The sequence below is a fragment of the Impatiens glandulifera genome, chromosome 3, assembly GCF_907164915.1.
Source record: "Impatiens glandulifera chromosome 3, dImpGla2.1, whole genome shotgun sequence".
NCBI lineage: Eukaryota > Viridiplantae > Streptophyta > Magnoliopsida > Ericales > Balsaminaceae > Impatiens > Impatiens glandulifera.
Genome location: NC_061864.1, coordinates 15,287,183 through 15,431,361, shown reverse-complemented (window position 1 = coordinate 15,431,361; position 144,179 = coordinate 15,287,183). Strand labels below are relative to the sequence as shown.

General features: G+C 27.9%; 12 protein-coding genes, 2 non-coding genes and 1 pseudogene across 14 annotated transcripts; 8 read left to right on the top strand and 7 right to left on the bottom strand.

Moving 5' to 3' along the window:
- Positions 1-20,407: 20,407 nt before the first annotated feature.
- On the bottom strand, positions 20,408-21,933 carry LOC124929823 (histone deacetylase HDT1-like). Its single transcript, XM_047470210.1, has 6 exons — positions 21,561-21,933; positions 21,320-21,417; positions 21,055-21,219; positions 20,871-20,954; positions 20,636-20,753; positions 20,408-20,526 (listed from the first exon to the last, which is right to left on the bottom strand). The coding sequence occupies exons 1-6, from the start codon at positions 21,931-21,933 to the stop codon at positions 20,408-20,410; spliced, it is 957 nt and encodes a 318-aa protein (XP_047326166.1).
- A 10,621-nt stretch (positions 21,934-32,554) lies between these two features.
- Positions 32,555-33,312, bottom strand: LOC124928728. The gene is made up of 2 exons (XM_047468975.1): positions 32,860-33,312; positions 32,555-32,784 (listed from the first exon to the last, which is right to left on the bottom strand). The coding sequence occupies exons 1-2, from the start codon at positions 33,236-33,238 to the stop codon at positions 32,558-32,560; spliced, it is 606 nt and encodes a 201-aa protein (XP_047324931.1). The 5' UTR covers positions 33,239-33,312; the 3' UTR covers positions 32,555-32,557.
- Positions 33,313-37,360: 4,048 nt separating this feature from the next.
- TRNAK-UUU lies at positions 37,361-37,433 on the top strand. Its single transcript has one exon. It is a non-coding gene; the product is annotated as a tRNA-Lys (tRNA).
- Positions 37,434-38,986: 1,553 nt separating this feature from the next.
- TRNAK-UUU lies at positions 38,987-39,059 on the top strand. The gene has a single exon. It is a non-coding gene; the product is annotated as a tRNA-Lys (tRNA).
- Positions 39,060-52,606: 13,547 nt separating this feature from the next.
- LOC124931500 (arogenate dehydratase 3-like) lies at positions 52,607-54,260 on the bottom strand. Its single transcript, XM_047471978.1, has one exon. The coding sequence runs from the start codon at positions 54,136-54,138 to the stop codon at positions 52,864-52,866; it is 1,275 nt and encodes a 424-aa protein (XP_047327934.1). The 5' UTR covers positions 54,139-54,260; the 3' UTR covers positions 52,607-52,863.
- An 11,748-nt stretch (positions 54,261-66,008) lies between these two features.
- LOC124932037 lies at positions 66,009-67,348 on the top strand. Its single transcript, XM_047472638.1, has 2 exons — positions 66,009-67,115; positions 67,243-67,348. Exons 1-2 carry the CDS (start codon positions 66,168-66,170, stop codon positions 67,267-67,269), a joined length of 975 nt encoding a protein of 324 aa, XP_047328594.1. The 5' UTR covers positions 66,009-66,167; the 3' UTR covers positions 67,270-67,348.
- A 5,516-nt stretch (positions 67,349-72,864) lies between these two features.
- On the bottom strand, positions 72,865-73,305 carry LOC124929822. Its single transcript, XM_047470209.1, has one exon. It carries the CDS (start codon positions 73,303-73,305, stop codon positions 72,865-72,867), a length of 441 nt encoding a protein of 146 aa, XP_047326165.1.
- Positions 73,306-73,964: 659 nt separating this feature from the next.
- LOC124932365 (tRNA dimethylallyltransferase 2) lies at positions 73,965-78,693 on the bottom strand. The gene is made up of 11 exons (XM_047472985.1): positions 78,512-78,693; positions 78,366-78,420; positions 78,188-78,267; positions 78,016-78,084; positions 76,714-76,795; positions 76,499-76,614; positions 76,248-76,322; positions 75,162-75,587; positions 74,509-74,584; positions 74,262-74,419; positions 73,965-74,180 (listed from the first exon to the last, which is right to left on the bottom strand). The coding sequence occupies exons 1-11, from the start codon at positions 78,647-78,649 to the stop codon at positions 74,043-74,045; spliced, it is 1,413 nt and encodes a 470-aa protein (XP_047328941.1). The 5' UTR covers positions 78,650-78,693; the 3' UTR covers positions 73,965-74,042.
- Positions 78,694-79,578: 885 nt separating this feature from the next.
- Positions 79,579-86,273, bottom strand: LOC124932364 (pleiotropic drug resistance protein 2-like). Its single transcript, XM_047472984.1, has 18 exons — positions 85,852-86,273; positions 84,892-85,012; positions 84,696-84,784; positions 84,235-84,610; positions 84,066-84,156; positions 82,914-83,978; positions 82,743-82,846; positions 82,506-82,665; positions 82,384-82,437; positions 82,191-82,303; positions 81,775-82,107; positions 81,379-81,669; positions 81,216-81,299; positions 81,002-81,135; positions 80,692-80,919; positions 80,448-80,619; positions 80,109-80,363; positions 79,579-80,022 (listed from the first exon to the last, which is right to left on the bottom strand). The coding sequence occupies exons 1-18, from the start codon at positions 86,229-86,231 to the stop codon at positions 79,750-79,752; spliced, it is 4,323 nt and encodes a 1,440-aa protein (XP_047328940.1). The 5' UTR covers positions 86,232-86,273; the 3' UTR covers positions 79,579-79,749.
- A 16,015-nt stretch (positions 86,274-102,288) lies between these two features.
- LOC124929821 (cytochrome P450 71A1-like) lies at positions 102,289-103,248 on the top strand. Its single transcript, XM_047470208.1, has one exon. It carries the CDS (start codon positions 102,289-102,291, stop codon positions 103,246-103,248), a length of 960 nt encoding a protein of 319 aa, XP_047326164.1.
- A 363-nt stretch (positions 103,249-103,611) lies between these two features.
- Positions 103,612-104,194, top strand: LOC124929820 (cytochrome P450 71D10-like). Its single transcript, XM_047470207.1, has 2 exons — positions 103,612-103,615; positions 103,664-104,194. Exons 1-2 carry the CDS (start codon positions 103,612-103,614, stop codon positions 104,164-104,166), a joined length of 507 nt encoding a protein of 168 aa, XP_047326163.1. The 3' UTR covers positions 104,167-104,194.
- Positions 104,195-108,685: 4,491 nt separating this feature from the next.
- On the bottom strand, positions 108,686-109,687 carry LOC124929819 (zinc finger MYM-type protein 1-like). Its single transcript, XM_047470206.1, has one exon. It carries the CDS (start codon positions 109,685-109,687, stop codon positions 108,686-108,688), a length of 1,002 nt encoding a protein of 333 aa, XP_047326162.1.
- A 764-nt stretch (positions 109,688-110,451) lies between these two features.
- LOC124929818 lies at positions 110,452-112,829 on the top strand (annotated as a pseudogene).
- A 9,853-nt stretch (positions 112,830-122,682) lies between these two features.
- On the top strand, positions 122,683-125,979 carry LOC124931445 (cytochrome P450 71A1-like). Its single transcript, XM_047471910.1, has 2 exons — positions 122,683-123,610; positions 125,254-125,979. The coding sequence occupies exons 1-2, from the start codon at positions 122,699-122,701 to the stop codon at positions 125,899-125,901; spliced, it is 1,560 nt and encodes a 519-aa protein (XP_047327866.1). The 5' UTR covers positions 122,683-122,698; the 3' UTR covers positions 125,902-125,979.
- An 11,930-nt stretch (positions 125,980-137,909) lies between these two features.
- LOC124931646 (cytochrome P450 71A1-like) lies at positions 137,910-139,999 on the top strand. The gene is made up of 2 exons (XM_047472161.1): positions 137,910-138,807; positions 139,221-139,999. Exons 1-2 carry the CDS (start codon positions 137,941-137,943, stop codon positions 139,866-139,868), a joined length of 1,515 nt encoding a protein of 504 aa, XP_047328117.1. The 5' UTR covers positions 137,910-137,940; the 3' UTR covers positions 139,869-139,999.
- The last annotated feature ends 4,180 nt before the right edge of the window (positions 140,000-144,179 follow it).

Sequence of the window (144,179 nt, the reverse complement as noted above, 5' to 3'; positions counted from 1 at the left end):
TGTACTAGGTCAAATAAATCTTTAAAAATATTTATTATTTCTTTAACTGCTGTAACACCGAAATTTATGAGTGATTTATTTTCATTTTATATTCAAATAAAAAGATATATTTTTTTAATTTATGAAATTTAATGGATTTATATATTGGAAAAAAATACATAATAATTTTATTTAATAATTTTTTTAATATATTAATAATAATATAATAATCTGCTATTTTAAATATATAGTATATATAGTAAACATTATTTTTTAAATAAGTTTATAGTATTACTTTTTTTTTACAATATTGTTAATAATATATATATATTATATATATAGTAATATATATATATATATAATGAATCTGAATAAAAAAATATTGCAAAATAAAATTATTGTTTAAAAATATTTTATTTTAATTATTATTATTTATTAAGGTTAAATATTTAATATATTATTATATATTTAAAACTATTATTATCTCTATATTTATACATTTAAAGCTGACTTTAATATTAAATTAATTTAAAAATAAACTAACAAAATATTAGTTTAGAAAAACTAAACCCAAAAAAAATCTTAAATTTTAAAAAATATGTAAATAATAAAATAAAAGCAGAAATACTTAAATAGTGTAGGTGTATGGTTGGGTTACAATCATTTTGCATCATTCTAATCTATATAAAATCAGAGTGTGTTATAACTTAAACCACGTGTATATAAGGTGATTGTGTGGCCTCGAATGTTATACTATCTTGTCCCATTTTATCTGGGAGTTTTGTCGAATCAGCATAGTATGGTTGTCGACTTTGTATTTGACAAATTGAGGTGTTCTGCAAGCTGAGATTGGACGGTGGGATGCCACTTTTAATGCTATAAAAATGAAGAGTAGACCGGTGGTAGTGTATCAAGAGCGGATCAATTCATCAACTCCTCGCCCTATTTTAGATTTGTTATTCGAGAAAGATATTATCGAGGTAAAATTAAATTTTGGTCGTATGTATAAGATATAATCTAAGCCAACTATATTAGAACATTTTATATATTGATATTGAAGTTTTTAAATATAATTTTTCATTCATCATGTGTCCTAATTAAAAATGAGGTATTTATTAGGAATAAGTTGTTTTAATCAGATTTTGATGTAAACGAGAAGATAAACAGATAATAAAATACAAAGATGATTTGAAACAAATCTCCACACCTCTTAGATATTGTTCCTCCAGACACTTAAAAAAAGCACTAATTTCTCATGTAACTAATATAGTTAATTAACAATGGTAAAAAATGTTATATATTATGTTTAAAATAAAATCAATTTAAGATATATATTTTAATATTTAACAAAAAAAAAATCAAAATTTAAAATAGTTTCTCACACAAATTAATGTACTTTAAATTAGTTAAATGTTTTTAATATGTTTTAATAACATAAGATAGTATACCAATAAAAAAATATAATCGTGATATTTATAATTACATAAAACATTAAAAAAATATAGTTTTATAAAAAATAAATTTAATTAAAGTTATATTATATTGATTTGATTATTTGAGAGGTTTAATTAAGTAATATTGATATATTTATTATATTATTTATAATGTATATTATAGATTTTGTGATTTTTTATATAAAATATTTTTTAGTTAATAAAATAAATTTTATAAATATATATAAATTAATTTTAAACTAAAATAAGTATAAAAACTAAAAAAAAAATCAAAAACATTAATAGGGTTATTAACAAATAATTTAATTAAAATTATTTATAAATTTTAAACAATAATAATTGATTTTTAATTTTTTTATAAAAATCCATTAATATTATTTTATTTATAATTATAGTTTATAATGATTTTAAAAAATAATATTTTTTTTTATAAAATTGAGATTTAAATTTCATTACTAATTAATTATTATTTAAAATATAAAATATCTATCATTTTAATATTTAAACAAATAATATTTAAAATTTAAATAATTAAATTTATATTTTTAATAATATATTTTACAATTATATAAGTCAATAATAATAAAAAATTAGAGATTTGTTTTAAGAGTCCGGTGTTTGGTTACGTATTAGGAAAGAACCTACGACGCTATGTCCTATACGCCTGTCTTTACAGACAATCTCTACTCCTAAGTAATTGGCCATATGATGTTTGAAGGATTATTACGTTTTCGTTCTGAGTTCAGACTCTTTTGCTTGTGTGAGAAAATCTTAATCATTTTGCAAGGGGCTAGTCCTATTCATGGGGTATTTGACAATAAGGCATCGAAAAATATTAAGAGGCATTGAAAGGCATCGAAAAACATTAAGAGGCATTGAAAGACATCGAAGAGCATTGCAAGACATAAGGCAACATTTTCAAAGAAAACAAGAATCAGGATTCCCGAGAAGGATCAAACAAGAATAGATGAGGAAAACACAATTCAATTAGAGGACTAGAATTTTATTCTTTTGAGTAAAGGTGAGAAGTGAATGAAATAACCTAAGGTTCCAAATGTTTCTCCTTTTAAAATTTTCAGAGTTAAAAGAACTCCGAGTACAACACGTTAAAACAAGTGATTTTCAAAATAAATCCTAAAATCCCAAAGCTTTCGTATGATAGTCAAAATTATTATTAGAAGTTCACAGGAATCAAGTTTGGAATTTTCGGAGTTATAGAACCCCCGATATGACATTGCAAAGATAGACATTTTTCAAACGGGCCCTAAAAATTACGGGAAAAATTATTTTTGAAGAAAATAATATTTTGGAGTTTTTGGGAAAATTTTAGAAAGTTTGAAAGTGGTTTGAATGTTAGAATCATCATTTTAAGGTGGTTTGTTAAAATTGGGAAACAAACAGGACCTAAGTTTATTTTAATTTGTTTTTTTTAAGTTTAAATTAAAATAAAGAAAAAGAAAGTTTAGGGGTCCAATTAAAACATCAGGAGAGATTAGGGACTACTTTAATTTCGAATTAATAAATTAATTCGAAATTAAATTCTCAGACTTATTTAAAAATAAAAGAGACCCAGGAGCCTCTTTGAAACTTCTACAGAAGTTGAAGGAAAATGAAATATAACAAAAGGAATGAGAACTCCAGCCGGCTCTATGCTCTCCTCCCGGCGACTTCTCCGGCGTCTTCTCCGGCGTCCCTTCGTTCGTCCTCCGGCGATGGCGATTTCCGGCGACCCTCGCGCTCGAGGATGACCTTCCGTTGATCTGTTGGCTCGTCGAAGCTCCGTCTCCATCCTCCTTCTGTCGTTCCCAGCTTTAGTTCGGAGGGATCTCATCCTCAAGAGAAAAAGAATCAGAATACTTTCTATTGAGCTGAAGGACAACTAGAGATTCTGTTGAATCTCCACCTTCGCTTCTAAAACACGATGAAGCTTGCCGCAACGGTCCCGTCTGACCACCGGGAAATCGTTTCGCGCTGGAAGAACAACTACAGAAACTCGCAGGAGAGGCACCAAATAAAGAACAACTACAAAAAAAACTCACATGTGTATTCTCTCTTTGGCAAAGACGACTCTCACAATTTCAACAGAACACAACAGTGATTTTAGGACGAAAAGAATCCTAATCTCACCCTAAATCTAGGCTAATCCTAATCCAAGTAATCATCAGCCAAGGTTTGAATCAACACATATAGTATTCAGCAACAACAGTTAACAGATTCATCATCAAACGAAACAAAATAAAAACGAAACAACGACATCGGTGTACAGAACCGATGCCTCAATCATTGAATACAGGTCTACATTGGTTCAGTAATTACCTGAATTAGCGAGAAGGAGGAAATGAAGAGAAAACGAATCGGCTGAAATTGCAAAAATCTCAACCGGAACCTGCTTCGTCAATGCAAACTTCTCCTCTCTTCAAATACTATCGAATCTCTTTTCTCAACTCTACTCGCGTTAAGCGAGGCTCGCGTTCAAGAACGCCCGTGAAAAAAAATCTCTACAGATCTTCGTTGTTCAACAGCGGATCTATTTCCGTAGTCTTCTGAAAAAAAACCGCCCCTCTTAACCTCAGAGGTTAAATTGGAAATACTTCATAAAATCAAGGGTACGCTTGAAAAAAAAAATATTTCTTCAGCTTATTTTATTCCCGTTTTTCCTACCCTTTATTTGCACCATCATCCCCAAATAAATCTCCCTGGCCTCGTTTTTGCTCAGAAAATTGTGAAAATTTTATGGTCAATCCTTAACATCAAGAACGTGAATCTCCTTTTTGAATGAACCCAAAGTTATGATATTTTAAAGTCACCCCTCCATTTCAATCTTTTCAATCCTGCGGTTTTCATTTTCATAACTTGAATAGCCCATAACTTTGTGCACAGAGCTTTCCCCACAATGAGGGTGGCACCATTGGAAAGGCAAGACTCTTTCCTACATCCTCATTTTCCTCCTTTTCTCACTAAATGGTACATGTTGGTCAGGAGACTAGCCTCACAGAAACGTGTCAGTTCACGCATCACCTTCGCTGTACGGCGACTTGGACTGAGCTTCAGGGAGAACTGGGAGAACTATTTGGTATCGTTGGAAATAAAATTCAAAGGACTTTCCAACGGTAAGCTCATACACTGAAGATGGATCGTTGGTTCAAAAGATATGAGTTCAACTGGCTCCCAGGATTTGAATCGGTAGTACTGCTTCTCTTGTACAGATCGAATGAGGGCTTTAACCTTCGAATCAACGATTCGAGGATGGTGCCATTGGAAAGATATGCGGAGTTATCTTTTCAACCCAACTTGAATTATTCAAAACCATCAAGCACAGATCAAGTTGCGAATTTTTAAGTGAAAGGGGTGTTCGATTTAAACCTTTTAGGAACACCTTCCACTCATGACCGGATTCGTCTAGATATAGGGCACCAAGGGGAGATTGGGCTACACCATATGAAAGAGGACTAAATTTCTATTTCAAAACATCCAAGATCATTGAATTTCATCAAGTATTGAAGCCGAGATAAATTCATGAAGTCTAGGGTTCCAATGGAAAGCTCAATGGGGACTTCAAACTTAAAGATGCTTGATTTTCTTTTTCAATAATCCAATTTTCAAATAACCCACTTTTCAAATAATCCGATTTTCCCACTTTAGAAGACCAGTCTACTCTTTTCCACTTCTTCTTGGCACGTGCTTGATCCCTCTTTGACCCGGGTGACTCGTCGGTTGGCAGGTTGACTCGGGTTGACCCGTTCTCTTGTTTTTCCCTCTTTTCGAGCACTTCTGCACAAATTTGCAAATAATAATATTACACTCAAATTCAAGATTTTTCAAAACGTACAACCTGAACGTGTCACGAGTTGGGAAAACAGAGTCGTTATGATATTCGATATTTGGATCTTTATTTTTAAGTTTTTTCTAGATCGGTTTTCCATGAGGTGTTTCTATTTTATTTTCCCGGTTCAATAAACAAACATGAGTATTATTTTGGGCCGAGTTTTTTATTAGATATCTAAGATGTAAAAATGTGGTGTCCTACAATACTTTTTTGTCGTGATTCTTAAAATATTGTTATTTAATTTTTAACGTTTAGGAAAAAACTTTAAGCAAGTCTAGACTCTTCTTAATATTAATATATTAACATTTAATAAACTACTAATGAGTGTATCGTCTGCATTTCCACATCCTTGAAAGGGGACCATCAACTTTGTGGACAATTTCTTGTCTACCACATTTAAAAAAATATATATAATTAAATATTATATATTAAAATAAATAATATATTACATAAATATTAAAATAATACATATATTTTATTTTTATTAATTTTATAAATATAATATATATATGGTTAAAATTAACATATTAATTTAATAATTCAAATAAATATTATAAACTAAAATAAAATAATTACAATAACATTAAAATAAAATATTCTTATTAAAATAACCCTTTAATTGAAAAAATTGTTTACTCACAAACAAAATAACATGAGAGTAAATATTAATTATTGAGAAATACTTAATTGACTCAGAACTTCAAACAGAGCAATAAGGTCTTCACACGAATTCACAAGTTTTTCAAATCTAATATCGATATCATCATAATAATGATATTATGAACGACCTATTTTGGTTGTTAATACACTTCGATTTTTTCCATTAGATATATAGTCCACCAAAAATTATAGGGATATAAGTGTGTTAGGATCTAGACCGCCGATAGTGGACCGGGGTCCGCTAAAGGATACTCTCTGACAACACTCAATGGTTGGCGCTAACCCGTTAAGAATTAACACCTGGTTTCAATACTACACAAGCTGTCACAAACCCTTGAACCGAGTTCAAGTGCGGAAGTGGTTTGTTTCAGATTGAAGCAACACACACAGGATGAATAAAGGTGGGATTTGGAGAATATCGGTTTGAAAAATAGTAGGGCGGTTAGAATAGTATGAGTCAGTTAGAATATGGAACCGGTAGGAAATAAAGCACGAGACAGTTTTTATGGATGTTCGGAATAAAACTCCTACGTCACCCCTTCTTCTCAAACCACGAGAAGGATATTCACTAAGGAATACACAAACACAATACACGATCGAGTCTATTTACTGCTCGATAATCACTCTTACAATTCTCACAGTAATTGTAATACACTTCACAAACACACTTAAGCTTTGAATCTTAGAGAGATAATCACTTTATAACTTGTTTTCTTTGTACTTTCACTCTCTTTATTATGTGTCTTCTTGCTTCTTCAGCTTCTCTTTTTATAGGTGAAATGTGCCAACAATCACATTTCTTCAACGGATACCTTTAGGGTAATCCTTGAATCTGATTGGTTGAGTAGAGGATCAACATATCATTAAATGCGGTTTAGACTTCCAAGGCATGGAGCATACCGACTTGATTTGTCTTTGCTTGATTATAGCAATTGTCGGTTGGACAGTTGCCTGCACATGGGAGGTTGCTCCTTTGACTTGTACCAGAATGATAACTTTTCTTTAGGCAATCTTCTGCAGCCTGCAGCATATCATCAGACTTGTATGAATATGGCAATGTCACAGTTTGATCTTTTGATGTCATCTTCTGCATATACTCAAAGTGTCTGTTTGTACTAACTTGTCCACTATTCTCAATTTGATATCCTTGACTTCTTTATCTAAATAGTTTCTCGTTGGATTTGGATTGAATACTTCATTTCAAATGGTCATGTTAACCGGTTGTTCAGTTCAACCGGATGACTTTAGGTTTTAGATTTGTCACTTGCTTCTTCTAGCCAGCTTGATTACTTGACCGATTGAAGTTCTTGACCGTTCCTGCACAATAAGTTTGTTTTTTAAGTTCTGTTAACCGGTCAATTTTATCTAACAAAGTGAATCTTCTAAGTTTTTCTTTTTTAGTTGTCACAATTTATGTCTCCCAATAGTCACTAACGGTCTCCGACATAACTAATTGGATACTAGTCAAATTCTACCAAATATTTTGTAATAACGTGACAATGTAAAAACATATGATAAACTGACTGTCATCACCTCATTGTAACCATACAACTTAAAATAATCATGTTTTTTCTTTTACATCTATTATCAATGAAAATTCTACTTTGAATAATACTCCAAAAAAAAATATTTGTAAACATCTTAATCTCCCATAAATTTTCTCAACAAAGATTAATATGCTAACTTTATTAAACATAGTGTAACAATATCACACATGAAAGTTATCCAGACCACGTCACTACATATAATCCCGAGAAGACGGGTATATTAACTCATGATTTTAACCATGAACAAAGGTCAATCATTGGAAATGATTTTCTCTATGTTAATTTTCTTCTATATCTAATACGGTTAGCAATACCACTAGATTTGATGTCAAACATATCTTTTACCGAATCTTTACAAATATAAATAGAAGCGAGGTCAGGAACACTTTTGTTAAGCAATTACCCGCACACCAAGTGCCGTCTCAAAACTAATCGAACATCCATTACTCACAATAAAATTGAATGCTCCCGATAATCTTTCCACGTAGCATAAAATCACCTCATAAGCATCCCACAGGTTTATAGGATTTTTTGTAAACTAACCAAACTTATCCATCATATTTACATTTAATCAATTTTGCAAAATACTCAATTGTTCAGATTATTTATTTTCATTTAATAATTTTATTTAATTTCTTTTGAAATTATAATTTTATTGTAAATTTTAATATATAATATATAAAATCTATTTTGAAATAAAATATTTACTAAATAAATACGGAACTAAATATTAAATAATAATAATAAATTATAATAACAATAATAATTAAAACTTCACTTAATAAAATACGAATTATATAATTTAAATATTAATATTATAAATATGATTATATGTATAAATTTAAATTATTTATTTATTAAAAAAGTTAAACAAGTTCAAAATAGTATTAAAATATAATAATTATTTTTATATTATAAAGTTAATTATAGAAGAGATACTAACTTATTTATTATATTATTATTATTTTATTTATTTTTTATTTTAATGTAATGATTTGTACATTATAATTAATTTTATTTATTATAAATTAGAATTTAAATTTTCATCAAAATTGAAAGAAAGAAAAGCAATAAGATAAGGAAGTCAGAGAATTTGTGATGAAAAGAGTAAGAGAGGTAGCTAATAAAGAAATCGATAGGGCTGAAGAAATTATCCATGAAAATCAGGAATGCAGCAAAGGTAAAGAACCAATTACTTATATAAATTCTGAAGAACGTGCAGTAGAAAAATAGAGAAAAAATGAAGAAATATGGAAGGTTGGGTATAATGAAAGCAAAACCTCTTTGGACTTAAAAATCAAATCACAAAACTACTGATGCATGCAAAGAAATGAGAGATTGTTCTCAACAAAGAGAAAATACAATAAATAACCGTCCAATTGAATATACATTATCTTCAAGATTGAAACTTACTAAAGAAGGAAGAATACGAAAAGATAATAAATTAGTTAGTGGAAACAATAAGGGAGCTAATGAAGTCCCCCAAATCAAAGAGCTATATTAGAGAGCTAATTCCAATTAGAAAGTAAATGAAGTCAGGAAAAAGAATGCAGAAAAGAAAGCAGAAGATCATGCATACAAAGGTCAAATCTACTTGGGTGAGTTTAAAACGAAAGTTGAGATTCCCAACTCTCATTTTGAATTTAAATTGCCCACTAAAATGGAGGAGAATGCGTCAAAGAATGAGAAAATGTAGTTGTTGAGAACTACATAGGAAATAATTGTGTATCTTTCTCAAACACTAAGGAATCACTAATGAAACAATGGGAGAAGAAAGGACTAGAGAAGGTTTATGCAAACATCCATGATCTCTATTTTCTACAATTCAAAAAGGGAACGAACTTGGATGATATTCTGAAAATTGGGCAAACTTATATTGGATCCAACTGTATGAATTTGAGAGATGGTCTGAAGAATTGAGCCTTCTAAGCAAGCCAAAGAAAACACCCAAATATGGTTCAAACTTAGGAACATCCCAACACACATGTATAATGCAGAAGCTCTAAGTCAATTTGCAAGTCTATTGGGGAAACCATTATATATGAACCCAATTACAGAGGGAGGAGAGCACCTTACTTTTGCTAGAATAAGCATTGAAGTACATCTTCAAAGTACACTGCCAAAAAAATGACAGTTATTGATAGGAAGGGAAAGACTATAGTAATAAAAATCTCATATGAATAGAGGCCAAACATGTGTGTTTTCTGCAATACTTTCCAACATGTTAGTACTAAATGTGCAAAAACAATTGAGGAAGAACATAAAATCATGAAAGCCCAGGAAGTAAAAAACAGGAAAATGAAACGGAAGAATCAAGAATGGAAGAGCATATGTGGAAGTAATGGATAGTGATAAAAAAGACAAAATGAGGAAAATTTAGAGGAGGAAAATAAGAAATATTCTGGGAAAAAGGAAACAGTTAAGGAAAAAGTAAAGGGAATCAAGGTGAAGAGGAAAAGAAAATTTTCTATAATGCGAATGATCAAAATGGAAATGAAAGATGAACCTTGAGTTGTTGTTGAGGAAACTCAAAAGGAAGATACCCAAAATTTCAAAACTGAAACTTAGAATTCTAAAGCCGATAAAAAGATTCCAAAATCAATGTGGAGTTTGAAGCTGAAGCCGAAGATAATGAAGACAAGAACACACAAATTTAAGTTGAAGATAACAAAGATAAAAGCCCTAAAATTTTCAGAAATAATTATTTCTATCAAATCAAAACGGACTCGTACAAAGAGAGAATTCAAATGAAAAACAACAATACTCATCATCATTTTCAATACAACCTCCTTTCATCGTCAGAGGAGCAGAAAAGGAAGAGGAAGGGGAAGAATGACTCTCAATGAAAACAGATGGCATGGGAAAATGCTAGGCTGGAATAGTTATGTTTGAATGTATTCTTTTCTGTTTGTAATATCTATTTTTAATAGAATGTATGAATGTTTTGAATCAATTTTTTTCATGCTCATTTGATTATCATCCTTAATCATAGTTAGGATTTGTCCTTTGATTTCTAACCCTCTCACTTTTGAGATTTTAATGAAATTATCTAACCGTTTAAAAATTAAAAAATTAGTATTAAAAATTCAAATATTTAAAAGATAAGTTCATACTGATATATAATCAATTGCCTTAGAATGTCTGGTCAATAAAAAAAAAAGAAAAATAATGAGACTTTCTATAAAAGCTACAAGTTGACCGCTGGAAGCATTCAGTATTCCACATCATACAGCCAATTTTTAGTATTAAATATCCAAATATTTAAAAGGATAAGATATAATTAATTGCCTTAGAATGTCTGGTCAATAAAAAAGAAAAATAATGAGACTTTCTATAAAAAGCTACAAGTTGACCGCTGGAAGCATTCAGTATTCCCACATCATACAGCCATGATTTCCATTGATTATTTTTCCTCACTTGATCTTGTTAGCTCTTCAATAGCGGGCTCGTTGTTTATTTTAGTATTAATGTCCCTCTATTATTTCCTCTACCTGGGTGGTGCTGGAGCTCAACATAAGCTTAATAAACCGCCCGAACCAAGCGGAGCCTGGCCTGTACTGGGTCACCTCCTTCTTCTCCGTGGTCCCAACTTTTTCTACTTAGCACTGTCTGACATGGCCGACAAATATGGCCCAATTTTCAGCATCCGTCTTGGACTTCGACGGGCCATTGTGGTTAGCAATTGGGAGTTGGCCAAAGAACTGTCCACCACTCACGACCTAGCCGTGGCATCGCGTCCTCGAATGCTAGCTTCAGAGCACTTGGGGTACAACTATGCCATGTTTGCCTTTTCCCCCGTACGGGTCATATTGGAGGGAGATTCGAAAAGTTTGTGTCCTTGGAGCTGTTGTCTATTGCGGCGAGTCCAATTCGTTCGGCCATATAAGGGTGTCCGAGACAAAATCCGCAATCCACAACTTTATAAGTTGTGGGCGGAAAAAGGAGATGACACTTGAGTTTGACTAATGGTGTCACAGTGGAGATGAAGCAATGGATATCAGACTTGACAACAAACGTGATCTTTAGGATGATCTATGGGAAAAGATAGTCTGGGGCTATGTTGACATAGAGGAAGCTCGAAAGTATCAAAGAATTTTAAGAGGTTCTCATATCTATTTGGTTTACATGTGGTGGGAGACATGATACCGTGGCTTAGATGGCTAGATATAGGAAGGTTACGAGAAGGTCATGAAAGAAACATCAAAAGAATACGACCATCTCATGGTGAAGTTGCTAGAAGAGCACAATAATTGGCGGAAGGGACATAATGGTCCAGACAATGTTGATCGTGATTTTATGGATGTAATGATCTCAATGCTTAAAAAGACTGATATAATGGTTCTGATGCTGATACAATTAACAAGTCTACTGCTCGGTATATCAATTATTATGTATTATCTCATATGATCATATAATGAATTCTTTTTATTATAAAAATTTCGTCCCTGTTTAGATATCAGGTAACGAAACTAATTAATGTGATGTATGGTAATTGGTTATCAGGTTTTGAATGTTGCGGGAGTAGAGACCACCTCCACCATGCTTATATGGACTCTTTGCTTACTCATGAACCACCGCCATGCGTTGAAAAAGGTGGAGGAAGAGTTGGACATCCATGTGGGAAAAGAAAGGAACGTGGAGGAGTCGGATATTCCCAAATTGGTATACCTCCAAGCTGTTTTCAAAGAATCGTTAAGACTATATCCACCGGCTCCCACTAGGAGCCCCAAGAGAGGTCATACGAGATTGTGTCGTGGATGGCTATCATGTGGCAGCAGGGACAAGGCTCTTTTTAAATCTTTGGAAACTCCATCGCGATCCTAAGATATGGTCGGAGCCATTAGAGTTTCGGCCAGAGAGATTCATAACTACACATAGAACATAGATGATTCGTGGTCAGAATTTGAGCATGATTCCTTTGTGGTGCTGGTAGAAGAGTGTTGTCCTGGAATAAACTTGGGAAATGCAAATGGGGCACTTGGTCTTAGCTAGCTTGCTTCATCTCTTCAGAATCGCAAATATCACAATGAATTAGTAGATATGACTGAGACCGAAGGAGTACAATATCCAAAGCTACTCGCCCTTCAACTGATCATCACATTCCCAAACTTCTAGTGATCTTTATGCATGATTCATTGCACATTCCACTATATATATATACATGTGAAGCAGGAATATGTATTAGTTCAAGTTTGGCTTCCTCCATTCCTATCTAGCACATTTGGTACTAGGTTAAGTCCATTGGTGTTTAGTTGAATTTTCAATGATATTTGTTAAATCTTTTTTCTTGTTACGATCATGTTTAGATGTTTTGTGTCTTTTTTTAAGTCTACTTAGTTTAATCATTCAAAAGGACGGAATAAAGGATGAAACTCAAGAAGTTTGGGAGTTGGCTAACAATGTTCTCAACTTAAAAGATCACTTTAATTTAAGTAGAAATTAAAAATCGCGATATTTAAATTTAATCATCACTTCAGATATTTGTGTGGGTGAACAAAGTGTTTATTTATTAATTTGATTATTAATTGTAAACATCCATTTATAAATTAGTTTAAAAGGATAACAGATAATATAAATAACAAGACAAAAGATAATATAAAAAATATTATCGTTAAGGGTTGGTTCGATCTTTGGATTTTTAGGATAAAACTCAACAATTCCATCATAATCCAAATAATCATTTTATTAATTAAAATACTCAAATTATCCTTATTAAATATTTTATTGTATATTATAAAAAACAATATATTATATATATATCTTACGTATTTATTTTATTACATTATAAAATTTATTTTCATATAAATTAAATTAATAAATTATTTCATTTAAAAAATTATATTAAATATAAATAAGTTTAAAATATAAATAAATTATAACCTAATATATTATCTAATATACCATTTAAATTTTAAAATAGTTTAAATAAATAATTATATTAGAAAATAAGTAAAATATATTTAAATAAAAATATTAATTTATTTATAAATTATCTCATTTAAATTAAATATTTATAAATACAATTTATTTAATTTTTTGGGTAGTAAAACTAACTTTAAACAATTATTCTAAATAAATATTCTAATAAACTTATTTGAATTTGATATTATCTTATAACATTTATTTTATGTAAAAAAATTATATTATTATATTAAATAAAATAAATAAATAATATAAATACAAATTATAATATAATATATTATTTTTATGTAATATTAAATTATAATAGTAGTGATTTATAAAATTAGTATTTATTTAAATTTTATTACTTGTATTAATAAAAGTTATTAATATATCTATAATTTTTTTAATATTTATTTTATTATATTTAAAATTTTATTTAATATAAAGTAAATTAATTTCATTTAAAAAATATTATTAATCCTAATATTAATATATATATAGATAGACGATAGATAGAATAGTCATAAGATTAAGGGATAAAATAAGATAGATAGATTAAGATAGGGAGAAGTATAAATAGGAATTAAAATTAAAAAAAAACTGATTTTTTACTAATTTCATCACACAGTGGTTATTGGAAAAAAATATTTAAAATATCAACATAAAAGTAAATAAGTCATTCTAATCAAACAAACAAGCTCGTAAGAAACAATATATACGGAATAAAAAAGACCAAAGTTGATTAATGAGGAGATAAGGTGGCGATGCATCTGTTCCAACAAATGCTGCAATTTAAATTATTTAGGATTAATTTGCTAAACTAATTACTTTATTCATTAATTTCCAAACCAACTTAATTTATTGTTTATTAATTTAACATTATAACTGATTAAATACATCTTAAATTTAATATTTTAAATTTGATTATTTATATTTAATTTTTTTTGTATAAATGTAATTATTTATATAATATAATAAATATTCACTTCAATCATCCTCAGGAATATGAATAGTTAATAAATATAATAAATTAAAAATATTTTAATCTTAATAATATATAATTAATAAATATATTATAAATCTTCTCTTTTTAAAAATATTGAAATTTTTAATTTTATAAAGAGATATTATAATCATTTTTATTAATTATTTATTCTATTATTATATTATATATATAGTTAAAATGTTTTAAATTTATTAATAGTTATTAATTATTTACTTGAAGAATGAAGTGCATATTTATTATATTAGATCAAATACTAATTTAAATGTGTATATATATATATATTAAAATGTTTATTATTATTAATTTGTTGAATTATAATTATTAAAATATTTTAAATTAATTATATATTAAATAAGTGGTTTATAAAAATATTAGTGAGGATAACATTTATTCTATTATATAAAATTAATAGTTAAATATATAAATAATTATATAAAATTTAAATTTAAATGTATTTAACATAAAATATTATCTTATAAAAAAATATAAAATAAATAAATAAGTGAGTTTATATAGTAAACTAGATAAACGAAAAGCTTGAATTAATCTTGGCTACAAAAATCTTGATTCAATTTTTTTTTTCTTAAATAACATATTGTTCGGTTCGAATCATCAATATTTTGATCATTTACTACCACCTAGATCCTCTCTGCTACCAAAGTTAAGCTACTCCCCTTTCCTTCTCAAGGGAGAGGCTGGTAAGTAATTAATATATATATATATATATATATATATATATATATATATATTAAATAAAAAATATTATTATCTTACTACCCCTCTGGATGAGAAAGAACAAGAGGAGCATACAAATCTAGCAAATGATCTTATTTCACTACCCTTAAAATGCTCAGCTACTAAAGCTTATCTGCTCACCTGTAGAACATGACAAACCTGATAGGAGAGGATCTTATTTCATTTACTATAACCCATAACTCAATAAATAGATTTTTTTTATTCTCATCTCACCATTTTCCTTGTGTCCAATTTGACCAGGTACCAACACAAGTCGTGAATCGATGCACGAATAGATGAGGAAGGTTCAAAAGATCGAGTAGAGGAAGCATCGTCAAGGTATGACTTGAACTGATATTATGCTAACGGAAGTTCTTCTAATGATTCAGAGAAGGTGGATCCTCTATCGCAGCTGATTCCAGAAGCTAGAATTATTCGCTCGACAAAGGCTCGATGCCACGAAGGATATCTTGCGAAATCGTTTACTTTGAGACTTAGATTAAGCCGAATTCATATCTTCTGCCTGTCGTCGGACTTCGGTAGTCCCTTGCATCCAGACCGAAAGAAGTCGTCGCGACAGACCTCAGACATAGAATCGCTGCTAGGCAGAAGACAATGCGACGAACATGAGATCTTTCCGAGGTCTTCTCGACCGAGCAACGAGGTAGTGGGTAGGCTTAAAAAAATTTTAGGTGTGCTAAAATGAAAAAAACTATAAAATTTTGGATTAAACGGATAAATAATTGTAAGTTTTTTTATTAATAATTAAATAAATAAAATACTGAATTTGAAATAAAAAAATTAAGAGATAAAGTTATATTTTAACGTTAAAAAAATAAAATAACTTAGGAACACTACATATATCCGTCCTTGCCTACTTACTCAATATTGAAACTCACAGGGAATAAGACAAATCCGATTCTTGTTATTTTTTGTTTTCAGAAATGTTCCAAATACCTGAACTTTCACTAATGTTTATCCTAGTCCTCCTAATTGATGAACATTTAAATTAATCAATCTTCTCGATTTTAACTTATTTCAGTCCTTATAATTCCAGTCCTTTTTAATTGAGCCCTTAGACTATTTTAACATCCAATTTTGAAATCAAAATTTCATTTCGAATTATTTTTAATAATTCCTAAATATTGCAACCCCTAAACTATTTGATCACGTTCAAATCAACTCCTGAATTTCACTTGTGTCCAATTTTGACAATGAGTCTCAACCATTTAATTGGAGTCTCTAAATAATTTTAGAAAACCCCACAAATCCTATTCAAAAATATTATTTTTTACGATAATAAAAAAATTACATTTCATAAGTTTATCTTTGAAAGTTCATAGATATCTTGAGTTTACATTTATAAAAATTATGAACTTTTACGACCATGTCATAAAATATTTTTGACCTCCAACAAAACTTTCAAATTTTTTTGGGGCATGTATGAAAAATTATTTTTTTCGTAGTATCGTATCTGGAGTTCTAAAACTCCAAAAATTTCAAACTCGAGTGCAACGTGCTCCAAAATTATGTCTGACATGCATAAAAGTTTTAGAAATTTTCAAATACTTTCAAAAAAAATCACTCGACTTTTGTAGTGTCATAAACGGGACTTCAATACATCGAAATTTTCAATGGGATTTTTCCTACACTCGTGGACTCCTTTTCTACAAGGATCCACGGTCTAAATTTCAATCAAGTAACTTGTGAATTTTCACTTCACATTTGTGCTTTCTTCATGCTTGGGACACGTTCGTTACTCTTTTATCTTAACCTTGTCTAAATTAAACTTAATGAACGCATAAAGGTCATCTCTAAGCAAGATATATGGTTAGCCCCTCATTTAGATACATGATAGGATACACAAGAGAAAAGATTTATGAATTCATAACACATGTATAACAATCTTTTTCAAATATCTAATGACTAAATATGTTTGAGTAGCGACTGTCATTTTGGACGGGAATATAAGACATAACGCTACAACCATTTTCTAATACTTAACCAAGAACCGAACCCTTAAAAGCAAATCTCTGATATTCTTTATGAAGTAAACTAAAGTGGTGCCTCTCAAAGTTAATTAAATTAATATGTCCTAGTATGAACTATCTAAACATGTACGGGCCAAATGATATGTTCATACTAAAGAACATCATTTTCGATTCCTCATCTCAATAAGACCAGACAACTTTCGCAAGGATAGTCTTCTTGTTTATATTTTTACGAGATTCGAGAGAAAGGTAAGTGAGTTCTTTAATATAACCCACATAAAAACTTTTTTTAAAACAGTACCCGAGATTAAGCTTACTATCAAAGTCTTTCGTTGCGTCCATTCTAGAGCGGAACACACGAAAGGATAGATAAGGCATGCATTGAACTCAATCAATTTCAGATTGTACAACACACCTTTAAAGATGAGGCATTCGAATGAAAAACAGTAATGTGACATAACTTCCGTAAAAACAAAAAAATATAAAAGTCGAAATTTAGAAGTGAAATTTTAAACCCGTATGTTAATTTTAAACCCTTATGTTTTTATTATTCAATTTCTTTATATGTTAATTAAATAATATATCAATTAACAAACTTAAATATATTTATTTAATTAATATATATATATTTTAAATTATTTATTAATTTATAATAAAAATATTGAAAATTATATATATATTTATATTCATGTTTAAATTAATAAATTAATAAAAAAATTTATATAATTTACACATAATTTATCTTAATCATATAATTAAATGTTTTTTAAATAAATATATATACTTAAATTTTTTATATAATATATTATTTAATTAAAATATAAGTATTTAATAATAAAAAACTAGAGAAAATAAAAAATAAAAAACAATAATTGTAAAAGTACATCCAATATCCAACTAATTAAATAGACGGTTGGTTGTCAAATTTGACTCCCATATATTCAAAATATTTTAAGATGTATTTTAAATTATTTATTTCTTAATACGTTATCTCACGATGAAATTTGAACTATATTGTATATATATATTTTAGAAAAACTATTTGGACCTGGAATTACCATGCTAGAATTCATGCAAAAAGTGGGTGACACGTTAGAAGAAATTAAAATAACCGGTCAAATACTGAATGACTTTTTTTTCATTTGCAAAAGGTTGAAACCCATCGCTTGATAAACCAAGTCTCACGCTACGGGGGTCCGACGCGAAATCCTTATACCTCTCAACAAACGTTTTCCAAGTGTATGAATCAGCTGGATGTCTCAACATATCACCTTCAACTCTTACATTCTTGTGCTATCTCATCATTGGAACGGTCTTAGAGCACATGTACATCCTCTACAGTCTTGGTATTAAAGGAAAATATCTTAACACCTTAGTGGGCATAAATTTTCCATTTTGCTTATTCCGAACTACGTCACTTGTTTGGTCGACTTTCAATCTAGAAAGGCCGCAAACTCTGCAAGACTCCAAATTTTTGTCGTTCTTCCAAAATAGCATGCATCTATCTTCTCATAGTTAAACCCAATAGGATAAATCTTTCTGTATTCTTTAGCAAAATCGAAAGATATACCTAAATCTTTCGGTTTTGGTTTAAAAAAACTAGCACTTAGCCGTTTCTTTATTTTATTTTGAAGAGATCAAAGCCGAAAGATATAGTCTATATCTTTCGGTTTTACCCTTAAGGAAAACTAAACACTTAGCCGTTTTCTTAACTTTTTTTAAAGGGATCAAAGCCGAAAAATATAGTCTATATCTTTCGGTTTTACCCTTAAAGAAAACTCAACACTTAGCCATTTTTTTTATTATTTTTAAAGGGATCAAAGCCGAAAGATATAGTCTATATCTTTCGGTATATCCCTAAAAAAACACAACACTTAGTCGTTTTTGATTTTTTTAAAGGGATTAAAGTCGAAAGATATAATCTATATATTTCAGTATACCTCTAAAAAAACCAACACTTAGTCGTTTTTTGATTTTTTTGAAAAGGATTAAAACCGAAAGATATAGACTATATCTTTCGGTATTCATCATTCAAAAAAATATTATTTTTTGAAAGTATTCAAAGCCGAAAGATATATAGAACCTGTCGGCATCTTTTTTCATTTGCTGCAGATTTCTTCCTTTCGGCACCTCTATCGATTGAGATATAAATCTGTCGGGAAAATCTTTCGGTAAAACCCTTTTTTTACTAGTGATCAAAAATTTTGATACGTAAAAAATCCAACAAACCAAATATATGAGACAAACTCTAAAAAGATGAAATCATTACCATTCTTAGCTCCTTAATAAAATTACTAGTCTAAATTTTTTTTTTAAGAAATTCTTTCTTTGTACTTCTATCTTTCGTATTAGAACTGATCGGTGTTTTCTTATACTCATTGAAAATCAAGATATTACCGAATGAAAAACTACTCCGTATTAAGACTTTTTTTATTAGTATTACTCAACCAACAATCTCATTATTTTATTTAAATTTTGGTTAATTAAACATTTCATTCACATTGTTACTTAATTCAAATATTAGAGTGTTACAATTACAAAATTTAACGTTGTAAATTTATATATATATATATATATATATATATATATATATATAAACTTTTACATATTCAAAATATGAATGAATCTTTTTAAATATTAATATTAGAAAAAATCTGTTCATATATAAATATATTATATATAATAATAATAGAAGTAATAATAATTATATATTCTTAATATTCACTTTACAAATATTGAATTTTTGGAAATAAAATTAAAAATTTATACAATCTATTATTTATTAATAATCTTATTTTAAAAGTTATAAAATAAAATCTATATTAATTTAAGAAGATCCCCACTTTTTTCAAGATAGTTGAAATATGAAATAAAAACAAAAACAATAATTTGTTTTAAAATACTTAAAACTAGAGTTATGATTATTAAATTGTAAATATATATATATATATATATATATAATTAAGATATATTACAACATATTATATTATTAAAATTAATATTTAAATGAGATATTTGAAAATAAATATTTTAAAAATATATATACATATATATTATTTTAAACTCATTCTATATTTCAGTAATTAAGAGTAACTAAAGAGAATGATTTAATTTGGGTATGAGAATGAATTTAAGGTCTTATAGTTGAACCAAATTAAACAAAACTTATTAAAATTGTATGGATACTTATAATAGTAAAATATAGGGTAAAAAAAGAGTGCTATACTTGTAATTATAAGAAATAAAAATAAATAAAGTGTAAAAAAATGTGTGGATTATAAGTTCTATGCATCAAATTTGCCGATTTAAAACCTTGATTTGTTGAGAGAAGAAGAAGAAGGAGTCTTCCCAACATCAGATTTCTTTCCACGATCACGGCCGCCGCCGCCTCTGCCGCCTCTGCCGCCGCCGCCCTTCTTTCTACCTAATTAATATAAAACACAATTTACATTAATCATTCAATGAAAAACAATATTAATATATAATGAAGCCATAACAATAATACAATACAATATAAGAAGATTAATTTATACCTATTTGATCAGTTTGAGATTTTGCCTTTTTAGAGGAGAATAGAATCGATGAAACAGATTCGGCACTTCTCTTCTTCTTCTTCTTATTACCACCAGTACCCTTCATCATCATCATCATCTTTTAAAAATCATCAAAACAAACAACAACAACAAGATTAAATATTTAAATTAACTAATCTTCATCATCATCATCTTCATCGATCGATCCAATTATAGATTATTATCAAAAACATACTTCCTCCTCCTCTTCTTTAGCTCTCGTCTTTATATCCTCATCATCATCTTCTTCTTCTGAATCTTCGATATCATCATCATCATCCTGAGGAAAAGAAAACAAAATCAATTGGGATCATTTATAATTAATTTATATATATATATACTTTCATTTTTAATTAATCAATAAAAACAAATATATATACATCATCTGAAGATTCATCATCATCATCATCAGAGCTATCATGATCATCACCCTCATTGATCATCTTATGAGTAGATTTTATAGGTGTCGTCTCCTCCTCCTCATCTTCTGACGAGTCTGACTCGTCCTCAGAATCATCATCCGACTCTTCTTCCTCGTCTATGGCCTGGATAATAATAATAATAAACAGAAGAAGTAAGTAATTGATCAGTTTTTCAATTGGGATTTATTTAAAGAAACTTTTTTTTATATACAATTATATATACCTTATCACCCTCTTTCTTCTTCTTCTCTGGCTCCGTTACTTTGGGCAGAGTAGATTTGTCCCCATTTACGGTACCCATTAATTTCTCAATAGTATGAACTATATATAATAAGAATTATTTGAAAAATAAAACAATCCCCTTAATTAGTTAATTAATTAGCTAGCTAGCTAGGTTAATTATTAAAGAAAAAATATCAAATTTTATATATGCATGCAAGTTATAGTACTAATTAATTACGTACCATCATCTTTTGTTGTTGTTTTTGCTGCGATCAAATCATCCTGATCAGAATCATCAGATGATGAAAAATCATCATCATCTACCATAGCCTTATATCCAATAAAGTGGACACTGGCATGCTTGGAATCGTGAGACAATTCAAACTCTTTATCGAAAACTAGGTCAAAGAAAACTTGAGGAAAGTTTTCGACGGATAGTGATCCCATAATGAACGTGTTTCCTTCTATCTTTACACGAAGAGGGATTAATAAACCCTTGTCTTCTCCATTTAGATCGCCGCCTAGAGCCGCCTGAGAAATATGTATGACTGAAAACTTTTCATCAAAGACCTTAACGGACTCACCAGCCTTAACTTCCACACCCCAAAACTCCATGATGGATTATGATGGATTGATGGATGCTGCTCTCGTGCGTGAAAACAAGGATATCTCCTCCGGAGGAAAAAAAAAAAAAAAGAGAGAGAGAGAGAGGAAAAGATGGCAATAGGAATATGGGAAATTATACCTTTAAATAAAAAATTTTTGTACTAGGTCAAATAAATCTTTAAAAATATTTATTATTTCTTTAACTGCAACACCGAAATTTATGATTGATTTTATTTTCATTTTATATTCAAATAAAAAATATATATTTTTTTAATTTATGAAAATTTAATGGATTTTATATATTGGAAAAAAATACATAATAATTTTATTTATAATTTTTTTAATAATATTAATAATAATATATATAATCTTGCTATTTTAAATATATATATATATAAACATTATTTTTAAATAAGTTTATAGTATTACTTTTTTTTACAAATATTTTAATATATATATATATATATATATATATATTAATATATATATATATATTAATCTGAATAAAAAATATTGCAAAATAAAATTATTGTTTAAAAATATTTTATTTTAAATTATTATTATTTATTAAGTTAAAATATTTAATATATTATTTATATATTTAAAACTATTATTATCTCTATATTTATACATTTAAAGCTGAGCTTTAATATTAAATTAATTTAAAAATAAACTAACAAAATATATTAGTTTAGAAAAACTAAACCCAAAAAAATCTTAAATTTTAAAAAAATATGTAAATAAATAAAATAAAAGCAGGAAATACTTAAATAGTGTAGGTGTATGGTTGGGTTAAAATCATTTTGCATCATTCTAATCTATATAAATCAGAGTGTGTTATAACTTAACACGTGTATATAAGGTGATTGTGTGGCCTAGAACGTTATACTATATTGTCCTTTTTTATTGGGAGTTTTTGTCAAATCAGCATATATGAGTTGTCAACTTTGTATTTGACAAATTGAGGTGTTCTGCAAGTTGAGATTGGACGGTGCGATGCCACTTCGAATGCTATAAAAATGAAGAGTAGACCGGTGGTAGTTTACGATAAAATATATATTTTATAATATATAAATAATAATAAATATAATAATATTATATACTAAAAAATTTAAAAATTTGAGTTCTCCTCCAAATGAAAGCCCTGTACAAGTGAATTGGTTGCATTGCCGAATTTAAAAGACCTGAGTCAACCTAACAAAATTATGATGTCAACTATAAAATAGATTCTTCATATCAATACCTAACATGATAATGATAATGAATGAAAACAAATCTCCTGAATTAAACTCCAATATATTTTTCTACCTAGTCCTTAAAATAAAAAATACTACTTTCTCAATGTAACTAAATATATTAATTAACATGGTTAAAAAAATGTTATATATTATTTTAAAATAAAAATTAATTTAATATATATATATATATATATTAATATTTAACCAAAAAAATCAAAATTTTAAAATATTTCTCAAACAAATTAATTACTTTAAATTAGTTAAATGTTTGTAATTTGTTTTAATAACACAAATAGTATACTAATAAAAAAAAATTATAATCATGATATTATAATTAAATAAAACATTAAAAATATTTTTTTTATAAAAATAAAGTTTAATTAAAGTTATATTATATTGATTTGATTATTTGAGAGTTTAATTAAAGTAATATTTGATATATTTATCATATTATTTACTGTATAAATTTTGTGATTTTTTTATATAAAATACTTTTTTAATTAATAAAATCAAATTTTATAAATAATATAATAAATTAATTTTTAAACTAAAATAAAGTATAAAAACTAAAACAAAATCAAAAACTTAATATGGTTATTAACAAAAATAATTTATTTATAAATTTTAAACAAATAATAATTGATTTTTTAATTATTTATAAAAATAAATTAATAATTATTTTATTTATATTTATAGTTTATAGTTTATAATAATAATTTGTTTGTTATAAAATTAAGAATTAAAATTTCATTAATAAATTAATTATTATTTAAAATATCTAACATTTTAATATTTAAACTATATTTAAAATTTAAGTAATCAAATTAAATTTTTTAATTCATAATAAAATAAATTAAAATATATTATTTATACAGAAATACCGATTTATACTTTGTCTTGTTATCCAAATTCTTAACATCAACATATGTATATATCAAAGAAAATTTGATGTATTTTATATATGTAAATAAAATTATTAATATATTTACTAAATAAATAAAGGAATAAAATCATATAATAATTTTGTTTTGATTTTTTTAATATAATTAATAATAATATATATAATCTTACTTATAATAAATAGTTATTTTAAATATATATAACTAATTTTTTTTTAATTCGGCCATAAATAAAATTATTGTTATAAAATAATTTATTTGAAATTATTATTATTTATTAAATTAAAATACTGAATATATTATTTTATTTAATTAATTATATATTTTATATATATATAAATATATATATTATATTATAATATAATGTTAATCTTAAAAAAGATTACAAAATAAAATAAAATTATTGTTATAAAATAATTTATTTGAAATTATTATTATTTATTAAATTAAAATACTGAATATATTATTTTATTTAATTATTTATATATTTAAAACTATTATTATATAATTATTTATATATTTAAAACTATTATTATATATATATTTATCACTATTAGTATATATTATTTTGTAAAATTATTTATAATGTATATTATAGATTTGTAATTTTTTTATATATAATATTTTTTAATTAATAAAATACAATTTTATAAATAATATAATAAATTAATTTTTAAAATAAAATAAAAATAAAGTATCAAAACTACAAAATTCAAAAACATTAATAAGGTTATTAACAAAATAATTTTAATCAAAATTTCTTTATAAATTTTAAACAAATAATAATTTATATTTATAGTTTATAATAATTTTAAAATAATAATATGTTTTTATAAATTTTTGAATTAAAATTTTGTTACTAAATTAATTATTCTTTCAAATATAAAATATATAATATTTTAATATTTAAACATATAAAATATTTAAAATTTAGTTTTTTAATAAATATATTTTACAATTATATAAATTAATAATATATAACTAATATTAAAATAAAATAAATATATTATTTATAAATTTTAATAAATAATAAATTAATTAATATATTAATGAGTAATAATATTTTTTTTACTGAATATTTATTATATTTTTTATTTCAAAAATTAATTTGTTATATAAATTAGGATAATTATTATAGTAAATATAATATTTAAAACTTTTGTGATAAAATATATTTAATTAATAAATTTTAAATTATAATTTTTTATCTATATTATAATTAAAAATGTGTATTATAATTATTTTTTAAATATAAAATATCAAATAATTTAAAATTTAATTTAAGTTTTTTTTTTATAAATTTAGTTTCAAAATAAAATAATTTTAAAAAAATATATAGGATAATTTATTATATTTATATATGTAATTTATTAAATAATTAATTTAATCTAAATTATAAATTAAATGTAAATATCAATTATTAACTAATTTAATTTAAATAATTTTTTAAAGCTTGAAAATATAAATTATGTAGATATAGATAATATTAATTTTTATATCTAAGAATCAATTCATTAACGTTTTTAACTTAAATATATTATTGATTTTATATTAAAAAATAAAATATATATGGAAATGAATATATACTCGTTTATATATATTAAAATATTTCTTATAGTAAAATTACAAAACAAAATATTATTAAATTAAATAGTTTTTAAAAAATAAAATTAAATAAATTGTTATAGATGTTATTATTAAAATTATAAACTAATATATGAATACTTAAAATAATATATTATATATAATTAAAATAAATAATAAAAATTAAAGTCCGTTTTTGGTTTGAACCTAATTTTGGAATTTTAATTTGTTTAAAACTATTAGAAACCAAAATAAAATTTGAATTCAAATTCGGTAGGATATTCAGACAATTCTTGAACCCCTAAATCGGTTAGGTTCCTCAAAACGAGATGAGTGGATGTTTTCGGGTTTAAACACATTTGGAGGCTTGGCACGGTTGGGGTTTGGATGATAAGGAGGGAAAGAAGTTCAAAGGTTGAATATTTATTTGAAAAAAAGTGTGCTTTGGATTGTGATGGTTGTGAGAGGCCTCCCATTCAAAACCTGAGAATGCATCCTTTTTTCTCTTATTTTTTTTTACCTCGGTTGGAACCTCTAAATCAACGATTTCAGCAAACCGATCTGTTTTTTTTTTTTAATTTTAGCCTTGGATTATCATCTATTAGATTACCAACACACATACAATACAGAATATGATTTCACTAATCCTAACATAAATCACAACAAGACTCAAAACAAAAGGAGTCGTCTGTTCTCGACAAATCAAAGTAATTGACTTTTGTGTATGAAGAATTAAAGACTTTTCTAGACGAGCTAAGCATTCACAAACATAACTCAAAATGGACATTCTATGTATTAAACAAACAAACAACACTTAAAATTAAGAGAACCCGAGACTTACACAAACAATCTCAAATATACTGAAATCTAGATTTTTTTTGTTTTCAGTTCATTTCATATGTTCACACCACTTCATATTCATCATATAATTTATTTTAGAACTAAAGCACAAAATAACGTAGAAGATAGACAACTAGCTAGATAAAACATAAGGTTAACATTTATCATTCAAACAATTAAAATGAAAGCTTACATAATTACTAAATCCTCCAACAATGAGCCCCTATTGATCCTCTAAACAGTGAGGTTATTGAGATAAGTATTAGTATTAAGTTTTATATTTTAATAATACTAATTATCCTTACCTATTTTGCAGATAGTTATATTTGTTTTAGAATCAGTTATTTTATTATTATAAGTTAGATATAGATTTTAAACATTACAAGATAGTTTAAGGGCTAAAGTGATATTTGTATATCAAACTTTGCCTATCGGGTATATCACCCTTGTAACCTCTTTGTTTTGCAAACATGCATCAATAATACAAAGTCAGTTTTTCTTCTTGTTCTTGAGTTCTTTGGCGATTCTATTCAATTTCTAAGAGATCTTATATGAAAGTACCAGATCTCCATATGGTATCAGAGCACTTCGATTTTGAAGGAGACGATCTACTTGAAGACACAGAAGAGGAGGACAAAGACACACATCAAGGTAATCTTACAGAATTTGGGGGAAACGTTCTTGAAAACCCTAACCGCGGAGAAACTTCTTCTTTGAATCATTCTTCTCCGGATTCATCAAAAATGACAACCAAGAAGAGACACTGTACAGATCCACTCTACATACATAGTGGAGAAATCCCAGGTGCAACCCTAACTTCTACAGTACTAACTAGGGCAAACTATTTTGAATGGAGCACAAGTGTTGAACTATCATTGACGACAAAGATGAAGATGGGCTTCGTTGATGGGTCTTGCACTAAACCTGAAGATCCACAAGATGCGATACTTTGGAAAATGATTGATGCCATGGTCAGATCTTGGATCATGCATACAATTGAAAAGAAAGCAAGAATTCATTTCCAAAGTGCAACCACATCAAAGGAGTTATGGGATGAAATCAAGTCTAGGTATGAGACAGATAACTGGCCAACTCAATACAAGTTAAAGAAGGACATCTGTACAGCTAAACAAGGTAATCTTGATCTTGAAGATTACTATTCTAAAGTTAGATTGTTTTGGGATGAACAGTTACATTTACAGCCACACCGAAGATGTACTTGTGATAGGAGTCAAAAAGATTGTGTAGGTTGTAAACTAGAAAAGGAAGTTATAATGGATTATGAGAAGAGCAATCTGCTCCTGTTCCTTATGGGTTTAAATGATTCTTATGAGAATTTAATAGATTCTATATTGGCCATGGAATCAAAACCAACTGTGTACAAGGCATTCACAATGTTTCTTAATGTTGAGAAGAAGAGAAACATTAATATGGAGCAGGACATATATACTTCAGCAATGTTTGTGAAAGAAAATTCCTATAGCAATTCTAGAAGAAATCGAACTGAAAATGTGAGGCAAAGAAATAAAACGCAGATATGTACACATTGCAACATGAATGGTCATCTAAAGGAAGGATGCTACAAGATCGTTGGCTACCCTGAATGGTGGACAAACAAGAGAAGGAAGTAGGCAGGTTCATATACAGCTAATGCAGCACATTTTGATGAAGAAAATGATTCAGTACAGATTTCGAAATCTCAATACAAGGAAATCCAGAACTTTATGAAGGCTGTCAAGGAGGGAAATGACAAAATATCAAGTACATCTAAAGGAAAAGGAAGCTGCATTGATCTTGACTTCGCTGCAGGTAAGTCTTCGAACTCAAAGTTTTTCATATCAACTATTTATGAATTAAGCATGAGTTTAAATAATCTTGAAAACAAAAGACATGTATGGTTAATTGATTCAGGCTTAGAAAAAATTAGACAAACTGAAAAAGAAAAAATTCTTTATCTAGCAGATGGTTCAAATAAGATTATAAATGAAATTGGTAATTTGGTATTAAATAACAAAATTACTTTAAAGGATGTACTATATTCACCTGATTTTAAATACAATTTATTATCTCTTGCTAAACTAATTAGAGATGAGAAAATGAATTGTATTCTTTCTGAAAATAATTGTGTGATGCAGGACCTTAATCAGAATATCTCGTTTGAACTTGGAAAAAGGATTGGGAATCTATTTTTTTGTTCTTCTGCAAATGAATTTGATGTAAAAGAAATAGTTTCTAGTACTTTTAATTCCTTTTCTGTTAATGATTGTTACAAGATGCACCTAAGATGTGGGCATCCTTCAAATAAAGTACTCAATTTCATTTGTTCAAATTCTGCAAATAAAGTTCCTCATTGTGAGACATGTTTACTTTCAAAATCTCATCGCTTACCTTTCTCTACTAGCACAACTATGACAAAAGATGTTTTTGATTTAATTCATATAGATCTTTGGGGTCCCCACAAAAAGGAATCTTTCACAAAAACACCTTATATGTTAACTATTGTTGATGATTATTCAAGATGCACTTGGATTTTTTTTCTAACTGATAAAACTCTTGTTTTCAATAAAATTCAAAATTTCTTTTTTCTAGTCAAAAATCAGTACAACAAAAACATTAAGAAAGTTAGAAGTGATAATGGAACTGAGTTTGTAAATTTGAAATGCAAAACTTTTTTTGAACAAATGGGAACAATTCATCAAACAACATGTGCTTATACACCACAACAAAATAGTGTTGTTGAACGAAAACATAGACATCTTCTTGAAGTAGCTAGATCACTAATGAGTTTTTCTGGTTTGCCTATAAAGTTTTGGCCCTTTTCACTTTTAACAGCCGCTTATTTGATAAATAGAATGCCCACATCAACATTGAATTGGAAAACACCTTTTTATGTGTTACATGAAACTGAAATTGATTACACTATGTTGAAAATTTTTGGATGTCTATGCTATATGGCTAATACATTTCCACACAAATCAAAGTTTGAAAATAGAGGGATTAAGTGTGTTTTTATTGGATACCCTTCAAACAAAAAGGGTTATCTTTTATATAACTTTGATTTAGATGAAATAGTTACATCTAGAGATGTTGTTTTCTATGAAGAGATATTTCCTTTTAAAGAAGGCACAACCATCACAAATCAATACACAAACTATGATCACATTACTTTGTTTTCTGATCCCAATAATATTTCTAATGATGAAATATCACAAACAATTGATAAATCTACTTGTGATGTGTTCAATTTAGAAAACTCTAAATTCATAGACATTGAAAATAACAAAGTCAAATCTAACTCTATTGGAACAAATATATTTCCAAATGAGAATAGTACAGATGATATTGATTTAGAAAATGTTTGTAGAAAAGGTTCTAGGATCAAATCTGCTCCAACTTGGATGCAAAATTATGTTGTAAACCAAGTTGAAACAGAAAACAAACAAAGGAGATACACTCCTAAAACTTTTCCTTTTCACATCTCTAACATAGATGAAGAATACATAAATTTTTTATCAAACATTGATCTTCACAAAACTCCTTCAAACTACAACAATGCATCTAAAGATCCAAAGTGGATCAAAGCAATGAATGATGAATTAGATGCTTTGAATTTAAATCAAACTTGGGAAATAACTGATTTACCAAAAGATAAAAAGGCAATTGGCTGTAAATGGGTATACAAAACAAAATTGAATGTTGATGGTACTTTAAACAAATGCAAGGCGAGACTAGTTGCAAAAGGATACAATCAGAAAGATGGAATAGATTTTCATCATTGTTTTGCTCCCGTAGCCAAAAGTGTTACTGTCAGATTATTTATTGCTTTAACAGCATCTGAAAAATGGCATTTACACCATATAGATGTAAATAATGCGTTCCTTCATGGAAATCTTGAGGAAAACATTTATATGAAACTGCCACCGGGTTTATACGAAATCCAAAACATGAAAAACAAAGTTTGCAAATTGAGAAAAAGCCTTTATGGTTTAAAACAAGCTTCTCGACAATGGTATACCGAATTATCTGTATTTCTTATAGAATCTGGTTTCAATAGATCTGAACACGATCATTGTTTGTATTTCAAACGAAATGATTATAGTGTAACATGTCTATTAATATATGTTGATGATATCTTAATTTCAGGAGATAATCTTGAAGAGATTTCAAACATAAAGAAACTTATTGATTCTAAATTTCCAATTAAGGATTTAGGAAATGCAAAATTCTTTCTTGGGCTGGAAATCAGTCAAGACAAAAATGGTATATATATAAATCAAAGGAAATACATTCTGGATTTAATAGATGATACAGGAATGATGGGATACAAACCTGCTAAAACACCAATGGTAAAGGGTACCAAATTTGAGAATGAATCTCAAACTCCTTTAGAGGATCCATCTCAATATCGAAGACTAATTGGTAAGTTTTTATATTTAAACTACACACGTCCAGATATTTCATATGTAGTACAACAACTTTCTCAATATATGCATAAACCACTTATGTGTCATTGGAATTCTGCTCTTTACTTGGTAAGATATCTAAAAGGAACTGTTTCAATTGGAATTTTTTATCCTTTTCAAAACAAGATATATCTTGAAGCATTTTCAGATTCAGATTGGGCTTCTTGTATAGAAACTAGAAGATCTATTACAGGTTTTTGTATCTATCTTGGTAATTCTATTATATCATGGAAAACTAAGAAACAAACAACAGTTTCTAGATCTTCTGCTGAATCAGAATATAGAAGTTTAGCTACAACTGTTTGTGAATTACAATGGATATCTTACATTTTGAAAGATTTGAAATATGAAATTCCTTTACCTATTTCATTATATTGTGATAACCAAGCTGCTATACATATTTCAGAAAATCCTGTTTTTCATGAAAGAACAAAACATTTGGATATTGACTGTCATGTAGTTAGAAATCAATATATATCTGGTTTTATAAATCTGCAACATGTGAATACTAAAAGACAGGTGGCTGACATATTTACAAAAGCACTTGATTTCCCACAATTTGAGTTATTGAGGACTCGACTACTTATGCAAGATATTCATCTTGAGGGGGGAATATTGAGATAAGTATTAGTATTAAGTTTTATATTTTAATAATACTAATTATCCTTACCTATTTTGCAGATAGTTATATTTGTTTTAGAATCAGTTATTTTATTATTATAAGTTAGATATAGATTTTAAACATTACAAGATAGTTTAAGGGCTAAAGTGATATTTGTATATCAAACTTTGCCTATCGGGTATATCACCCTTGTAACCTCTTTGTTTTGCAAACATGCATCAATAATACAAAGTCAGTTTTTCTTCTTGTTCTTGAGTTCTTTGGCGATTCTATTCAATTTCTAAGAGATCTTATATGAAAGTACCATATCTCCATAGAGGTTCCTCTCCATTTTCTGCCAACTCTCCTCTTTTTTCTTTTGATGGATCCCCTCCCTTCAAGCTTTAGTTTCGATCTCCTTTTATCTAGAACTTTTTTGTAGGTCTCGTGATTATCGTGTCTCAAGGGTCATCACTCATCTTCCTTGTTTCTTCGAGTAATTTGGTGGAGTTTTCTGGAAAAGGCTTCTACTGATACATCAAAGAAAAAGGGTCTAGGTGCTTGAATGCACCCGGTCCCGTTCTCTTTATTTATGTTTTGGGGTCTCAGTGCTATATTGCACCTGTGTGCTTATTTTGAAGTTTGTGCAACTGCTGTCGTGCCTACAATGTTTTTTAAGTTTTAAAATTAAAAAGTTTTGTGTTGTGATATGAGAACATCATTGTCTCTTATTAAATATTAGTTAGGTATCAATTTAGTTGTACTAATTAGTTTTGGTGTTTTTCGAATTGCTATAATTCAACAATTTCAAAAGTAGTAGATTATTCAACTAAACAAATATATTTGATTTTTGATTTGATTTTCTTGGTTTCACTTTGTAAAGTGGTATGAATAAATTATTAGTACATTGAGAAGATACATTCCAATTATTTAAAAATAAAAGAAGTTGATTAGAAACATAAAAAAACAAAAGGCATAGTTGATCCTAACATCTGTTTGGTTGTGAATCTAAAACAAGAAATTAATGAACTTTAGCCAGCATGGAGCAAATAATGTCCTCACCACTTTATAATCTGCTTCCTTGCCGCAGGTAGGCGGCGGCGGCGGCGGAGATGCCATCGTTGCATTCAACTTGATCAAGGGAGGAACATCAACAGATTCCGTCGAATGATTTTTAGGGCAAAGAAAGAAATTCCTGGATCCTACTTTTATCAGCTTCTCCTTCTTATCCAAACCTATTTCAAAACCCTCAATCAATCAATCTCCATCATCAATCCATTCATATTTCTAAGAAATTAACAAATGCTTACTTTCTAGAATAAATTGAGAATAATGAAGATTGAACCCGTCAGGATCACAAGACGGAATTGTCACTCGCCTGCCCTCTTTCATGTATTGCCTGAGAACTGCGACGATCAGATCGCCAACAGTTAATTCCGGTGATATCACCACATGCACGGCCCCAACGGTCCCCCGAATCGTTACATTCATCAACAATTTTGTCAGCTTTGGTCGTTCATTATCGGTGAATGCCGAATTAACGTTACCGGAGACTGCGCAGAGGAGACCGGACACGGCCCTCGGCCGTGGTAGCTTCTCTGAATTAAATGAGGACGATAGTCTCGTCACCTTCAATCTTCTGTTCCGATCCTCTGTTCCTGATCGTCGGTTATCCTTGGCCGTCGGCATCGTATGTATAGTGAAAAGGGGACAACAATGAATCAGATGATCAGGTCTGGGGAGGAGCTCAGTCTCCCGTTAAACAAGGATGATTTGGGATTATAGTTGAAGTGGTCGGCTCTCTGTATATAAAAATGATGCATTCTATCTTCATTATTAAAGTTTGTATTTTCATAATAGAATAATATATTTATAATATATTATTATAATAATATATTATATAGTTTCCTTATAACTAGGATATTAAAATTCAATACAAATTTGTATGGAATTGCAGGTCTTATTGGCATTGAACGATTGGTGGTGGTGGTGATGGATGGATGAGGTTACATCAAACTTTTCTGGTAAGACCACTATAATTCACAAATACAATTTTTCTTATTGGAATAAGATCCACCTTTTCTGCTCAAAAAATATAAAATTTATAAGTTATACATATGTTATTAAGAAAAAATGAGATTCAATATAAATATAAAGGTAATGGGAGAGACACAATAATACTTAAAATAGACTAAATAATAATAATTCTAACCCAATAAGGTTAAGGTAGTTCAATTGAAAGAAAAAGTTTAGTTGAAATATAAATCATTAAAAGTCGGTCGTGAGTGATGGTATCATAAAACACAACTAGGCAGTACTTTAGTCTATTGTAGACAAAAATGATCTGAGGTCTTAGTTTAGCTAGTAGTGTGCGCTTTTATGTCAAACATAAATAAATATATAATTTCACCTATTTATTTATTCTTTATAATTTATAAGATTTTTAAATTTATTCTTTTATAATAATATAATTTCAATATATTTAACATTGAATGAGCCGTCTTAACTAATTTAATAGGTCACGGAACTTTAACTTTGGTGTCATTATGATGTCAGAATTATGTGTCACAAATATATAGTATCAACCATTCATTTAATTTCATATTTTAGAAAATGTGAGAGAATTTATTTATTTATTTATAATAATATTAAATTTCAATATATATTATATAAAATGAGCCGTCTTAGCTCATCTTCTTATAAAATATTATTAATTGTAAAAAATATCTTGTCGCCTCGTGGGATGTAACATATGGAATGCCATATCAATCATGTAAAAAAGTTATCGTGAACATTTTTTTTTATCATTGATGACGTTTCATCTATCCGTTTTTTGGAGGATGCATAATGTTGGAGTACGAGTTTTGTTATTCTCTTCCCCGTGCTGGCCTCTATTACTATTTGTAAAGATGTCACGGTCAAAGATATGTACAACTATCGACTATCGCTCTCAAAGGTTTTCGTATCGTATCAGATATGAAAGGAGGTTATCATTGGAGGAAATATTTTCTCGTTATAGATTGTTATCATTAGTGGCCAACAAAGGGTGTTTTCGTTGAACCAGGATACGATGCGATGGAGAAATTTGTATAAATTTGATGTGGGACATTGTTATTATCTATTTGATAGAGTCGTTTCAACAGAGTTGTGCTGGGAGAAATTATGAGAGTCTAAGATTCCCATTAAAATCTCTTTTTGGGGTGGAGTGTGATCTACGGTGGTATTCTAACTGATGATAGATGTATGTGCAAGGGTCATATCTTAGTTAGTCGATGTCGTCTGTTTGTTAAAGATGTGGAGACGACCCTTATCTCTTTTTACATTATAAGGTGTCACTAATATTTGAAGTCTTTTTTGGAGTATTACTGACATTCATTAGGTTATGTCGTGAACTATTAGTGCGTGTTGAGAAACGTGAATTGAAGCAGCTATAGATTTGTGGGCCTGAAACAATGTGGTTATATCCCTATTATTTTTTGGTCGGTAATTTGGTTGGAGACAAATCGTAAAATCTTCAACAATCTCAAACGACCGTTGCAAATCCTTCATAATGTTATCATTATAACATTATATGAGGTTCGATGTGGAAAACAACAAATTCAGTTAGAGAGTTCATTGTCATTTTAGAAGATCTCTGCAAATGTTAATTTTTGTATTTGTGTAATTTTTTCACAAATGTAATGATTGTGTTGTTGTGTTTAAATAACTATCCATTTCATAAATAATTGCATTGATCATTTATATGTATAAATGATGAATTCTTTTATTTTTCAGATTTTATAAAAATTAAAATTTGTTTATAATATTATAAAATTTCAATATATATTATACAACATTAGCCGTCTTAACTGAGATGGTGGAGTGCATATTACTCCAAACATTAATAATCACCATTATTAAATATATAATATTATTTATTCTTTTTATTTTCATTTTTTATAAAAAATAAGTTTATTTCTAATAATATAAATTTTCAATATATTATATGTATCATGAGCCGTTTTGACTCAGGTGGTAAAGTTTGTGGCTTTTAACCACGTTTCCCATAGACGACGTTGCATTTTAGGAGTATCACAAATCTATATATATATATATAGATGCTTAATTTCAAATTGTCAGAATTGTCGGGTTGAGAGTTGTGATTAATTTGGATATATATGTGAGAGTAAATGGATATTTGGGTCGGATTGTTGGTTGACCCGCCCGTAAACTTAAAACGGTTAAAAATAAAATTGAAAATGGTATAGGTATGTTTTGAACTTTCAACATAACAAAACAACTACAATCATTTAAACAACTAGGCTAATAAGACTTTATATTTTATATTCAATACCAAATTTAATAAAAGCGGGACATTTTAACAATATAAGTTCAACTTATTAAATAACTAATCTATATATAATGATGCTTAAGTTTAAAGTATTTGGATTGTCGGGTCGAGAGTTGTGGTTAATTTGGATATATATGTGAAAGTAAATGGATATTTGGGTCGGATTGGAGGTTGACCCACCTATAAATTTACAACGGTTAAAAATAAAATTAAAAATTTTATATGTATGTTTCAAACTTGCAACCTAACAAAATAAATACAATCTTTTAATCAACTAAGCTAATAAGACTTTATATTTTAAATTTAACACCAAATTTTATTAACGCATGACATTTTAACAATAAAAGTTTAACTTTTTAACTAACTAATATATATATATATATATATATAATGATTCTTAATTTCAAAGTGTCTGAATTGTCGGGTCGAAAATTGTGATTAATTTGAATATATATGTGAGAATAAATGGATACTTGGATCGGATTTTGGGTTGACTCGACCATAAACTTAAAACGGTTAAAAATAAAATTAAAAATGTTATATGTATGTTTCGTATTTGCAACCTAACAAAACAAGTACAACATTTAACCAAGTGTGTTTGGAATATGGTTTTCTGAGGGATAATAGGTCGGTATCATTTAAAAGTGGTTAAAAAATATGAATCAAATATTTGATTGACCAAAGTATGAGGTCACAATGCTAAATGTTAAAAAATATTAATCAAATATTTGATTGACCAAAGTGAAAATGTAAGGTCACAAAATGAGAAGTTCATTCGGAAAAAATATGTGATAAGATATGTAAGAAGATAACTTGTTGTACCGAATTACTAAAATGTGAAATAAGAGTGTTCTATTTTTATTTTACTATATTATTGGTGATTTATTAAAAAATTTAAACATTTAATACATATTATTATTTTTTTTATTTATATTTTTATCTGTATGCACCGCACAAGAATCTACATAGTATAATTATTTACTGCAAAATTATAAAGAGTATCACAAATATATTTAATTACTAAGAAATGATATAGTGAGAAATTTTTTTGACAAAATGTGTAAGGAATGATGTGTCACCTTCTAATTGGATTGAAAATCATTACTCTTATTAATTTTACCTATCTTATAAGATTTGTTTGTTAATTTTTTTTATAATAATATAAATTTTCAATATATATAATATTCAATGAGTCATTTTTATACAAATAATCAATGAGTCGTATTAACTCAGCTGGTAGAACGCATGACTTTTAACTTCGAAAACTTTCAAATCTAATTTCTTTTTAGATTTTTACTATTTTGTTTTTGTTGTCTAAAACTAATATTTGTATTTTTTAGCTTTTTTTGTTTTGTTTTGTTTTGTAATTGTAAGTTATATCTATTTAAACCAAGATTTATACCAATATTCATATTTTTAGGTTTTTAGTTTTGTACTAGTAAGTTATATGAATTTAAACCAATATGTTTTAAAATTGATGAGCCGTCTTAGCTCAGCTGGTAGAGCGCGTGGCTTTTAACCACGTGGTCGTGGGTTCGATTCCCACAGACGGCGTTAAATTTTAGCCGAGCTCGAGTTTGACTCGACTCGTTTTTTATTGGCTCGATCGAGCTTTGAGAGTTTGAGTTCAGCTCGAAAGACTCAAATTTAAATATATTTATATGTTAATTTCTTATATTAAAAAAAATCATATATCACCATATTAATATTTCAAATCATTTTATTCATCAAAATAAAGATTGTTGTGTTGTGTGGATTGTAGAATGAGATACAAATGGAAGTCGAGAATCTTCTCTAAAAAAATACATTTAAGTCGTGTATTATATTTGAGATGAACTTTAAAACATATTAGACTCCATTAGGTTTATTTTAAAAAATAAAACACTTTATAGTGAAATAAAAATAATTTTATATCTGATAAAATATATAATATATTGAGATTGCATATATTAAATAATATTACAGTATAATTATATTTTGATTTGATTTTAAAAAAATATGTTTCTGTAATTAAATTAATATCAAATTTCTTTATTTTATAAATTTATAAGTATTATATAATGTATATTTTTTAATTTATAAGTATTATTTTGGTTTATCTTAATATACAAAAATATTATTGAAAATCTCATACATTTATCATACCAATAATTTTGGTATCAGTATCATACCTTATTTTTTTTCGGTATACCAAAAAAAAATTAATATTCTCGATATATTGCGGTACAATATTTTTGATATAGCTATAATATTGGTAATATTTCTCACCCCTATGTATATTTTATGTTATATTAAATAAATATAATATTTTTGTATAATGATTAACAAAAATAATATTGTCAGGTAGGGTTATATATTTTTTAATATAAAGTCTATTACAAAATTTAAAATTTAATGGTATATTTTTTTCCTAACTAGTTTCATCTATCAAAATCTAAAAAAAAAAAAAAAAAAATCTTCCATCTACAATTGTTGTAGATAGATCTGAATAGGAGATGACTAGAGAATCATTCAAAGAGTCATATGAGGATTTAGAATTTGGAAAACAAGATAGAAAATAGGGTTATGTAGATAATTGGATTTTGGGGAGGCCCATAATCAATAAGTCCATAGATAGTCTTATGGGTATGTTTCAAATTTTAATTAAAAAATAAATTATATGATTAGGCTTGAAAAAACTCAACGAGCATCAAGCAAGTCTTAGCTAAACTCGAATTCGGCTCGAATCTTAAACAAGTTGGCTCGAGCTCGACTTGAATTTCAATTTTGACCGAACTTGAATCAAACTTTGACCGAGTGGCTCACGAGCGGCTCGGCTCATTACACCCCTACCTCATTCTACAATAAACACAAATATATTTATTTTACATATCTTATAAGATTTCCTGGAACTACATCCATGTTGTCGAAAACTTTCAAATGTAAGTTCTTTCTAGGTTTTACTGTTTTGTTTTTGTTGTCTAAAACTAATATTCGTATTTCTAGCTTTTTAGTTGTAATTTATATCTATTTAAACTAATATTTAGACCAATATTCATATTACTAGCTTTTTAGTTTTGTAACTTGAAGTTATATGAATTTAAACCAATATCTTTAAAAATTAATGAGCCGTCTTAGCTCAGCTGGTAGAGCGCGTGGCTTTTAACCACGTGGTCGTGGGTTCGATTCCCACAGACGGCGTTATATTTAGACCAATATTCATATTTCTAAAAATGTAATGTCCGAAGATATGTTAAAATTTATGTTGAATTTGTTTATATTTTAAAAAAACTTGAAATTTCAGTTCTCAATGTAATGTCTAGTGCTGAACTAAGCCATGTACAACATTGTTTTATCTGTTATTTCTAAGCGCGGTTCATCTATATATTTTTTTGTAGAGTATATGAAAGTAGAAATGAGTCACCGACAACATTGACATTACTGGCCACAACTCTATTGAATTGGAAGGGTGTGCAACTCCCCCAAAAGACGAAAGTCAAGTAAAAACATCTTTATGACGAGCACATCGCCAATAGGTCTTTACAATCTCATTCGATAACTATCGTACCAACAAAAAAAGTCATGAAGGCCATAGGCTTTGATGGCCTTTTGTCACTTGGAATCTCAAAATGTCTCGTGAATTTTTCTCGACACATTATCAGGTCACTCAATTGTAGTAGGGGTGCGTTCTTCCTGCAAAATGACGAATAAATTCAAATAGATGAAGAGGATGTTCAATACGTATTGAACATCCCTTGATGGAAGATCTAAATCACTAAGTCAAATATATTTATTTCTTAGAACTACATCCAACTATGTCAAAAACATTCAAATGTAAGTTCTTTCTAGTTTTTTTACTGTTTGTTTCTTCTGTCTAAAACTAATATTTGCATTTCTACATTTTTAGTTTTATAGTTGTAAGTTATATCTATTTAAACCAAGATTTAGACCAATATTCGTATTTTTAACTTTTTAATTTTGTACATATAAGTTATATGAATTTAAACCAATATATTTAAAATTTATGTAGAATCTGTTATATGTGTTGAAAAATGTTCCGAAGATGGGTTGAAATTTATGTTGAATTTGTTTATATGTTAAAAAAAACTTGAAATTTCAATTCTGAATGTAATGTCTAGCGTTGAACTGAGACATATACAACACTGTTTTATCTGTTTTTTCTAAGCGCGGTTCATTTATATGTTTTTTTGTATAGTATATGAAAGGATATATGAGTCACCGACAACACTGGTATTACTAGCCACAACTGTTGTTGAATCTGAAGGGTGTGCAGCTCCCCCCAAAGACAAAAGTTAAGTAAAAACATCTTTATGACGAGCACATCACCAATGGGCCTTTACAATCTCGTTTGACAACTATCGGACGAACAGAGAAATGTCATGAAGGCCATAGGCTTTGATGGGCTTCTGTCACATGAAATATCAAAATGTCTAGTGAATTTTTCTCGACACATTATCAGGTCATTCAAGTGTAGGAGATTGTGTTCTTCCTACATAATGACGAATAAATTCAAATAAATAATCCCTTGAGGGAAGATCTAAATCACTAAGTCAATTGTTACTCTCTTCTTTTAATTCTTTTAATTTAGAGATGGTAGCTTAATCAAAGCCGATAACTTTTATTTTTTATCACATTCTTTATTATATAAAATATTCTTGTGAGTTAGTAATAGCGATGAGTTATGAGATTTGAGAATAGTTGAAATTTATGTGAAAACAGTATTGCTTAAGAAAATAAAATTCTAAAATTCAATTTTAATAAAAACGTTTTAAATTAAAATGAGATAGTACTAGTTTTACAAATTAAAAAAAATACAATAGTCATTAAGATGAGAGTTATTAGAGAGAAGATGTCACTTATACCACTAACTACTGTATCTTCCCCAATACCATATTGAAACAAATTTAAAGTCATAAATATCACCATAATTTTTTTTTAAAATATATAATTCACTCAAATTTGTACTTTTATAAATTTGAACATTAGTTTTGAGGTGAAAGATGGACACTTTAAATGTTAAATTAGTAAATTTTAGATCGTCATGTTTATTAATATATTAACCCGTAAGTTAAATTGTAAAATAAAAATGATTATATATATTTTTGTTCAAATGTAATAAGAAATTTGACAAAAACATATTATGTATCGAACATAAATTGAAAACAAAACAAAAAACTAATAATAAATCTAACAAACTCAATTACCGTGTCATGTAATTTCGATATATTTTTTTATTTTGTGCTAAAAAAGGAATGGTCTTTATAAATTCTCCAATGAACCCTAAAATTTGCATTCACACCCTACATATACCACTTTCACGTTATCCTCTCAAAACACTTACATATATTATCTTCATACTATCCTTTCAAATACATATAATTCATTCAAATTTGCGCCTCATATATATCACCATCAAACTTGATTTTATTTTTAATTATATATAATTAATTTTTTTACAGGCGTTTTTATTTGTATACGCGAGTTAAAATTTAAAATATTATCTATTTTTTGTTCAAATATAAATGAAAAATTGAAAAAACTTATTGTGTATCAAACTTAAATTAGAAAACAAAAAAAATGTAACAAACACGATTATCATGATGTCATTTTTGGGATAAGGAACCAAAATGATAAGCTCGACCCGTGCACTTTTTAGAAAAAATGTTTTTAGTTGATTACTTTGCTAAGTCTCGTGACTTACCTTCCTCTTGAATTTTATAAAACTAAACGAGAGCTCAACTCTATCAAGAGTTGTCTCGTCTTAAATTGAGATGAGGAATCAAAATAAAACTTAACAATAGTTAGACATATTTTTGGCTCTTTTTAAGAATTGTCATTTAGTTTTCTTCTCAAGAAACTAAGAAAGAAAATTTTAGAAATTCTTTGAACTCGGTACTTGGTTGCATTTGGAAAATGACCTTTTGGCGTTATGACCCACATGCCCGTCCGAAAGGACAGTCTCTACTACAAAATAAAATTGGCCTTTTTGTTTTAATCAAGACAAGTTACACAGATTTTGTTTAATTTAAATAAATAACCTAATTTCGTTCATTTTCTTACATGTGTCCTAACCTAGGATCTAAAGGAGACATGCCGATAAATGATTCGGGACAGAAATGACTTAAACCTGCAATGTGTTTGAAAATTAATGTTAATACATTGAAAATTCAGAATTCTAAGACCATAAACAAGTTCCTTAAGTAATTTATAACACATTCATGTTAGGATTTGTATCTCCCAAATCCGACCTGCTTGAAAACAATCTGTAAAAAACACAAGAAAGAAGAACACAATAACACACAGATTTATAGTGGTTCACTCAAATTGAGCTACATCCACTTCAGCCACCACCAGATTTCACTATGAAGAAGAAGAAGGAATACAGAGTTTTTGCCTCACACTTTATCTCTCTAAAATTCTGTCTACACAATGTAAACCCTTAATAATCACATATTTATAGGGTAAACATTTAGGTAATAAACCTAAATAACTTTGATCAGTCTCAAGCCAAAACCAAAAAGAAAACCCAATAAACTCTAATTAACAATGTAGAGTTTATTATAAGTGTAGGCTCCATAACTTAACAATCTCCTACTTGGAGACTAACTTCATCATCTCTCGATCGGTAGTGGCTTTTCATTCGGTGTATTAATGAAGAAGACCAACTGAAGTTGCACACAACTTCAGTTTCTCATTTGTCACAGCTTTCGTCAACATATCAGCTGGATTCTCACTCCCGGGAATCTTCTCAAAAGCTAATACTTCATCTTCTAAAGCTGATCGGATGAAATGATAACGAACCTGTATATGCTTCATCCTGCCATGATAAACAGGATTCTTTACCAAATGAATGGCACTCTGACTGTCGCATCGCAACACACTTCCCTCGAAGTCTTGACCCAATTCTCGCAAAAAGGGTTGTAACCACATCATTTTATTAGCAGCTTCTGTCACAGCAACATACTCTGTCTCACAACTAGAAAAGAGCAACAATCTTCTGCAATTTTGAAACTCTACTGATTGCAATACCTCTCAGAGTATAAATATACCATGTTGTGCTCTTCTTACTATCAACATCACCACCATTGTCAGCATCAACATATCCTTCCAAACCCATATTAGACTTTCGAAAACACAAAACGAGACTTGTACTTCCTCTTAAGTATCGTAGTATCCACTTTACTGCTTCCCAATGTTGTCTACCCGGATTGCTCATGAATCTGCTAACAACTCCCACTACATGTGCTATGTCTGGTCTTGTACAAACCATCGCATACATAATACAACCAATGGAAGAGGCATACAGAACAGTTGCAATGTAATTTTTCTCCTCCTCTGTTGAAAGCGACTGATATTTAGATAGTCTGAAGTGACTAGCTAAGGGGTAGTAACTGGTTTTGCATCATACAAGTTGAACCTGCTAAGAACTTTCTTCACATATTCTTCTTGTGAAAGCTTGAGAACTTCTTCATCCCTGAAAATTCTCATCCCAAGGATTTGTTTAGCAGCACCCAAATCCTTCATTGCAAACTTTTCAGACAACTCTTTCTTGAGCTTGTTAATCTCATACGAGCTTGCTCCAGCAATCAATATGTCGTCAACGTAGAGAAGAAGAAGAATGTACGATTTATCAAACCTCTTGATATAGCAACAATGAGCAGCTTCACACCTCAAAAAATTGTTACTTTTCATGAAGCTATCGAACTTCTTGTACCATTGCCTTGGAGCCTGTTTCAAACCATACAGACTTTTCTGAAGCTTACACACAAGCTCATCTTTTCCTTTGATTTCAAATACTTCTGGTTGTCGCATATAAATCTCTTCATCTAAATCACCATGAATAAAAGCAGTTTTGACATTCATTTGTTGAAGATGAAGGTCTTCTTTCACAACCAAACTCAAAATAGTTCTGATTGTCATCAATTTAACTACTAGAGAGAAGATTTCATTGTAGTCAATACCTTCTTTTTATTGAAATCCTTTCACAACCAACCTTGCCTTGTACCTCATAGTTTTATCATGTTCTTCTTTAATCCTAAAGATCCATTTGTTGTGAAGTGCTTTCTTTCCCTTTAGCAGCTCAGTGAGCTCCCAAGTCTAATTCAACGTCAAAGAGTCCATCTCATCTTTCATCGCAGACTCCCACTTAACTGATTCATCAGATTTTATTGCTTCCTCAAAGCATTCAAGTTCACATCTATCTGTCAACATGATATAGTTCAGAGATGGAGACCACCTCTCAACTGGTTTTCGATTGCTTGACGATCTTCTCAACTGTATAACCGGTATTTGCTGATTTACCTCTGGGGACACATTCTCAACAATTTCATCTTCAACAACACATTGTTCTTCTTCGACAGTCGATATATATTCAGCTGAAAATTCTCTCAAATCGACTATACTAGTCTCTTCCAACTTGGAATCACTATCTGATGTCTTCCCAACACAGTCTTTGTAGAGAACTTGTTCATTGAAGATAACATTTCTGTTACGATTGATCTTCCGATTTTGATTATCCTAGAAACGATAACCAAACTCGATATCACCATAACCAATAAAAAAACATTTGTTAGACTTTGGATCAAGTTTGCTCATATCACATTCATTAATATAAACATATGATAAACAACCAAACACTTTCAAATAAGAAAGGTTTATCTTTTTATTGCTACAGGCTTCTTCAGGAATTCTGAATTCAAGAGGAAAGAGGGTCCCCTATTTATCAAATAGGCAGCAGTATTAATAGCTTCTGTCCAGAAGGTTTTAGGCAGCCTTGTATGCAATCTCATGCTTCTAGCACGCTCGTTCAATGTTCGATTCATTCGTTCAGTTACTTCATTCTCTTGAGGCATTCGGGGAACAGTCTTCACCATACTGATCTCATTCACAGCACAATACTCTTTAAAATCTGAATTGATATATTCACCTCCGTTGTCGGATCTCAAACACTTCACTTTCTGATTTGTTTCATTTTCAACCAAAGCCTTCCATTTCTTGAAAATAGAAAATACTTCAGACTTGTGCTTCATAAAATATACCCATACATTTCTTGTTGAATCATCTATAAACGTCACATAATAGTGTGATCCGCCAATAGAAGAAACAGGTGCAGGTCCCCACACATTAGTGTGTACCAACTCTAGCCTTTCTTTCTTGAGCTCCTTCCCAATTTTTAAGAAACTCATCCGTTTCTGTTTTCCAAGAATGCAGGTTTCACATAACTGATGTTCAACAGACTTCGGTTCTGGAATCTGTCAATTCTTCAAAAGAATTTTCATCCCTTTTTCGCTCATATGGCCTAACCTGCAATGCCACAGCTCACTGTTCTTCGAGTCATCAACTACAACAGAAACTAATTCTCTGCAAGTTGAAGTCGTGTATAACGTTCTAGCTTTGTGACCTCGAGCAACAACTATTGCTCCTTTAGTCACCTTCCACGTACCATTTCCACAACTGAAATTGTGACATTCTTCATCAAGTTGTGTAACAGAGATCAAATTGCGCATTAAACCTAGAATGTGTCTCACCTTATTAATCTTCCAAACAGAACTATTTGTCATCTTCAATTTGATGTCCCCCATGCCAACAATATACAGTGGCTCACCATCTACGAGATAAACTTTCCCACAGTTTCCAGTCACATAATTCTCCATTAATTTTTTATGAGCAGTGGTGTGGAAAGACGCTCATGAGTCCAAAACCCATGAATCTATCGGGTTATCAACAGACAGAAGTAACGCATCAGTGATGGATTCTATAACAACGTTGGCTGCATCATTTTTATCATCACCGTTTTTCTTCGGTGCTTTGCAGTTTCTCTTCAAATGACCCTGTTTACCACAATTTCAGCACTCAAATGTCCGCCCAGATTTGGACTGACTCCTCATGCTCCTTGACATAGATATTCTCTTACCTCGGTTGAAACTTCTATCATTACCTCTTCCCCTGTTTTCCACATTCAGAGCATAACCTTTGAATGTTTCACCAGAATTAATTTTACGAACCTCTTCAGCAAGAATACAATCTCTAACTTCAACAAATTTTAGTTTAGCATTTCTAACTGAATTAATAATTGCTACCCTAATAGGTTCCCAACTATTTGGTAGAGATGCTAACAAAATTAGGGCACTAACTTCATCCCCAAAATCAATCTCAACAGATATAATTGATTCACAATTGTATTGAATTCATTCAAATGAGTAGTGACAGAAGTACCATCAACTATTTTTAAGTAAAAGAGTCTTTTCATTAAGTGTACCTTATTGTTAGAAGATGATTTCTCATACATATCAGAAAGAGCTTTCATCAGACCCATGGTGATCTTCTCCTTTGCTACATTGTGAGCAACTGTCTTGGCTAGCGTCAATCGGACAACTCCCAAAACCTGTCTATCAAGGAGTTTCCATTCAGCTTCATCCATCTTCTCTAGTTGCTCACTCAAAGGAACATGAAGTTTCTTTTCATAGAGATAATCTTCAATATGCATTCTCCAGAAGGCATAATCTGTCCCATCAAATCTTTCAATCCCATTTCCTATATTGTTCTCACTTGTCATTGTTTTCAATGCTCAGATCTAGTCTAGCTGTTCTGATACCAGTTGTTAGGATTTGTATCTCCCAAATCCGATCTGCTTAAAAACAATCTGTAAAAAATACAAGAAAGAAGAACACAAGAACACACAGATTTATAGTGGTTCACTCAAATAGAGCTACATCCACTTCAGCCACCACTAAATTTCACTATGAAGAATAAGAAGGAATACAGAGTTTTTGCCTTACACATAATTATCTCTCTATAATTCTGTATACACAAGGTAAATCCTTAATAATCACATATTTATAGGATGAACATTCAGGCAATAAACTTAAATAACTTTGGTCAGGCCCAAACCTCAAAACCAAAAAGAAAAACTAATAAACTCTAATTAAAAATGTAGAGTTTATTATAAGTGTAAGCTCCATAACTCAACAATTCACACCGGTTAAAATGTCTAATCCGACCTGTACATTACACCTGAATCTCGTCGGACAAACGAAGAAGATGACCAGAGTTTTCTCAATTCCTTAATTGTGATTACATCAAGCGAATTTGTATCCCATCCTACACAAAAACATCATACGATCCTAACCGTGGCCTAAGATTAGGATGAGAGTGTTTAATCAACTCTGATCAATAAATAAGGAAAGTTTCACAAAACCTGAACAAATCTTATGAAATTCTTAAATGTTGAACACAGTCCCGATTTTTCTTCATGAATCGCTTCTAAATCAGTTATAGGTTGATTCTAAATCATCCTCTTCAAGCTTTTGCTTTTCCTTATATCAAATGATGCCTTGTCTCCTTCACCGTGTTCTTGAGGAAAAGCCACCGGAGAAGATGAAGATCAACAGCTAACGGTCATCCAACGATCCGTTAGCGTTTAGACTATTCTGTTAGTGATTGATGGAATCCGTCTGGTACAGTTAAGTTTGTCGTTAAGGTAAGCGTGGAGCTTCCCAAGCCGTTGAATCTTCCTGGCAGCCTATCGACCGTACAATCCCTAGGTTTTGCTACACCGGATCACTAGCAAGAAAAAATAAGCCTTGTTTGATTTTCTTGCCTTTCTTCAATCTGTTTCAGCTCCATTTTTTTTATTTCTGTAAGGAATCAAACACAACATTAAATCTCAAACAATATATTAATTTTATTTGTTTCCTTTAATATCCTAATCTCCTTTATTATCATTTATTTATTTAATAACACTTTATTTTATTTTATTTTTTTAATAAGGAATCAAACATATCATTAATTCTCAAACAGTATATTTATTTTATTTTTTTTCCTTTTTTCCTTTTATATCATAATCTCGTTTATTATTATTTATTTATTTAATAACACTTTATTTTGTTTTATTTTTGACACATTACCTTTTTTTATTATTATTATATCGATTTGTTTTATTTATATACAACATTTATTATTTTCCTGGGTATCAAAAATTAGTGTCTACATTATCATTTTTAATGTTACTTTCTTTAAATTAATCATTTTAAGTTTAGAGAAATTTTAACCCCTCAAATTAATAACCTGACACGTTTGGTCCGTTAATGGTACAAGAACTCATGATTTTCTTTGTGAATTAATGAATGTGCATATTGTAGAAGACCAGGTGAAAGATGGGGGTAAATTAAATAATATGGGAGGTCTGAACAAATCTAACATAATTGTAGAAGCTAGTATTAACAAAAACTGTAAAAAGCTAGAATTGAGAGCTTCTATTCTAAGGAATTGGATGCTGAATACAATTAGTATATCTTGCATCTTGTATCCCTACTTTTTAGTCTCACACTCATCTTGAGAAAGTTGTATGTTTTTGTCTCACACCATGCCATAAGGGAAATTAATTTGATAATAATTAATTGGTGTTAAAATATATTATATTATAAAATTAAAATTATGTTTTATAATATATATAATTAAGAAAAAGTTATTTAATTTATTTTATATATTATTTATTACTATAACTTTTTTTTAAAAGGGATAATTAGTATATTTTTATCAATATATTAATAATATTCTCACATTGATACAATTATGTTTTCTATTTTACATGATTTATTATTGATGGTCAACTTAAGAGACTAAAATGTCACGAGTTTGATCCCATCTGTAAAGCACGCTTTGAGTTTAAGCGGTGGGTCATGGTTATGAGATTGTCATGTTAGTTTTCCTTTATTCGAAAAAAGAAAAAAAAAAATATTAACATCACCCCCACACACACACAAACACAAATCAACCCAACTCCCATCAAGTCATAAAATACATTTAACATAAGCCAAATATAGTAAAACTTAGTAGTTAAACTTGTTATACCCTTTCAAAAACAATTTATAGATATAAGCTTCATTGATTTGGCTTTCTAAGTCACTCAAAAAAAATTGACATCTTAATTAGATGGTGTCCGGCCTTTAGATCCTTTCAATGACCAAATTTTTGTATAAGAATTGCTAACACTAAAAGAATATATTTATATCCGGCCACCCTATAAGATTGAATCCATTATTTGAACACATACATTGATTGGAATATTTCTTGAGGTTCAAATTGATGTTAATATCCGAACCACCACTTTAATACTTTTGTGTTCAAGTTTATGTGTGGATTGTACAATTTATATTTTTCAATTACACTAACCCAATCAGGAAATTCAAAGTCATTGAAAAAGATTGATCACATCAACCATTAAATAACAAATATTTTCCCTTAAGTCTCTACAAAATATTTATTTATTGGGAAATAAGATTCCCCTAGTTCTACTAGTCTCAATTTCCAATGTGAATACGTCAAAATCCATTAAAAAAAATTGAGTGATTACCCCTTGTTTCTGGATTATTATAATTGTACCAATTTTTTTTTAAGATTATTTATTTAGACAACTAAATAGGTGACCATGGGGGTGGTTACCAATTCACTAACTATACTACTTTTGTGGTAGGTAAAGATCACACCATTTTATTTTAAATTATTAATAAATGATTTATTACATTATCATACTTATAAAAAAATATTAGAAAAAACTATTCATTAATTTATTTCAAAATAAATTGGTCAATTTAAAAACTTTTTTTAACATTTGGGTATAAATATGAGTTTGGAATTTAGATTAAAACAAATGTCAATAATTTTATACCTAATTAAGTTGTGCCTCAATATACTTGACAAATATAACATTGGTAAGGAATTTAATTTATCCACGATTTCTCGTTCAAACTTTGATTCATACCCAAAATGTATTTTCAAATTTATCCATGTTATTTTTAAACTTTGAAGAAATTTATTTTTTAACAAAATTAACAACCACAATAAAACTAATTGTGCCCTTACATGTACACATGTTTATTTGCAATAGCTAGTAATTATGTTTTAATTTAAAGTAATAACATAAAATTAAGTAAAAAATATCAATTATCACGTTTCCTAAGAGGTTGAATAGCTATTTCAAAAAGTTGGTGAGAAACTCTAGTCAAGACAAAGACTTTGAATTGGCTTTTATATTTGATTATAAGGTGTCCTAATATATAATAAATAAATAAAATAAAAGATGGAATTGAAAGAAACTTCCAACTAACCAAAACAAATTAATATATAAATGAAGGCCTTCCAACCACCGTTGTGTCAATCTAGATGTGATTTTTTTATTTACTTTTCTAATAAGTTTATTTACATGGATTAATATTATTTTCTTATCTTATTAGATATGTCGAGTTTTTTAGAAATGAAAATTAAAACCATTTTTATTATTTAGATTTTTTTCTACAATAATTAATATTTATGCTCAACTATCAAAAAATAAATAAATCAGTGGTCACAAAATTGAATTTTGATCCATTTTGGTTCAAATCAACATCAGATCTTAGCTGTTAAGGTTGAAGAATAAAATTTAATTTGTATTAATAATTAATTAGCTCGATAAAATAAAATAATGAGAAATAAATGATTATTAAGTCAAAAGAAAAAGGGACCCGCTATTGATATCTAATCTACCATAAGACATTGTCATATGCTACCTACCACCAAGAATGTCATCATCTTTTATATCATCATCATCATATATTGTTTTTTTATTTTAAACAAAATTAATAATATATATTAAGTTTGAACAAACGAGTTGTTCATTAAACTAATTAATCACTCATATATCCGTGCAAATAAAATAAAATAAAATAATTACACCCATATAATCTTAATTAAATTATTTTAGATGGGATAGAAAACCCATTTGATTTATAATAATATCTAGATTTATATATATATAATCGGTCACAAGATTAATTTATTGTATGTCATCAAATACGTAATCTAGCATAAGCTTAAATTCACCTACCACCATTATTGCATTTGTATATCTAACTTTAAGTGTTGCTCATTATGCCCACTACATTATTTTTAAAATAATATTCACAAAATGCAAGCCACGTACATCCCCAATTCCCCATAATTATAAATAATATATTTAGAAATACTTGTGGATATGTATACAAATATAAATTTGATTCTAAAATTTTAAATTAATGTCAAATATAAATTCAAATTATAAATGTGATTTAATTATTTGAATGAAAAAAATAAATAGAAAAATATATATTCTTAGGGGATCAAGAATTGATAATCAACCAGACTTATATAAGTAATTGGAAGAACTGTTCTGAATATTTGAATAAAAAAATAGTCCTAATAAATAGTGGGTTTCTTCAAGATATATAAACACTGACTTTTATATCACCATTAATTGATATTGAATACTTAGAGATTTTTGTTATTGTTATTATTTTTAATTTAATAAGTTAATATAATTCTGTAAAACTTTAATAATGGATATTTTTAATGTGATTTTTTTTATGTTATACAAGATTTTTTCATATGAGGTTAATACTTTAAATTTTTGTCTTAAAACAAAAGTATATTAGAGATTTAACTTTTAAACAAGGATACTGGATTTAATAAATTAGGCAGTTTAGATTAATTTAAAATATATTTATACTCTAACCAGCCATATGTGAATTAATATTATTTTAATTTAATTTAAATTATTTTGGTCACGCCATTAATGACTTCATTAATCAATATCATTATAATTTATTTATTTTTATAAATTTCAAAATAAAAAAAAGATCACTTTATCAAAATAACCCATTTTATTTTGATTTTCAATAGTTAACTACATTTAAGATATTTATACTTAAATAATCCAAAATAACTTAAATCATTGTAATTTTAATTTATTTTTTGAAATTTGATTTTGATTGTTTAGACGCTTTTATATTGTATTATTTGTAAAAATATTTATGCATATATTGTATTATTTGTAAATTGTTTTTGTATATGTAACTAAAATAACCAATTCAAAATTGATTTTTAAATCATTCAACCGAACTCAAATGATTCTATTTGCAAATTTAATGATGCTCAAATAGCTTAACCGGTCATATTTAAAATTAAATTTTTTATAAAATTTAATTATGAGAGTTATATTTAAAATCTCTTTTATAATAATTAAGTTTATTAAAATACAATATAATTTTATACAATTTGAGAGTGTTTTCATAAGCTAAATTTGTTCCAATATAGTTTTTCAATGTCACTAATTTAATTATTTAATTTCAACTAATTAAAAGTTTTGACTACCAATTTTTAAAATTAAATAGTTCGGTAGTTAAATTAGTGATATTAATATTTTATTTATTTATAAATATCATGTAAATAATAAGTTAATGTCATATGAAATTGTTAAGTAAAAATATATCCTTAACAAAAACGCCCGAAAATTGAGCTACCCTAAGGAAAAAAAAAATCTTATTATTTTAGTTCGTAATAATTTAATAAAACTATCATAATTAATTGGTTAAATTTAGGGATTAAACTTTGTTAGTGACTTTTGGGTGCCCCTTAAGAGAGGTGTTAAGGCCGTATTAAACCCCCAAATTGTAAGGTTTAGAAAGAAGAGCCCTTGAAAATTTCCGACTAATAAATCTAGACGTGTATCTCAATATATAAACATTGTAAAGTTTGAAAGAAATAAAGATAAATTGTGAAAGAGTTTTATTTATGAATGAAGAAAATGATAACACTAAATGGTTCAATAACTGATAATGATATTCACAATCAGATTTTGAAGTATTTGCAAAATCACAATCGTCACTTCAATCTTCAATCGATTGATGATTATACGATGTGCATCACAAACACAATCATGAATATAATATATATAGAAGAAAAATAAAGGCCACAACTTTTGCAGGCCTTCCAAGAACAACTACATAATATTTACGCCCCCAATTCTTCTTCTTCTTCCTCAAAGTACAACCAACAATCAAACCCACAAACCAACAATTGATATCTTTCCTGGCCCCCATTTACTAATCTGCATCAACCATTAATCAAGAATCCTGTGAACCCAAAATTATCAAATCCAATTTCTTTACAGTGATTCGATTCTGCTAATTAATCAATCCTCCCGTGAAGGGCTCCAAGGGGTCATGTCCATAGGATAACTCCCAAGAACTCTCAAGAACGATGTGAATTCCTGAACCTCTGCAAGTGCGTTCTGTGCACGAACATCCGCCATTGATGCTTCAAAATCCACATAGAACAGGTATTCAAAATGCTTAGCCGTCCCAACATTGGCATCATCCACCAGCCGGATTGGACGGTTCCTATGAGGCCGGCTCTCAATTTTCGTCAAGTTTATGTTACGAAATGCAAAAGCTGATAAAACCTTGAACAGAACAGACGTTCCCTTGTTATCATGAGCAAACACTATACTTGTCTTGAACGGACGATCAGTTCTCGGAATTATCGGCTCCCTAGCCAACATCACGAATCGAGTCACATTCCCTAAATCATCCTGAATCCCATCTGCTAGAATGCTCAGACCGTACAGCTCCGCCGCACGGGCAGATGCAATAGCTGCCGTATCGCGAAGTCCATTCGCCGCAACGTATTCCGCCGCGCCGGCGGTATCGTCAACCGCCTCTCGCGCGACAGTGAGACCTAGATCTGTCAAGGTATGCTCGCACTGCGCGAGTGCCTGCGGATGGCTAATAACACGAGTGAGATATTCCTTCCGAACACCAGGAAGAGCTAACAGACAGTGATGAACAGGGAGTTGAACCTCGCCGACGATATGTAACCTATGACGGAGAAGAAGATCATAATTCCTATGAATACTACCTCCAAGCGAATTCTCCACCGGAAGAACAGCTCTATCAGCAATCCAAAGTTCCACCGCTTGAAACGCAACCTCAAACTGATCACAAGGAATCGCCTCACAATTCGGATAAGCTTTCCCTGCAGCCGCCTCACTATACGCGCCAGGAACACCTTGATAAGCAACACGAAGGCTGGATCCGTGCATCGGAGCCGGTGAGAGATCCGTAATCGTGAGCGGCTTCGGGATTTTATCGATCGGAACGAGATCCAACGTCTTATGGCCGTTAACGGCGGCGATACTTCCTTCCGATCCGCCGCCGCTCTTCTCGGTGTCAGGATTTTGTCCAACAACCTTGCTGGCTAGAATGGAACAAGCGCTCTGCCAGTCGGCTCTTCCGGAGCCGATTCCACCGGAGAAATTGGAGCTAGCGGCGGTGGCTTTATCGGAATCGAACCTGTAAACGCATCGAACAGAAGAAACACGATTGTGGCCGATTCGATAGAGAATAGGCGATTTGGCGATGAAGGATTGAAGAGAAATGGTATTGGGAGGCGGCGCTAGAGACTGCATTGTGAATCGTAAGATTTGAATCTACTGGATTTAGGTTTTTAGGGATTTGAAAGATAAACAGCTTGAAGTTCCTTTTTTCTCTCTCTAAGATAGATGAACTTCCAAGCTGAGAGAGAAAGAGGGGTGATTTGGTAATTTATATAGGAGTAAGTAAGGAAGGAAGATGGTGGGCGTTTTTTTTTGAAGAGGCGTGGTCGCGTCAATACTACACCTACCCCCAAACTCTCCCCCTTTCTTTCTCTTTCTACTTTCTTCACATTTGTCTTTTTTTTTTTTTATTTAATTAAATTTATTAACTTTTAATTTAAAAGTTATATTTTAAGAAACGAAAAAGTTTAATGAAATATAGGTTTGATTTTGTTTCTTTTTAAATAACTTAAAACGTATTAATATATTACAACAATAAAATATATATACTAATTTTTTTATTATTATTAATTTTGTAAATATATTACAACAATTTATTGATTGTCTGTTTTTACATATATTACTAAATATTTTTTATAGTTAAACTAGATTGTGTATATATTTGATATTTATATATTTCCTCATTAATGATTTTGTATATATATCTAAGTCAAATTAGCTTGATAGCCATTGGTCATTTTTTTTATCTTGATTTGATTAGATTTTAAGTATGGAATTAAGTGAAAATTTGTTAATAAATTTATTTGATGAGATATTGTTTAAAAAAAAAATTATTACCTAAATTCACTAATTACTAATGATTTTTTTTTTTTATCATAAATAGTCATAATTTTTAACATACTTCTTCACTTTGCAAAATATTATTTTAAGAAAAAATCATTTGTCAAAACTGAAGAACAAGTTATCAACCAAATTTTCATTGTTTATAAAATTTTCAAAAAATTGTATTATTATTCATTTCTTCATTTTAAACTTTTTTTTATCTAATTAAATTATACATATTTTATAAAAAAAAAAAAGTATTTTCAATTTTTTATTTGAACAATTTTCAAAATTGACTATAATTATATATAATTTACAACTAGGGAAAAAATATTAAAGTTAGAAAGGTTTTAACTTACTATAAGAAAAATATTTCATAAAAGATACGAATCTAAGGTATAATATACAATTTTCTTATTACAAATATATTCTAATTTTTAAAATATTTGAATACATATAGGTTTAATAAATAATAATTTTTATTATTTTCGGCTAAACTAAAACTCAGTACAGTTTTTATTATTTTCGGCTAAACTAAAACTCAGTACAGTGTAGCCTCTAAGAGCAAGTGCGCGCATCTGTTATTCTAAACACAACCATCTAAAAAGACCATAAATTAATTAATCTAAACATTAATTCTAAAATTTTGACTCTCCTAGTTTAAATTTAGGATACCAAATACAAATTCTATAATTTTTTAATAATTCTTTCTCTCTCCTCTATCTTCTATAATTTTTTAATAATTCTTTCTCTCTCCTTTCTCCTTTGTCTTCTCTACCATTATTTCTCTTTCCTCTTTCTCTCTTATTATAATAATAAATTTTGGAGGGAATGAATATTTTATAATTTTGTAGGATAGAATTGTAAAATTTAGAGGTAGCTGATGTATTGACCAGTTAAAATTTGAGATGCTAAAGTAGGTTTATATTGTTTTAATGTATTTTAGATACTCAGATTTAGAGTAGTTGAAGAATTTGCTCTAAATAGATACTGGTAATCCTTTTAAAAGATTGAGAATGACTAAGAATTTTTTTGTTGAGTGACATCTCCATAAAAAAATTGGGAGCTTGTACTAATAATATATTATATAAAAGGTATCAAAAAATTTAGATAAACGAAAAAAAGATAGAAAGACAGAGGGAGACAGCGATACTAAAGATACGAAGGCAACCGAAGAAAAACTATTTTCTTCAATTTGGTGAAACCATTATCTTCTCTTTTATCTTTTAGATACCTAGTTTTAGATATTTCTACAATATATCATATATATATACATGTATCATCAAAATCATCTTTGATGATGATGTTGTGGTTGAAAATTTATATAATTTGTTAGATTGTAAACTTTAATTTTAATGAAAGTGTGTAACTCATTATAAATGTTATATATAGCTGATGATTTAAGTAGTATAAGAGTTCCATTATTTTACTCTTATTAAGGATGTTTCATGCTAAAATTTGAATCTTTATATTATGTTACTTGATTGGTTAATTGAATATTGATAAGTTTGTAAACGTGTCACCAAAATAAAAAGAATTATTTTCGCATTATTATTTTGTAGTTTTTTTTTATCAACAAGTGGTATCAGAACATGTTGTAGTCTTTGTACAATGAAGAATAATACAAGTAACTAGAATGATTAATCTTAATGACTTTAGTTGTCATGTGTGGAAAAAGAAGATGAAAGATCTCTTTTATGTCAAATATTATTATTTACATGTATTTGCTACTGAAAATCAAAAAATAAACTAATGAGCAATTGACTTTGAATTATCATCAAATCAAATGTGTGACTATATTAAGTAATGGGTTGATGATAATGTTTTAACCATGCGAGTGGAGAGATAAATTTGAAGAGTCTATACATGGAGTAAACTTGAAGAGTTATATGCTCGGAATACTATAAATAATAAATTGTTTTTAATCAAGCACTTGAAATATCAAGATGGAAAAACCATGTTCAATCACTTAAATACATTTCAGGGATTATAAATCAGTTGACTGTAATGTATATCAAGTTTGATGATGTAGTGCAAGGGTTGTGGCTTCTTGGTACATTGTCGAACTCATGAGAGGCGTTCAAAACATCATTGTCTAGCTCAATCGTCGATGGTATCTATACTATGGATGTGGTAAAGATTAGTATCATCAATGAAGATATGAGAAGAAAATCACAGAATTATCAAATGTCGTGTTAACTAAAGAAAGGTGAAGGAATAAGAGTAGAGGCCTAAATTAAAAATGTCCAAACAAAACGGAGAGGATCTGATGTCTTCTTTGGATTTCCCAAAGACTTCCTATAATGAGAGTGATACATCTATTAGGAATATGGGTGTACTTTCTACAACTAATTAGTTTTTATTCACCAACCAAAACCAACTACTTAGGAAGGAGCATCATCACATTAAAGGTTTTAGATCCACTTTAAGCATTTTGTCCATCAAAAATAATAGACAAACTTAATGTCTTAAAAAACTATTCTAACAAAAATAACTATATTAACTAGGAAATTAATATCACCCTAATGATTTAATGACACGTGGCAAGTGATAAGAAAAATGTGGTACCCAAAAAAGTTTGGTGAGAATAGGACCTCCTTTATTAATCAACATTTAAATAAAACCATTGGCTATACAATTGACACATTTTTTCAAACAAAACCAGAGATAATCTCCCCCATTACAAGAACACTCTCAACACTTATCTATCACTACTTTCTTTTCACATAAATATCTATCACTATTCTCTTTTCACATAAATATCTATGTGTATTTTTATTTTTTCATGTTCAATATCATAATTTGGTGCTATCTTTAAATTTTTTGAACAAAATAATAATAATTAATTGAATTGTTTTATGATTCAACCAAAAGTTTGTAACCCAGATTAGTCGACAATGGAGCCTAATTAATGTTCTTATTGAGGCAAGATTACAATTTACATTTAATATTTCAGATTGGATTTGTATTCTAACACTTTGAAATGAGAAAATTGTAATCAAATTAAACTCTATGAAAGTATTTAAATTGGATAATCAAATAATTTCTACACGCATTATAACTTTTAAGTATTTAAGTTATACGTTTACACTATATATGGCCAACAACCTGACTTTACCACTTGTTTTTTATATATTAAAAAGTTAAACAAATTCTATCAAAAATCATGTTTATTGTGGAAAAATCAAATAATTACATGCTAAAAGACATATAAAAGTATGGAATCCAACCAAAAATAAAACTCAAATTATAAAATCAATGGAGCTGACAACATCTGTGACCTCGTTTGTATTCAAAAGGAACGTGTGTAGGCAATGAATGATTTAATGAGGGGAAGACAAAATTCAATTTTGAAGATTTTTATTATTATTTTTGCTACTCTTATTATCTATCTTATTATAGGAATGTTAATTAGAGTAGTTTTTGATTTTATTATTTTTGTTAAATATTTTCAAAAAAAAATTATTAATATTTTCTCATTAAACCATTTATAGATATTATATAGAAAATTAGCGATATTAAATGTGGGAAATTAAGAGGATTTTTTTTATTGAAAATAATCTTATAGTTCGTTAATTAATTAAGCCGTGTGTTAAATAATTTTCAATATATTTCAAACACGTTTTATTATTTTAGATAAAAGAATTGAACTCTGAAGATTCCCTTAGCTAGGGGTTGATCGGATCTGAAGAAATTGTTGTTATTTATTACATTTGGAGTACAATTAGATCATTATTTATCCCAAGAAAATATTTAATATTCATGTCACATGTCTTATATATATCATGTCAAATGTAAACTTTATTTTTCTTTTTTCAATTTTAATGTTTAGAAAAGTTTCAATTTCAATTTAATTAAATTTGTTAAGAGCTGGAGATTGATGGATCTAATTACTTAGATTCTAGTATCTGGTATTTATGGTATTTAGTTTCTTAGTCCGATTTCAATTTTTTGATTCATACAAATCGGGGCGGATCCAAGTACAAGGCTGTCTGGGCTGCAGCCCGGGTCGTTATTGATGATTTCTCGTCGCTAAAAGGTACTAGTGACAGTAAATTTGGTTTATTTTGTTTGTTTACTTGATATTATTATCAAACTAGTCCAGGTATATTTTAATTTATGGCTCTGTCCTTCATACAAAATAAATTCATTACTCTTTTTTGTTCGAATTAAAAATTTTTTTATCACTGTTTCAATAGTATATATACTTTTAATTCATATAATTTTCACCTCAAAATTCATTAAAGTGCAATAACTTTAACATAATAAACATTAAATAGTTGATTGATGGCATGAACTATTGAGATTAATAATAAAATAAAAAAATCATATTTTAGCGACCTAAAACAATGCTATGGAATAATGACACAATATATATATTTGGTAATTAATTTCTTATGGTACTAACATAGGGTTAGCTATTAGTTACTTTCATAATTCATTTGAGAAGTAGGGTTGAAATTTAATTATAATTGATCCTAGTTACTACTTTCACAATAGTCAAGAGAATGTGCGGAAAGTAGGTGAGATAAGTGGCAAATCCTTATATTTGGATTTTATTCTTTAGTATAATTAATATGTTATATATGTTGAGTACTACATAAGATAAAGATAATAAAGAATTTAAAAATAATATTATTTATGTAGAAAGTAGCATTGGTTTGTATTCGAATTTTAAAAATATTAAAAAAAAAATTAAAAAAAAAACATGTAAAATTCCTAATTAAGATTTGTGAAGTAAATATAGGTGAATAAAAAGTAGGTGAGATGGGAAAAGGTGGCCGCCCCAACTACTACCCGTCTCCTTGGTCGTGTCATGCATGCACCCACAACCACACCAATAATAATAATAATAATAATAATAAGTGTAATTCAAATTAACAAATTAACCAGGTCATGATTTAAGGAAGCAACATTTGAACTACAAAAAATTATTCTGTTTATATATATATATATATATATATATATATATATAATCTCAATACTACCCAAAAAAAAATTTATTATATATATAATTTTAAATTATTATTTTATCATAGGTTATATTAATACATTATAAGTTTTTTTTTAAATCAACAACAATATATAAAGATTATTTATAAATAATAGAAAAGTACATATACAAGAAACATGAGCAAGACTTAATTATCTTACTTACCGCTGCACATGATATCAATATATCTCTCTCTCAGATATGCACTTGTTCCCACCTGTCTTCTTACTTCACCAACTATTCAACCTGTTTTAATTTACAAGATATTTTTATCTATTTATGTATTATTATGAATGATCAAATGTTTAATATGATTTTTTTTATATATATAGATAAGAACAAAAAACAGCTTTTTAAATGGGCCAATATTGCCTAAGTTATATAATAATTTGACTTGATTGATCTCTATAATGTGGTAGTAGTGTATTCTTTCAAGTTTTGGCCACAAATTTATGATTGCGTTGGAATTGGGCAACAATAATAGTTTGGTTTATAATTTGTCTGCCCGGCTGTCATCACTTTCTGAATTCAGATTAATTGAATTATGTGACAGTGTTTGATCTCTTTATCTTTAATGCTTTTAATATTTGACCATCAACTGCCCACGTATATCTATATTCATAACATATTTGCATAGTTTAGGTAAACCCGCGGCAACTATATATGAATTTACTCGGTAATTGTTGTATCGTCGTATCTGTGAAGCGAACTAACCGATGGTCTGTACCCACATCTTTCATCAAATTTAAATGAAAAAGAAAATAGTATTAATAAAATTTTATTTTATGCCTCTTAAGGAGTCAATTAATCAGCTATTTTATAAGTTTTAATATTATTATATAACTCAAGTTTCTTTTAAAATACAAAAACAAATAACAATAAAGTCATATACTGAGTTTACCTAATAAATATATATATATTAAAAAGAAATTATAAATAATTCGGGGTTGATTAATAAAACGAGTCAATTAACTTATATTTTGATTTAATTTGTATGAATATTAAAATAAAACAAATTTAATAAATTTTCGAGTAAAACTTTGTGTACCATTTTACGGGACCTTTTTGAATATTTCTTGGCCCAAGTCAAAGAAGGGATTTGAGCCCAATTCTGGGAACACACAATTTGGTTGATGATCTAGTCCTCCTATATATTCATGAATAATACAATATCTTTTATAAATTTTTAAAATCATGAACACACAAATAATTTTAGAATGATTTTTTTTTTTATGAAATAACTTCTTTTTAGAGTGTGATTTTTTTGACAAAATAAAAATTTGAGTTTTCAAGAAAGACTTTATATGTACATGGTTAATTAAATAACTTATTAATATTAGATTCATGTTGAATTGGTTAATTATGTATCATTATATTTGCTGTAAAGGACATCTCACAGTTGTTTGAAAATTTCAATATAACAATGTTACCGGCCCACAATCTCATTTTAGAAGATTTGTGATCCTTTTTTTTTATTTCATTCACTTATTTATTTTCCCAGCTACGTATTTTAAAATAAAAATTAACCACTATTTTTTTATCATTATATATAATGTATTGCTATATTTAATAATAATAACAAAAACTCAAACCCAAATATATTGTGACACCATAATATCATTTTTATATTATAAAATATATATATATTTTATAGAAGTTAATTATGGACATAACATTGCACATGACATTATGATTATTAGATGTGATGTCTTATCATGCATTTTGCTCTTTATTTATACCCAGAAAAAAAAAAGCATTATCTTTTTGTTGTTATTTGCGGATATTAATCACAACTCCTCCATATAATTAATTCCTGCATCAATAAATTTATATAAAAAATAAGTTCATGGATATATTATTTATATATGAACAGAATGAGCAAATAAAATAGTACCTGATCAATCATACAAGGAATAATTAAAAGAAAACAGTATATAATTTTCTCCATTGGCATTATTTATATAATTAATAATATCTGCTAGCTAGAGTTTTTTTTTTTGTCAAACTATAACAACAAAATTCACAATAATCTTCCAATAAAGGCATAAGTGCGTGCAAGCTAGACTTTGACAAGGAAATAACATTTTTTTTATATTATTTAATATATATGAAATAAAATGCATCATGGTGCAGCATGAATAATATTGTATAATTTGGAATGACAGGAAAGGGAAGACCCGATCAATGTCACCTTGTCCACAATTTCAGTTCACCGCCTAATTATCTCTTATATAATATTATTACTTTAAATTTATTTATTTAATGGAATGCCAACTAATAAATGGACCAAAATGATCCATATATAATAATATATATTAATTCTCTTAATTCCTTTCATATTACAAATTCAAAAGACCAATTATAATTTAACTTCACCCGTGCTAGAAATTAAAACAAACATGTTTGTTCAATATCCAGAAAAAAAATAAGTTAACATCATTATTGGTAATCATTAAATTAGAACTAAGTGATCTCATTTTATTTTTTAATTTAAAATTAAGAATTAAATTTGGAATTAAAATTCTCAATTCGACTCTTTTAATTTGTAATTATTATTTTAATATTTATATTTCCTATGTTTTCTTAACAAAATATCATATTATTTTATTATTTATAAAATATTAACGTTTTTTAACTAATCAGTTTCTTTTATAATCTAGGATGTTAATATATATATATATATATATATATATATATATATATATATATATATATATATATATATATATATATATATATATATATATATATATATTATAGCTTAGAAAGTTAATCAGTCCGAATATATTTTGTTTTTAAAATTTTGGAAGTTAATACGTGGAACAAATATTTTATTTATTTCTTAATGATAATTGAATCCTTGACACTTTAAATATCCTAAAAGCTTATGTTAAAGTAATATTTTAACAATATATATTAAAATTATTTTTATTATATTTTTTTTTCAAACATAAAAAATGAAATTAAATTATAAATATATAGTTTTTTAAACATACATATTGAATTATAATTCTAATACCAATTTCAATTCTAATTTCACTTAATTTAAACAGTCCTAAAATAATTTGTATTTAGTCTTATGCATTATATATAACATTAGATTACAATTTGATAGTGTTATTGGTAAAAAAAGAAATTAGTCATTATAATAAAATCTTTTCAACCCAACAATTTAATAAGAATTAAACTCCTAACATTTTATAAAACATATATTTGATGACTTGAGTTAACATCTCATAAAATAATATAGTTGAGCATAATTATATGATTTTGACATTAATTATTATATATATTTTAGAATATGGGTATTTGATTTAAAAATAGTTGATCTAGTTAACAACATTATTAACAATGGTTAGGGTTGTACACTTTGTACTTGTAATCTTAATATAAAAAGAGAAAGAGGGGCCTTAAAAAAAATGATAAATAGTTTTGACTTTATATGTACCCATAGAAAGGAATGCAGAATTGGAACTCATGAATTAATTAAAGTAGAAGAAATATAAATTTAACAGCTAGCTAGAACAAGAAGTGTGACCAATAATAAACTGAACAGGTGACTGACCCATAAAAGAGGTACCATAAGTAATTAATAATTGTTTCCAACTTACAACTTGTATTAAATAATAGGCTTCAAAAGTTGTAGTTAGTTTTTCCCAGTTGGTCAGTTTTCCCCATTTTGCTTTCCTTTGCTTTATATTAACCAAGGAATCTTCTTCTATGAATTTGAATTTTACTTCTTTTTTTAAGTAAGAAAAACTTTTTTAAATTATAATAAACACTTTGAATATTTAAAATTTTGAATTTAGTCTAATAACTCTAGATCTTCCATCAATTTAATAAGTAGAAGTGACAATGAGGTGGTTCGAGACAGAAAATGTATTTATCATTCTAGTCTCATTTTTACATTGAGGATATTTTTTACTACCATTCCTGCACCGTTCAATTTTGAGGAATCCCCGCGGGAACCGTTTATACCCTATTTTATAATGTATATTGTAATATATTGAAAATTTTATATTATTATAAAAAAAAAAAATTTAAAACTCTTATAAAATATAATGAATAAATAAATATATTGATAATTTTATATATTTAATTATATTTATAGTGTTCGAGACAGAATCGAGTGAGATCGGGACGGTGACACAAATATCATCACCGCCCCATCTCTAATCAATTACCGATCAAACTAGGAAAAACCCGACCCACACGGATAATTTGATTTGAATACCACGGGGATGTTTCAAATTATCGACCATACTAATAAGTGAGGATAATTTATGTTCTCTCCTACTGATTATTGTATGTAAAAGTTAATTGGAGATAATATTGATTTTATTTTATTTTCTTGTGGCACACCATGCATTTAGTCACTTTCATGATCATTTCATTTTCACCACCAACCCTCCTATCCATATATTTTAACGGTGGAAGATCGGACTATAATTGAGAATATTGTGACATTTAACTTCTAAAACTTAAAAAAATATAGTTTTGTTTCTATTTTTGAAACATTTTGCTTAATTTATAAAATCTTATTACTAATAAATTAACATTTAAGACATGATTGTAAACTAATTTTAGGTTGAATCAAACAAGAAAAGTAAACAGATTTTGCATATATTGAATTGTTTGGTTTGAAGCGGACATTAATATTGAAAAAATGTAACTTTAAAAAAAAAAAATATATATATATATATATATATATATATATATATATATATATATATATATAAAACTTCAATTCAATATAGTACCATAGTTTTGAACTATGAATATTTTAATATTTAATTATCTAAAGTCTAAACTATTACTTGTTATATATTAATGGAAAAGAACAAATCAATATAAATAAATGAAAATATGTGGGATATCTATTTCCATTTTTTTAATTCATTAGACTCTTCAATAAACTATTAGAACCTTGTCTAATTTTATTTAATACTAATATAATTGAATTATTTATTTGGATACATATTGTGTTGAAAAAATTGTTTTGAACCATGTCACTCATATAATTTTGGTATTGTGATTTTTTTTAACTATCTTTACTTTTAATGATATTTTTCTTTGTAAAAAAAATCACTTGACATTCCTATATATATATATTAGCATTACTGTCCTTTTAAGTTTTTTAAAATTTACACCATAAAGAGAGACGATGAAAAAGATGCATGGGTAAAATTTAGATAAAAAACATAATATGATGTTTTTCTTCTTATAATTAATCAGAAAAATCTCTTTTTAAATTTTTTTGAAAAGTTACGTAGGAATTGGGATTATTTACTATTCTTGCTTTATTTTACTTTTGGAGAATTTTTTTATCATATTTCTGATATTTTTTTTTGTTTTTATAATTTCTCGGAAATACCTTTATACCATATTTTTTTAAAAAATAAAATGAAATTTTATTTGATAAAATTATATAATTTTTTTTAATATTTGATATTGTAATATATTAATAACTTATATTAATCTAAATAACTAAATTTAAAACTCTTAAAAAATATATAAAATAAATAAATATATTAGTGATGTTATATATTTAATTGTGTTTTTATTGTTTGTGTCAGAATAATGTAAGATCGGAGGACACAAATACCATTGCCACCCATTCTCGATCAACTACCTGTTATACTAAGAAAAAATTGCCCCTACCAAGACAATTCAGATAAAAAAATGTGGGACTGAATATAAATGTCATCCTACATTGTGATCATGAATATATAAATATTTTGTGAGTTTATATAATATTTAATATTTTAGTATATCCTCCCACAGTTAATATTTGATTTTTTTAGAAAATATTTTTTTTACACTTCGAATTATCTTATTTAGTTGAATTTAGATAAAAACAATTCAATACTCTCTATATATTTTAAAAAAAAACTTATTTATTTATTTTGTTTTATAAGATTCTTAAATATATATATATATATATATATATATATATATATATATATATATATATATATATATATATATATATATATATATATATATATATATATCAGATGAGATAAATTTTGAAACCTGTATCAATCAATTTATCAATTAAATACTATATCTTTAAATTAAAATAAAACTTTTCAAATGGGCCCAAATTGATATTATTATTTTAGTCCCAATATCTCAGATGAACTGTCAATAAAGATTAAAGAAGAAAAACTTGGTTCCTCCTCTGACCCCCATTTGTTCCATTCTCTTCTGCAACATCATCCATGCGTAACTTGAAGAGAGAAAAAAACATTGAATCTCATTTCATTTCATTTTCAAATTATCCCAATTTGAATCTCATAACTATAATCGAAATTCTTGTTTGAGTATAGAGAAGAAAGAAGAAATGAGAGATATGGGTTCTTGTTTTGGTGAATACGCAATACAAGTATCAGAGGCATCATGTTCAAGCTACTCCGGCAGCCTTCAATCATCATTATCATCATCATGCCTCTCTTCAAATCCAAATACAATCCCATCCGTCCAAAATGAAGTCACCTGCGTCTACAGAATCATTCCGTCCACACAAAACAAGCATTTCACGATCACAGCCACATGGACCAAAACCAGCATCCCACCTCATCATCAAGGTCTCTCCTTGACCTTCTCTTCCGATCATTCAAACACCTCATCCTTCAAGTTCAACACAATTTCAAGACTACTCAACAAGAACAAAAAGAAGAAGAAAGGAAACAGATCTTTCCAATTCGACAATTCCCAGATCAACGTCCTCTGGGATTTCACCTCTGCCAAATACGACAACAACAACCTAGGACCCGAACCCATCAAAGGATTCTACGTTTTAATCATCGTAGACTCCGAATTGGGTTTGAGTCTTGGAGACATGTCGACAGAGGAATTATTAGCTACGAGTAGTAAGATGATGATGAAGAACAACAACATGGTAGCTGCTAAATGTTCTTTGATTTCGAGAAGAGAGAGTTTTACAGGGAAATCTGTTTGTGTAAGAAAGGCACAATTCAGGGAGAATGGAAGTATGCACGAAGTTTGGATAAGATTTAGTAGAGAAAAAGAAGGTTTGAAGAGTCCAATGTTGGTAGTTTCGATTGATAGGAAGAATATGATAAGGGTGAAGAGTCTGCAATGGAATTTCAGGGGAAATCAGACTATATTTGTCGATGGTTTGTTAGTTGATTTGATGTGGGATGTTCATGGATGGTTTTTTGATTCGGATAATGCAGGTCGTGGGATTTTCATGTTTAGAACCAGAAGTGGCCTTCACAGTAGGCTATGGATGATGGAACAACAAGAAGAAGAAGAACAGAAAGACAAGGTTCATCATGAATTCTCGTTTGTGATCTATGCTGGCAACAAACAATAGATAGATCATGTTCATTAATTGTTATTGAATTCTGCTTCATAATTCATTTGTTTGATTATTTGATGAGAAACTTTAATAGATGATGACGATGATGTTCAAGGAATGATGAACCAGAGATGACAGACAGCATGATCTATTAAGGATTTATTTATTATTATTATTATTATTTTAAAAGGAACTTCTCACATTCATTCTTAATTGTTGTTTTTTATATTTATGTGACAATATTCAAATGGGGGAGGGGGATGAATGAAAGTAGAGATAGAAGATGGAGGACCACATTGATAATTATTGTCAGTTAGTTGTCTATTGTTTGGACATGTAATATATATAGCATCTAGCTGTATTTGGCCTGACAAGTAACTATGGCAGAGTTTTATGTCCTTTTACTTTTTAGGTTGTAGGGACTCATTGTTTTTGCCTTATTAAATTCACAAATTTATTTAAATAAATTTGGTGGATTATAAAAAAAAATAGTTATTTTTATGAAAATTTAATATAATATGCAAAAAAAAATTTATAAAAAAAAATTAAAAATATTTTAGTGGATAATTTGATTGTTATAATTAATAAAAGTATAAGTAAAAAAATGATAAAATATTTAAAAATTACATGTTTAATGGACATAATCGGAACATATATATTGTCAAAATAATTATTGGGGTTAATTTTGAGAGAGTAATTAAAATATATATTTATAAAAAATATAAGGTACTGTAGTATGGTGGTTAATTAACTGTGTATCTTAATTAAATAACTATAGCAAAAATAGTTCTTAATAGATAAAAATTAAGAATTCAATTTTCATTTAAAATGTTTTAAATTAAAATAAAGTTATTATTATTGAGTTTTATGTTAGATTTTTATATTAAAAACTAATAATAATAAATTGAGTAATATAATTATTAAGAGAGTAGATTAAGCAAGGTTGGATTATATATAATTAAAAAAAAACGAATTTAACAATTATTTATAATTCTTTTTATAAAAAGAAAATATTAATAAACTAAAAAGATGAGCTCATATAAATTTTAAAAAAATGAGAAATATAACATTAAATCAATTATAAATCATGATTCAAAATAATATCATGAATATAACCATTATAGTTTAGTTCATTAACATAAGTAAATTAAAAAAAAATGCATATTAAAGATTTAAATATACATATATTTTTAACATATATATTATATTCTCAGCCACAATGAAATAGTAGGGTTACAAACATTTTGCATGCTATAAAATTAAAAAAAAAAATTATATCATTATCAGGTTTGATTTCTACTCATTGTGTTATTCTTTTAAATTCAATTAAAAGAAAAAAAAATTGGTTTGAAAACTCTGCTTCACCATAATGCCTTAATAAAAAATGGTATGTTAGTGTGTAAAATGATGTATTTTTTAAAATTTGTTTGGTGTAGAAGAAAGGAAATTGGACTAAATAGCCTTAAAGATCCGGCTATTTGACTTTTTTATCTTCTTATAAAAAAATTATATTTTCTTTGACGAAATTGTCTCTATCGTGAGACGTCCTTAATCGCGAGACGCAATCGGCATTCGCGAGACGTTTTTTTTTTTATTTTCAAAAAAAAAAAATCATCTCGCGAATACCGGGTGCGTCTTGCGAATGCCGATGGTGACTTGTAACGGGGCATTTTTGTAAAAAAAAAAATAAATTTAAAGTGTCACTAGCAGGTTTTTTTTTTTTTTTTTTTTTAAACGCTGATACTTTTTATAATTAAGGGTATCTTCCTTCCTTCTCGTCGTCTCATCAAATTTTGTCTAGAATACATGTTTTGAATAGGCTAAATGAGGAAGTAATTTAAATTGAAGAAAAGAGGCCATTTGAGACCATTTTGGGCCAGACAATATAATAATAACACGATATACGGCCCATCACAACAGGCTTATTCAAGGGAAAGTCCAGTCTGTGGAAGAAATATATTTGTTATTTAACTTATTTCGGTATAAATATAACATTAATTCATAACGAGAAATTCAAAATTCAAAATAAATAAATAAATAAATATTTCATAGAGAAACAATTAGTTATTTGGTGTGTTTTCTGTTAATATTTTAAATTTAAATGTAATTGTCAAAACATAAAAGTTAGGATACAATTAGTTTATAAAATTATGTGATATGGACTAATTGCAATAAATAAACATTAATTAGAGCGTTAACAATTCATATAACTAAATAAGTTCAAAAGTAATTTTCTTCAACCCATTAATTAGCTTTTTCTCTTATTTATTTTTTTAATTTTCGTGTTTTTAACCACACAGACAGGAGTTGTAATAGTTTAAGACTAAAACAATTAAAAAAATAGAATATACATAAATAAAATATTTTCAACCAACCACTCTTTTTATCATCTTATTTAATATTTTTCAAATACAAAATTACAAGTTAAAGTTATAATGTAGAAATTAAGTTTTCTCAACATATATATAATACGTTTTAATCATTTGATACTAAGGACCAGGGTCGTCTTAAATAGATTTATTTGGTTTATTTTAATTAAAGTGATAGAAAAACCTGTATGAAATATGGATAAATTTATTTAGGTAAAATGAATTTTAGGACATTTAAGTCTTTACTGTTGTTAAAAATTACGGAGTGTGCCACTGGGTAATAGGATTTATTAATTTAAAATTCAAAAAAATTGGTAAAGGTAAAATGGTATTTTAAGTAGAAGAATAAAGTGATGGAAAAGATTAAAGTGATGGAAAGTATGAGAGATAAAAAACCAATTTTACAATGAATAAATAATTATTAAAGCGTTAACAATTCACACCACTAGAGACTAATAGAGTTTTAAAGTGATTAATTATCTTCTAACCCACTAAGAGTGTGTATCTTTTCATTATTATAAATGGCAAATGGGTGCATTTGAAAAGTATTTCTTTTGTGTTGGATCTTTCTTTGGGTTTGAATTTTGAAAGTGACTTAGATAACAAAAGATAATTTAAGAACATTAATTTAATTTATGAGAGAATAGTTATAAATAATATTTCTTATATGAATTAATTAAGTTGTAAATATCTTTCTTATGCATACTTTTGTTCTAAATTGCTCTTTTACATTATTTTATTTTATTTTATATATATTTATTTATTTTTGTTTGAAATTACTATTTATACACTTATTTTTGTTTAAATTTATACTTTAAATATTTAAAATATTATAAATTATTAATATGTGTTGAAAATATGTACAATTTTTTTTTATGAGATGGGTATTCATTTTTTATTTTTCTAAGTCCTACTATTGGCAAAACTTTTAACTTCGCTCTTTGAGATGAATTCTTCTATTCAATTTTTAAACGACATATCTACCATGTTTTATTTTCAGATAACGACATTAATGTTGCAGACTAAGACGATAATAAGATTATTATTCATTTGTCTCTTCCATATTTAAATATTGCGTGTTTGTGTTATGCTCCCAAAATAATCTCTAAACAATAAAGAATATTGATGTTGAAAAAGAGAAAAATATTTATGTCCGTTCCGCTACGAAGAGGAAGGTTTGGATCTTTCAATCTTATGTTGTGAGATAATCATATAGTTAAAATTTAAATACAAAACCCGTAATATGTTTGAATCAATCGACTAGATATGACTGCAATTATCGTTTTTAGTAAGAATGAATATAACATTTTATTTTAATATGAAATGAGTTTATTAGTTAAAATAAACTAATCCAAATTTGAAGAAAACGCCCTAATTTTAGGCGATCAATATTTTAAATTACTTATCAAAATGGTTCAAATTTCGACCCTAAAATAATAATTATTTGGAGTTAGTTTTTTTTTTTATTTTTTATTTGAATGAGCATAACTATTTCAAACAAAATAAATGTACAATGAACAATTTAAAATAAAATAAAATAAATATACAAAAGACCAATTAAAAAAAACTTAATTAAATATGAATGAGGCATTATGTATATTGCCCTTATTTTATCTAATATTTCAGACTTAGAACAAGCTTTTAACACATGAGTACCATTTAATTATAAGAGATATTTTAAAATGTGTCTAATCATCAATTTAATTGGTCACCTATAGTGGGACTCCCAAATTCAGTTTGAAACCGACCACTGTGTTACTATTATTTTAGGCGTGAACTACAACTGATAGTTTGTTTTCCTTATGATCAATTATAAATGTTCACATTGCCATATCTGTAACAATATTGGACAGTATCTTACTCATTTTTCTCAATGTGCATGCACACTCAAATAAGTGAATTAATTCAATTTTTACTAATATAATGACTAATGATCTTTTTTAAATATATATATATATATATATATATATATATATCAACTTGTTTTTTTTATATATTTTTGATTAATAATTTTTTTTTTGTCTTAATTATTATTATATTAGTATTTTTTACATGAGTTTGTTTAATTAGTTTAAAATATATCAAATATATATGAATATATTATTGAATCTATAGAGTCAGATATTCAAATAATTATATATATATATATATATGACCAGTTATAGAGTCTTGATTGAATATAATTTAATGTAGTATGACCAAATTTAAATTTATAAAAAAGACATGATGAAATATAACTTTAGAAATTATTGATATTTTAAAATTTTAGCTTAATTTCTAATTAAATGGGTTATATAAGTAGATTATCTCAAATTAAAATATATATTTTGAAAGGTGAGTTATCATAACCTGAATAGTTTTAACTAATTAAGATTTTGTTTTACATGGATTCATAGTTAGTTCTCAAAATTTTATAAGAAAAAGAATATTACGACGTAAGAGCGAAAAGATTGTTTCAATAAAAAAAAGTCGTACCAGTAAACAGATAGTGGATATTCGTTATGTGTAACGACTCTAAGGAAAGTCGTTACTGATACCATAATTTTCTCTTTTAAAACAAGGTTCCTGTAACGAATATAAGAAAAGTCGTTACAAAAACTGCATTATGACTTTTCCAAACAAGAAAATCTGAAAGGACTTTTCAAAAAGTCAGTTATTAATATCAATAAAAGCTCTTTGAAAAGATTTGATAGATTACCTCGGTTTTCAAATATTCGTTACTGATATTCCTAATCTATCATTGCTCAGATTAGTCTTTCTTACTTGATCTCACAAGTTCTTTATTAGATTATTGGATAATAGGTTAAATTATTGGATTCTATATATATGTTAGATTATTAAATTATTTGTATGTAAGATAAGTTAGATTATTTGTAGGTTAAATATGTTAAATTATTTGAAAAGAAAAAGTGATGTTATTATTTGGTGCTATATACTGAATAAGAGAATGTGTTATATTTGAGAATTGTGATTTATTTAGTTATTGGTCTAGGTATATGCATAATTTAAAAATGATATATGATTGAGTTAAGATATTTTCACTCACTTTAACTAAAATCGAAATCAAATCCTGGTTATTAACTTGTATCAATTGATGTAAAACATATAAAAATACATTTCCAATAGACACATGTATACAACAATTCAACACAAATATATATATAGTAATGAAGGAGAACTAAGCATCACAATTCACCGTGTCTCATCTTAAAACGCTTTCAGATAAAATAAAATCTGTGTCTACATATTCATCATGATCTAAAACAACAACGATTTTTATCATATGGTCTAAAACAACGATTTTTATCGGCTAATCTTTAAATCTGGACTCTAAATATATATGTAGTTTAGTGGCCCCATAAAGTGAAATCCAAGGGAGTACTATCATCATCATCATATTGATCCCAATGATTATATGTAAACCCTCTGGTCATGGATGGAGGTGTGAGAAGCATTCCCTCCGCCATACTATCCAGTAAGATGGGCATATTAAATAGCTCCTCCTCATCCACCATTAATAACTCATTCTCATCACGATTGATATCATTACATGATTTACCGGTCACCTGTTTGTCTACTTCCATTATTTCTCCCTTGTTAAGCCGATTCTCGACCTCTAGAGGAAGCCCCCTACAGGGTTCGGAGAAGGACGCCATCTCCAAGTCGACAGAGCTGGCCGGGAAACACGTTCTTGACTGTGGCTCACGTAGCTCTGGCCATTTGCTGTCATTCTTAACTTGGCACTTATTTGTTCTAGACTTGCATGAACTATTAGGGTTTGTGTTCATGGCGGACGTATAATTATTCATTCTGAAGTTAATTTTGGGAAGAGAGAGATCGGATATTTTAAAATTGCGGGGAGCAAGAGAGATATTTAATTTATCCTCGGTTTAATTAGCGCACGTGATCATATGCTGAAAAAACGTGTGGGGAAAACATATAATAATGCACGTGTGATTTAGTCTGCAATATATAATAATATTATTATATATACACATGTGAAAGATAAATTTCTTAATTTGCAGTAACAACAATAATATATCCACGTGGGAAACACTTTGTTTGGACCCGAAAAGATTAATAATATCAACATATAAGACAAATAAATATTCATTTTTTTTTTATCCATTTCACACATTCGGACACTACATTACATAGTTATAGCTAGTTTCATTAATTGAGTTCACAAAACAGTCCAAAATTAAAGTCATAAAAACAAATAAAAATAAATGTGATGAGATTGAAACTATAGCATGGAAATTAAAATTTAGAATTCATTCTTACAAATTGACAAGTCAGAACCTATAAACTAATTAAAATGAAAATTCCCTTTCGAAATTTTCAAATAAACATTTTGTTTTCATTCCAAAGTGTTAAATGTTATAATTTTTCCGACCACGTTGGTAATAATACAAGATTTTCAGCCCTAAAAAGATTATTCTAAATCCTTGTCATTCTTTTTGGTTTCCTTGAATATGTATTTCTTCAAGCCTCTATGAAATGAGTGATATAAAGAAGATTGGTATTATGCGTTGCAGTCCACAACACACTCGGACTGTAAAACTGCCAATTTCTTAAACCGGGAGACTCTTTTGCGGTGGCCTCGACCCTGTTTATGTTGTTCCCACTCGTTAGCCCCTCGAAGCACCCGATCTCCGCAAGCCTGATAAAACCAAGGGTGTTTTAAGTAAATTTACTCCGTAAACATTCATTGAAGTCTAAAAGCGATGATTACTACGATTACCTTGCACACGTATTGACTCCACAAATCCCTTTCGTTTAACTTTACTCTATCCTCAATCGGTCTAACTTCATAACAAGGCATTAAGCTATCAAGAAAAGATTTTATGATCTTGACGGAGGGCTCCACCACTTGCGCATCCCATGAATCGTTGGAATGATCTATTATAAAATATGAACCATTTATCGAGACTTCTTTTCGTAGAGCAATTTCAGGAATAGGGAATAGGGAAAAGGAGAAGAGGACATACATTGTAGAGTTTCAGTTGCATCGACAAAGTGAACATTCCAACCAAACATCGTCTGCAGCTTCTTGATCCTCCTTTTCTGCACATTGAACAAAATATACTAAGGAGAGACTAGAGAGTCTTATGGTGCATTGATAAAACTGAAAATTCGGTGTTCGAATGTTGAAATCCGAATTTTAAGTGAATTTTAAGTACGGAATAAACCAAATAAACATATTAACTCTCAAGTAATTGTCAATTTGTCATGTATGAGAAAATATTTAAAGACTATTTTACCATTTTACCCTTATAATGTCGTCAAGTGCATATTTATGATCTATTACATGATGATACATGCAAACAATTAAAAAAAATGTTTGGCCAACAAAATATTTTTTGAAGTCAAACTTTAAACTAAATCTCCAGTGTAGTAGTTAAAATCACCCTCTATCTTTTAAAGAAAAGAAAAAGATATTTAAGTCATTCCATTATTTCTAGAATAATTTGGGCTGAATCTAATAAATAAGTGATTTTAAAGATCAATTATTAGATGAACTTAATTAAAATAATCACTTAATTATTAAGATTAAGTGATAAATTGTGTTATCAAATACTAGCTAGTTCTTCTGATACTGTATATTTGGTTAGGAAAGAAAAAAATGAGCCAAGAGTCTTACTTGACGACGAACAAGTCTTCGAGTGTTTGTTTTAACTCTCTCAATAGCATCTACCAATAGAGCTTTTAACTGGTTTTCATTTGGGAAATCCATTATCTTCACAAAAAATTCTTTTGACATTGGATCACTCTCTTTCATTGGCAGCTCGGAGTAGGGACCATATGTTGGTTCTTCTGTTATTCTGTTGGTGTCAACTATACAAATGTACGCACGAATGAAATCCTCAAACTCCCGGACACCAATGGCTTGTTGTAAACCTCGTGAGTAATCCACGTTTAAGTAGTTAATATCATAGACTTCTCGGAGCAGGCCGTCATCAACCATATGATCTACTCTTTGCTCCACATATTTATCCAAAACAGGTAGGGAAGCATCGACGCATATGAAACAACAATTATATTTTGAATTATCGAGCCGCCCCCATCCCTGCCATTCCACAACCATCATTAGGCCAAAAATATGTGACGAGAATAGTTAAATGGGTAAATATGGACGAAGAACAAGGTACTATGTTTTGTATGGATATTTTTCATCCGTACAAATCAACATTTGCTATGTTTGACAAAAATCATAATGATCTAGAAAACAATCTGTACTATAATGCACAAAATAATCTAGATGATGATAAAAAAATATATTTAAATCAAATGAATAAAAAATCACATCGTTATCCAAAAAATATGTTATACCAAATGAGAAATTAATAACTTCCAATTCAAACTTTGGCAATTTTCCAATATGATGATTATGATCAAACTATATATCTAATCAGCTGCGGTTTATTGCAACCACCATAACAAAAAAAAAAGTCATTGATTCGTCATTGTCGGAAGATTAGACTCCACATGGAACTTTTATAATATGTTTCAGTATCTGGATCCAGAAACAAACAAACAAAAAAATTGAATTTGTCTCTGCCTAAATTTAGTTCAAACGTTTATGAATCAGGAAACCTAAACAAACAAAAAAGTGTATCCAAATCGGGCCAAAATATATAAAGCTCACAAACATATGCAATATTGCCTGAACATTAAGCACTTCACTCTTCAGGGATATAATAAGGTCTTCTCAGTAATCAGAACTAACCTCCATTGTCTTCCCTTTGAGAAGAACACTAGGAAGAACACCAGATCGAGTGTACAAGCTAAGATATTGATTAATCTGCAGGAATCATCAATGGTGTCACATAAAACATGCCAACAAGAAACGCACAACTATTAATCCATAATAGGCATCATTTTAGATATTTGCTCAAAGGGACTGAGAAAAAGAGATTATCCTAGCAATGGTGAGAATAAACTCTATGAAGTCAATCGTTGGTTTTCAAGCAGTCATACCTTTCTTTCGTCATTTGGGTGAATTCTATTTGCTGCAACTGGATCCAGGCATCTCAGACGTTCATAACCCAAACTCTCTTGCTCAAGCTGATCTTCAACCTCAGGTTGTTTGCTATCTGCAACAACCAGGCAGTTAAAATTCACAGTGAACAGTTCTTTCTTCATACATGTGGTAAAACTAAAGAAAAAGAACAACACAATGTACTTCAATGTACCATGCAGGTGACTCATGGAAATTGAACAGTATTCATCTGTCTCATCAATAGAATCGTCCAGAAGGAATGGACTCACAAGAGCCTGGCAATATTCAAAAGAATGAACGTGAAAACCTACTCCTCTTTGCTGATGAATTCAAAAGAGCTAAAGAAACTAACATAACAGGATGGACAAAAACTTTGGGGGAAGCAGCCCTAACAGACCTACCTCATTAATGGCCTCCCTTCCAGGGTTCTTAAGTTTAGTACTCCATTTCAGGTTTTGCAAAACATATTTCCTAAAGTCTTTGTATGTAACTCATTGGTCCACTTCTACTCTAAATAAGAAGGAAAGTTTGATGCACATGTACTTAAGTGCAAGTTGAAGGAAAACAACAAGATCTAACACAACCAATTCATAGATGGATCCCACATTGGATCAGCCCATAGCAGACATAAAAGGTACTAGATCTTATACTCTACATCCAATTCATATGTAAGCATGATAGTGTCAAAGTCCCATTCTTCTCCAGGATACTAAACATTTGAAACATGGTTTGACAGTATCAGTATTTCTAATTATGTGTATGAGAAGGGCCAAGGCGTCTGCCTCACACTATAATGGGACTGATCTAAGTCCAATAATATTAGTTAGTTAGGGTTAGTTAGATTAATAATTTAAATAGAGGTAGCAAGTAAGAAATGTTGAATATGGAAATGAAATGGTTTTCTCGTCTGAGGGGCTTAGGCCATTCTTCTATCATCTCCGCTTCTTTTAATTCTTACCTAAAACTATCTGGTTAGCTACATTGGTATCTAATTAGCTGACATAACAAATCTTCAAGACTCCATCCATCTAGACACATTTACCTTAAAAAACGAGATACTGCCAAATTGAGCTGTCCCGCTCAATCCTTGAGGACAAGGGTCTCTAAGGGGAAAGTAATGTCACATACTAAAATGGGCCTAATCTAAGCCCAACAAAGTTATGGGATCAACTATCGGGAGACCTCAACACCAGTTACGAAACTCAACACTATCCATGTATTATAGCCTATTGCTGCTAACTTAGATTGGCCTATGATTCAGCTGGATGTGAATAAATCATTTATAATCATGATTGTATCACACACATAGAAATTGCCCGAAATCTCATTAGTGAAAAGATTGAATGAAGATAACATGTTCAACCATGTGTTCTCAAAAGACCAAGCATCTAACATATTGACAAAGACATTGTTCAGACTCAACATAGTCGAGCTGATCCCAATTGTCTTTGTCTCAACCTTCCAATAAAGATGTTAGAAGTATAGCCCAACATACCTGAATGTAGTAGTTTGTGCCACCAACAATGACTGGTGTTCGATTACGGGCCAATATGTCATCAATAAGCTGAAAATGCAAAAGGTTTTATATCAATGTAAACCATTTTCTTAGTAATCTTGCTAAAAAGAACCCTAACAAAGGTATTTTGAAAATCTAGGGAGAAACTCACAGCACTAGCTGAATCCCTGAAATTCTTAGAAGTGAATTCATCTTTGGGGTTAATAGTCCCCAATAAATGATGAGGCACACCTACAGTATATGAAATACTTGTAAAATAAACCAGAATACATTTTAATTTCATTGCAAATTGGGATAACATATGAAAAGGAATAGAAAACATCACAAACCTTGCTGATCTTGAAGGGAGACTTTGTTGGTTAGAACATCAAGACCTTGGTAAACCTAAGCACATAGAGAGAGAGCATAGTAAGTTAGTAAGTAAATAGAGAGGAACGGAATATACGTACAGCATATGGAGACTGTAAGGGGATACCTGCATAGAATCGGCATTGATAATCTCGATAGGAAAGTGGGAAGCAAGGTCAACTGCAAGGCGAGACTTGCCGGCGCCTGTTGCCCCCATTATCACCACAACTTTTGGCTTCACCCTTCTCGCGTCGGTTTCTTCCATCTCTCTCAAATTGAACTCGCGGCGGCGGAAGCAGCAACAACAACCGGAAAAGAGATTCCGCAAGATATTTGACCAATTTAAAAACAAGGGAAAAAATACAATATTTACCTAGTACTTTGTTTTGAGTTTGTGTCAAATATATTTTTATTTTAATAATATTAAAACTTGTAGGCTAAATTGAGATTTCGTACTCTTTTTAAAGCATCATAATTTGAGACCCTTTTAAAAACAAAAATGTTTTTATCAGATTTCGTTAATTTATTATTATATGACATTTATAAATAAATAAAAAATTAATGTCATTAATTTAACTACTCAACTTCAAAGAACCAAAAGTATTGACTATCAAATTTCAGAAAATCGGTAGTCAAAATCATTAATTCGTCAAAATTCGGTAATTATATTAGTTATGTGCCTCATTCATTTATAGATAAATGACATGTAAATAATAAGTTAACGTTGGTTTGAAATTGTTAAGACAAATTTTTTTATTATTTTTTTATAATTTTAACAAGGAGAAAACTCAAATTATAGAGTTTAAAAATGTTTGAAGTATCAATTTGTTCGGTGACATTTTAATAAGTTATTCTAAATTAAATATATTTATTATAAATAATATTATATATAAAATTATTATTATTATTTTTAACATTGAATGTTAATATAACCTCTGTTTAAAATATTTTAAATGGAATCAAATCCTTAATAAAAAAAATCTAATTTTAAAATATTAAAATCAATCTCTTCAAACATAAGACAACCTAATACCATATAATAAAAGAATTGTTACAACATTTAAATAAATTATTATATATTTTTAGTATAACAAATTAAATAAAAAAATAAGAATAATTTTTACATGACATAAACAATTATATTGAGATTGAAAGAAAACAAGCAATCAAATTGCAAATTTATTGTCATTATTGTATATCAAATATAGAATTTATTTTAATTTTAACAAATGCAAAGAATGATAATGGATCTTAATTAACTAGTACTTTTATACATAAACCATATATTTATCTCATCTTTCTAAACAACACAAAAACAACAGCAGCAACAACAACAATAACAATGTAAAATTGACAATATTTAGATCATCTCTTCTGGAAGTTGAGGAACTTGATACCATAGGCAAAGACGAAGAAGAAAAGCAGCACAAAGCCCAAGTGCGCGAATACAACCGGGACCAGGAAGTCGTAGTCATATCCCATGTACTCCTTTAGGAATTCATTTAACTTCGGATCTGTAGCCTCTCCAGGAACCTGGAGAGTTGTCGTGATGTCTCCCACTTGAGATGTGAAAACGCCATAAATCGTCCATGCAACCGGTGTGGCCCAATAGTACCACCTCCACCATATTGGGATAAGCTGAAATTATTCATAATCATATGATCAAGTCATTGTGAATTTATAAGTGTAACTAACTCTATTTTGTGATAATGATCATTGCTTACCGGCCTGGGAACAAGGAAACCAGAGAACAAGTTCCAGAAGCTAAGGAAAAAGGACATGGTAATGGCGGCAATCTGGAAGTTTGGAGTCAACGCGACAAGCATCATTCCATACATGGAAAAATATGTGAAGCACATGAATATGAAGTAGTAGAAGTAGAAGAACTTTGATGCCTTCCATTCAAAACCAATCATTGAGTAAAGAAGCACTGTATATATAAATGTTTGAATTGCAACATAAATTGTCTCCATTGCCACCTGATCAACAAGAAACATGTTAAGGAGATGTCTAGCTAGCTTTGTTTAAATATGGAGGATTTCCCTTTACACAAAAAAAAATACCTGGGCAAACGCATAAGGCAACTCGGAATACATTCCTGCTGCTCTCTCACGATAGAAAACTGTTCTTTCAACTGCCACAACCGGTTGAACCGAAGATGTATTTGTGGCTCCAAGGAAGAGCACCGCAGAATAAGTGGCTCCCAACAAGTTAAGAAGATCTTGTTGTGTATTTCTGTAGGAAAAAAAAAATCAATCCTCTACTCGATGTTTGAATACCATTTGTTTCAACATTGTATACACTTACAGTTTATCTCCTTTGTCCCAGAAAATAACCCCAAACAGAACTCCTATTACAACCGTCATGAAGAATCTAATGGCATTGAACTGAGAGTTCCTCCAGTAAGACCAATGTTGCTTCCAGAAGCAAGCTTTGCATTGTGTTAAGAATGATTGCGAGTACTTTGTTGGGAAATACAGGTCCTTCGAACTGGGAGATGGTGTGCTTAAATCTTTTATCAGGTCTTGATTTCTCCTGCGAGAAGAATTTGTACAATTTAATTTTAATAATCCAAAATTATAAAGTAGAGGAGTTGAAAGGATATAAATAAATTTACTTATAGAGTTCTGAATTGGCGTAGATTTCAGCAAAATCTACGTTAAGATGATTCTCGGCTGACTGAGAGCTGACATCCAGCATCCAAGTAGCCGGATTGTATCCTTCTTTAATTTTCTGCACTCCAGGGACAGCCTGCAGTGACAAGGTGTTATAAATTGATAGGTTTTCGATAAACATTTTTAGACAGAAACTCATGTACATTACATACATACCTCAAAGTATTCGACCAGCTTATGGGAATGTTCACCAAGTGGTCCGGCATAGATCACTTGTCCACCTCTCTTCATCAACAGTAGCTGCAAACAAATGGCAGAAAAAGAACTGCATCAGCGTAAAAGAAAGGAATAAAAAGAAAAATAAAGAAAATGCACAAACCTCATCGAAAGCTTCAAAGATATCGATGCTTGGTTGATGAATTGTGCAGACGACAGTTCTTCCAGTGTCGACTGTATTCCTAACAGTACGCATGACAATTGCAGCTGCTCTTGCGTCAAGACCTGATGTCGGTTCATCCATAAAGATGATGGATGGATTAGCAACCAGCTCAACCGCAATTGTGAGCCTCTTTCTCTGTTCGGTTGAAAGACCATCAACGCCTGGTAGACCGACTAGAGCGTTTCTTATTGGGGTAAGCTCTACCAGGTCCATAACCTCTTGAACAAATTTCTGAAACAAAGCAAAAAAAATTATGGGGAGGTTAAAGATTTGATTTTTTGGAAGAACAAGAAAGCAGACAATTTGTTCTTGATTTGTTAATTTAGTTAGTTGAACCTTTCGTTTGTCTGTGGTGACATCAGCGGCAAGACGCAGCCATGCAGAATATAAAAGGGACTCGTAGACAGTAACATAAGGAGAATGGATGTCATTTTGCTCACAGTAGCCGCTGACACGGGCAAATGTGGCTTGGTTCTTTTTGTAACCTGAAATGTTTATGGTTCCTTCAATGTAACCCCCGGTCTTCCTTCCAGCCAAAACATCCATTAGTGTGGTTTTTCCAGCACCACTTACACCCACCAGTGCTGTCAAAATACCCGGCCTGAAAGCACCACTCACATCTTTCAGCAGTTGAAGACGGTTTTCTTCAAATCCCTGATTTTTCATTTCCTGAAACGCAGTTGATCATAACCAAATCAGATACATGTTACAAACTAGGAACAGAAGAAACAGAAAGAAGGGTAAGATCATACAGCAGGCATGTCAACGTAGTAGTTAACGTGGTTGAATGCAATTGATAACGGTTGGAAGGGTAAAATCATTCCTTTTTTAGCTTGGTCATTTCCAGCACTCAAAGCCGAGGTTTCTGAAAGAATTGTTTCCTCTGTTATTATCTTGGCAAAATGTTATTCACAAATGATCCACGAGATAACAGAAATTTCTCACCTTGAGGAGTTTTATTGTCATCATCTGCAACTACAGCCTTAGTGTCCGCAAATGCTGATATTAAAGAAAAAATGTCAGTCCCTGGTGGATCGACGAAGATATAGTTAATCGTGAAAACTTACGCTTTAAGAATGTGAGAGCTGCAATGAAAAGAAGATTAAAGAGTAGAGAGAATCCAATGAGAGCTGCAATGCAAATCCAGTACCAATATTCTTCAGTGAAAAGACCTCTGCTGCTGAGAAGTGTTTTTCCTACTGTAGGCTGCCCAGTTCCATTTATTGGCTGTTTCATATAAAAAACAATGAATGTTACCAACAAAATTCTATCAAAAAATTGAGTTCTTCATCTACAAAACTTACAGCACTCCATCGCTCATCGAGAAACTCATTAATGGCGATCGCGTTTTGTCCATACATCATAGGAGAAACGTAGTAACCCCATATCATCCATGGCTGAATATCATCTATATAACAACAAACAAGATTAACATTTTGTGTGTGCGTGTGTGAAAAAATTAATAATTTACTTACCTTTGGCAACAATGAAGCCTCCTAGAACGAAAACCACGAGCAATGCAAAGGTACCGAATGTGTTAGAAATAACTGCAGTTCTTCCGGCTGCTGCAATGAATCGAAAAAGAGATAGAGCCATTTGATGAACACTGAAGAAGGCCAAGAACTGTTTGAAGAACCTAGCAGCAGAAGGAGCAAATCCAATGGTGTAATACGTTAAAATGATCCAAATAGCAGACTCCATGAAAGAAACAGGAATCCTCAGGATCCAAATAGGCAACGCAAAAGCCCAAGCAGGATAGAATAGTGAATCCCTTTGTTTGAAGAAAACAGGAAGCCTGAAAACCGTCATGGCAAGTTCTTGCATTCCATTGAACATAACATTAATGAGACTGAAAAACAGAGCTCCCCAAAATTTAGCAGCACCGTCTCTTATGTCACCAGGTTTCATTTGGGTCCTTAAGAAAACAGTGAAGGAAAATATAGCCATTATAGTAATCTGCACAACTTTGAAGATATAGATGAACGAGCTTCTCTTCATTAGCAACCATTCCCTCGCAAAACACGCTCTGAAGAGTTCCCAATTTGAAATACCGAATTTATCAGTCACCAAAGCAGCTGGATGAACTCTGGACTTGTCAAAGGGAACTCTAAGTTCTTGCAACACTTGCTGGCCGATGTGGAAAGACTTGAAGGACTGTGAAAACTCAGAAACTGAGATAAACCTATGAGGCTGGTTCCTTCTGAACCAATATTGTTCTTGGTCTTTACTTGAGGTTACTTCTTGGAGAAAGTCGGCTACTCCTTTCCTTTCTGGGCATTTGAATCCCATGTGCTCGAAGAAGTCTAGAATGTTGTCTCTTGGACCTTGGTATATGATCTGTCCTTCTGAAACAAGGAGGATGTCATCGAAAAGTTCAAATGTCTCCGGTGCAGGCTGTAGAAGAGAGATCACCATTGTGATATCCATTATGTGAACCATCTGTCTCATGTACTTGACAATCTGGAATGTGGTTGAGCTGTCCAGACCTGTTGAGATCTCGTCCATGAAGAACACTTTCGACGGTCCAACCAACATTTCTCCTGCATTTTTTATGTTATCAACTCATGATCATGAGCACAACTTATATATTAATTTGCACTTTTGACGATGCAGAAAATTGAACATACCAGTAGTGACACGCTTCTTTTGTCCACCAGATATACCTCTTCTCATATCATCTCCCACCATAATATCAGCACAAATATCCATTCCCAAAATCTGTTAAATGGTGAAGAAAAACAAGAAATGATTAGAGTTTTGACTAGTTTGAGAAATTGAAAGAATGGGAAGACAAACCTTGAGGACATAATCTGTGATCAAACTAGTTTCCTGACCAGCCAACGATGTAGCCTTCATGAAAGCGTCTATTTCAGGGTCCGGTTTAATCCCAGAATCCTTTTCTCTTCTGGATAACTCAGCCAACATTTCATACCTAGTCCCAACTCCCAAACAACGGCCTGAGAATTCCAGCGTCTCGCGAACAGTCATCTCACCGTGGTGAAGATCATGCTGACTTATATAGGCACATGTTCTTTGTGGAACGAATTCCTTAAATTCATGTCCACAATAAGTAATGTTTCCAGATACTCTAAGATTATCTTCCGATTTCCCTGCAAGTGCTTGCAATAGTGTTGTTTTGCCAGCACCAGGTGGCCCAAGCAACAATGTCATCCTAAAAGAACAAAACCCACGAATCTTTTAGATCAAAGTAGCAAACTAACAGTAACATGGGATGAAATCGAATACAAAGAACAAACCTTGATGGTCGGATAATCCCAGATACGTCTTGGAGTATTTTGAGAACCCTTTGTTTTGATGCAGAAAGGCCAATCTTTCCAAGACATGACTATTGAAAGTTTGGATACAAAAGAAGGAAGAACATCAATGAAATGTGTGAAATTATTAAATGGAATGAAGGGAAACTAGGTAAGGAGTATGGAAAATGGAAATCACCTCAACAGTGTTTAAGGTGGTATTGAGGAGAGTTGGAAGTGCTCTTGAGCCAACTCGGGTATCACCTTCTACGCATAAATTCTGGAATCTTACTTCAACTTTTGGAATGTCAATTCCAACTCTGTTTTCATGAAAATTGCAACAGTCAAATATACATAGAGATTTGGTATGGATTGTAATCAAAACTGAACTGGGTTCTATTGATTCTAAGTATAATTGGATGAAGTGGTGAAAAACGGTAGGTTTTAATGCAAAATGATTTTTCACAATGTACAACTATTCCTTCTATGAGGGAAATTATGAAACTTTAGTAGTAAATTTATTTGAATAATATTGAGTGGGGTTAATTTTGAATAAGTGATAAAAATATTTAAATGATATTAATATAAAATAATAAAATTATTTATTTATTTTTAAATAAATAATATTTTAATATTTTTGTTAATATGATTGATAAGAGATTAATAAAATAATATTTAAATGTGATTAGATTTTTCAATAAAAAAAAACAAACAAGCTATTATGTTTTGTTGTCTCAATAAAAATGGCTCTTCACATTAAAATAACATTATTATTTGAATGAGAGGACACAATTCATGTTTAGACTTGACTTTGAGACATTATATTCCTTTAATTGGTTTTTGTCATGATGGACTTTTTTTTTTCTCCATATATTTGACATGTGATTAAATTCATATATAATCTTATATTTCATACCTAATTTTTCAATATTATTTGAAAATAAGTAACTACATCATGTTATTGAACTATTCTAAAACTAACTAGGTCTTACTATTTACTATTTATTTTTAGGAGAAAGTTAATGTTTAAACGTATAAATTCACCAAAGTAGCTCCGTAGTCAATAATCAATAGAAATAGTAAACCTAAAATACCAAAATGTTACGAGTTCGATTCTTACTAAAATCGTTTGTTTTGAATAAAAAAATAAAGAGTTAACCTGTCGGTTCTTGATCGGAGTTTCTTGAGGAACTTCTCATTATCATCTTCAACAACTTTAAGAATATTATCCATAAGCAATTTCTTATCATGGGGAGCAAGATTACTAACATCAACCTCATTCTGTACAACCCTACCATTGCTGACCACCTGTTTCAATATCCCTTTTCTCATCCGATCGTAGGTCGGTAACCGCTCGATCGCCGCCCATTTCAACTCCTCTTCCTCGTCCTCCTCAGCATGCCTCCTCGTACTGTTTCTCTCGAAAGCATCAACTGGTCCCTGTCCTTGCCACACCTCTCTTAAACTCGCCGATTTCCAACTGCTCCGACGACTACTCGATATTCTACTTAACTCTTCTCCGGCATTAAGCGCCGTCATTGTTTCCTAAACCAACTTATCAAATCTTGTTACCAAAATGAGTCAGTTATGAGATTTGGTTGTTTGGGAGCTGATTTTGGTGATTATATATAAAAAAAAAAAAATTAATCTTTGTTTCATGGGTTTACATTAGCTGTTAGTCAAACTTGGATGTCCACGCTCCTTTTTTGCCGCAGATTTTTCTCTTCTCATGTGGGTCCCGCTTCTAGAACAGCATATTAAATGACTTTTCGGTGAGACAATTCATTTAATTATATTTATGGTTTAGTTTAAGTAATTATCATTTATATAATTTTTTTTTTTTTTTTTTTTTTGAGGATAAGAATTAAATTTTATGCCGAAAGAAACATAATTGGATGGAAACAATGCTTAGCTATCTACCATATATAGATATACATTGCCATCCATTATTAATACTTGTGAATATTTCAATATAAGTAATTTTGTTTGTTATTAACATATTGAATATATGTTAACATTATTTATAAAATTAAACTCATTTAACAGCTATGATTAAAGAAGAAATTCTTAGTAGAGATGATAAAAAAAAAATCATTTGTTAAAACAAAAGTACATAGTTTGTGTTCATTTAAAAAAAAAAAAGACAGTTGAACATACTAGTATTCATAATATTGATTAGTTTTGTTTTTATTTGTATTTTGCATGTGATATTTTTTAATATCATGTTGTAATTCATAATTATGTAACTTAGATTTGTTTAATTTTTTTTCTTCCTTAGAGTGGATTTCTCATACTAACAATCAATGAAAATTTGTCTATTACAAAAAAAAAAAAAAGTGTAATTAGTTTTTGTGAATTTTAAAGTAGTTGTAATGAAATTTTAATTTTAAAAGTAAAATTTGAGTTATAGAAAAAAAATATTTTTTTTAATAGTTTCTTTCTTTAAAATTGAAGTTAAAACTCTTACATTTGAACTACTTGATTTAATGGTTTGTAATCAACTAATTTTATCACCATCTTAACTCTCAGGATAGATTAGATCATTGATCTTACAGATATGTATGATCAATATTTTGACACTTGTGAAGCACAAATTCTACTATTTTTTTAATAGTTTTTCATGAAAATTCTTCCTCCAGATTTGTCTTTTTACAGAAAAATCTACCTAAAGACAATGAGACGGATTCATCATCATCATGGAGGTAGGAGTTATCTATCTTTCATGTCATGTTCTATTTAAAAGTTTTATTTTGCAAAAAAAATTGCGGTTATTAATATGCATTAAGCAGACTTTCGAGATAATTTAAAAATAAAAATCTCAATTGTATTTATGTAACATAATTCAATAAGTTAACCTCACGTAAATAGATATGACATCAAATAATTGACAAGAATAATTACAAATTAAAATAATAAAATAAAATAATTCAGTAAACTCTTATGTCATTTTATTAATTACATCTTCCAAATTGCAAAATTTATTGTAAATTGAAAATGGAAAGTTACTTATATATATGTCCACTAATATTTTTATTTTGACATTTTAATTTATATCTGCGAGACTTATTTTTAATAAATTATTAAGATTTTTGTCGAGTGGTGACCAAAAGTATATGTAGTCTTTTGTGAAATATTATTAAAATTTACTCGGTGATGCTTAAATTTTTGGATAATTGTTGAATGAGAAATTTAGATGATGGGGGCTAATATCACAAACTTACATATTTTAATTATCATCTAAATTGTTTTCTAATGCACTATATTTTTTTTTATTATATTTTTTCATGAAATGTTTTTGTATTGCTTAAACAATTTTTATAATTTTTAATATATATATTAAAATTTTGAATAAAACAAATTATATCTTTTTAAATAGAAACTTCAGTTTATTTGAATATATTTGAACTCTTTAAATATAAAATAATAACTTCTCAAATTTGCATAAGCAAGTGGTGGTCTATACACTTATTAGTTATTACACCATCATTTCCTATTTAAATATTTATAAATCATTATCCATATAAACGAATTTATATTAAAATACTTTAACTATTTAACTAATAATAATAATTGTTATATTATATTTATAATTTTATGTATAAATATATATATATATATTTTATAAATAATTTTTTTTAAGTAAATTAATTTCAATATTGACCAATTACTTATTTGAAAATCTTGTCTGGACTCTGGACACATTATTGATTCAAAAGTCTTAAGAGTTGCCTTGGTATAAATATTTTGGGTATAAAATTTTGGATCATTTTTCTTCCAAAAAGAAATTAAAAAAATCTCAAAACATCTACCTATTATTATATAATTTAAAAAAAAATACATAAAAAACTAAAAAAATTAGGAACTTGAATTATTTAAATAATATTGATCAGTAGCTAGAGATTTGGAAGATATGAGTTTTTTTGGGTCAAAACTTAAAAGTACTAATATATAGTTATAAAATATTTTTAAAAAAATATTAAATATTTTAGTTAATAAATTGAATAATATTAGTATGAGAATGAAAAAAAATAATGTGTTTATAATTAAATTTATAAAAAAATTATAAGTAAATGAGCTTCAAAGTTAAGTATATAAATATATTTATATAGTTCATACTTATAACTTCTTTTAAGTTGAAATGAAATAAGTAAATAAAAAGTAATAAATATAAATAAATATATATATTTACATGGTATTCAATCCCACCCATGAAGTATAGTCATATAAGAAAATATACCTTTTAAGTTGGGCCTAATTAGGATTAGGATTTTTTTTAAGAAAATATATCTTTTAAGTTAGGCTTAGTTTGGATTAGGGTTTTTTTAGAGAAAAAAGAAATAATTGTTAATAATTTTGAGGAAATGGTGATTATTTTTTTTGTAAAAAAGATTTAAAATTATATATAAATAAAATAAAATATTTAAAATAGATGGTATTTTAGTATTTTGATTAATAAAATAAGTGATTTAATTATTGAGAAGTGATTGATATAAAAAATAATTTTATTTAAGTTATTTTAAAAATCCAAAAATAAAAATACCTTATGTTTAACATCATTTTTACTACTACTCTAATTAATTATAAATTATGTAATTAAAATACTTTTTAATCCACCCATTATTCCAACCTTAAATATGATTAAAGATTTGTTCGGTCCAGGTTCAGGTTATTTAATGATAACCTATGGAGAGAAAAAATGATAAATAATGATGATTTTGAAAAGATGATAATGTTTTTTTGGTAAAAAGATTTAAAAAATATTAATATATATAAATAAAATAAATAATTATAATTCAAAATAAAAAATATTTTAGTATTTTAATTAATAAATTAATTGATTTGATATAGAAAGATTTTGTTGAATTATTTGAAAAACTAAAATTTCAACCGGCCTAAATTTGAGATCCCACCTCACATCTATGATATATTGATAGATGAATATTTAAAAATATCAAAATTAGCAACAATTTCTGATTTGATTTAGTTGGTAACTTTCAATGGTTGTATTTCGGTGAACAGTTTCCCAAACTAACCTTGTTTGGCGCTCATTTTCCCAAACTAACCTAGTTTATTCATTTATTCCCAAACTAACCTAGTTTACTATTCAAACTCTTTTTTTTATTTATTTTTTATTTTTTACATTTCAAATTTATTATATATATATAGATATATATATTTAAATTATTATTTATATAAACTAAATTATTTATATTTTGATATATATTTTAAATTATTATTTTTATAAATTTAATTATTTATATTTTGATTTATAATTTAAATTATATTTTTTTTTTATAAATTTAATTATTTATATTTTAATATAAATATTTAATGGTTCATTAACTTAAGACATATTTTTAGGAAGACAACACAATAAAAATTGATAAAATTTTGATTGTGAAATTATATCATAATGAAAAGTTGTCAAAATTATTTTAATAAAAGACAATCCAATAAATATAAATAATAATTTGAATGAAAAGTTGTCAAAATTATTTTAATAAAAGACAACCCAATAAATATAAATAATAATTTGAATAGTAAAAAAAATAAATTTATGGGATGATAAATTTGAAATGTAAAAAAAAATAGAAAAACAAATAGAAAAAATAAAAAACTGAGTTTAATAGTAAACTAGGTTAGTTTGAGAATAAATGAACAAACTAGGTTAGTTTGGGAAAATGAACTCCAAACAAAGTTAATTTAGGAAATTGTTCGTATTTCGGTCACCAGCTTAAGCTGTGACCGAAAAAATAAAAAATGAACCGGATTGGATGTGAGCCAGACTTTCTAACAAAATAAATAAATAAAAAATAAATAAACAAACAAACAAAGGTTTCATTTTTTTTAGATGAATTTTAAAAAAATAATTATTTTTTTCATATTTTTTCATCAATCACTTAAATCAATTCATCAAACAAAATATTAAAATATTATAAACTTCATTTATTAAAATATATTTTATATTATATATTAATATCTTTTAAATCTTTTCGTCAAATAAATACTAATTTCTCAAAAATAAAAATACTAAACAAGTTTATTTAAATAAATTTCAAATAAATTTTAAATTTATTTAAATAAACTCAATCCCAACAAAACCTAAAAAAGCTTCAACTAAATTTATTTATTAAATAATATATATATAAAGAGGAGTGATAGAGTGAGAGAATTTGGTGAGAGAATGATTTGACATCACCTTCATTCATTCTTCATTGATTGAAAAATGTAAAAGTGGGAGGAAAGAGAAAAAAGAGAAAAATTATTTGATTTTTTCAGCGAATAAGATTATGCCAAGTCATTCTCTCACCAAATTCCCTCACCTAATCATTTCTCATATAAAAAATAGATCTCCTATTATCTAATAACTAACGGTATATACTACAAAAATAAATAAATAATTAAACCTAATTAAAATTATCAATAAAATATAAGGACTGATATATTTGTATAGAGTAAAACATTCGTTTACTACTTTATTGATAATAAAATAATAAATGTAATCATATTTCTACGACAAAAAATATGTGGATATTCTCGGTCTCTTTAAGGTTTTGAATTTGTATGAAACGAGTCCATCATCAACCAACTTGGTATCTTATTGAACATGTAAATTTTGAATATATTTTCGAGTCATGTACTTAACTCATGAAAATAGACGCATCCTTGAAGGAGTTTTGGTTATGCGGAATTCATAGTTTAAAAAAAAAATTAATAATAGCTAAGTTCTCACATCCATATAAATTTTGTTCACTCTAAACAAAAAAATTCAAGAATTATTGTTCCAACAAAAAGAAAATAGCTCATTCTCACAAAAATAAAAATAAATATCAAGGCAACTGAGAATAAAAAGAAAGGTGAAAAATAATAAAATCATGGTCATGTGGAACTTCATTAAGATTTTTGATTCCCATTTTCCATCAAATCTTGAGTCCTTCTTACCGTCAATAAACTCAAAGTGAGTTTAGATATATCTGGAATGATGAAGTGTAAATTTCAAACATGACCTAATAATAGAGGCTGGCTATTTTCCAAAGTGGGTGAGGTTGAAAAACTATGGTTCATTAATTAAAAAAAAAAGAAAGAAAAAGTAAACATTAATAAGTTAAACAATTCTAATTAGATCTATACTATACAAACTAGGACTTTGACATAAGTATTTTAAAGACTATTTAAACCCATTTCCATATATAAGAAAAATGTAAACGACTTCTAGAAGATGAAATTCCAATTGATAAGAATTGAAATTGATTTCTTCAAACATAATTATAATTAAAATTAATAATTTCTATAAACTTACAAATTTTTAGCAAATTTGTTCATCAGAATTTGGTTGAACCAACTCGTTTAATTTTTATGAAAATCCTACTTATTTTGGGGTCCCGTGTTCTAATAAATGAGTTTGGTGTAAAATTCTAAAATAATATCAATCAAGCAACCTCTTATTGTTATTATTTATTTTAAGAAAAAAACAGATAGTTGAAAATGGGAGTAATTAATGTAAGAAAAGGACATCAATAGATGTGGATACCAAGGAATGTGGACCAGAAGCTACGACTTTCCTAATTTATTGGTGGGCAATGCATAATGAATTGTCAACTTTACATCAATATTGCATTGCACCATATTTTTCCAATATGTAATTTCATATTATTTTTTTTATCTAAAAATTAGAGTTGAAATGAAATTGGTTATGAGATTACATGTTTGAAAAAATAGCGTAGCGAATAAAAAGATATAAAATTGGATTGCATCATATTTTTCCATTAGATAATTTCATATCTATTTATTTATTAAAAAAAAGAGACAAAACAAATTAATCCACCACCGTTCCAAGAAAATAAAAAAAATGGATGAAACGGTGAATTAATCAGATTTTTTTTTTTTTTTAATTAATAGATTATGTCATATTTTACCATAAAAAATGGGTTTAAACCCATTTCAATCTTAACGTAGATCCACCCTATAATAACTGTTTTATTTATTTACTTTTAATTCGATCTCTAACACACTAATAAAATCACTAAATTTTAAAATTTCTTTCTTTAAAATTTTATTTAGTTATTTAAGAATCATTTTGAAAAACTCTAAACACTTAGTATTTTCTTAAATTTTGGTCTGAAAAACAAATTTGATAAAACTTTTAAGTCAAATGAAAATTTTATTGAATTTACAAAATATTGTACCAAGCATGAATTTTAATAAATTGGTTCCCCATTTTATAAAGAAGAATAGAAGTAAATTAACATGATTTTATAAATTAAAGTACTTTTAAAAAGGTTGAGAATATTCTAATTATCAAGAAAGAAAATGGTGTGTATATGGTTGTTGAGATTTTGTACACATTCATTAATTAGTTGTTAATTATATACCTATTAAGACCAAGTTAATTTTTAAACAATGTTAGATTTGAAATATCAATATTGAAAACTCTTCCATGAATAGTTTTGAATCAAACTTAATACAAAAGAAAAGTCTTGATTATGTTTAAAGATAACACTAAAAAAACCTATAATTTGCAACTAAATATTTTTGGTCAACTATTTAATACGCAAAATGTATTTCAACAACATAATGTGTTTGCTAAATTGTTGTTCCTGCCTTCCTAGAAATAGATGCAAAACAAGTTACTGATTGCAACTAAATTTGTATCATATAATTAAATTTGAATTAAATAAAATTTTAAATACCTAATATGTAATCTTGCCTATTTTAAAACCATTTTCCATCACCTATCACTATTTTCTTTAAATTAAGCATTTGTTTTTTTTAATCAATAAAGATAAAAAAATTTAAGAAAAATATGCGTATAAGATATGTATTTATTTATTTGAGGTTATATATATATATATATATATATATATATATATTTTATATTTTTTTTTAAAAAGAGCACCGGCCACCGGCCACCGACCTCCGACTAAAACCATCATAATTAATGAACTAGTTAATAATATTAATGTTAGTTTCCCAGGAACACGTGGTGTTCATTTAAATTAATTCAAAATAAAAAATGCTTTAAAGTAATAAAATAACACAGACTTGGGAATAACACAATATTTTTATTTATTTATTCAGGCTATTGCTTATGAGTTTATGCCTAATTGATTTAACTCAACAAATGATTGCTTTTTATAACAAAACTAATAAGAGAAGTTTGACTATCTCTTTTCAAAGATTACTAATGTAATGAAATATAAACTATATATCTATATTTAATTTAGCTAATAAATATATTATATTAATATGGGAATGGAATAAATAAGAGGTGGATCTCCATTCCTCTAGTTACCTGGTAGTGAATAATATAACGTAAAAGAAACATAATATTTTGTCATAAGTATGGAACTAAGAATAACTATTTTTTTATTTGATTTATTAATTTACTTTAATCGGTTATGGTCACTCTATATTATCTAGTTTATTTATTAAAAGTTTATATATATATATATATATATATATTTGATTTTATTTATTCGAGCAATGTTCACTACAACTACATTAATATATACACTTAAAATTAAATTAAACCAACAATAATTATTGCTATGAACTTTGAAAACACACTTATTTCGTTGCAAGAAACTGACAATTTTAAAGTTGTTGAGTCAAATTTCAATTTTGTGAGAGTAGAATTGATGTCTGCTATAGCATATAAAATAATATTTCTCTGTTGTGATTCTTATGAATGACTATAATTGTGGAATTCATTTAGTTTGTATGTTGTCTTTGTAAACTAATGAGAGTTGGTCAACTATACACAATTCTCTATGTTTCTTTTTTCGACACAAGTGTAATAATGAATGTTTTCCTTTTCCGCTATTTTAGAAAAAAAAAAAAAAGTAATTTTATAAAGTGTTAAAAGCAATAATGATAGTTAACAAAGATCAACAACGGAAGCTGTAGCGTTAAGCCTAACTAGCGTCGTTATTATATTTGGCGATGATATTATAAGCCATAATAATAACACATTTTCCTGTTTATATTAATATTCCTCTAATCTTGGCCAAATAGCGACATTTAATTTAACCGTCGTTATTAGCCCATTTCATAATTTTGAGATATTAATGTGGATCTATCACGAAAAATATTTGATGTCAAATGAAGAATGCTTGAATTTTTATTTTAAAATGCTCCATATATATAACTCATAACTATGAGAACATAAATTATTGCACTCTACCACCTTAGATATAAGTCTTTGAGTAATTGTTAAGTCTATCGCACATTTTTTTTAAAGTTAAAAGTGTATCTGAATTAAAACTAACGAGATAACTTTCTCTTCTCGGAAATTGTATATCGGTTGGAAGAGATGAAGCCGGATATATATTAATTCCAATTTTATTAGATAGTGTGGGTGGCCTTCTTTGGATATATATATTAATGTTATGATCATCGGGCAATGCAACCCCAAAATAGGGTCATAACTCATTATAACCCAATGTTTCCCTTCACCTATGTTAATTAACTCTCATTGCAATAAATGATATATAGCTAGCAGTTATTGCGCGCAATGAGAGGTCACATAACCTAGCTAATTAATTAGTCTTTAATTATTCAAACCAAACCATTTTATAAGGGCAAAGTCAATGTCAATGGCACAGTCCAATTAATTGGAGCCTATATTTAGTGCAGTCATCCCCTCAATTATTATTTTGCTTGATTGTTGTTCATGGCCAATTATATTGGGAAACCCTAAATCACCACTGACCACACTTCCAACCAACAAAATAGATCGATATCATAAAAAAAAGGTCACCATAAATACCCACGTCATTAATTATCCTGCCATGCCAACTCGAATCACGTGACATGTAAAATCTAGAAGACAACAAAAATAATAGAAGGGTTTTTTTGGGGGATGGGCTTTGATTTATGCTGGATTTGTTGGTCTCCTGTTTGGGCTGGTCGTCGTTTGGACTCTGGCCCATCTGCACAAATAATTTAATTTCTTTTATTTTGTTTTCTTGATTAACTGAACAAATTAAAAAAAAGGTTCGTTATTTAAACATATTTGTATGACAAAAATATTGTAATCATATTTTTTAATGGAATATTTCAAAACATACAACAATTTCTTCTAAAATGTTTAATGTTTATTTAAGAATTTGACTATAATTAGGCCATTTAACAAGAAGTTCTATAGCATTACACCATTTAAAAAAATAAATAGCTTGACACAAATTATGGCTAATCATTTGGCAAAAAAATTGAATCAAAATACTACATAATCTCTAATTGATTTAATCTCTGTATATACTCATGTGATAATATTGTTTTGTTGACTCTACTACTACAAGATTACTCATTCGATTGTTTGATAATAATTCGATCCAAGTTGGCTTATGTAGATATAGGATTTTTTGTTTTTCTTTATTTTTAAGTTCAATTTTAAGATATTTTTTGAGATTAAATTTGTCTCTTATCAACATTTGTCTCTTAATTTAATTATAATATTACATTCAAATTTTGTGATAATTTGAGTAATGAACTTATTTTTGTCTATAATTAATCAATCAAAATGTCTTGACAATTAAACTACCAAAAAAAGACTAAAATTAGATAAGAATAATTTATATATCATCAAATCATTTAGCCCCTTTTATTGACTTGTAGAGGAGTACTCATTAATATATACAAATCTAATCCTTAATTTTTAATTTTTAATTCTTTGATATTTTAATATGACTTTATGAAATTCATTCATTTAAATATATACGTTTATAAAATAGATGATCATTAAAATTTGAGAAAATTTGAAATAAGTTCTTTGAGTATGAATCTATTTATTAACCCTTTAAAAAATAATTATATTTTTCTAATGACTATGTCATAACCTTTTATCCCATCTTTATATATATATATATATATATTTTTTAAAACAGTTAAAATTATTTCAATATAAAAGTGGGAGGGTCAAAAATCAAAATTAAACAAATCTAACTATAATTAACGATGACAATTAAAAAACTCTAAAAAAACTGATTAGTAACATCTACATATTTTAAAAAATAGAGATTACTTTATATATATATATATATATACTACAAAAATTAGTTGACTGTGTCACGGTCAATTTTATTTTACGGAATTATATCTAAATCCATATGATCTACTAAAGTAGATCGGTATTGCCCATATAATGAAAGCAGATCTTGGTCTATGGAGTCCCAAGTTTATCTCTCCATCGAATCAAATTGGCCAAGGGTGTACGTTCGTGCGCCCATGCTAAAGTTTCAATCAATTCCTGCCAATATCCATGCCAAGAAATTAAGAAGCCATTGCACGCTAGCCTCTTGTATAGGGTTCCAAAGCTACGCACCCCTAAACTACAAGCTTTGTTTGAAGCGGAGGATATTTTGGATTGGAAGAGTCTTGTGTGTGGGTAGTCTCTATTAGGAGGTTTATCTTTCATGTGCACTAAAAAGGAAGGAAGACTGGTGCTACTATAGTAATGCCAAGCATACGAGCAAATATTTATTTAAAATAATATAATGACATTGTGAATAATTATTAATAACATAATTTAATAATTATTAAATGTTCTCAAATATCTTTTCAGTGATAGTGTTCACTAATAAATAAATAAATAATAGGGATAGAAATTAACCCTTAAAACAATGAATTTGCTCAAATAATAAAATTATAATTGTTATTGAATAATAGAATTAAACAACCATTAGTTAGTTGTTAATGAAACTTATTTGTTGCTGAAAAGTTAGGTTCAGACAGGTTTATATGTTACTAAAAATTAAATTAAAATATAGGTATCGGCCTCCTGTTACTAAAGTAACTTTTTTATTACTGAAAATTAAATTAGTTTCAACTAGATATTTATCTTGTTGTTGGTAACATAACTTATCTGTTGCAAAATATTAGATTACACTAATCTTCGTACCATCTACTAAATCAAGCAAACCTTATAACTAGTTTGATTTTATAATTTTGTAAACAATAAATTATTTAATTCATTAATTAAAATTTAAATAATTTTATTACATTTTTATAAAATAAAATAAAAAATATTAATATTTTTTTATTAAAAAAATATCATAACTTTCTCAAAATTATCAACAACCATAATTTATAAAAAAAAAATCCACTCCCGAACAAGCCCTAAGTTATTCCTCCTCCAGGTGTAGCCGCCGCATGAGTGTCTTGTTTTATTAATTGACGACAACAAGACAATGAATTAGAAAGCCGCCGCCTGTCTTTTTTTATAATTATATCGATAATGAAACATCTCCTTTATATATTATTTTTATCAATTTTAATTTTTTTTAAAAGGTTAAATAAAAAATAAGTCTATATTCGATAATTTTATTATTTAACAATAATTCACTTTTTTATAATTTATTTTTATTAACATTTTTAAATAATAAAATCAATTAATAATAAAAATGAATTATTATTAGTGTCTCTCAAAATGTTTATATTGTTTGATTAATATCTCTAAAAATATAAAATTTCATTATTTAAAAATTATGAATAAAAATAAAAATATAATATATATTAATTTTTAAAAATATAACATGTCAATCACACGTGTCATCATTTAACGAAAAACTTAACGAATTTGGATGTTTTTGTTAACTAGTGATATAGATGAACATTAATGTCAACTACAGTGGTATAAACGAACAAAAATTAGTTCAGTGATATACGTGAATATTTCCTTATAGTTCGATGATAAAATTGGCATTCTTCCCAATCTTTATGTATGTAAGTGGTAGTTACTTATTTCAATAAAATAAATGATTGTTTTTTTAAATAGGCACGATTTCATAGTTGTCGGAAATATTTTTATATTTATATAAAATTGATAGGATAATACAGGGTTACAATATATAAATAAATATATATATATATATATATAAAAAGTTTATCTTAGCGCTCAAATTAGGGAACCTCTAGATGGGCTGTGCCACATAATATATTTTAATACCCCTCCTCAAGCTCAAGGTGGTAGAATAGAAATTAACTCGAGTTTGCTCAATATCATGTAAAAACGATCCGGCAAGAGAGACTTGGTGAAGACATTTGCAGTCTGGTGTTCGATAGAAACATACCGTAATTGTATAGTATCAGCACCAACATGTTGTCATACAAAGTGACAATCGATCTCAATGTGTTTAGTGCGCTCATAAAACACATCATTCCTAGAAATGTAAATAGCACTTTGACTATCACAATGAAGATCGATGACTGGCGGTTGAGGAACGCCAAGATCAAAGAGAAGTCGTCGAATCAAAAAAGCTTAGAAGTAGAGTCAGCAAGCGCACGATACTCTAACTCAGCGCTGGAACGAGAAACAATAGTTTGTTTCTTGCTTTGCCAGGAAACAAGAGAATCCCCCAAGAAGAAACAATAACTAGTGATGGAGCATTGGTAAGTGGGATCGCTTGCCCAATCATCATCCGAGTAACCAGTGAGTACCAATGATGAATCCGTAGAGAAGTGAAAACCGTGTAAGAGAGTGCTTTTAATATAACAGATAATACGTAACACAATAAAGTGATGAGCTATACGAGGACGAGTCATGAATTGACTAACGATATGAACTGTATGAGCTATGTCAGGGTGAGTGACAGTCAGATATATCAGGGACACCTCATTCTCTCACCCATTCTCATTCCCTCTCCCAAATTCCTCCTCGTTTCAAAATATATTTAAAATTGAGAAATGAAATTTAGAAGAGATTGTGAGAAGATAAGAGAACGATGATATGACAAAATGATTGGCAAAAAATTTAGTTTTCCTCTCTCCTTACACTTTTATATTTTTTTCAACTAGTGATATATATAGTGATACGTCGTTCCTCTCTTATTCACCCTCTCAATTTTCCCCTATCATTCCTCATTCAAAAATATGTTATTTCTAGGGGTGTTCAACTGGTCGGTTAACTGATTTTATCTTTTATTTTACAAACCGGTTATTTTATCTCTTATTTTAATTCAATTTTTTATTAAATATTAAATTTTCAAAATCTTTGTTTTGGACGTTCTATTAATCCTTCTTCATTTTTTTTCTATACAAATATTTTATAGATATATTTAGAAATATGTTATAATATATTATATTATTATAACAATATAATATATTTTTAAGAGATCAAATTTTAAATTAATAGTTATATAGATTATAAATTATAATTAAAAAAAACAATTCTATATAAATTATAATTTAAAAATTAAAAATAACTAATATATATCTAATAATTACCAAATAATTAATATAAATATTTATAATATATCTAATAATTACCAAATAATTAATATAAATTATAAAAAAATATAAATATATAATTAAATTATTATCGATTTACAAATAAAAAAATAGATCAATCGAAAATCGAGCCTTTTAACAAGTAAAAAATCGACTAACCAGAACCATTAGAACCGATAAAACAAAACCGGTAAGCTCTCAATTTTCTGAATTTTTTTTTTGCACAACCTAGTTATTTCTATATGAACTATTGTAAATGATGTCTTATTTATCTATAAATAAATTATAACAATTTACATACTTACTTTTTCAACTTGGTAGATAAATTTAAGAAATGATATATATATCACATTTGTTTTCCTTATAAATTATAAATTATTTTATAAATTTAAACTTATAATATGCCAATAATATAACATATAACCTACACATGGATCAACATTATGGGGGCTGAGTAGCTTAAGTCCACACCCAAATTTATTTATATCTATATATAATTTTTATTTTATTTATTACTGATTAAATATAAGCGCGATCAAAATCGAGAATTAACTATTTAAATTTTTAAAATTTAGAGTTTTATTTTAAAAAATAGTAAGAATTTAGTTAGAAAATATTAGTTATATTGTTATTATTATTTATATATATTATTATATATTTTATACCTAGTTAATTTTAAAATTTTATATATACAATTAATTAAAAAAATAATAAGTAAATAACACTAAAATAATTATATTTATAAAATTAATTATATTAATTTATTTATTTGAATAAATAATAACCTTTTTAATTTATATATATAAATTGATTTTTTAATTGTAAAATAATAAAAAATCGTAAAATCAAAATTATTTATAAAATTGAAAAATATTATTATCATAGTTGTATGTTTATAAAAATATTTGGTTAATTTAAAATATAGAGGCTAAAGAGCTTAGTTGGTTAGTGTTAACCTATAATGATAGGAAAAAAAAATTCTTGTGAAAGACGACGCAGCGTTAACAGGGGCGAAGCCAGGATTTGAAACCTACCCGGGCTAATTTTTTAATAAAAAAATCTATCCGGGCTAGTTTTATAGTTTGCTGTCACCAATGCCTTTTAGCGACGAAATATAACCTTTTAGCGACGGAAAATAACCAATAACGACGGTAATTTACCGTCGTTATTGATAAAATACATAAGGCTCCCCGGGCTACAGCCCGGGCCAGCTTGCACTTGGCTCCGCCCCTGAGCGTTAATAAAATAAAAGTCACAAAAGGAAAAAAGGAGTTACATGAGTTCAAAGAAAATCAGAGTAAAAACAAACTGAATGAAGTAAAAAAGAGAGATAAAAGATGACAAATGAGAATTGAGAATTAAAGTGCAATGAAATCAGTGGTAATATGGTGACTTTCTCGTAAGCGATGTTCCAGTTTGTACAGATTGACCAATTCTTCTCGCGTGTGGGAATAGCCTCCACGTTTATATGAGGGAGTTGCTGTCGGTGATAATATTGTTCCAGACAGTATCCGCATTGTTGCGGACTCTTGAGAATGTGCTAGTGTTCCTCTCTATCCAAATGTGATAAACAATGATAGATAAAATATATATTTATCATTTTTAATCTTATATTTTTATAATTAAATAATTAACCGTTTTAAGTTCCAAAGGCATGTCAACCCACAAACAATAACCCGACTCATTTACTTTCACAAAATATGTCGTGCGTTGCAGTGCGATAACCTTTAACCTCGTAAGAAACATTATTATTATTATTATTATTATTATTATTATTATTGTCTTAGTCTTTTATATAATAAAATTTGTCCTAATAATAAAAAAGATTGAATTTGACCCAATACGAGTTTCTACTTGTTATCAAAGTATTCTTAAGAAAGTAATAGTGTGACCTAGAATTAATAAATTTAGAATTTATTAATACTAATTTAGTTAAAAGTGGTTGCCCTATTTTACCGGTGTGTGAGGGCCGGCTATTAGGGTGGGTAAGATGGGCCACCGCCTAAGGCTCCCAAAAAAATTATGCAGTACTATAAAATTTTTTTAGGTATTATAAGAATCATATATATTTTTTTATTAAATATTGTTTTTAAATTCAAATTTTAGGCCCCAAATCTTAGATCGCTCAGTCCAAAAATGAACGGTCTCGTTGATTATTATATACTATAGGATCGATTGTGGCGTGTTGTTAATCATTTACGCATGTACTGATCAATAGTCACAAGTATATATATGACCCACCATACATATTCATTTGGCTTTATTTGAAAACTGTTTGAAATGACCCCATGTTTGAAAATATAACATGACCATTATAAATAATATTACCCTAAGAGACATTAATGACAAGGGATCCATAATAATCAATAACATGGAAGTGGAACTAAATTGGTTTCTTCTTTTTCCTCTTACTATTATTGTTTTACTTATGATCATACCACCATTGTTGTGGTATTTTCTACATGACATTAAGCATGAATCAAGTCTTCTCCCGCCAGGACCTCCTAGGTTTCCAATAATTGGTAACTTGCACCAACTTAACTTTGCGAATCTCCATGGCCATCTCTACCAACTCTCCAACAAATATGGCCCTCTCATGTCTCTCCGCCTAGGCTCCTTAACCGTCATCGTTGTTTCTTCCGCAGAATTCGCAAAAGAAGCTTTTAGCACCCATGACCGTGAACTCGCAGGCCGGCCTACATTTTACGGCCAAATGAAAATATCCTCTAATGGATTAGACATTGTTTTCTCCCCTTATGGAGAATATTGGAGGCAAATGAAGAAGACCGTTGTTCACCATTTGCTAAGCGCCAAGAGAGTTCTCTCCTTTCGTCCAATTCGCGAGGACGAAGTATCTCGCACTATGAACATCATCTCCCAGTTTGCGTCTCAATCCAAGCCAATCAATTTCAGCAAGATAACCGTATATCTTGTCAATTCTATAATATGCAGAACTGCTTTTGGAAAGAGGTATGATGATGATGAGTATACAGAGGATGAGACCAACAGTAAGTTTCAATATCTCGTGAATGAAACTCAATTAGTCGCGGGATCATTCTATATGCGCGATTATTTTCCTTACTTGGGTTGGGTTGATAAGCTTGTGGGAAGAACGAGATGGGTGGATAAGGTTTGTAAAGATCTATATTTGTTTATGCAAGAAATCATTGATGATCATCTTCATGTGGAAAGAAAGAAAGGTGATCATGATGATGAACATCAAGAGGCCGACAATCATATCGTAGATCTCTTGCTCCAACTTCAAGAGAACCACTCACTTCCGTTGGAGCTCACAGTGGATCATATTAAAAGCATAATAATGGTAACGTAACTATATATCACCCTTTAATTAATTAATTGTTTTTTTCTGGAAATATTAATTCAACTTGCAGATTTTATTTCCAATACATCCTTAATTAGCAAAATAATTCAAAATAAATCAATTATGAAGCTCTAATTTGTTAAAATTATTTGTAATATATTAATTGTTTTTTTCAAAAAAGAAGAAGTTCATTATATATATATAAGACAACTGCAAATTTATAAAATATTATATAACAAAAAACAATTTATTTTATTTTTGGTAATTATAATTTATCCATTACCACATTAATAAAATTAAAATTCTTTATTTCATTACCAGGATATTTTTGTGGCTGGGATAGAAACAAATTCTGTTACTTTGATATGGGCAATGAGTGAATTGATAAAGAATCCTAAAATTATGAATAAAGTTCAACAAGAAGTAAGATCAATCATCAATCATGAGAATATCCTTGATGAAGACGATCTTGATAAACTAGTTTATCTAAAGTCAGTAGTGAAAGAGACATTAAGATTGCATCCTCCGGCACCACTTGGAGTCCCTCATCTAGCAACTCAAACATGCAAGATAAAGGAGTTCGAAATTTGCAAAGGAACTATTGTCTATGTGAACTTGTGGGCGATTGGAAGAGATCCCGAGTATTGGGAAAACCCCCAAGAGTTTTGTCCCGAGAGATTTCTAGACAGTGCAAAGAATATTGATTTTAGAGGTCAAGACTTTGGGTTTATCCCTTTCGGGGCGGGTAGGAGAGGGTGTCCTGGATTGAACCTAGCAGTTGTAACTGTGGAGCTTGCATTGGCTAATTTACTTCACAAATTTAAATGGGAGCTTCCTCCTGAGATGAAGACAAAAGATATTGATTTTGATGTTAAACCGGGTTTTACCCTGCATAAGAAAAATGACCTAATTCTTATGCCTAATTAAGAATAATATTATCAGTACTGTTGAAATAAATGGATGAACTTTTATGTACGCATGGGTGTGCCTTTTTATTTTAAGAAATAAAAAATATTATTAGGGATGTAAATGTTTATGATTTCGTTGTTTATGATTTCGTGTTGAAATAAATGGATGAACTTTTATGTATGTGTGTGCCTTTTTATTTTAAGAAATAAAAAATATTATTAGGGATGTAAATGTTTATGATTTCGTTGTTTATGATTTCGTGTTGAAATAAATGGATGAACTTTTATGTATGTGTGTGCCTTTTTATTTTAAGAAATAAAAAATATTATTAGGGAGGTAAATGTTTATGATTTCGTTGTTTATGATTTCGTGTTGAAATAAATGGATGAACTTTTATGTATGTGTGTGCCTTTTTATTTTAAGAAATAAAAAATATTATTAGGGATGTAAATGTTTATGATTTCGTTGTTTATGATTTCGTGTTGAAATAAATGGATGAACTTTTATGTATGTGTGTGCCTTTTTATTTTAAGAAATAAAAAATATTATTAGGGATGTAAATGTTTATGATTTCGTTGTTTATGATTTCGTGTTGAAATAAATGGATGAACTTTTATGTATGTGTGTGCCTTTTTATTTTAAGAAATAAAAAATATTATTAGGGATGTAAATGTTTATGATTTCTTTGTGTTTGTAACTCTCTCCTTTACATTGTCCTCTTATAAATAAATAAAAAAAGAAGAAAGAGAGTTTATTGCTCATTATAGTGCTGCTAAACTGTACCGGCGTTTGTAAATCATGTAGAGACACATAAATTAACGTCAGTAAAGAGATTTGTAGGCGTTGTAGAAATTTACTAACGCTTAATAGCGACGCATGAGAGTTGTAAAACCTCTAATTTTAACTATTTTATGGTTCTCATAGAATGTTTTTCCGTGATTTTAATATTTAGTGACATTTTCGCCATATTAGTCCGTTGGTTTTAATATTTAGGGACGTAATTTATATAATTGGTTTATTTATTTTAAAATCTTATAATATAATTTAATTTAAAATCTTTAATTTATATAATTGGTTTATTTATTTTAAAATCTTATAATATAATTTAATTTAAAATCTTTAAAATATTAAATTTGATGAATGTATAAACGTTAATTATTTATAATCTTACAGAATTTTCTAATATTATTTAATTATCAACAATTAAACTTGTTTGATCAAAATTATCAAATACATATGAAATATAAAGAACACTGAAAAAAAAAATATTTCATTCTAATTTTTTATATTCAACAATAAAACTAGTGCCATAACCAACAAAATCATATTAATAGGTTAAGAAAGGAATATAACAAATTTTGAATTTAATGTTGACAAAACCTCCAATTATTGGCTAAATCAAAGTGTAACACAATAAATAACTTATCTATGATAGAGTGCCTTCAAACCCTCTAGATGATTTGTTTTTTGCTTATATTTTTAACTGTGGCCTTTTTTTTTTCTTTGTAAGTTTTTTTTTTCTTTTTTACCTGACTCATGACTTAATTAGTTGTTGAGTTTAATCCATCTTATATTTTTTTTATTATATCTAAATTAGTATAACTAAAAAAGAAATGAGTTTCCCATAATTAGAAACTGTACAAAAATAATATTCTAATATATAAATGGAAACAATATATATAAAATTAATTAAACTGTAATTTTAAGTAGGCATGTGTGTTAAACCTAAATAACTCTGGGTCAGATTCAAGCCAAAACCAAATACAAACTCAATAAACTCTAATTAACACTGTACAGTTTATTACAAGTGTAGAGTCTATAACTCAACACAATACAAGTATTGATTACTTAAAATAATAAGATATGAATTTAGATATTTATATAAGGAAATTTGTGTTAAAAAATTACTTAGATATAATATGGAATTGAAGAGAATTCAACGAAAAAATATAGATTATGAGTCAAATGTCTTTATCAATTAACTAGATTTAGTGTTATTTGAGTTATTAATTAATACATGCAATTGCATTGTATTTATATATTTTGCTGGCACATTGAACAGTCAAATATGTATTTGTTTCAATCATTGTGTAGGCCCAAACACTCTAACCACTAAGATCAGTTACATGCAATTGCATGTATTTATGATTTTGTATAAAAAATAGGAAGATTTAATAGTACATTCACTATAACCTTCAATAAATAGTAAATAATTATGGAAGATCAAAGATTTTAATATTGAATATTTTTTTTGTTTGGAAAAATTTATTATTGAATACTTTTTATTAATAGTTTATGAAGCATTTTTTTCTTCTAAATTTTCGTTTAATAAATTGATTCTTTACGGTCGCTTCCATTGTATTATGCCACTTAATCATAACCTTTCATTTCAATTGTCTTCTTATATAATTTGATATTTTGATTATTGAAAGTTCAAATAAGATTTTGCAGAGAGAAAAAGAGGGAGAATTGACGGAAATACAGGGGATCAAGAACTACGGTAATATTCCGACGACTTCTTCTCCGACGCCGGCGATAGCCAATCAACGATAGAATGAACTCAGCGAGCGACGACAGTGGAAGGAATATTCGATTATAATTCTATCGGTTTTCCTCATAACCTCAAGGATGCAATCGAAAGGATTAAAACGAATATCGCCTATTTCCATAAGAACTACGCTGAAATAGTGTAGTTGATCGTCATTCTGAGTCTTCTATGACATTCATTTTCTCTCGCCCTGTTTACGATCTTGGTTACGGCTTGGAATATCCTCTATTTCCGCCGAGACGAACCGCTGGTATGTTTGGAATTAAACTGTAATTTTAAGTAGGTATGTTTGTTAAACCTAAATAACTTTTGGTCAGGTTCAAACCCAAAACCAAATACAAACCTAATAAACTCTCATTAACAATGTAGAGTTTATTATAAGTATATGATCTATAATTCAACACAATACACGTATAAATTACTTAAAATAATAAGACATGAATTTAGATATTTTCGTAAGGAATTTTGTGTTAAAAAATTACTTAGATATAGTATGGAATTGAAGAGAATTCATCGAAGAAATATAGATTACGAGTCAAATGTCTTTATCAATTAATAGATTTAGTGCATATGACCCACCATTAGGCTTTATTTGAAAACTGTTTGAAATGACCCAACCCAGTTCAAGTGTAGGTTCAATTATTTCGAACGTGTTTGAAAAATAAAACAAAAGCAAACAAACAAGAAGAAAGTGACGAAAGAATAAGGGAGTGCTATTATTAATAATTAATGAAGATTATTATTATTTTTTAATTAATTTCAGTTTATATATTATAATGCATTTGTTTGTTTTCTGATTATAAACCTTTTTTTTTAATTTACAAATGAGTTTAATTTTGATATATTTTATATTATATATATATTTTTTTAATTATGCTAAGTGATGTTTCATTTCGCATTGCACTTTATTCATTTATTTTATAAATATATGCATCTCAAACTCAATAATTATAATTATTAAATGTATATATTTAGAGATTTAAAAATGCTTAAAATCATGACAAAAATAGTGCATTAGAAATATTGCCATTTTCTTATTAGTCTATTAAATCATTTATATATATATATATAACTACAAACTTTTCACATGAATAAAAAAAGAATTGGAGTTAACTCATTGTAGGAAACTAGCTTGGACAATCATACTAGTTTTTAGTGAATAAAATCTTTTAACCAAGATTCTTTAGTGATAAAATTTATGGAGACTTCTTTCTCTTATATATATATATATATATATATATATATAAAAGGGCGTATTCAGGAATTTTTTTTCTTGGGCTATCAAGATTATACGTTTCACTATTACGGGTAATAAGTGAGAATATTAAACATAATCATCGAACTACTAAAATAAAATAAATATACAAAATTTAAAAATTGATGTGAATACCCGATTAAAATAACAAATTTATATATATAATTGTATATCGTATTATTGAAAATCTAAAAAAAAAAGACAAAAAAAAATCTATAAAATTTAATGAACTTAACGAACGTTTACATATTATTTTAGTTGTAACCTTCTATTCTTTATAAAATAAAATTCATCTATTATAGAATCTGAATCAATATCTTCAACAAACTCTCGTTCAATATAAATTATCATAGTATCTGCTAAAAACTCTTCTTCCATCTTATTCCGTTGAATAGTTTTCAAATGTTTCATTGCTGAAAATGACATTTCTGTAGTGGCAGTAGAAACTGGTAAAGTCAAAACAAGTCGAATCAATCTATCAATCAAATTATAATTTGATGACTTGTTTGTTTCAGCTAATCTGCGACACAATTAAATGATGGAAGACATATTTTGAAAATTCTCATTACGAGAAACATTAATTTTATAATGTTGGAGTTGAGATCTCAAATAATGCATTTCTTGTTCACTGAAGTCTCCTGGATAATACTTTTCAGCCAATTTGTAAATATCTCCAGCTTTAAATGCTTTAAAATTATCTTTAGGGTCTAAAGCATAACTAAGTATAAGTAGCTCTACTGCTTCATCACTAAAAATCTGGAATTCAACTCTTCTTGTTGAAAATCTATAACTGAATTGAAGACATTGAAATGATAGTGTTGCCGAATTGTCAACGAATCTTTTTGTTGGCATGAACGTCTTGTTGCACTTTTGTATGAAGCATTTAGATCTGGAATTTCAATGTCATGTTGTGTGCAAACCATTTGCACGGACTCCAAGAGTTGATCAAATTCTTCCTCTCTTAAATTGAAAAGTAGTCTTTTAGTAGTTGAGACTAGATCCATGGCACTTATAATATAAATAGATTTTTGTTGCAAAGCTTGACAAAGTAGGTTTGTAATTCCCATAATTTTGTACATCATATAAAGTGTGAAAATAAATTCAAAAGATCTCAAAGCTATCAGACAACCACATGCTTCTCCACGTAAAGAACTAAACGATCCTTCTTCCACAATACTTTCAAGCACAAAAATAGTTGCACCAAACATATCAATTAAACTGCAAATAGATTCAAAATGAGAGCTCCATCGAGTAGATCCACTACGATGTAAATTACCAATTTGATTATTTCCTTTACCAGTATCACGTTCACCCGAAGTAACCATACGATCAATTTCAATAGTTTGAACAGAATGTAACTCAGAATGCCATTTGGAAGAACAACCAATAAGATTAATAATGGTGGATAATTTTGAAAAGAATAGCCAAACAGAAATCTCTTTTGTAGAAGCTCCAACTAATGCTAATTGCAACCTATGAGCAAAGAAATGTATATAATATGCATATGGACACTCTCGAATAAATAAAGCTTGAAGTCCATTCCAAGCACCAGACATGTTACTAGCACCGTCGTACCCTTGCCCTCTCATATTAGTGACATTCAAATTATGTCGAGAAAGAACATCTGATATGCTCTTCTTTAATGTTAAAGCAATAGTATTTGGAACATTAACAATATCAAAGAAACGCTCTCGTAAAATACCCAAACAATCAACAAATCTCAGAATAATTGACATCTCTCTTTATTTGAAATATTTTTAGCTTCATCAACTAAAATACAGAACTTCGCATCACCAATTTCTTCACGGATTTTTTTTCTTACTTTATTTGCAAAAATATGCAAAATTTCTTTCTGAATAATTGGTGAAGTATATGTTGCATTTTTGGAGCTTTTTCTAACACTACATCACCAATATCAACATTCAATCGACCCATAAATTTTATCATCTCTATAAAATTACCACGTTTTTTAGAAGATGAAGATTCATCATGACCTCTAAATGCACAAGCTTGTAAACTAAGCCATCGAATACTCTCAATTGTCGTTTTAAGTCGCAGCCGATTTTTCTGAATTTCGTCCAAACTTTGAAAATTCAACATTTTGTCAATATGTCCACTTATTTTCATCAAATCTTCAACACATTTGACTGCATTACTATGTGATGAAGTAGGACCTCCCATATGAATTAAAAATGAACATTTAACTCCATCTTTAACCTTTTTACAATTATTAAATCCATCAATAGTGAATGAAGGATTAAAAGGTGATTTCTTTTGGAAAAGAAAACAAGGAAAACAAAATATTAAATCCTTTGATGGAGAGTACTCTAACCAAGGAAACTTTTCAAACCACGAGTATTGAAATTTGCGATATTGAGTTTGTGATTCATACTTAGTTCTTGGATACTCATCCAACTTAGGTTGATACAGACCCATTCTAATATAAGCTCGCCTAATTTCATCTTGTATATTAACAGGATGTTGCCATATAGGAATTCGAATGGCGGGATCTCGTTCAAGAGTATTAAGATCAATTTCAACTCTTGGAAAATTTAAAATATGTTGCTCTTCTTCAGTATTAGATGGAAAATTTAAAACAGGTTGCTCTTCTCTTCAGTATTAAATGTATCAGATTGAAGATTTACCTCGTTGTTAATAGTGGATGAACTTCCTTTATGTTTGAAAAATGAAAATAGAGTTTTTCTTTTTTTTAATTCCTTCATTTTCCAATATTGTAATCTATTAACAAAAACATATAATCATGTGAGAATATATACAACTTATACCATCTTATATTATAGAAAAATTAATCGAAAGACTAATTGTAAATAAATTAACCGAAAGTTTTCCAGAAGAGATTCAAGAGAGACGAACGAATTTATCCAGAGGAGATTCAAGATCAAGAGAGACTAATGATGACAGTGGAAAAGAAATTAAATAAAAGAAGTAAACAAATTAAATTAATTAGGTTTTTAATAAGTAAAGGCTAAAATAAAGAAAATATGAAAATTTAAGTGAAAAAATTATTTTAATCTCTATACTACTGATGAGAAATTATTATTGATGACTAAGTCTAATTTAAATATTTATTTATCTTTATTCTTTTTATTAATAATATATCTCTTCTTTATTTTTATATTTTTATTTATTAATTTGTAATTATATATTCATATATTTGAATTAATTAATTTATATATTTTTAAGAGTAATAACTGTATAATATAATAAATTAATAAATATATATATTATATTTAATAAATAAGAAGTTAAATATGAAAATTATTAATTATTTTTTAATCTAATTAATTACTTTATTTTGCGGTTAAAAGTTTATTAAATTATTTATGTGTTTATATTAAATTAAATATATGTAAATTAAAATTTTCTCCTTTTAAATTGTTTGAATCTTATTTTTTCCTTATAAATCTCTTTTTTCTATTTTTTTCTCATGTTAAAAATTAAATTAATCTAACACATAATATTATAATTTATCTTTTATATTATAATATTTTTTTTATAAAGGTTATATTATATGTATTTTTTTATATAGGTTATATTATATTTTAAATATTAGTATAATAGTTTGTGAGTCGAATAATTTTAAACTCTTAATAATTAAGAATTTATTTCGTTTCAATTTTAATAATCATCTAATTTCAAATTAAGTGAATATTTACAATAGTTTTATAATAAAAAAATTAAAGAGACAAAAATTATTAAATAATAAAAAGTTGAAGAAATAAAATTATACTTAATTATTAAATAATTTAAGTGACGTGTATAAAATTAAACAAAGAGAAAAATTAATATACGCAACCTATTTCTAAGTTGACATTTTCAATCATAATCATATTTATAGGGTACTACATGATTAATAATTTAATATAAATAATATATATATATATATATATATATATATATATATATATATATATTTTTAATTATTTACCCTGGACTACCGCCCACCCTAGCCCGCTACGTGGCTCCGCCATAATATATATATATATATACCAGCATGATTGAGAAATAATACACAGTTTTTTATTTTGTTTTTGAGATATAATGATATCCTGAAAAGTAAAAGAACCTAACATGTTATTTTTTCAGAAAAAAAAAATAGAATTTCAAATGACAAAAGACAAATAGTTTTGAAGATTTACCATTTTTTAACTATAAAATATATCTCAATTATTTTGCTCGATTGTATTTATTGTTCACGGCCAATTATATTGGGCTGGATTTGTTGGTCTCCTGTTTGGGCTGGGCGTCGTTTGGAGTCTGGCCTATCTGCACATATAAATAAACTAAACCCCGAAGATGATCTTGATAAGCTAATTTATTTAAAGGCTGTAGTGAAAGAGACATTAAGATTGCATCCTCCTGCACCACTTGGACTCCCTCATCTAGCAACTCAAACATGCAAAATAAAGGGATACGAAATTCAAACATGAACTTGTGGGCTATTGGAAGAGATCCCGAATATTGGGAAAATCCCCTAGAATTTAGTCCAGAGAGATTTCTAAAAAGTGCAAAGAATATTGATTTTAGAGGGCAAGACTTTGGGTTTATTCCTTTCGGAGAGGGTAGGAGAGGGTGTCCTGGATTGAACTTAGGAGTTGCAATTGTGGAGCTTGCACTGGCTAATCTACTTTATGAATTTAAATGGGAGCTTCCTAATGGAATGAAGAAGGAAGATATTGATTTAGATGTTAGACCAGGTGTTACGATGCATAAGAAAAACGACCTAATTCTTATGGCTAAGAGTATTAGTGTTGAATAAATCGATGAACTTTTATGTATGTGGGTGCTTTTTTTTCAATCTAAGAAATAAAATTATCATGTTAAGCATTATGAAAAACAATGCTACCATTGGAAATATTATTTAGCTTCAATTGCTAATTATGTTGGTGATTTGAATAAAATAAAACTGTTGTTACTTACTAGTTTATAAATTAACATTGTTCATCATCACATGAATAAAGTGTTTACACTTCTTTTCAGTCTAGGGGTAAATTGATCTTAGGCTACAAGTGCAGGGCTATTTCTTATTTTCTTCTACAAAAGATTGTAATCGAGATGTAGACTTTTGTGCCATTTTCTTCTCCAACGGAATCGGCAAATCAGAACGCAATTTGGTACTGTACATACACCATTTTGGCCATTTTCTTAAAATGGCCCTTGAACTATATTTTTTTAAAATTCTCACATAAAAAGTTATAATATTTTTTAAATGTATAATCATTATATTTAAAATTTTATTTAATTTTTATAACTTATTTTATATTTTATAACTTAAATTTTATAAATTATAAATTTATAATTTTAAAGTTTATTATTTTGTTGTTTATAAATTATTAATATATACTTAATTTTATTTTAATATTATTAAATGAATAAAAAAATTAGGGTTAAATATGTAAAGTTGATAAATATATACATAATATTAATAAGGTTAATAAGGTTAAAAAATTTGTATAAGAAAAAAATATTTTAAGATTATTCTTTTGGGTTTGAAAATGAGTTTTTGAGTTGGAGATAAATTACTGTTTGATGTTTGATGTGAGCATTTTGGGTTTGATAATGAGTTTATGGGTTGGAGATGGTCTTACCGGTGCTTTATTAGCGTTTAAAAAAAAATCTTTATTTCAATGTAGTGTAGGACGTATAAAACTTGCAAAAGCTTTCCATTACATTAATTTAAACCTTATTTTATTGAGAATTAATTTTAATTTAATTATTTTTCACTTTTTGTTTGTGTGTATGTCACACTTCATGATTCCCAATATAATAGAATTAACTAACCATTTCTATATAGTGACCTTTATTTATTTTTTTAAAATATCTTTGCAACCCTTATAATTAGGTGATTTCACAAATCTTATTTAATTGAATTCCATTTTAACCGATAATTAAAACCTCAACATTTCAATTAATTCTTAGAATTACAATAATTTGTTTAATAAATATTTAAATAGTTATTCTAAATAAAAACTATTTTAAATGAATTTATATATAAATTAGAATTTTTAATCCCATTAAAATTTAAATTATTTTGTTTACAAATATTTTATTTAAAATTATTATTAATTTTAACAATTATAAATAAAATATATATACATATTAAAATTATTAATTTTATTAAAATTTTAAAAGATAATAATCATTTCAAAATATTTTATTACTTTTTAAAGAATTTTAAATTACAAATATGTGACGGGCCTAGTTATTTGAGAGATGAACTTAATTTAAGCCTATATGTATATATATTTATTGTTTTTTTCCACAAAGAAAGTAAGAAGATTCACCAAATACGTACATAGATGGAGATCCAAATAAGAATACCATAAATAAATCAAAGTGCTAACTGATAGGCCCTTAAAATTGGAGGCCCATTAAAAAGGATTGTGGCTCATAAAATTAAAAATATTTATATTAATTAATTTTTTAAATAAAAATAAAATATATAATTATAATATCTATTATATAAAAATATTAATATTATAAATTAAAAATATTAATATATTTGAAAGATTTTTTTAATTAATTTATAATATATATTTATTTATTAACTAAGTGAATAATAATATAATTTAGGTCTCACCTCATCTAGTTTAACAACAATAAAAGGTGAATATTAACCTTAAATATCTGGACGCGAGCCTGTAAGACGGTAAGTTCTGCGTCTAATTGAATGGTTAAGTGTTTTTGCAAGTTACCTACTTAACTTAATCTGTTGTCCCATTTTTTTAATTTTTTTTTTAATTTAGGTCAATAGTGGGAGGCTATGCAATAACATAGCTAGGTTGGCTCACTATCAGTTCGGGCCTGTCTATAACACTATGTTCAAGTCTACTTCAATTATCCTAACTCATAATTACTTGGTTGGTTTCATCTTAACTAAAGACATGGCGAGAGGTAAGACTTATTTTTGAACAAATGAGTAGACATAAATTGATTTTTTTTTGTCAATAATTAAATTTAATACATTGAACCATTATTAATTATCGATTTTATTAATTATGTTATTCAATTTATTAAAAAAAATATTAAAATATATATTTTTAATAACGACTTACAAAAATGTAATCGGTACATGAATTTTTACGCTCTATCATTTAACTATAAGTCTTTACTTTACAACTAAAATTATTATGCATAAATAAACTATTTTAGTACATAAATATATTATTTCTTCTTCTCAAGAATGTAAGAATATTGATCACCAAATTAATGCATTAGATGGAGATCCAAATAAGCTTAACACATGAAGACAGGAATGACATATAAATTAAAGTGAAAGTGATAACACATACAAAATAAGAACTTAACCTGTTTTCATAACTGATCTTACACTTCAAGTTCAATAGAAAATTGCGATGTCAAGTGGACTTAATTGATCTTACACTTCAAATTCAAGGGGTCATTTCATTTTTTTCCCCAAAAGAAACCTATACATACAATTAAAAGAATATAGAGACAATCTAAAACTTAAAAAAAAAAAAATCAACAGTACTAATATATATTCAACACTTGGTCCTTTTTTTTTATATAAAATAATTAGAGTATCTTTTAAAAAATATCATTTTTTTTGTGGCCTGCGTTAATACGCACATCTGCAAAAGTACGACTGGCTGTGATCAGTTGTACGTTAACTCATAATTATTTATCAGGTTCATCATTCATCTTGAGTACTGTATGCATGTGGTTAGAGCTAGACTGGGACATTGGTAGTTATATTTTATTTTTTTTGTTAATTTATTAAAATACTATTTTATTTTCAAAAATATTACAATTTTATATTTCTTTTTACCAAAATAATGGTTCCACAAAATCACCAAGGTTAATTATATAATTCAAAGCTAATGATCATATGTGTACGTAGGTACGTTGTAAATTAATTAAACCTTGGAATTTAGTGCGGACATAACTCTCATCGTAGCTAGGAGACTTAGGAGTTAGGTCGACAAGGTCCAAGGGGTTGTGTACATAAATATGCATGTTAATCATGCGCATACTTAGGCTTTGTTTGGATTCAGGTTTTCTAAAAAATCTAGAGGGAGAAAACAAATAATGAGTGGTGATGATTTTGAAGAGATGATGATTATTTTTGGTAAAAAGACTTAAATGGTATTGATATATATATAAATAAAATAAAAAATAATAATTTAAAATAAATGATATTTTAGTATTTTGGTTAATGAAATAAGTGATGTGATTATTTGAAAATTGGTTTTGATTGGAGTTTTATAAAAACTCAAATAAAACAAGCCCTTAATTATCTTGTTGATCAATTATTTGAAAGTTGTTATATTCATTGCAACTAGCTAGACATATCCAATAGTCACATGTATATGACCACTGTACATATTCATGCAAAACTGTTCAACCCACTTCATGGTGTAGGTTCAATGTTTGAAAAATAAAACAAAAAGGTAGAGAGTAAAGACAAAGGAGCGCTAATTAATGAAGTTTAATATTATCAATATCTAACCTTTGAATATATAGTTTCGCGAAATGATATATGAGAAGGCATAATTCTCTAATGTTGTTTTTCTAGTGTGGTTCAATGGGGTGGGTGATTCAATACCCGCATAATATTTTGCATCGACATGCTATATATATATATATATTTAAACTTGATCATTGTTACATTTTATTTGAAGATTGTTCTTGATTTATTGGGTTTGTTTTCTTATGCTTGTTTCTTATGTTTGGTTTTTAATTTGTTTGGTAGAATTATTTAAATAATCTATAGAGAGAAAAAAGATAATTGGTAATGGTTTTAAAGATGTATAATTTTTTATTTTGATAAAAATATTTAAAAGGTATTGATATATATATATATATATATAAAAAAAATAAAAAAAAATAAGAATTGTAACTAAATAATATTTTAATATTTTAGTTAATAAATTTAGTGATTTGATGGATGAGAGAGTAAGTAAAACGATGTATGATTTTTTTTAGTTATTTAAGTAACACAAAATTGAACAATGACTAAATTTCCTTCGAATTTCGTATTGCACGAAATTAGACTAGCTTTTGTAAAGAGTCTCTACAAAATTTTCTTTTGCGAAAAATCAGGAAAAACAATACACATGTGATCTACAAAATTTTCTTTTGCGAAAAATCAGGAAAAACAATACACATGTGAAAACGCAGTTTAGATACTACCGTTTGGTCGTCCGGTGTTTTATTACACTCAAGAAAGAGCCTCAACTTTTGACTATTTAAAAAAAAATTGTTTTATGTTTCATTTAATAAATTATGTTAGACCTAGTAGTCTATAAATTATTTCAATCATATCATACATTTAAGAGCAACTGCTGAATCAGTTACTCTAAATCTGAGTATCTAAAATACATTAAAACAACATGAACCTACTTTAGCATCTCAAATTTTAACTGGTCAATACATCAGCTACTCTAAATTTTACAATTCTATCCTACAAAATTATAAAATATTCATTCTCTCCAAAATCTATTATTATAATAAGAGAGAAAGAATGGTAGAAAAGAGAGATGAGAGAAAAAGAGTTATTAAAAAATTATAGAAGTGAGAGGAGAGAGAAAGAATTATTAAAAAATTATAGAATTTGTATATGATATGCTAAATTTAAACTAGGAGAGTCAAAATTATAGAATTTTCTATTTTAGAATTAATGTCTAGATTAACTGATGTATGGTCTTTTTTGAAGATTTTTTTGTTAAAAAATATAATATAGCATAGATGGTTGTGTTTAGAGTAACTGATGCACTTGCTCTAAGCTAGTAATATTTTATTTCCAATCACTTAAAACAAAAGAGATAAACGAGTAACTATACTTATTAACAAAGACTTAGCCCAAAGGAACACCTCCAAAAATACAAATTTAAAGTTAGTTTAAAATAAAATCAAATGGGACTTAAGGAAAATATATAATTTAAAATTTTAAATGTTATATTCATATATTATTAAAGTAAACCGTGTCAAAACTTATTGGAACTAAAATTGATAACTTAAAAAAAATAAACGTGTCAAAAGCAACTTATTCAAACTAAGATGAAAATATTTTGATTGTGTAACCTCACAAAAACCTTTGCCAATTTTCATGGAAAATTTCGAGTTTCGAGAAATTTTAACTTTGATTTAATTATTTTTAAAATAAAACATTATTTTAAAAAAATTAAATGATTTTGATAACTTTTTAAAATTAATTAAAAATAATTAATTTGAAGTTCAATTTTAAATAATATGAGAATTTATAGGAATCAAATTACAATTCGATTTTTTAAAAAATTTGTTATTTAAATTAATTAAAAATAATTAGTTTAAAAGATTATTTATTTGAAACAGAGTCGTCAATTGATTTTTTTTAAATCAATAAAATTGACATACGTATACAAACGTATTAGCCAAAGTTTTTTTAGTTCGTAATTTGGTGATACTCGGGAAAGAGATTTCGTATTTCATCCTCCGTACCTGTTTTAAAAACGGTCTCTATTTATAAATTTGGCTTTTGCAAATCGGTTGTATAACGTTTTATTTTAACCAATTAATCTTCTGGTCTTAAGCATGCATAAAGTTTGTGCGTTATTTAAAGAATTGTAAAAACAATTATTTAAATGCTGGTACCTGCTACTGATGACAACTTAGGGAGTAAAGTACCTAAAGAACATTAGTCATTTAAAGACATTAGGTATTAAACATAAATCCCAAACAAACCTTTATCAAAATACTTTTTGTGGAAACATCCCAAAAATATTTTGAAAGCATTTTCTAATTTTTGAGATTTTTAGAAAATAATTTTGGGTTCCAAAATCATAAAAATAATTTTGGATTTGAAAAATATGAACCAAACAGGCCTTATGAACGATGTCCTAGGCCTTGGGTTCGTTTAAATCGACCGGGGTCTGAGACCCTCGGTCAAACCCATCGATCCAGGCGAAGAAGCCTCGTTCGAGGTGCTAAGGACTCTCGGTCCTTGGTTGAGATTATTGATCGGGGTGTAAAAACCATCGGTCTTGGGTTAGCCTCGGGCTAACTCTATCGGTCATAAGTTTGGGAATTCTCAGTTAGGGTTGAGATTCTTTGCTCTTAGGTTTAACCTCTCGGTCCTAGATAGAAGTCATTAGTCCTAAGTTCAAGATTCTCGGTCCTAGGTTTGACCTCTCGATCGCATGTAAAAATGATCGGTCGGACCTCTCGATCCTAATTGAAAAACATCGATCGGACCTCTTGGTCCTCAATGAAAAACATTAGTCGAACCTCTCGGTCATGGATAATAAGTGTCGGTCCTAAATAAAATTTCTCAATCAGACCTGCCAATCCTCAAGAACATCAAAATTGTAGGTTTTATAATTTTGATGGAGACTTGGATACTTCGATCCAATGGCCTAGGTAGCTTCACAAATCTCTTGAGAACATTTAGAACAACATCACCCCAATATATCAATCGACTTGGGTGATGTTCAAAACAATTTTCAGCCAAAAATCGAGTTTTTAGTTTTAAAGTTGTTTTGAAGTGTAAGGAGTTATCCAATAGCTTCCTTATACTCCATATACTTGATTGATACCAAAACAAGAACACTAACCATTCATTTGGACCAATTCAAGAACTCAAAATTTTCAATTATTTTAAAATTTTTGATTTTGATAAAAAATAACCGAGATGGAAACAGTTGTCAAACATCATTAGAAACATGTTGGGATGATTTCTGGGCAGTTGTTCTTGAGGATTAACCCAAGAACAACAAACCTATTTTTAGATTTTTAAAATTAAAATTTGGTTTTTTCTAATTAAGGCTGATGGATTGATTCTAACTTAAACAGAAATCTTGGAAATGATCATATGATCAATTTTTAATCCTAAATTTCAACAAGCAGACAACATACAAGTTTATGAAAACTGAAATATAAAATTTTAAATTCAAATTGGAAGTATATATATATATCAAGGATTGAAAAACACACATTAGACCTTAGGGAAGCTTTTGGGATGCCTAAATCTAAGCTTTAGTGCCTTACACAAAAAATTCGAAAAATCCAAAGCTTTGAGCTTCAATGAAAGATTTTTTTATTTCTTTTGATTTGAGCCTTGAGATGTTATCTCTTGGCCTCAGATTTGTTCAAGGAGGCTATTTATAGCCTTCCCGAGTTGGTGGAGGCTTCAAATGAATCGAATCAGTCAAAAACCATTGATGGTGTTTTGGTTGTTCTTCATTCTACTTGTTGAAATATGGATGAATCATCCCTATTGATATAGGAGAAATGATCACCATGGTAGGGTTATCATTTCAGATTTCGAATTAGCTAAAATGGTGGACTAACGACTGAGTTCCACTTTTAGAAAATCAAAGGATGCGACTTCATCCTTATCCCTACGGCGTCACGATGAAGAAGACATTGGCGGCCAAAACAATATCGTTTTGAGTGCGTTTGGCGACCGCGAGGCGTTCCGTCAGCGGTTCGTTAGCGTCGTTGCGTTTTGGGCCGTTCCGCCGTGTTTCGGCTAACAAGCATTAGTCGATCGCTTACTTCTCGGTCACGCGCTTCTTCAGTTACAACCGGCTATGCGAGTGCGTTTGGAACGTTGGATGAAAATCCAATGTTGATCAAATGGGCGCGATCAGGGCTGTAGCTTTATTTCCGAATTTCGACTACGCTCGTTTAATGATTTTATTTTAATTTTAAAACTTTAAGGGTTTGTTTGAAATTAATTTTTTTTTTCACATTTTTTCTTACTTTTGATTTTTTAAATATACAAAATATTAAAATAAATATAACAAATATTTTGCCAATTTATTTTATTTGCTTTTGTATATTTTTGAGTTAAATAAATAATTTTATGTATGAAACGGGTACTTCATTTCATCCTAAATGATTTATTTTAATTCACTGATTTTCTAAAATTATTTCAGGATAAAATGAGAATAACATTTATTCCAAATAATTTGATTATTTTGTTTTGGCCATTTTCTTTAATTAATTAGGTTTTAATTATCATAATAATTAATTTAATTAATTGTTTTAATTTAGGTTTTGATCTGGAGTTAATTATTTTGATTTTATTTATTTAAAAATAAATTATAATAATTATTTTAGTTTTATAAACTAGGTGGGTTGATTTTTTAGTGATTACAATTGTAATAAGTTTTTTTAGTTATTAATTTATTATATTATATATAATTATTAAAATATTTTAATTAATTTATGTATTAAGTTAGTATTTATAGAAATAGTTAGGGATCTTAACATTTATTATAATAATATACTATATACTATATTATATAAATTAATAATTTAAATATATAAAATATAAAATTATAGTGTATTTAATAATAAAATAATATAAAAAAAAATTAAACATAAATAAGGTAGGTGAGCTTGAATAAAGTATCTAATTAGTTTGACAAATTGAACAAAGTATTTTGGGAAACTACCCGGAAGGGCAGAACGCTTTCTTTTGAACGCGTTTGTTTTCTGTTCTGCCTGGTTGACTCCACGAGTTGATAGGGTTCGCCTAGTTGACTCGCTGGTTTATTGGGCGAGCAGCTGCTGTGACCGTCGGCGATTTCTCTAGTCCTTTAATTTTTTAAACCTATAAAAATTTAAACATAAACATATTAGTTTCAGGTTTCACTCCTACTTAATTTTTATTTAAGATAGTCCAAACTTTAACTAAATCAGATAAATTTGGAATCTAATTGGTATATTAATACCAATTGTTTTGTTTTAATTCTGTGCAATTATATAATAATAAATATTTTTTAAAAAAATTTGTTAGCTCGGAATCATTTGAAATTATAAATTTATGGTAAAAAATATTGTCTACCATCTCATTCTCTCTTTTACCACATTATTAAAATTAAGATTATTTATTTATTTGATGTTCAGGAAAAATATATAAAATATAAATTAAGAATATTTGATAATAAGATATAATAATAATAAAGATATTAAAAAATAAAACAAAATAAGATAAAGAAGTGAGAAAAAGTAGATTAGGTTGGAAAATTAAACTACTAACCATATTACTTTGGAAAACTACCCGACCGGTCAGACGTTCCTTTGAATGCGTATATTGACAGTTGCACCTGGTTGACTCCATGGGTTGACAAGATTCGCCTAGTTGACTCGCTGGTTAATTGGGCTAGCGGCTGCCCACTGCAACTGTCGACGATTTCAACGGTCCTTTCGTCTTTTAAACCTAAAAAAACATAAACTTGATTAATTTCAGGTTTAACTTCTACCTATCCCATTTATTTATTTATTATTTATTTTATTTAAATTTATTTAAAATAGTCTGAAATTTAATTAATTTGAAATTCAAATATATTATTTTGTTTCTAAACTAATTATTTGTTTTAATTTCGTGCAATAAACATTTACGGAATTATTTTTTAAATTAATTTGTTAACTCAAAATCATTTAAAAGTATAAATTTATAATAAAAAATTAATGTCAACCCACCTCATTTTTTTTTTGAACACTTAAGTTAAAGAAAGAATTGGAATTAATTCATGATATGAAATAACACAATTTAGTAAATAAAATATTTTTACCAAGAATTCTTTTATTTGAATTATTATGATACATTTTATATATATATAAATATATATATATTATTGGCTTATTAAAGGCATGATTGAGAAATAATACAATCTAAACAAAATATATATATATGCCACAAAAACACAAAATAACATAATCATTATAAATACTCTTACCCTAAGAGGTGATGATAAGGGATCCATAATAATCAGTACATGGAACTAAACTGGTTTCTTCTTTTTCCCCTTACTATTATTTTACTTATCATGATACCACTATTGTTGTGGTATTTTCTACATGACAAGCATGAATCAAGTCTTCTCCCGCCAGGACCTCCAAGGTTTCCAATACTTGGTAACTTGCACCAACTTAATTTTTCAAATCTCCATGGCCATCTCTACCAACTTTCCCACAAATATGGCCCCCTCACGTCTCTTCGCCTAGGCTCCTTAACAGCCATAGTCATTTCATCCGCAGAAATCGCAAAAGAAGCTCTTAGCACCCACGATCTTGAACTAGCAGGCAGGCCTAGATTTTATGGCCAACTGAAAACATCCTATGATGGATTAGACATGGCCTTAACTCAATATGGAGAGTATTGGAGGGAAATCAGGAAGATCTTTTCCCTCCATCTGTTGAGCCTCAAGCGAGTTCTCTCCTTTCGTCCAGTGCGATACGACGAAGTCTCCCGAACAATCAACATCATCTCAGAGCTCGCGTCTCAGTCCAAGCCCGTCAATCTGAGTGAGATAACCATCTATCTAGTCAATTCCACAATTTGCAGAATTGCTTTTGGAAAGAGGTATGACGATGACTATAGAGGGGATAAGACCAAGAGTAAGTTCCAAGATCTCTTGCATGAACTTCAGGCAGTATCGGCAGCATTCTATATGCGCGATTATTTTCCTTACATGGGTTGGGTTGATAATCTTGTGGGAAAAACGAGATGGGCCGATAAGGTTAGTAAAGATCTAGATTTGTTTCTCCAAGAAATCATTGATGATCATCTTGTGGAAAGAAATAACTATGAACATCAAGAGGACATCACAGATGTCTTTCAACAACTTCAAGGGGACCACTCACTTTCAGTGCACCTCACAATGAATCATATTAAAGGCCACCTAATGGTAACTTAACTCTCTATTTTTAATTAAATTTCTTTTCTAGAAATATTCATTCAACTTGTTTTTTTTTTAAGGTATATAAATAGAGGAGGGATAAGGAGAAATATAAATAGAAGAGGAATAAGGAGAGGGAACTTTAGAGAAGGAAATGATGTGCTATCATATTACAGACATAAAGGGAGAATATTATTATAATATATATTTAATTAATAATAATTTTAAAATTATTATGTTATTCTTATTGAAAAAATATATATAATAATTTAATGTATAATTTTCTATTTAAATTTTCAATAACATATATATAATATTATTGTGATATATATTTAATTATTAATGATTTAAAATTTTTATGTCACTAGTAAATAATATTAATGTGATATATATATATATATTTAATTAATAATATATTTTTAAAATTATTATATTATTCTTATAAAATATATAAATGTATTAATATTAACATAAACAAAAATATATATATAATTCATATTTCATTAATAAATAATATTAATGTGATATATTAAAATTCTTATGTTATTACTTTAATAAAATATATAATAATTTAATTTATATTTAATTAATAATAATTTAAAATTATTATATTATTTTTCTTAAAATAATATATTAAATAATTAAATATATTATTTTATCATTTAAATTCATAACCAGTACTACTTGTTGTATATGTATCATAAAAAAAACTGAAAAAAAGTGATAAAAGTTGAAGAGAGAGAAATAATATGTTATTTTTTATGAATCAGATTGTGACACCATCCTTCACCACCATAGATAGATCTGTTATTCCAGATTTGATGTTCCATCATATATCACCTTCATAAGACTTTTCATTTTCTCTCCTTATTAATTTTGATTTATTCTATAAACTCACTAATTTTTGTGAAAGTGGTGTAGGGTGAAACACCAAATTTAAAGAATAGATTTAAGTCTGTCATTCACTGTATGAATCCTTTCTCATATAAATATATATAAACTAATGAATTTTATTTTTTAAATGCTGAATTATTCATAAATTTATTCTCAAACTAAAAATGTAATAAATATCACATCAAATAATAAATTATTTTCAACCCAAAAACTTATATCCAAACTCAAAAATATATTCTTTTTTCAATCTTTTTAAACCTTATTAATATTTTCTATATATTTATTAACTTTACATATTTAACTTCAATCCTTTTCATTTATTTAATAAAATTAGAATAAAATTAATTATACATTAATAATTTATACACATTAAAAATACAAAATTAAACATTATTAATCATATTTTTTTACTTGCACGTTAACTTTTATCATTTATCTTGTATTTTTAATTATTGTGAATATATAATTTTTATTTTTGAATTATTATTTTATTATTTTTATGTAAAAATATATACGATACAAACACAAAATTAAGTATATAAAAAATTAAATAAAAAATTAATATATAAAACTAATATAGTTTTTTATACCTTAGACTTCATATTTAAAAATAAAATAGAAACTGAAAAAAGATTTAAAAAAAAAATACATATATAAATATTACAAGAATTGATCTTGTTTGTATCACATACAATATCTTTATTCTCCAATATTACCACATTAACACGACTATGATTCTTTGTTTATTTCATCTTCAGAGTATTTTGGTGGCTGGGACAGACACAAGCGCTGCTACTTTGGTATGGGCAATGAGTGAATTAATGAAGAACCCTAAAGCCATGAATAAAGTCCAACAAGAAGTAAGATCAATCAAGCATGAGGATATCTTTGATAATCATTCTCAAGAATGTTGTCACATCCTTGAAGATGATCTTGATAAACTAGTTTATTTAAAGGCCGTAGTGAAAGAGACATTAAGATTACATCCTCCGACACCACTTGGACTCCCTCATCTAGCAACTCAAACATGCAAGATAAAGGGATACGAAATTCAATCGGGAGATATTGTCTATGTGAACTTGTGGGCGATTGGAAGAGATCCCGAGTATTGGGAAACCCCCCAAGAATTTAGTCCCGAGAGATTTCTAGAAAGTGCAAAGAATATTGATTTTAGAGGGCAAGACTTTGGGCTTATTCCTTTCGGGGCGGGTAGGAGAGGGTGTCCTGGATTGAACCTAGGGGTTGCAATTGTGGAGCTTGCACTGGCTAATCTACTTTATGAATTTAATTGGGAGCTTCCTCATGGAATGAAGAAGGAAGATATTGATTCAGATGTTAGACCGGGTATTACCATGCATAAGAAAAATGACCTAATTCTTATGGCGAAGAGTATTAGTGATGAATAAATGGATGAACTTAATTTTATGTATGTGGGTGCCTTTTATTTTTAGTTTAAGAAATAAAATTAATATGTAAAACAATTACTACTATTAGAAATATTACTCGGCTCCAATTGCTTATATATGTCGTATTGCCTCTAGAGGAGTCCTCATTTACAGCTGCTACATCTACATAAATTATTGTGAAAAAAAATTAAAGCATCCAAAACAAATAAAAATATATATTCTTGATCACATTTCTTTTGTGATTAATTATAATTATCTTCTTTCACAGTAAATAACATTAAAAATATATTTAACAGTGAATGTATGGCGAAAATTATTTGTCTTGTGTTGAACATGAGTTGCCCTAACTTTGTGTACATGGTAAAATCAGGATTTTGCCACCTTTGTAAAATCTATCTTGTTACTAATAATTGTTAAAATGTGTAGATTAAGTAAATTAAATACTTGGTCTTCTAATTTGTTATTGGACTAGGTCAAGATTAGATATAGATTTAATTATTATTTTATTCACTTAAATTAAAGAATATTTTTTAAAGGTAATGTATATTAAAAATGAAAAAATCGTCTTAACATTAAAATAAAAAATTAGAAAAAACTGTACTCAGTAAAGAGTAGTTTTATAATTAGCTTAATTATATAATTATATGTTTAATCTGTTTGGCTTCAATTTTAATTATTAATATTTGTGTTTATTAGAGAAGATTGTCGTCATTTCAACATTTGGTATGATCGGCAGATTTCTTATTTTGATTTGTTTCTAAATAATAATATAGGTTTTTTTTTTAGAAAAACATAATATCAATGACATATTTCATTATTTTATTTGTTGAGAAAAAAGGACATATATTGTTTTGACTTTGATTTGTCATATTATTTAGATAAAATTGATTTGTATAGAAAATTCAAATCAAAGAATAATGTTACCCAGATAATTCTTTTACTCAGCTCTTGCGCAACCTTAATTGTACAAGATAAGGGAAATTTGAGCAAATGACCCTAAAAACAGGGTGAAATGCGGAAAGTGAGGTGGATAAATTAAATAGCGCTGATGACCCCTATTTTTTTAATGACATTTATACACTTGCGTAATGCAACTCCAGTTGCGTGACGCACCCGAAACCCTATAAAGTTATTTTTTTTTCATTTTGATTCATTTTCTCTCTCATTCAGGTCTTCTCCGCCGTGAACCCTAACGGTGGCGGAGAAGACTTTCTCTTCTTTTTCATCGCCGAAGAACCAATCGAAGAGGCACCGTCGACCATTCCACTATATTCAATGGCCTAGAGCTGCGAAGAACTTCCAACGGAGACGAGTTTGTACAGCGGGGAGAATTTTGAACATATTGACAATTCATTCGACCATTCCACTATATTCGTTTATATTTTGTGTTTATTTCGTTTACATATGATTGTTTGTGTTGATTTCCTATACATATGATTGTTTGTGTTGATTTCCTTTACAAAACGTCATTGATTCGCCCTGATTCGTTGAATGCAGGTTGGTTGTTGGTAGGATGCGTCAAGTAGGATGCGTCACATAGGATGCGTCAAGTAGGATGCGTCACGGAGGATGCGTCAAGTAGGATGCGTCACGGAGGATGCGTCAAGTAGGATGCGTCACGGAGGATGCGTCAAGTAGTATACGATGCGTCAAATTTTTTTGGATTTTATATAAAAACCCAAATAAGTCTCGATGACTATTCATGCTCTCTCTCTCTCTCTCGCACCTACCTTGACGACGCACCTGTCTCGACGACGCACCTGCCTCAACGTCTCTTCCTGCTCGTCTTCGTCTTCTCGTTCATTCATTGACTTCATTAGGTTAGTTTTAGTTATGTTGGTTTATGTTAGGGTTTAGGGTTGCGTTTTCCTTGCAAATGGTTCATGCATGATTTATGTTAGGGTTTAGGGTTGGTTGCTTCTTGCTTGCAAATGGTTCATGCATGTTTTATGTTAAGGTTTAGGGTTGCTTCATGCTTGCAAATGGTTCATGCATGTTTTATGTTAGGGTTTAAGGTTGCTTCTTGCTTGCAAATGGTTCATGTATAGTTTATGTTAGGGTTTAGGGTAGGTTGCTTCTTGCTTGCAAATGGTTCATGCATTGTTTGTGTTTAGGGTTGCGTCTTACGGTTGCGTCACTCAGTTGCGTCACGCAGTTGCGTCACGCAGGTGACGGTTGTTTCTAGCTATTTTGACGGTTGCTTTGCTTCTCTTTTGTTTATATTTGTTGTGAAATGTTTTCACAAACATTGTTGTTTTTGTTTTCCCTTTTGTAGATGGCAAACTTCACAGTTTATGATTTTCTTGGTAGGATTTCATTGAAATCTGTCCTAGACCTAAAAAAAGTATCTAATAGGTTTGAAGCGCTGGATCTTATGGACATAGCTCTAAATTCCCAATTTCAGTATTTATTGAAGGGAGTCCCAGACTTGTTGTTCTCAGGAACAATTTTACATCAGTTGCTGCTTCGGAAGGTTAAGGCCAATTTGAATAGGATGATTTTCAACTTGAATGCGGAGAAACATACTTTTGGTATGAAAGAGTACACATTGATTACAGACCTCAACTTCGACAGATTGTCTGAATACAAAGATGAATGCCGAGGTTGTCCACCCTTGCTAATAAAATATTTCAAAAGAAATACGACAATTCGAATGCAGGAGTTGGAATCTTGTTTTATGAAATGCACCGATAAGTAAAACGCATGGAAGATCGGGCTGACCCAAAACAGATTTTAAATGTCAAAATCATCCATATGGTTGAAGATGTTGAAGATTTCCTCCAATTTCCATGGGGAAAGTTGTCCTTTAGATTCACCATGAGGGGTCTTGACCAGGACATGAAACACCACAGGTCCGTATATATGTCCAGAAAGGGAGTGGAGTTACTAATTCTTTTGCTTATAACGTTTATGGGTTTGTATTAGCACTACAAGTGTGGAGCTATGAGGTTATTCAAAACTTTGTCCCTAGATTCGCCATAAAGAAGAATGTTGATGGCCCTTTTAGCCCAAGGATACTATTGTATTAATCCAAAAGGAAGAACACATTTCAGGAGGTACTATCTGCCTTTAATAGCTCTGTGTTTTCTACGATGGAGGAGTCCTCCACGGAGACGAGTTTGTATAGTGGGAAGGATTTTGAACAAATTGACAATTCATTTGATGATTTGTTTGAGAGAGTTACTGATGGGGGGGAGAAAGAGAAAGGCTGAATTAGATGAAGATGAAGATGTTAATGAAGATGAAGAACCTACTACTGTCCAACCTTCCAAGAGGAAGAGGAAGGTTGAATATGATGATATATTCCCCCTAGCAAAGTAGCCACCAAGCGTCGTAGCCTGCGTCACATTAGTCCCCCATCCGCAACTTCAACACCTCCATCATCACCGGCATCTCCTGTTGAGATAAAGAAGGATGTCGAAGAGATAAAGAAGGATGTCGAAGAGATGAAGAAAGATGTCGAAGAGATGAAGAGAGACATAAGAGACATTAAATTGAATAAACAAAACTACTTTATTCTGTTTGAAAAGATGATTCTCAGTCTAAGCAACCAGTTCGCCAACCATGTCACAACCAGGTAATTCGCCAACCTTTTGAGCATTCTGTTTCTTACTATATTAGATAGAAATAAATGTTCTGTTTGGTTGCTGCGTGACGCATCCTACTTGACGCAACTGCGTGACGCGACTGCGTGACGCATCCTGAATCTAAATTCTTTTCAATTTTGTAGCAGAAGGAGGAAAAGAAGAATAACATTGGTCTGAATGACATTCGTGATGAAGAAGAGGAGGAAAAGGAGAATGAGAAGGTTAATATTGGAGCCATTTTGCAAGAAAGTGTTGAATTGGAGTAGAAGAAGATTGAGAATGAGAATGATACGCCGATAGAGAACATTCTTCAAGAGACAGTGAATGAGAATGAGAACGTTGTTGAGGATCCGATTGAGAACCTTGTTGAAGATCCGATTGAGAACCTTGTTGAATATCCGATTGAGAACCTTGTTGAAGATCCGATTGAGAACCTTGTTGAAGATCCGATTGAGAACCTTGTTGAAGATCCTATTGAGAAGGAAATGGAAGAAGTGCAGAAGTTTGAACCGATGAAAGAAGAAGGGGAGAAGAAAGAAGAAGTGGAGAACAAAGAATAAGGGGAGAAGAAAGAAGAAGTGAAGAACAAAGAAGAAGGGGAGAAGGCAGTGAAGAGAAAGCCGTTAAAGAAGACTGTTCAGAAGAAGGTGGGGAAGAAGATAGAAGAAAATGAACTGAAAATATACAATACTCCTCCTCCTACTACTAAGAAAATCGTATTGGTCACGAGAATGAATAGGAGACCGAAGAATGATCCAGAGTTCACCGACCCTAATCTAAAACTGCCCAAGTTAAAAGATCTTATCATCGTCAATCCCCTTCTAAAATATGAGGATCAACTTCTTACTGAATTGCAAACATGGCTTAAAGATCCAAAAACTGACGGCAAAAAAATTGAGCTCCATACTACGTTAGGTGATAAGGACTTATTTCGCCGAGTGCTGAAAAGGTTCAACTGACTGCAAGATCAGGTAAGTAATATTCATGTTAGAATAATTTCACAATTGCAGATTGTATTTTGAATGTTTTTCTCTCGTGCAGGAAATCGATGCAGCCTGCTTCATTCTGAGAAGAAGATCTTGGCAATATCCAAAGACATATAAGAAGAATTTCACAATTGAAGATTGTTGGCTCCACACCAGGTTCACTGCTGGTTACCCAAAATTTCTGGAAAGTCGTATTGAGTATGACATTGAAAACTTTTTAAAATTCTTCTGGGACAATAAAAAAAACTTTATGACTAGTTGGAAAGTATGCGATGATATATATATTCCTTTGAACGTCAAAGACGTCCACTGGATACTTTGTGTTGTCCGTCTACAGCAATGGCGCGTAGACGTATATGACTGTGATCCTGGATGTTATGTTAATCTTGATGAATTTGTGCAACAGATGTGCGAAATGATTCCGGTTATATTTGACAAGGCATTGCTTGATGAAGATAAACGAAGATTTCCTCTACTTAACCATGATTCCGTTTCGCCATACACAAGACTTCTAGAGTCAGAAGTCCCAAAGCAATTAAGAGTGAAGATTGTGGTGTCTTTGTACTAATGTATATAGAGTACTTGACTGCAAACCTGAATCTAGCAGAAGTGACCTCACATGAGATGAAAAGTTGGAGAGAAAAGTGGGCGGTGAGATTATTTCATGGACTTGTAGAACCATAGGTTATTTATGAAACTTTTGTTTATATATATCAAATAGAGAAAATTGAAATCATTAAGATATATCATAAAAAAAGACAAAATATCATACGACACACTTTGACAGAAAGAAGTATAGAAAAAATTCTTTTTCATAATTAAGAGAGCCACAACCCAAATCATTGGCCCCAAAATTATTGTAATTTTTTTATTATTAATTTTTTTTATCATTATTTAATTTATTATATTAAAACATTAATAATTTTATATTATATTTAATATAAATGGTTTAGTTTAATTAATTAATTAAATATTATAATAGTTTTTATCAGTTGTTAAGTTAAACTGATAAAGTATTTAAAAAATAATGTATGAACATAAGAGGAAGGGAACCTAATTCCATGTCACATAACAATATTGATCAAAGAGTGAAGTAGCATTTAATATTTTTATAATATTTAATGAAAAAATATATATATATTTTTTTATCTTTTCTTAATTTTTATATCTTTTTATTTCCTCAGTCAATTATTAATCTCACGTAATTTCTCTCTTATTTCATGTACCTATCATTTTTCATATATAAATAGAAAGAGATGAATAGATAAGAGTAAATTAAAAACGTTAAGGTTATACGAGAATAGAACTAGATAAAAAATTGCATTTAAATGCAAAATGTGTTTCATTATAATTTTTGCTTTAACTTATTAATGCAAATTATTGTATCAGATTATTACATAGTTTATACGCCGAATCAAATGTGCCCTTAAATAACGAAACAAAAAAAACATTATATTACTCCCTTCACATCACTCAATTTATTAACCAAAATACTAAAATATTAAAATATTTTATATTTTCAATTATTATTTTTTATTTTATCATTACATATTAATACCCTTTAAATATTAAAAAAAATCATCTTCATAAAATAATCACCCATCATCATTTCTTTTGAATAACATAATTTTCTCCATAACCACAATCCAAACCATGCCAAAGCAAACCTTATAGTTCATTTGTATTTTTATTTATTAAAACACTCATTTTTTTAACCTATAAATCATTTAATGATTAGTTTTCATGATTTTGGTCCTTTACTCTCGCCTTCTCCAATTTAATTAAAGCTTGTGTTTGTGTGGTTGGAGTTTATTTAAGTAAATTTGGATTTATTTAAAAATGTTAATTAATAATGATTTTGAGAAAAAAAAATTATATATTTTTTAAAATGAATTATTGCGGGTTTGATAATTTTGGAATCAATCATTTTTAAGTTGGATGGTAGTCCATCTAAAATTAAGAATTAAAATTAAAATTAAATTTTAATAGAATTCTAGTTTAATTTTATAGTTCTCAATATTATTCTTTTTAATTCAAAATTGTATTTTTTTTTTTTATGTTTTCTAAACAAAATAACTTATTATTTTAAATTTTAAAACACGATTAAAGTTTTTAAACGATAATTTGTTTTTAAATTTAGGATATTAAAATATCGAACTAATATTTTTATTTTATTTTTTAATTTAGGAATTTAACATTTTTAACTTTATATATATATATATATATATATATATATATATATATATATATATATATATATATATATATATATATATATATATAATTTAAAAAATATATTGTCTTTGAAATTAGAAAGTTAAAATGTTGAACTATTTATTTTTACATAATATTTTTTTAATAAAAAATAAAATTTTAAAAAATATTTTGACACTTAGTCTATTTTAATTGACGGTGTCAAACTAATATTTTAAGAAAATAGATAATATGTATTAAAATTATTTTTATTATATAATTTTTTTCAAATATAAAAATTGTGATTAAATTATAATTTTTTAATTTTTTAAAATATTATAAATTAATTTTAATTTAATATAAATTCTCATAAAATAAGAATTAGAATTTCAATAACAATTTTAATTTCACTCATCTAAACCTACATTGATCAAGGTAATAACATATAAACTTTTTTAAATTAAGCATTTTTTAATATTAACATATAAACTTTTTTTAAATTAAGCATTTTTTAATATTAACATATAATTTTTTTTAAATTAAGCATTTTTTAATATTTTAATTAATTAATAATGTGATTTTTGTGAAATTAAATTAAATAATATTTGATTACAGTTGATTTAAAAAAAATGTCAACCAAACAAGCTCTGATAGGCATACCCATCTTCTTCTTCCTTCTATTTTGAAAATTAGAAAGAGCTAATGTCCCAAAATAATGTCCCACTTCCTGTCTCATAGGAGAGAAGAGAGTGGAGAGAGGAAAGAGAAAAGAGAAAATTAAATATTAAAATAAAATGTCATATATATAATTTTTTAGGGTTTAAAATTTAAGATTTAGAGTTTAAGATTTAGAATTTAGGGTTTAAGGTTTAGGATTTAAGGTTTATTTTATATATATAATTTTTTATTTGTCTAATTTATAAAAATTATATTGTTTAATGAACAATTTCCCAAACTAACCTTGTTTGGCGTTCACTTTCCCAAACTAACCTAGTTTGTTCATTTATTCCCAAACTAACCTAGTTTACTATTCAAACTCATTTTTTTATTTTTTATTTTTTTATTTTTTTTTATTTTTTTTTTACATTTCAAATTTATTATTTATATATATATATATATATTTAAATTATTATTTATATAAACTAAATTATTTATATTTTGATATATATTTTAAATTATTATTTTTATAAGTTTGATTATTTATATTTTGATATATAATTTAAATTATTTTTTTATAAATTTAATTATTTATATTTTAATATATATATATTTACATTTCAATTCTCATTTATATAGTGTAATAAATATTTCCTTTAGTATTCTAATAAATAATTGATAAATACTAATAAATTTAAAATATTTTAACCATAATAATATTATGAGAAAGAAGAAAAACCAACGAGGTCAAAACCAGCGTATTCGAACCGAAATGGATAACCCACGAAGAACCATCATTTGTGGGAGGTGTGGCCAAGAAGGTCATACGAGACGTACCCAACGTTGTCCTGAGTAAAATCGTCAATAATTTAGATAAATGATGATTGTAATAGTTTTTAAGAATATTTAATTATTATATTATTATGGTTAAAATATTTTAAATTTATTAGTATTTATCAATTATTTATTAGAATACTAAAAGAAATATTTTTTACACTATAAATGAGAATTGAAATGTAAATATATATATTTATATTAAAATATAAATAATTAAATTTATAAAAAAATAATTTAAATTATATATCAAAATTTAAATAATTAAATTTATAAAAATAATAATTTAAAATATATATCAAAATATAAATAATTTAGTTTATATAAATAATAATTTAAATATATATATATATAATAAATTTAAAATTAAAAAAAAATGAGTTTGAATAGTAAACTAGGTTAGTTTGGGAATAAATGAACAAACTAGGTTAGTTTGGGAAAATGAACGTTAAACAAGACAGGTTAATTTGAGACCGCAGATCTACTCCTACTTTGACCCTATATAAATTTAAGGGACCCAAATTCAATCGAAGCTAATAATTAAATAAGCTATTCCTTCTAAAGGCGTGGCCCACGCCTACGCGTGAGTGTCTTTTGTTTTTCTAATTGACAAGACAATGAATTATTGTAAATAATAATATCTTTAATTCGGTTAGATATGTTAGATATGGTTTTAATTCGGTTAGATATGTTAGATATGGTTGCTTTATTTTTATTTTTATAACTCTAATATTAATTAAATCGTAATTTATTTTATAATTATATTATTTTATTTATTAATGAGACAGGTTAAATTGGGACAGCAGATCCTACTCCTACTTTGACCCTATATAAATTCAAGGGACCCAAATTCAATCGAAGATAATAATTAAATAAGCTATTCCTTCTAAAGGCGTGGCCCACGCCTACGCGTGAGTGTCTTTTGTTTTTCTAAGACCATCTCCAACCCTCAACACCATTTTCAACTCCAAAATGCAGTAAACATCACATCAAACAGTAATCCATCTTCAACCCAAAAACTCATTTCCAAACTCAAAAAGAATATTTTCAAAATATTCTTTTTTATACCAACTTTTTAACTTTACTAATATTATTTATATATTTATCAACTTAATAAATTTAACCCAAATCTTTTCTTTTTTGTTTATGAAACAAAATTTAATTATAAATTAACAATTCATACACATAAATATAATTTAATAATATTTTAAACAAACAAAAATTATAAAACAAGCACGAATAATATATTAAAGATTATAAATATATAAAATTAAAGAAATGTTTAATATAAAAATAAATAAAGAAATCCTTAATTAAAATAAACACAAAAGTTGGAGGACATGATTACATTTTATGCCTAATTTTGTAGTAAGCCAAATTTGCCGGCTTCTCTCCATATTTGCCTAGTGTTGAAGCAAAATGGGCAACTCCAAACCCATTTTGCCGTAGGGTTGGAGATGGTCTAATTGACAAGACAATGAATTATTGTAAATAATAATATCTTTAATTCTGTTAGATATGGTTGCTTTATTTTTATTTTTATAACTCTAATATTAATTAAATCGTAATTTATTTTATAATTATATTATTTTATTTATTAAATAAAATATTAAAATATATTTTTATTTTAAATAAATTTTGTTTAAAATAATAAATTTATTTAATCATGAATTCATTTTAAATATTTTTATTTTAATTAAATAACTTAAACATAACAAACTTATTTTTTCCTATTTGGCATTCGATACACATGTTATGCTGTAAAAATTCTCATATTAGTCATTGGCTTCTTAATTTACTATGAACAACCAAACATAAGTAAATGATTTATTACTTTGTTACAAATCTAACAAAACAATAAACTCTTTAATTAGGAATATTTAGAATAATGTTGATATTTTAATAGACTAATTTAAAACAATTTAAGTCAAAATAAGTGTAATATATATATATATATATATATATATATATATATATGAGTAATGTTAACAACACATATTAAAAATAAATAAATAATGTGATTTGATACCACTTATTATAAAATGTACTGTCTATAAATTGAAATAATATCATAATTATACCCAGCCTCTTTTGTAAATAAAAACAACAGCTAGTAATATATATAATAATTAAAAATAAAGAGAGATATTTTACAAGAATTTACTAACAAATAGTTTAATATATATATACCATGCACTATTGGTAAAATAAATTTTATAAAATCTTATCAAGTTGATCAGAGATAAAAAAAAAAAAAAAAAATAGGAAAATATATTTTAGTTATATATATTTATATTTAAATATATTGTGAATTTAAAAATAAATAGAAAAGAGAAATTAATATTTTATTTATGTATTATATTTAAATATATTGCTAAATTATTTTAAATAGGTTATATATATATATATATATATATATATATAATATTTATATAAATTATAAAATAATTAAATCAAATAAATTATATAATATATATAAACATTCATATTTTAGTTATATATATATATACATATATTATATTTAAATATATTACAAAATTCATTTTTAAATTGGTTATATATATAATATAACTATATAAATTATAAAATAATTAAATCAAATAAAATTATATAATATAATTAAATATTAATGTAATTATATATATAAAACTAATAAATATTTAATTAAGTGTTATAAATGAATAAATGTTATTTAAACAAAAGATAACTTAAATTTTTTTTTATTTAATTTAATGATTTCTAATTAATCAATGTGTAAACACCATATGAATATATATATATATATATATATAATTATATATATATATATAATTATATATCATCTAAGGTTTACCTAAGGTTTAGGGAACAGGATCCTCTGCTACCAAATAAGCATGCTACCCCTGTTCCCTGTTGCCTCTCACAAGGAGAGGGGTAATATGGTAAATAAATGAAACAGAGAATCTCAAATGAAGGTTTAGACTTAGGCTTCTGTTCCATTTTGGTCTTTACACTGCCACTCTTTTTCAAATAGTCATTCTCCCTATTCTTCATTTATTGTGTTGGTTTTTTATGCTTGGTTTTCAATTAATTGTCTAAATTTCCTTCAAATTTCTTATTGCAGAAATATAGACTAGCTTTTGAAAGGAGTCTGTTGTACAATTTTCTTTTGCAAAAAATCGGGAAAGAAAAATAAAAAATTCACATTTGAAAACGCAGATTTGATACTCCAATTTATGTCCGGTGTTAGGTTACATTCGAGAAAGAGCCTCAACGCTTTTATTTTGCGTCTGTCGAGACAATCATAACAATAAACTTTTGACTATTTAAAAAAAAAATTATTTTATGTTTTATTTAATAAAATATTTTAGACCCAGTAACTATACTGGTTAGCAAAGACTTAGTCCGAATGGACACTTCAAAAAATATATATTTAAAGTTAGTTTCAAATAAAATCGAATGGAACTTATAAAAAATATATAATTTTAAATTTTAAATGTTATATTGAAGAATAAACTTGTCAAAAGCAACAATTTAGTAAATAAAATCTTTTAATAAATTATGATACATTTTATCTAAACCTATATTCCTACTAATATATATATATATATTTATTTATTTGTTTATTACAAGCATGATTGAGGAACAATACAATCTAAAAAAAAAAAATGCCGACAAAATAACATGATCATTATAAATAATGTTACCCTGAGAGGTGATGACAACTGACAAGGTATCCATACAATATGGAAGTGGAAGTAAACTGGTTTCTTCTTTTTCCTCTTACTATTATTGTTTTACTTATGATCATACCACCATTGTTGTGGTATTTTCTACATGACATTAAGCATGAATCAAGTCTTCTCCCACCGGGACCTCCAAGGTTTCCAATACTTGGTAACTTGCACCAACTTAATTTTTCAAATCTCCATACCCATCTCTACCAACTCTCCATCAAATATGGCCCTCTCATGTCTCTCCGTCTAGGCTCCTTAACCGCCATCGTTGTTTCTTCCGCAGAATTCGCAAAAGAAGTTCTTAGCACCCACGACCGTGAACTCGCAGGCCGGCATACATTTTACGGCCAAATGAAAATATCCTCTAATGGATTAGACGTGATTTTCTCCCCTTATGGAGAATATTGGAGGCAAATGAGGAAGATCGTTGTTCACCATTTGCTAAGCGCCAAGAGAGTTGTCTCCTTTCGTCCTATTCGCGAGGACGAAGTATCTCGCACTATCAACATCATCTCCCAGCTCTCGTCTCAATCCAGGCCGGTTAATGTAAGCGAGATATCCATCTATCTAGTCAATTCCATAATATGTAGAACTGCTTTTGGAAAGAGGTACGACGATGAGTACAGTGACGATAAGACCAAGAGTAAGTTCCAAGATCTCTTGCATGAACTTCAGGCAGTATCGGCAGCATTCTATATGCGCGATTATTTTCCTTACATGGGTTGGGTTGATAATCTTGTGGGAAAAACGAGATGGGCGGATAAGGTTAGTAAAGATCTAGATTTGTTTCTCCAAGAAATCATTGACGATCATCTTGTGGAAAGAAAGAATTATGAACATCAAGAGGACATCACAGATGTCTTTCTCCAACTTCAAGGGGACCACTCATTTTCAGTGCACCTCACAATGAATCATATTAAAAGCCAGCTAACGGTAACTTAATTAACTATCAATCTTTAATTAAATTTCTTTTCTAGAAATATTCATTCAACTTTTTTTTTAAATATATACATATATATTAACTAATGAAAACTTTTTTTTTTTTTAAATGTTGTAACTTTTTAAAGGTCTTAGTCTTTGCAATTGAACCAAACGTTGTTTGAAGGTCTAGCCATTTGTTTGTTAAAAAAACGTCTGTTTGTTTGTATCACATACAAATCCTTTTTTCTCCAATTCTATTTTTATGTTTTTTTTCACAAACATAAATTTTCATTATTAAATTTATAAAATATTAACAAAAATTATTTCATTTTATTTCTATGAGTTATATATATATATTTGATCCTTAATTTACTAAGTACGTTAACAAATTAAATTAAGATGCTTTCTTTATTTCATCTCGTCAGGATATTTTGGTGGCTGGAACAGACACAAGCGCTGCTACTTTGGTATGGGCAATGAGTGAATTAATGAAGAACCCTAAAACCATGAATAAAGTCCAACAAGAAGTAAGATCAATCAAACATGAGAATATCAATGATAATCATTCTCAAATATGTTGTCAAGTCCTTGAAGATGATCTTGATAAACTAGTTTATTTAAAGGCTGTAGTGAAAGAGACATTAAGATTGCATCCTCCGGCACCACTTGGAGTCCCTCATCTAGCAACTCAAACATGCAAGATAAAGGGATACAAAATTCAATCGGGAGATATTATCTTTGTGAACTTGTGGGCTATTGGGAGAGATCCCGAGTATTGGGAAAACCCCCAAGAATTTAGTCCCGAGAGATTTCTAGAAAGTGCAAAGAATATTGATTTTAGAGGGCAAGACTTTGGGCTTATTCCTTTTGGGGCGGGTAGGAGAGGGTGTCCTGGATTAAACCTAGGGGTTGCAATTGTGGAGCTTGCACTGGCTAATCTACTTTATGAATTTAATTGGGAGCTTCCTCATGGAATGAAGAAGGAAGATATTGATTCAGATGTTAGACCGGGTATTACCATGCATAAGAAAAATGACCTAATTCTTATGGCGAAGAATATTTGTGATGAATAATGGATGAACTTAATTTTATGTTTGTGGGTGCCTTTTTATTTTTAATTTAAGAAATATAAAAATGTTAAACATTATGAAAAACAATTACTACAATTGGAAGTATTACTCAGCTCCAATTGCTTATGCGTCTTGCCTCTGGAGAAGTCCCCACTTACAGCTGCAATAGATACATAAATTGTTGTAAGTAAATTTAAACCATCCAAAACAAATAAATACAAGTAATTAATTACTAATGAGTTACTCACTAAAAACCCCAACAAAGATCACAAGCATCAAAAGAAACTCAAAACTAACTAGGTACGACGACATATAAGAGGGACACGATTCATCAGAAAATTTTATAAATAATATTTTATATTAGTTGTAGTAGTGATTTTTAATATAAATGGCATATATATTTTATAGTAGGTTCAGTTCTCCTAAGTGCATGATTTTTTGGAATATTTCTTTTAACTTTAATTTTTGGATCCATATATATCATTGATCACATTTCTTTTATTGCTTAATTCTAATTCTCTTCTTTTATTTTTGTGAGGAACATTAAAAATATATATTTAACGTGGATGCATGGCGAAAATAATTATCTTGTGTGGAACAGTTGGCGTAACTTTGCCTACATTGTAAAATCAGGTTTTTGCTGCCTTTGTAAAATCTGGCTTGTTACTAATAATTGTTAAAAGTAATTTGTAGGTTAAGAAAAATAAATACTTAGTCTTCTAATTTGTTATTAGATTAGATATAGATTTAATTAATATTTTGTTCACTTAAATTAAAGAGTACGTAGTTTTATTAATTAGTTTAATTTTAGAATTAGATGTTTAATCTATTAATGTTTGGCATCAATTTTAATTTATAATATTTGTTTTTTGTTTATTGGAGAAGATTCTCATTTCAACATTTGGTATCAGCATATTATTATTTTGATTTGTTTCTAAATAATATTATGTTTTCTTTTTTTTAGCAACACATAATATCAATGACATATTTCATTATTTCATTTGTTGAGAAAAAGGACATATAGTTTTGACTTTGATTTATCAATTATTTAGATAAAATTGATTTGCATAGAAAAATCAAAGCAAAGAATAGTGTTACCCAAATAATTAATTCATTTATACTCAACTCTCTTACGCAACCTTAATTGTACAAGATAATGTTTGTATTTATATACGATAGAGAAAATTCAAATCATTAACTAAGAAATATTGTAAAAAAGACAAAATAACATAAGACACACTTTGACAGAAAGAATATAAAAAAAGCTCTCTTTGCATAATTAGGAGACACACACATGACAACCCACATGCCGCCCAAAGTTTGAAAATATGATAAAAAAAACAATTAATCTTATTTTCTGACTATATTAATTAAATATTTATAATTTTAATTTTTTTGACTAATATTAATAATTTAAATTTGTATATATTCTATTTATATTAGTTAAAATTATAGATAGTTTTAAATAACTAATTTTATTTTATAATTTAATAAAATAAAATAAATTTATATATAAATAGATATATCATAGATTTTATTTAGAATAACTATTTAAACGTGGGGGCTGACGCCTGCCCAGTGCCGGAAGGTCAAGGAAGTTGGTGACCTGATGACAGGAGAGCCGGCGACCGAAGCCCCGGTGAACGGCGGCCGTAACTATAACGGTCCTAAGGCAGCGAAATTCCTTGTCGGGTAAGTTCCGACCCGCACGAAAGGCGTAAGTATGAATCTGTTAGATACCTGTGACTCGATTAGTGAAATAGTACCTCTCCCCCAAAAAGCATGTTTTTTTTTACCGACGCACAAAGAAAAAATAATTTAAATAATAATAATTTTGAATAAAATATTTAGAAAAAATGATTTATTTTGAATTTTTTTTAATATAATTAACAATTCAAATTATATATATATATATTTAATTATAAAATATTTAGACAGAGATTTTGTAATGATTTATATATAGTTATAAACAGAAATATATATAATAAAAAATTTAGAATAATTTAATCTTATTAAAATATTTTAAATATTTTAAAATAAAATAGTTTGTACAAAAAAGTATTTTAAATTATTATTATTTACGTATTTTAAATTATATTTATTTAATAATTATTTAAATAATTATTTTTATAAATTAATTTATATATAAATTAAAAATAATAATTTTTTAAAAATTTAAAATAAAATTATTATTTCAAAATAATTTATTTAAAATATTATCTTTAATTTTATTGACACTATTAATGAAATGTGGAAACACCTTTTTTTTCAGTAAATATATTTTATTTATTTACAAAAGAATAAAATTTATTTTATTAATAATTAATTGTAAAAATTACAAAAATAAAATAAAAACTAATATAAGAGTTCAATACAAATTATTCACATATTTATCATTATTATTAGTTTAAAATTAAAACATTAAATAAACATAAATGACGTCGGTCTTATTCAATTCTAAAAAAAATCAAACTAATCAAAATATAATTCAATCATTATATTACTCAATTTATTAATTAAAATATATTTTATTTTCATTAAATATTACTTTATAATTATATATGAACACTTTGAATTTTTTTTAAATCACCAATCTAATATTATTTAAATAATTTAAAGATTATATAATAAACAATATATAGAAAACACATCTGAATTTTTCAGATAATATGTAGGCCTTATTATGTAAAGTTAATTTGAATTAACTATTTGATTATTTAAATAGTTTAAGCATTTAATATTTTTTTTACTTATTTTTTATTATTTAATTTATTAATTAGAATATTATGTATTTCTTTTTAAATTATATATTTTTTCTTTAAATTAAATGTTAATTAATTTAAGTCTTTTCAAATTAATTATTTAAGCATTTGACATATATTGTGGGCCAAATGGATCGAATCTCCCGTCAGACAACAAAATCAAGGGCATGTGGAAGGATTTATTCTTATCCTTTTGTTTCACTTTCTTGTCCATATACAAGATATTATTAATTACCTAGACATATATGGTCACAGTCATATTCATTGGCTTTAACAATTAATGAAGATTATTATTATTTAATTAATTTCAGTTTATATATATTGTATTTGTTTGTTTCTGATTGTAAACGTTTTTGTACATTTCAAATGAGTTATATTATTTTATATTATAATTAAATATATTTTTAATTTATGTTATGTTTAATTTAACATTGCACTTTATTCATTTATTTTATAAATATATCTATCTCAATCTCAATAATTATATATATATATATATATATATATATATATATATATATATATATATATATATATATATATATATATTAAAAATCTTAAAGTTAGACAAAATTAGTGCATTAGAAATATTGTCATTTTCTTATTAGTCTATTAAATAATATAAAATATATATAAACAATAATAATAAATATATGCATCAAAGTAAAATAAAATTATATATGTATATATAACTACAAAATTTTCAGATCAAATGAAACAATGACAACTTTTTTAGCATAAACTAGACTAAGCTAACTCCATACCAAGTGTTTCCCGATAGAATATTCATTTGGGTTTACTCTTCTTGATTTAAGTGTTGGTTTCCCAAGACACTCTTCCCATTTTCTCTTTGTCTACATTCTTTTCCCAAAAACAAAAGAATTGGAATTTATTAATGATAGGAAATTAGGGTTAGTTCAATCCTACTAGTAAAGTTTTTGGTATGTATACCTTTATTTTTTGAATGATTAATTATCATTTAATTATTAAAATCCCAAAAAGAGAAGAAAGATACCAAAGTTTTAAGATTAGGACAAAACATCAATTTGTACTCATTTTGAAAGCAAAACAAACCTATGAATTCAAATGAAATAACAAATTTAACATTTTTACAACAACAAAATCTTTTTTTATTTATTCAGAAAAACAACATCAGAGTACCCAATAACCATCAAGCAAGCATTCATTTCTATCTCACCTTAAACATTGATTCCTTTATGACTTTATCAAGCACAATCCCCATCTTTAACAAAGCTCCCAAATCTCAATAGTGATGGGAGTTATTCTCCATGTGTGAATAAGAGATAGACCATCAACAACAATATCATTCCATACTTGGTATTCATTTCTCATTGTTTAGAGAAAATTTTATCATTTCTCTCCATCCAAACATGATACACAAAGTATCCATAAAAGCATTTGAATAAATTGGACTTAAATGAGTTTCTTTTAGTCTTTGAAAGCACTAAATTTTTAATACCACTCTAATCAACTAAGAGAGTTTGTAAGCTGAAATTGGTGACTAACTTACTCCAAAAAACTTTAGTGAACT

Coding starts and splice junctions, on each gene's coding strand:
- LOC124929823 (XM_047470210.1), bottom strand. CDS start 21,933: ATGGAGTTTTGGGGTGTGGAAGTTAAGGCTGGTGAGTCCGTTAAGGTC. Junction 21,418..21,560: donor AACAACAACAAAAGATGATG/GTACGTAATTAA, acceptor TATTATATATAG/TTCATACTATTGAGAAATTA. Junction 21,220..21,319: donor AGAAGAAAGAGGGTGATAAG/GTATATATAATT, acceptor ATTATTATCCAG/GCCATAGACGAGGAAGAAGA.
- LOC124928728 (XM_047468975.1), bottom strand. CDS start 33,238: ATGCCGACGGCCAAGGATAACCGACGATCAGGAACAGAGGATCGGAAC. Junction 32,785..32,859: donor TTCTCAATTTATTCTAGAAA/GTAAGCATTTGT, acceptor GTTTTGAAATAG/GTTTGGATAAGAAGGAGAAG.
- LOC124931500 (XM_047471978.1), bottom strand. CDS start 54,138: ATGCAGTCTCTAGCGCCGCCTCCCAATACCATTTCTCTTCAATCCTTC.
- LOC124932037 (XM_047472638.1), top strand. CDS start 66,168: ATGAGAGATATGGGTTCTTGTTTTGGTGAATACGCAATACAAGTATCA. Junction 67,116..67,242: donor AAGAAGAACAGAAAGACAAG/GTTCATCATGAA, acceptor AAACTTTAATAG/ATGATGACGATGATGTTCAA.
- LOC124929822 (XM_047470209.1), bottom strand. CDS start 73,305: ATGAACACAAACCCTAATAGTTCATGCAAGTCTAGAACAAATAAGTGC.
- LOC124932365 (XM_047472985.1), bottom strand. CDS start 78,649: ATGGAAGAAACCGACGCGAGAAGGGTGAAGCCAAAAGTTGTGGTGATA. Junction 76,615..76,713: donor TTCCATGAGTCACCTGCATG/GTACATTGAAGT, acceptor TGGTTGTTGCAG/ATAGCAAACAACCTGAGGTT. Junction 74,585..75,161: donor GAAGACTTGTTCGTCGTCAA/GTAAGACTCTTG, acceptor TTCAATGTGCAG/AAAAGGAGGATCAAGAAGCT.
- LOC124932364 (XM_047472984.1), bottom strand. CDS start 86,231: ATGACGGCGCTTAATGCCGGAGAAGAGTTAAGTAGAATATCGAGTAGT. Junction 82,304..82,383: donor TGACAATAAAACTCCTCAAG/GTGAGAAATTTC, acceptor CAATTCTTTCAG/AAACCTCGGCTTTGAGTGCT. Junction 81,136..81,215: donor AGCTGGTCGAATACTTTGAG/GTATGTATGTAA, acceptor TTGTCACTGCAG/GCTGTCCCTGGAGTGCAGAA.
- LOC124929821 (XM_047470208.1), top strand. CDS start 102,289: ATGGAAGTGGAACTAAATTGGTTTCTTCTTTTTCCTCTTACTATTATT.
- LOC124929819 (XM_047470206.1), bottom strand. CDS start 109,687: ATGTCAATTATTCTGAGATTTGTTGATTGTTTGGGTATTTTACGAGAG.
- LOC124931445 (XM_047471910.1), top strand. CDS start 122,699: ATGGAACTAAACTGGTTTCTTCTTTTTCCCCTTACTATTATTTTACTT. Junction 123,611..125,253: donor ATATTAAAGGCCACCTAATG/GTAACTTAACTC, acceptor TTTCATCTTCAG/AGTATTTTGGTGGCTGGGAC.
- LOC124931646 (XM_047472161.1), top strand. CDS start 137,941: ATGATCATACCACCATTGTTGTGGTATTTTCTACATGACATTAAGCAT. Junction 138,808..139,220: donor ATATTAAAAGCCAGCTAACG/GTAACTTAATTA, acceptor TCATCTCGTCAG/GATATTTTGGTGGCTGGAAC.